The sequence below is a fragment of the Nesoenas mayeri genome, assembly GCF_963082525.1.
Source record: "Nesoenas mayeri genome assembly, chromosome: 13".
NCBI classification, from domain to species: domain Eukaryota; kingdom Metazoa; phylum Chordata; class Aves; order Columbiformes; family Columbidae; genus Nesoenas; species Nesoenas mayeri.
The window spans coordinates 4,381,395-4,510,561 of record NC_137550.1 but is presented as its reverse complement, the minus strand read 5'-3'; the positions used below and the strand labels follow the sequence as shown (position 1 = coordinate 4,510,561).

Genomic DNA, 129,167 nt, shown 5'->3' with positions numbered 1-129,167 from the left:
CCAGTAGGTCGATTTGACACTGACAATGTGTCGTCCATTGTCCTGCAGCGAGTGTGTGCTGGTGATGTTACAGCTGCTGCCCGGCGCGTGTCTGGGCATCGCGGGCGGGCGAGCTCTGTGCTGTACGCACTGGGTGATGCTGGGGCGGAGGCGCTGGGCAGCCCCTGCCAAACCTCCCTGCCGACCGTGCCCTTCCGTGAAAAGGCAGCTCTGGCTTGCACACCTCTGCCATGTATATTTGTAGTGTACAGGTGATTTGTTCCTGGTTTTAAGGCTTTTCACATTTTCTGTTTTCATGTGAGACTTTTTTTCAGGGGAAAAGTCTATAAACATTAATAGTTAATTTTTGATGTTTTTCTGTCAGCTACTGTTGTCCTATGTATATTTAAGAGTCTGTTTATAAAAGATTCGCTGTACTGTAAACTTCTTAAAATGTTCATACTTTGTGTAATCATATTTTAATAGTCACGTCATACTTCGCAATACATTTGTAATATAACGTCAGCTTCAAGCACAGAATGTTTTTTTCTTCATACCATAATAAACTGCCAGGGGAAAATTGCATATACTTCATGTGCTCATTTCTCAGCTACAGCGTTTCATACCTGCAGATATTTGAATTAATTTGATTTGTCCAGGATGCTACAACGTCAATTTAATAACATGTACAAATGCTTGTGTGCTGTTAGTAGAAGAAATGGGCTAGGCAAGGAATTGAAGCAGGCTTTAATTTTATTTTAAGATGGCATTTCTTAGGCTTACTTTCCTTTTCCAGTCTAATTATAAGTGAAGGTGAAATTAATCTCTGTTGGGTTTTATTTTACATGGCACCACATTTATTTAGGTTATGGTTCTTGTTTCTAAAAGCTGGTATCCGTTGTCCCATCAGAACATAAAGCCGTGAGGAGGGCTGGGGAGCTGAGGTGCAGTCCCACCTTGCTCATTCAGCGCTGCCTGCCAGGGCAGTGGCGGATACTGCATGTCACTCCTTTGACACAGAAATCGTCTGGCAGGATTGCTGGTACCTGCCCTGGGGGAGGCAAGGCAGGGAGGAGGGGTAGGAGGAAACAGCAAAATTTTGGCAATCTTAAATAAATGCACAAACAGAATCTGTAGCTAGAACTGCCTGGTGTAAACAGCACCAGGAACTGCTCCAGCTTCCTAGGGCTGGTGGAGAGGATGTGTCGGTGCTGCTATTTGTCCTGGCCACACTGTGGGCACTGCAAGGCTGAGGACATCTCCTGGGGGGATCTCCTTCAAAGTGGTCCATGCTGGAGAGGAGCATTGACAAGGTTGTCCTCACCCTCGAGTGGGTCCTTCAAGAAGCCTTTTCTGTGGAGCTGGATGGCAGAAAACAGCTCTCAAAGTCAAAACTGAGACGAGACAGTCAGGATTTAGAGCAGTCGAGTGTAAGCTCTGCTGCTGGTGCTCGGGTAGGGAGGAGACCCCTCCTAAATACAACCATCCCAGACTTTGTGAGAGATCCCTGTGGCTTCATGATGGCAAAGGCACATCCTTGCCATGCAAAAAACTCCAAGACAACTGGCTCCCAACCGGCTTGATCTTAAGAACGGCACGTACTTGCGTGAAACCAGAGCAAGGAGGAAAGGAGCCAGTTTTTCCAGCAAAGGAAATCAGCCCCACCAAACAATTGCCCAAATCAGGCTGTAAAACTCAACAAGTGTCTGAATGAGACAGAAACACCGACTCACCTCCGGACAGCAGAGAGGGGGAGAAATACCTCTGAGTACATCTGTGGCGAGGACAAAGGTGAGTTTGTTTGGCCATGAAGACTGGCACCATTTCAGCAGCTTTTCTGTCGTGAGCAGTGTCCTGGCAGGGAGCAGGGCTGGCTGTGGCTGGGGCTTTGCTGCTTCACGGGGCTGTGGGTCTGGCCACAGGTCTGGGAGCCGGCAGTGCTGGAGCCCCGCCAGGTTACAGCATGGCAGTCACACATGGCAGACAAGGCTGCTGCCCACACGCTCTTCTTTAGGATGTTAATAAACATCATAAGGTGCCCTCTTTTCATTCTTTGTTTTGTGTCAGTGCACCTCTCAGCTTTTCAGTTCTGCAGAATTTGGGTTACAAACACTGCCGGGCGGTATGTTCAAAACCCGACTGTTTCCCACAGATTTTATGGTAAATGGTTTATCGTGTACCAAATTGTTTTCACTCTGGTTTTTTTTTTTTGTCTGGTTTTTGAGCTGGTAGAGCTTTTCACCTCTCTCTATCCCAGTTCCTCATGTCTCGAGAGGGAACGATGATCCTTCCTTGCCACAGAGCTGCTGTCAGGAGTCAGGACTGTATCACACTTGGAAGAAGAACAGGGCTAAGTATTATCGTGTTCTCTCTGGTTGTGCTTGTAACTGCTAATTCTTAAACATATCTTTTGGGGGGTTAGCAGATAACCGCTATGACTGGTGCTCTGTTTGGGTTGCAGCCCGGGAGCTGCTGCCTCTCCCCCAGATCAGCAGGTGGCTTGTGCTGGAGCACAAAGCACAGGGATGTGCAGGGTGAAGGTGTGATGACCGAGGGGTAACATTTCAGCAAGTGGAGCACTAGCACTCAGGTTCTGGTTGGTGTCAGGCTGTAACAGGTAATGCCTCTATCACAAGAAATTGTCTCTTTTATTCTGCAAAAAATAACCTTTGTCTGTGCTTTGCCTTCCCCTTTTCTTCTACCTGTTTAAAGTGTGAAAATACCTCAAGTCTGATCCTACCTTTGCTTTCACAGTCTGTATCACTAAGGTGAATAGTTACAACTAGTGAGGGAGTAAGACTAAATACATCTGTACAGTTCTCCCATTGCATTTACTGGACTAGCAGATCACAGCACAAGGTATAGATAGACTTACGCCATGAGCCAAATTCTGCTCCCTCACAGGCAGTGTAAACATGGGGTAGGTCTGAAGGCAGCAGTGTAGCACGGGACTTACACAAGCATAAGTAAGAGCAGCATCTGGTGCTGTGGAGTGCAAAATGAATTTGGATTTCTAAAATAGTGACAAGGAACCAAGTGTCTGACAGCACTTTCTGTTGAAAGCTATCATTTATTTCCCAAGCAAGTTACGTCACCAGACTGCCCTCATAATTACGGCCATTGAAACAGAGGTAAGGCAGTAAGCTTTTCCTCTTAGATTCTAAAATAACATCAAATGCCTATAAAGGCCAGAATTTCCAAAGAAAGACCTGAGCTCACAAAAAGCCTGTCTGTCTGAAAGGTTAGTAGCATAGGTAAGTCAGACTTATTACGGAAAAATTCTCCTTGTGGAGTAAAGCAACACATTTTTGACAAAGGCAACACAGAAAACCACACTCATTCCTATCAGAGGGCACGCAGGCAGCGCCTAGGAATAGATGTCATGGAAGCCTGGATCAGACAATTTCCCCAGGAGGCTGAGCCCTGACTTACGCAGAACCTGAGCTCTGCTGCTCAGTGGCTCTCCAAGATTGATTACATGTCTTGGTTAAGAAGCTTTCAACAAAGGAAGCTGCATTGATGTTGAAGTGTAAGGTCAAGTTCTCCTCTTGTGTAGGATGTTGTAAATCAGGAGCTATTCCACTGCCTGCAGCAGGGTAACCCCTGATTTACACCAGTCTGGGAGCCAGAGCGAGCACCTGGCAGGAGGCTGGCACTTGCCTCCTGGTCCTGCCCTGATGGCCCCGTGCTGCGGCAGAGGTACCACAGATGTACCGGGTAGTCCCAGGAGAGGACCTGCTCCGCGCTGGCACCTGCCTGCAGGGCAGGCAAGGGCGAGGGAAGGTGTGAGGGTGAGCGGCCAGCTGCTGCACCAGCCCTGCCTCCTCTCCTGCCACATGTCTGCAGTGACGGGCAGGTGGCACGTGCTCCTGGGGCCACAGTTAGTCCTGGCACATCTGCCCAGCCATTTATTCAGTCTGAGCTCAGGTTTTGGTGCATAATGCCAAATTACTGCCTGTTTCACCTTCTATTTCCTGCTGTATATATAACAATTCTTTTTTTTTATTATTTTTTTTTTTAAGCCAAGAGTCTGGAGGAGAGTGGTGTGTTTTAAATACCAATAAGGGTCTCTCCTGGGCAAGCTAAAATACAAGTACTTGTTGGCAGCTGCAGGAGTTACTGAGAACTTAAGACTTTGGCTGGTCAAGAGGCCTCCTGTGTACAATCCTGCATAAAACCGGGGAAAGGCACCTTATTAAAGCAGCCAGGCTGAAACCAGTAGAGGTGTAGTTAATCACAGCCATTTTCTTTGCTCCCTCCCTGCTCACTCAATGGTTTCGTAGCACTGTGCAGAACAAATATGCTGTTTTATACGTCTTAATCTACTTCCCCTTACGCGGCAGGTCTGGGACTTGGCTTTTATCCTCGCTCTGCCCGAAGCAGCCGTTTGCCCAACAAGGGCTCGTGCTGTCTGCGCTGGGCTGTGTGTGTTGGTGTTGGGCAGCCATGACCATGCATGTGGTGGGGACATGGAGCTCAATTTCTTTGCTTTCCTGAGCTCAGGATGTAGAGATGGTGGAAATTCGTTTTGTTTCTCTCAAGGTTTGCGTAACAGTGGTGGGGGTTGCGTCATGGCTATGTGTCACTGCTACAGCAATGCTTTGTCTCCACAGCCCAAAAGGCCCTTTGTTGCGTGGCTGAACCCTGCTGCTGGTCTCACATGTATCAGAGCCAAAAACCACTGAGAAGCTCCTGGCTTGTGTGCATCCCATGTTTTTTGTCCTTATGAGGGTTTATGATGCTGCAATTTAATGTCTGAGATTTGAACAATTTGGTTGGATAAGAAAAAAGATACGTCATTTTAAGCTCAAAGTCGGACTTATATCAAAAAAGGACACTTTAATTATTCTGATGTTGTCTTAAACCCTTTTCAAGGAGTGAAAGGACCCGAGTGCTGACCCTGCTTGGTTTCACATCCCAGAGCTGTTTGATGTATGGCTGGGACAGACAAGACCTGGAGCAGTGGCAGGAGGTGGGGAAACTGGTCTATTTTCGCTCCCTGAGGGGAAACGAGCCTGAAGCTATAAAGTTGTGAAATCTCTTTTTTCTTTGCTAATATAGAGCTGTGCTTGACTCCATCCAGCTGCAGAAACATGCTTTGTTTCAAGCTTACAGACTATTCCTTGTCAGTTTTGCTGGCTTTGTATGGCAGCCAGGGAAACAGAATTACCTCGCAGACCAGGACCTGTGTTCGTTTCCTCTTCTCAACCCATAAATTATTATCCTCTTTCACCTATTGTCTGGCTACACTATTGGCCAAAGTGGTTCCCATTAACACCCCCCCCCAGTTTGAGCCTCACAATCTTTAATAAATATATATATTTTCCTGTGCCTTTTCAGGATAGTTGATAACGTCCATTAGCAGTGGGGAACTGTGAGGCACAAAAGGCTCAGGACTCGAATCCCAAAGATATTTAAGCACCTAATGAGGCAGGCAGACACCAGTAGGATATTTCAAGTGTAGTTAAGCAGGACTGGCAGCCATGTCTCACGGCCAGTGGGTTGTATTACTGTCAGTTGCTGTGCACAAGTTTGGACTTTGTTTCACAGATCTGGGAGGATAAGCTGGTTGTTTCTGTATGGCCTGTTGTGGGCAGAATGGGACAATGAGTCAGGCCCTTCGGTGTCTTAATTTTCCAACCTCAAGAGCCAGTTGGCCCATCCTAGCCAGGTAGAGCATGCAACAAGGCAGGTAGGCAGAGGAGGGTGAGCCATGGATTTCACCTGTCTTCTGGGCAAGGTCTTTGCTTTACTCAGCACCTGGTTCACAGCTCTGGGACATGGCACACCTCACCCTGCCAGAGCGGCTGGGGTCACGGTGAAAACCTGAGTGGGTCACTATTCTAGGCCAATATCCCTCCCAACAAACTCTTTGAAAGTGCCACTTGTGCATCATGAAGAGCAGGTGCAGTCCTGCTTCTACTTCAAACCTTCAGATGTCTACTCTGCTAAGGTGTTTTGACTTATAACCTGTGTTTGAAATCAGGTAGTAGCATCCCACGGTTAACCAAGCTAATGCAGCGAGTACCCCGACAGCTAGCAGGGGAGAGAGGACCTCTGGGGATCGAGCAGGAGAAAAGGGGCAGATCTGAGTTCTGATCCATCTCCAGAGGAAGCAGGATGATGGACACACATTCAGATGGGGAGCAGCCTGTGTGGGCTGGGGAGCGGTGCTGCTCTGGGTAGCACGGTGCAGCATCACTGAGCTAATACCAGGCTGGATGCGGCTGTGATGCCAAAGCAGGACTGCTGTGAATGCAAAATCACCTGGGGCCAACCTGGAATGAAGGATGGAGGGAGAGGAAGGAAGAGAGAGTGGACAAATGCACTGGAGATTGATTTTACAGGTAGGAATTCACTTGTGGCCTTAAGTGACCCCTCTGCACAGGGATGACCTTTCCTCAAATCCTGTCGCATGGTCACCTCCCTCAGAGCCTGTGCTCAGGCCAGAACACACAGAAATATAATGATGACACCTTGTTAGCAGAGAGCTGGGAGTGTGGTTGGTGGGTCTGCACAGCTGATTTGCATGGGATGCTCCTTTGCTGCCTTGCAGAGCCCTTTCCTTCTTCTGCTGAGGGTTCTAGCCCAGTGGTGTGCTTGTCACTGAAAATCAGAGGCTGCTAGTGTCCCAGCCAAGCTCTGCACCTCAGCTTGCCTACCCATCAAACTGAGATAGTCCCTCTTCCACAGAGATAGTTTGAGGGGCAATTGGTTAACACCGATAAAGTGCTTTGAGCAGCTAGGACTGTCAAAGTGCCAAGTAGTATTATTAGTCCCATGTCTCTGCTTTACTGTGTCAACGAGATCCAAGAGTGTCCTGGAACCGCAGCAGCCGCCTGCAGCACCCGCTCCCCACGCAGCACGGGCCCCACAAAGCAGATGAGCCTACAGCTGCCCTTGCCAGGCCAAAAGCAGCAGTTCCCGCTGCCTGTGGCCAGTGACGGAGTATCCAAAGAAAAATGTAAACTAAATACTTGTAAATGCTTAGCTGCAACAGGCTGAGGTTTGCTGCTTGAGTGGCTGAGAACCCAGTCCCTTGCTGAAAAGGGAAGTGAGTTTTTATACCGATGAATTTCAGGGCATGCTCTGAACCTACCTGGAAAATTAGTGTTTTGTTGGTGTCTCACAGTTTGTGTGCATTTGTAGTTATTTGCAGACACTCAGAGACTGAGTTCGTGCTGTTCAGCTACACAAGCACTCCAGGAGGGTATCTGCTCTTGGATTCCCAATTCAGCTTCAATGTGCTACTTAACCAGTTTTGCCCCCAAACAGTGGAAGCAATTTCTTATAGATCTGGTATTTATAGTCATTCTGACTTTTTAACTAAGGTATGCTCTTTTGGGTTTTGTTTGTTGGTTTTGGGTTTTTTTTCATTTTTTTAAATATATCTCCTCACACAACTGTACATTTCCTTTATTTTCTTCGCATAGTCCTGCATACACATGGTGACAATCTGTGGACTGCCGTGTCTGGCAGTGAAGAATGGCTGATGGGAATCTGAGGTTGTGAGGGTTGAACTGGTGAGTATTTGGATACTCATCCCCTTCTCTCTGGCTGTTTACTCTGTCCAAGGTAATTACATTGAGACCCCAAGTGTATTTTGCATTTGGTACCGTTAACCAGCAGTTCAAAATCATCTAGTGGGGTGGTGCCCAGGTACAGACAGAAATGACTGCATCAGACTCATGCTCATAGGAAAATTCCTAGAAGTGAGTTGTGATATAAACACAGCATTCAACATACAGGAGCCCAACATTGTTTACTAGAGATCACAAAGAAAGGACATTGAATCTCAGAATGGTTACCAGTGTGTAAGCTAGAAAACATACCCACATTTCCAGCTGCTATGCCGAAAGCATGTTAAGCCATGTGTAGATCTACCACCACAGATGCACGCTTTTCCGGTACTCTCTAACCCACAGGGATATGTAACTGCTTCACCATCTTACCCGCAGTTTCATCTTGCAGACATCTCCATGATCGACTGGCTTAGAAGCTCAAATGCCTGACACCTCTTGAGCTTCTTATGGATGGTTAATGTACCCAAGAGTGTAGCAAGACACCATCTGCAACTGTGCTTGGCCTGGCGTGAAATCAGGCGAGGAAGCTCTTTTCATCTTCTTGCAGCTTGAGGTATGATTCCAGAATAATGTTTTCATTTTAATTGTCTGTCAGTAGGTAATTTTATTCCTGGTGTCAGCATCCACAATAAGCATGAAAAGAGTTTTGCCTCTGGCTGTGGCAGTAATGATAGCTGTAGTATCTCTTGTCCACATCCTCGAACTTAAACTGTGAGCTGTTCTAGAGAGTAAACATATTCTTTGTGTATTTTATGCAGTGCCCAACACAATGAGGCCCTGGTCTCTAGACGCTACCATAATGCTACTAATAAATAATAACTCAACACTGAGATTAACACTGCCACACAGAGACTTTCTGATTTGGTACATTAACTTCTTATTCTTTTCATGCTGTGAATGTAAGCTGTAGCTGGAGATACAAAGTACTGTGAAGATTACTGTAAGTACTCTGATCTTCTGAACCCTGAACGGAGGTCGCTGTTGTATAATAAATTGCATTAAAATATAAATGAAAAGAAATCATGTACAATTTTTCCAGCAAGAATTATTCACAAGAAGCTTCATGGAAGAAATTACTACATTAGCTCCAATAAAAGCCATTATTTCTTTCAGGTGGCTGCTTGAAGCTTTGCTAATTATCTGAAGAAACCTGTATCAGCATCTGATATGATATTCAGGGCTTCCAAGGACCTCACTTGTCTCAGTGATTTTGCAGAGCTGATAGGGGTTTTATTTCACTCATTAGATCAACTGAAGAAATTCTGCTTCATAATGAAATTATTTTCTCCTAGTCACCAGAGTGCAAAGATGAGCCAGGCTGGTTAATCCACAGCAGCATGGCTCTTTCAGTTGCACAGGAACGGTCCTGGGTCCCCCTGGAGTTAAGAGGAAAATCTTCACCGGCTGCTGCAGCAAAGACTCCTGCTAACACCATGAATGCCAGTTGTTTTTAACCGCTTAAGCCAATAAATGGCTATTTTCTGAAAAGTGTTAAAGAAAACTGCATCTGAAACCCAGTTTTTCTTCTCCCCACCATGACATATTTAGGCAAATTGGCTACAGTAGTATGTTTTCTTTTTTATTATAAAGAATAACATGATTAGATCCATTTTCCTGACAAAAAATAGTCAGGGGAAATTTGAATTAAACCAAAATCAATAAAGTATGAGCTTTGCCGAACCCAAAAGAAACCATATTCTTAACTTGTCTAGCTATGCACTGGCAGCCTCTGCTGACACAGGCTTGAATCCAACCTGAACTTCATCACCAGCACCTGGGAATTCAGAGTTTCTTCTGAATTAATGGATCAGCTGGGCTTTAGAGAGAAAATTCAGAAAAGCTCTGGTGGATAGCAGTGCCTAGAACAGTTTGTCAACTCACTGGTTTCCTGTCCTGTGTAAGTAGTCACTTCTGTTGACAATATGACACCAAATACTATCACGGAAATCAAGCAAAAATTTGTTTCTAAAGAGGAAAGGGCTTTCCCAGCGCTGATCTTGCTGCAGGTTTTCTGGCTGGTTCTGGGACCTCGGGATTCTTCAGTGTTCAGCAGCCGCAGTCTGCTGCCTGCAGCCTGTCTGAATTTTAAAACTACCTCCTCTTTGTCGGGGATGACAGCTGAGAGGGGCTGTGCTGTGTTTGCTGTGCTTTCAAAAAACACAAATATTCCACTGTTAGTAGTAAACGCTGGTGAAAATGTTTCCCTTCCTGCCCCATCAGCTGCCCTGACTCTGGCACTGTAAAACAAAGAGTATTTCTGAATAGGGCATGTGTTAAATCTGTTCTGTCAGCCCATCTCTGTTGCACTTATTGGCATGATTAAAATAACTCCTGCATGCTGAATTTTAAGTGATTCAGACACTACTGTAGTTTAAGTTGTACATGTGTGGACCTTGACAAAAGGAGGAGGGTGTTGGGGGGTCCATCTCATACAGGTTTTTTTTATCTGGATAAAACTGTTCGATGCCAACATGCTACGCTTTTACGATTTTTAACTTTAACCACTTCCCTACCTCTGAGGTAGCCTCAGCTGCCCTGTGACACTAGTGTTCTTTCAGGATTTGAATGAAAGTTGAGCCCTTCAGAGAACTTCAGAGCACAGAGCAAAAGCAAAACACTTAACAAGTATTCGTTTTTAAAGTCCTTCTATTTTATGAGCTGTATTTACACATTTAACAGGTAACTTTCTATTGCAATTTACATGTAAGTGTACTAGAAACTTATTCCTTGGTGTGCTATTTAAGAGGATTTTCTTCTATTTCTCTTAATATGGGGTATTGTTCTGATGGTACTAAAATTTATTCCACTAACAGTTCTGGTAATTCAGTGGATATTACCAGCTTCCATTTGTTTGGTTCTTTTCATCCCAATTAACTCCAGTTCTCTTGAAACCTTTTCCATACTATGCAAATTAGGTACAATACATGTGAGAATGAGTCTGCCTTCCAGTGAAATGCGGCTATTTCTCAAATAAAACATACTAACTTCTAATATTTGCATGGAGAATATAATGGAATTTTTTCCTACCTAACTATAGAATCAGCAAGTACCTGATATTAATTTTCTCTGTCTTTTAAGACAAAGAATCAGCATCTAATAGGAGGCATCTGTCTACTACTCACAGCAGATGCATGTGTATATATATATACACAAGTATATATATACATATATATGTTTCATTTGCCATGTGCCAGGTTTTGGTGACAGCAGTACTGTGCATGCAAAACCTAGGTATTTGAAAAGTAGCATCTGCCTGATTTCACAATAACAAGTATGTACATTCAGTCAGTGTTTCTGAAAATTGTTCCCAAAATACAGTTGCTATTTCCAGCCCTTGGGAGCCGCAGGATCCAAAAATACAACAAGCCTCTTGTATAACTCACCTTATTGCTATTGCGAGTCAAGCAGCAAGGGGCAGATTCTTTTTTAGGGTGCTCTAGGTGTTTTATTTGGTAACATGTTACTTGATAAAGAAATGATTAGGCTAATTGAGGGAAAAGCTAGATAGAAATAGGTTAAAGAGGTCTTAAAGTACAGCTTAACAAATTAAATCTGGCAGTCTTTATTTAGCAGAGACAAAAATAAACATCAAGTTAACAAACAAAGGACAATAACAGGAAACAAAGGGTGTAATGGCACAGTGCTAGAAAAGCAGAAGAGTCACTGATGTACCTTATCTTTTCAAATATCTAACTCATTAAAGTAAAAAAAAAAAAAAGTCCACAAGTGAAAATACAGACATACCTATGTATATATGATACGTTTAACACTACATTGTCTTTTCCATTTTATTTGTCACAACAGCAACTATAACGAAGTGAAAATTGTTGCGCAGTATATGGACATAAATCACCTTTAACTTAACCTATGGCCTTGATTTAAAGATGCAGACTCCCCACCTCCACTTAGTTTTGGCTCCTGTACTCTCCAGAATAGTAGGAAAACAAGTTATTATTGTTGTCAGGTATGGTTATGTTCCCAAATTGCACTTTGTTGTCTTCAATCTCATAATACTTAGGTTCCCTGTGGCATCTTGGTTCCACGTGTGTATTTATTATTCGCATTACTGTAGTGCTACAAGACCCCATCATGGATCAGGACCAACAGGAAGGATGGTCCTGCCTTGAGGGCTTTACAAAGTATGAAATGAGAGAACTGAGGAATACAGGCAGGAGAGGCAGCATAAAGAAATGTGATACTGTATTATAGACATTGCAGAAAAGAAAAGTTTTGAGGAGAGTTTTGAAGAAAAATAATCTGTAACTTCTGGACTGTTTATAGAATCTTTGGAAATAAAAGGCAGCCAAAAGCATGCACAAAAGAAGCTGTTTAAATGTATTACAAGTGGGCTGAGAAAACTGGTGTTGCGAGCTGACTGGAGCTGCAATTAGATCTCAGTGGTGAATGGAAATGGCAAGTGAGGTGGAGACAGGCTATGGAGGCCTTTCAAAGTAAAGACCTATAGGTAAGGATCGACATGATAGAGCAGGCTGAGCCAGCACAGGGATGAAAAGAGAGATATAACATGGTGAAAATGACAGACTAAGAAAAATGGTCTTCATAGAAGCTTTCTCAATAAATATGAGCAAGACAAGGTTATATTTTCCAAGGCCAGAGGGAAGGATGTTGCAGTAATTGAGATTTGAGAAGATGGGAGTTTTGGTGATATGGACAGACTTAGATATGGTCTGAACATAAAGGACTAAGGAAAGGTCTGGCTCAGAGATGATTACACAGAGGCAGATAATAGTGTAATAGATAAAGTAGAGAGTACTTGTGGGAGAAGAGACGCTATTTTAACTACACTGAGCTTAAAATGACATTAGGCTTGTCAATTAACCAGTTTCTATCCAGATGGTCCAGGGATTGGAGGCTGGAGTGTTTGTGTGCTGTCTGGGCTGATTACGACCCAGGCACCATATGCTGCAATACAAAAGAACAAGGACCAGGCTCAGAAATACTGAGACAGCCTAAACATCCCAGAGCCCCACTCATACATACAATTTTAATAACATATGCTCTTGCAGATCCAAATAGCCATCAGGTGAATCATCAGCCAGGTGAATCAAAGCACGCTTCTTCCAGTTCGCATCATCTTCAGGCATCTGACCATGCAGGTGTGGGACTGGCAGGGCAGGAGGAGGTAAAGCTCCACTGAACAGTTGAAAGAACGTAATAGAGACACAAGCCAAGAGCTTAGTTAGGAACGCGTGCCAATCTGCAGTGAAGGGGCATAGGTGTGAAAAATCTGTGCAGAAATTATTGTTTGAACTCTGGCTGTAGCACACTTGGTCCCAGGATAAAATGTAGAGTGACTAGAGGAGTGACCCTAGGTTAATATCTGCTGGAAGGCGGAAGGCATGTAAGAAGTCCCTCAAAAATGTGCCAGTAGGTGGGTTAGAAACGTAGGAGGGAAAAAAGGGAGAGGACAGAGTCACCAAAAGGTGGAGAGTATTACATTTGACACATGAGGGTGGAATAGTAGTTGTGATCATTAAAGGTCATACGAGCAAGAGGCTGTTTGAGAATTTCTCTTTTTAAAGAAATGCATAAGCCAGGTTGGAAAAGGTCTAGGACAAAACTGATGGAAAGAAATTTGCGAGAGCATTTTTAGTGATCTGAGGCATGAAGTGTCAGAAATTAGCAACGCAAAAAAAAAAAAATCTTTCTGGTTTTCATTATGTCAAAGAAAAAGCTTTAAAATGTCATCTGAATCAAACCTTGAATGAATGATCAAATAAGAAGAATCCTCTGTGTGTAAACAGACACATATATGTAGAACAATAAATGTATACCTATAGGTATAAATAGGTATATAAACCAATATATTGATTTATGATTTACAGTTGGATGTACCACACTGAATCAAGAAAACCAAGTCTCCAAAATCTCATCAGTGATTTTTCTAGCTAGTTTTTACTGAAAGGATGATGTCAGAAGCAAAGGCATATTGTTCTGGAAGACAACAGACAAGTTTGCCTGCATGACGGAGGTGAACTAACGTTTTGTCTCCTCTTGCTCACTGCTTGCCTCTGCTGCCTATTAATGTAAAACACACAGTTTCATCATGGTTATTGTAGAAAAATGTTTTTTACTCCAGAAACAATTTTCCCATCACAAGAGGCACCAGCCCAATTCCCTTGCATCTTTTGGTTTTGATTTTCTAAAGTTTTTGGAATTCTAAGTGTAAATCGTTGATAGTGAAGGAGACACTTAAAAGTAATGAATAAAATTAATTTTAAAATTATTATGTTGTGGCCCCTTCTGAAAGTAGATCTTGTCTGGTACAAACACATGGTCCATCTCAAAGCACCTTTAGCTCAGTCAGCTCTTGGGAGGCTGTAACTATTTGTTCATACACAATGAACAACTGGCAAAATCAAACTGGAGAAAGACTTTTTGAGGAAGAAATGGAACAGCAGAGGTGATGGTTGTCGGTCTGATACTCGCAAACTGACAGATGAAGATCTTCCTTCCAAAGGAGATGGTGCTGGCACCGCGCCGGTGTGAGGTGGGCACTGCTGGAGCTGCGAGATCTGAGTTAAACAAAATATGAAGTTCCTAATTGCTTGGGATCATGAAAGAGCCCAAGGTTACTTTTATTTTTTATTATTTTCTTTATTGTTTTTTCTTTGATCAGCTCTTCTGTGGCATCCAGTCCTGAGAGCAGGGGCAGGCACCACTGGCAGGGAATGAGTCAGGGCTGGCCGCACCACCAGAGAAGCTGTACACAGTTGTTCTAGAACTCAAAATACATTTTATAACATTAAAAATGTTTTATAATACACAAATCCCCTTTTCCTCAATCAGACAGCAAAGGGTTTTTTCTGAATCACCACCTTGCCCTCTAGATGTACACAGCTGCTCTTGGTGTGGCAGAAACAGGGCATTTTATAAAGCTGTTGCAGTTGTTGTTATTTTGTTTGGTTTTGTTTGTTGGGTTTTGTGTGTGTGTGTGTGTTTTGGTGTTTCTGTTGGTTTTGTTCTGGTTGTTGTTGTTTATTTTGGTTTTTTTTAACTTACATTAATAATCCTCCTGGCACCTGCATCCCCAAGTATTTTACTTACTAGTTTTTTTGTAGTCAGTAAGCGCCTGGAAGGTTTGGGCTGCTGGGATATCACAGAATGTCAGGGGTTGGAAGGGTCCTCGAAAGCTCATCCAGTGCAATCCCCCCATGGAGCAGGAACACCCAGATGAGGTTGCACAGGAACATATCCAGGCGGGTTTGAGTGTCTCTAGAGTATGAGACTCCACAACCCCCCTGGGCAGCCTGTTCCAGGCTCTGTCACCCTCACTGACAAGAAGTTTCTTCTCAAATTTAAGTGGAACCTCTTGTGTTCCAGTTTGAACCCATTACCCCTTGTCCTATCATTGTTTGCCACCGAGAAGAGCCCGGCTCCATCCTCCTGACACTCACCCTTTATACATTTATAAACATTAATGAGGTCACCCCTCAGTCTCCTCTTCTCCAAGCTAAAGAGACCCAGCTCCCTCAGCCTTTCGTCATAAGAGAGATGCTCCACTCCCTTAATCATATCTCTAACCATGAATGGCCACTGATTGATCATTGCTGTGCTTCAGACTGGACGCATGTCCCGTGTTTTCCTCCTCTTCCCCTCCTTTTTCCCGGCGGTTCCATTGAGGAACGCTCAGGCTGCCGAGGGAAGGTGCCGGACTACAGCTCCCGGCGTGCCCCGCGGACTACAGCTCCCGGCGTGCACTGCGGACTACAGCTCCCGGCGTGCCCCGCGGACTACAGCTCCCGGCGTGCCCCGGGAGCGCTCCCGCGGGGCGGAGCGGGCTCCGCCGGGTCACGTGATCGGGCGCGGTGGGCCCGCGCGGGGCGGGGAGTGCTCGGCGCCGCATTGGGGCCCGCGGCGGCGTCGCGGTGAGTGTCGGTGGGACCGGGCTGGGCAGTGGGGCTACCCCGGCGGGTTCCACTCCTGTCCCCGCACCTCCGGCCTCTCCCCGCCCCAGGGATCTTTTCCCCCCATCCACCCCGCCACGCCGTGCCCAGGCGGGGACTGCTGCCGGCCCGGGCCTTCCCTCCGGCCCAGCCCCTCAGGGCACGGCCGCTCTCGCGTTCCCCGTCGCTGCCTCTTCGCCTCCCGGGTAGTCCAGCGGTTCTGCTGTGAGGGCCCATCCCGCTGTTGTGGGAGCCCCTTCGCGGAGTCACCCGTGGCTGCCAGCGGCTGCGGCTCTCACTGCCCGGACCGTTTGTTGCCGTTCGGCCCCGTTTTCCCCGGGCTCCGGCCGCGGTGTGCTGGGTCAGTCTGGAAGGGGCACGGCCCAGCGGCACGGCTGAGCAGAGACACCTCTGAGCTGTGACTTTTACCTTTCCTGAGAAAATAAATTCTCTCCGGTGATATGAAAATAGTCGGAGCGCTCTTTATTCGCTTTCAGATTTTTAAGTCCTTTCTGACTGGCTTAAATTTTGTTCTGAAGCATGTGGCTTGTTTCAGTGTTCACGACTGAAAAGCTGAAACCTTCCGTTTCGGAGTAAATGTTTTTAGTTGATTTAGAACAAGAAGTGACTCTTGAAGATGATAGATTGTTTCTGCTTGCTGGTCTTTGTGCTATGGCGGTCAAAAAGTATAATTCCTACTTTGTGTGAGCCATAATTTGTTTGTTTTGTGCATTTGTTTGTTTTCTGCTGTATGTGTAATTAAAAGCATAAGAAAGCACCATTTTTCTTGGTACTATAGAAAGCATCATAGGCAAATTCAGTTTTAAAACTGTGAAGGTACAGGTGTTTTGCAGTTGGCCTGTAGATTGACTTGTCATGGTAGGTACTAGACAAAACTATATATGTTTGAAAAGTGTCCTGGCTCTAGTGCATAATACCTGTTTTGGTGCAGTATTGTGCTCATTGCACCCTATTAGTCATATATTTGTTTATCATTAACCAGATTTGGAGGGCAGGTATCGCATGGTAAAGAATTAGCACTGTGCAAAAACAGAACCTCTTTCCTGTTATAGTTTATTTTTTAATGTTAATTTGTATTTTGAGTGGTTAAAAAAGTTAGGCTGTACAGTTATTAACAAAGCTGGTAAGTGGAATGAACCTTAACACACAGAAGTTTGGGGGCTGTATGTAGCTTCATTTGTGGCAAATGTGACAAGAGATGCAATATAGGGGAATTTTCAGTAAAATGCAGAATTTTCCCTTTTTGCACTGTTTATTCTTCTATGCTTGGTCAGAAGGAAACTTCCAAATGAAGCAGTTGCCAAACAGATGAGCGTGTAGCATCGCTGAGCTTGAACAAACTCTAATGTGTTCCTGATTTGTGGAGTCACAGCATTAACTAACAACAGTTAATTTAGAATGCAGGACTAATTTCATCAGAAGTAGCTGTAAATCTTTAATATTGTGTGTGTTCTTTTAAAGGAGACAACATACTAATTTTTCTAAGAACTTGAATTGGCTTAAAATAAGTTTTGCTTCGTGGTCTATTCCTTCTGACTGCGCCAAGTTACATAGCAGCTTTCATATGAAAGTCATTCCTAAATTTATGTGGGAAAAGAAACTAATTGCAGTATTTTTTGGGAAGGGATGAGAGAGGAAGTGCTTAACTTGTGCAGAAAGATGCTCAAGTGGGGACCATAAGCATGGTTAAAACTCTGTGTAAGGTCATTAGAAATATTTCAAAACTGTATCTTAAAGTTTTAGAAGAGAAAGTTCTTCTTAGTTCCAACTACTTGATGCCAAACCTTCTGACACAAGATAAAACATTAAAAGAACTAGTACTCTTTGTTTCCTTCCTCTAGAATGTCTTTAGTAGCAACTATTCTGGGGTTTTACTTCCTTTCTGAAGTTGTTTGGGTTTTTTTTTAAGTAATGTCAATTGAAATGTTCTGGCAGTGCTAACAATGTCTTCCTACCTGTTCCATTCTTGTCAGGAGCCAGCTACAGCACAAAAGTAAAATCTTGTTTGAACGTTGAAGGAATGAACACAGTTGTCCTCTCATCTTGCACTGAAGTGGGTGTCTCTATATTTTCTACAACTGAAATGACTTATTAAACCTGGAGGCTTCTAAGCAAGAGAACACAAAAGTAAGTGTTTTCAAATAGACTGGGTTACGCTTTGGTGTAAGGTGGGGTGTGTGTTTTTCAACAAAAATCCAAGTAGTTGGTGTACAACCTCTTTACTGGGTTGTTGCATATAATGAGTGAAAAGGCTGTGTGCCAGAGATTCTGTGTGGTGTGACTGGACCCGTTAATGCATAACATACATAGGCAGGTGTGGAATGCAGAAGTAACTTTCTGTGCCCAGCCTGTTACTTGAAGCAGAGCACACCCAAAATTATGATACTGCCTTGTGACTGACTTAGGCAGGATAGTCCCAATCTCCCTGTTCTTACAGATTGAAACAAAGAATGATTTGTGAATGACTTTTTCATAGTCCCTAGTCTACTTCTTTTTAAACAGAGACAAACTCAGAATGGTGCTTTCTCCATGGTATTATGTGTATTCAAGGAAGCACCCGTGTAGTGGAAGAAGGAACTAAACACAGCAGATGAAAGAGGATGAGTCTGATGCATCAGTTGTATGTGTTCTCAAAGGGAGGCTGGAGGAAAGCCTGAGTAGAGGATGTTATTTTAACTGTTACACTGTCTTTTTTTTTTTTTTTAAATATATGGTATATCATTATATAACAGATGGAATTTCCATTTCTCTTGTGGAATCATCAGTTAAATCTTTAGCAATAGAACTGCAGTGGCCTAAGGGGATATCTTTCAAGAAGAATGAACAGAGAGCAACTGAAGGCTTTCTTAATAGAAAACTTTGAAGCTGTATTTGCTATCCCATAGGCTTTCCTGTCAACCGCATCAGCTTTTGACAAGGTGGGAGGTATACATTCCCTGCAGGGGATGCAGAGTAGAGAAAATAGACTGGGTGGGTTTAGAAAGCCACAGATCAGCCTTCAGGCATAGGTTCCCTACAGATGTAATGCTGACTCTAAAGGTAATGTGACAAATGGTTCCTAAAAAAACCCACTCACTTCTGTCATACCACCTAATCTGGCTAAATTTATCAACTACTTGCTGTACAGGGCTACATGCATAGAGGGAAATCTAGTACTTTCTTTGCACTTGCATGACTGAACTTGCACTTTGGAACTCAGTTACCAGAGCAAATATTAAGAAAAAGTCAGGAAAAAATAAAACATCACAAGAGAAAGATATTATGCACAGAATAAACACAAGGAGAGGCAATAAGTGAATACAAGTAGACAGAAGTAATTGTCAGCATAAGTTACAAGGAACAGACCTCTGACAATTGCTAGAAAACAGGCCTTAGCAAATAATTGCTTTTGTTAACACTGAAGTAGGTGCTACTTTTCCTTGTTACTGTGACATAAAGCACAAGAAATATCTAACTAACAGATCAGAGTTCATCAGCAGATAAGTTTCTTAGTAGGACATGTACCGTCACAGACGCTGTATAATCTCTCTTTGTGAGAGAGCTTGCAATTCTCTTACAAGAAAGCTTGGCAGGATAAAAGCTAGAGATATCACCCTAAGCTACATTTTCAATGTAATTTGAGAGGGGAAAGCAATTGGGTTGATAATTAGAAAAAGCAATGTTACAAACTTAGGTCTTGTTGGAAGTTGTGATTTACTTTGAAAATAGGATGGGAGTCAAATTCTATGAGAAGACAGTAAAAAAAAACATAAATAAAACAACCTTCAAATGGAGACAGGAGAAATACCAATCAAGTCAGAACTGAAGTTTTTTTACTCCCTCTAGCTATTATTTGTCCAGCACATGGCTTCCATGCAAAGCTACAAGATTTTTTGTTTTTGAATAAAAATATACACAGAAGTGCATAGGATCTGATGGCACTGAGAAGATATTTGCCAAACTTTCTGCCAGGCTGTTGCTACTTCTTACCATTTGTAGGGCTTAAGTGTCAGGATATTATTTTTTGTTAGTGTAAGGCCTTCCTTCAGGTATCTTCAAAACTACCTGATATAGGGAACCTATGAAATAGGAGTGAGCAGGCAACTGGTGCACTTCTAATTTGTTTGCTGAATTAGCAGTCACTTCACTGTTGTGAACTTTTGTTCATTTGCACTTGTTCATATTGAGTCCTTTGGGGACAGTGACTTGCTCTTTCAAATACAGGGCACATCAGGGAATAAGAGAATACTTTTTCTGGAAAAGGAAGCATTTCTAATTCTTCACAATTGAATTCAGCAGTTTGTGTTGAGCTGTAGAGGTTGCTATTCGCAGTCTAGCGGAGAATTTGCAACATGAGGGATTCTGGAGTGCAATTTTCTTAAAGACAGGGAGCCTAGGCGAGAATTGATGTTTAGCTAACAGGTAGCTCCAGATTGCAAATTTTTTCCTAAATAATATATATTTTTGTAGGATACAGAACTTTTTATAATGCATTACTGAAGAATTTGATTGATTTAGAAACTACAGTGCAGAAGGGCAAGTCCTAGTATGCATTCTGCATGCACAGTGTCCCATTGAGGCTTGCACTGCTGGCATGCTTTTAGTGTTCCCTTTATAGCTTGAATTGAGAAGGCTTTCAAAGAGACTTGAAAGCTCATATGATTTCCCTGGAAAATGTAGGTTTAGTAAGTACATGCGAATGGGGAATATAATTTAGACATTAAAGGAGAAGACCCACTAGTGGCATTTTCCAGTCTCAGACCAGTAGAATCATGAGGATCCACTTGAGGAAACGTAAGGGCTGCAGGCTCCATTACGAAGAGGTTACACTTGGAAGGATTTTACACCCTGTGACTGTGATGGTAAAGAAGAAATAGATTCCATGATCTAGCAGTCCATGTTGACTCCAAAGATCCACTCTGGAATAAGTACAGGTAGAAGCTTATGACTTGATACACAAAGGTGGTTTGTTGGTGTGCATCATAGTTATGATTTGCCCTTGAACGCTTGTGGTAAGAAATCATAAATGCTCTCTTAAGTGGTTTAGCTGGGCCTCTTCCACTTTAAATGATACTTAAATCTCACAGGTAGGTCAGTTTTCCTTTCTTTCTGTTTGCCATCAGCTGCATAACAAGGGACATGTAATTTCTACTGGCCACAAGTAAATACATGTGACTGTGATATCTGAGTTGGCATTGCACTAGCTGTGTTTTTGATGTCAGTACTGTATGACTCTTAAATGTTAAAATCTGTTTTTTAGTTAAGTAGTCTAAATATATCAGGTCAGTGAGCATGGACAACATGATTAAAAAACAAACAACAAACCCTGCATTGGTATCTTTCACTGTTGCACAAAGTTCTTTGAGTTTTTAAAATTTCCTTTGGCAATAAATATAAGCAAGTACTTCGATGGTCTGGATTTTCTCTGTGGTTTTTTTTTTTTTAACTTTCTATTGGAAACTGGAATGTTCTGCCTTATTCTGCTTATTTTTTGCAGCTTTGTTAAACTTTGTAGAGTTCTGCTACCTCATTTTTGTTTCCATTATTAAGTATAGGTCCTTTGTGGTAAAATATAACTGATTAAATGAATGAAAGAGAAGAATTATTTTTATCTTGATTGGTTGGTTGTGGCACTTTGGCCTCACCATGTTTCTTTTTGGTTGATTGGTGCTATTTGGTTAGGGACAGCTGGTAACTGGAAAACTACCTTCATTGCTGTAGCTCTTTCTCGGGACTTGTTTTGGATCTCTGTATATGTTTTATTAACGTTAATGAGATGAATGACTACTCTTGACTTCATTAGATTAAATCCTCATTTACTAGTGTTAAAGATGCTGATGGTTATTTTGGTGACTGTGATAACTTAGGTGCTGTTGTTGGCTTGACTGCTGTTTTTCAGATTTTTTCCTAAGGATTTATGTTCCTTTCCTCTTAATACTTAGAATGAAATATTTTCTTTCTTCTCCCTTCCTGGTTGTTGTAGCTTAATTTTTTAACTGTCTTAGTGAGAAATTCCCAGAGTTCTGCTCTATTCTGTATGTTATTTCTGAAAACCTGTATATTATGTGTTTTCTGTGCAGTCGTGCTGCTGACAGCTGTGGTTTTGTTTTTAGGACTTTGTATTTTATGCTTTTAATTTTATTATGGAAAACGGAAGGCAGTGTATTCATAGTGGCTCTGTAGGTATTTACTGTACCAAATAAAACTCTAACCTTGTAACCTTGTAATTATAAATCTGCTTTTTCATTTTGTGCGTCTTCCGTGTAAATGAGGATGCAAGTAGCTTTTTCTGTATACCCGCAGTAACTCACATTTACCTCTCAAACACAATGAAAAATTGTTTACTAACATAATGCTATTTTCCTCCTCTTTGAAATAATTCCTTACGTGGTATCAGGTCTAACTATGAAAATAACTTCATTTTTATCTAGACTGGCAGATGCCTTGCAGATTTAAATGACTTACCCAATGCCCTGACAGCTTTCAAGTGTCATATAATTGTCCAATTGTAACTGTAACTCTTCTTAGAAGTGCTCTATTTGTTTTCTGTATTACTATGACAGCAAATGAAGTGACTTAGTACGTTTTGTAACAATATTTTTAGGAGAGGCCTTGGAGATGCACAGAGTTTTTATTCTTGTACAAATCATTATCTGGAGCAGGACTATGAGAACTTTGGCGTTATCCTGTGCCATGGTTATTGATGTGTGACAAAAATCAGAATGCTGCTAGAAAATGTTCAGTTGAACTTGTAGTTGCTCATTTTTACTATATGGATAAATCTGATTCTGGTAAAAGCAAATAATTCTCATGCTTAACCAGTTGCCCTGGTATTTTATGTATGTACACACATGCACACCCCCAGAACCGTTTCAGCTGTAATAATATGTGTCACTAATGTCTTTTCATCATGTTTGCCTCTTACTCAGTATATTCTGCAAATGTCTTCTGTGTATGGTAATTTAGCAGTTTAATTTACTTGATCTTTCCAGATTAACATATCGAACATTAGAGACTATACATAGTAAAAAACTTAATTTTATATTAAGTTGTTGTCAAAATTGTTCTTGCTCCAAATGATTGATATAGGGATGAATTTGAAAGTGTTGTTTGTTTGTTTGGTTTTTTTTTCCAAAAGTTTTAATCCAGTGATGGAGGGTCAAAAATATTTAAAATCTGTAAAGAGGTGATCACAACTTACTTGATGCAGTCGACTTGATCTCAGGTGTTTGTGGTAGTAATCCTCTGGCATATGCAGATTACCTTGTATTTTGGCACAAACTAGTGTAAAGATTTTAGCTTGATACAGGCATGACTCAGTTACGCACTAGTTACAAATTATTTGATGTAATTCTGGTATGAAGATGAAGCCCTAAAAGGACCAGCGAAATGTTGAATGAGCTTTAACTTGTTCTTGGATCATAAAAGATGAAAATTAGATTCACCGGGCAGTTGTCAATCTAAACGTCGCTTGTGAGTCTTGGTGGCCTTTCCAAGCTGCGCTGCATGCAGACTCTAGCCTGTTGGGCAGCGAAGAACCTTGAGGAAAGAGTAACTGGTCATTTCCGGTTTCTTAATCTTCAAAAGCTTATTTACATGTTTTAAAGTTTATTTACACTTTCTGTGTGGGTATATGCTTGTGTTTATCAAGGTGTATTCATAAAAAGCAGATAGAATCCTTGAATTGACTTCTAAAACATGGCTTTCTGTGCCTACCCTTTCAAATGTTTTTGTGCCTCCATTGCCATGAATCCTAGGAAGCACAAGTATAAATATAATCTTCAATGAAAATACAGATCCCAAGTAGGTTAATTGTTATTGTAAGATCTTTGGAGCCTACGTTTCTTGGTAGTGTTACTATATTAAGTTCTGGTAACTTTAACAAAGCTTTGTTTATTAGTTCAAGTTAAATCCAGTAAAGTTGCTTTGTCTTCTTCCTATTCTAGATTTGGGGAAGAATGTTCAACTGTTTATAACTGTAGAATATCATAAACAAAGTTGTCTGATTTGTTTTAAATTTGCAGAGTAATTGTACTTTTGTTCAGCTGCTGACAAGGGTGAGGTTTGTATGGTTTTCAATTTTTGTGCGAGTCTAGAAGTGTATTTGTGATACTGGGGAATAAAATGTGTGTGCAGTGGAAAATTACTTGCAAGGTTTTTTTCCCTGTGTGGAAGGACTACTGCTGCTCCATGATAATGAGAAAGTTGTTGCTATTTTAAGACTATGATGAAGTATGTTTTTGAATTGTTCATGGCAATATTAATTTGGGAGGCTGCCAGAAGCTGCTTCTACAATTTGACAGAAAAAGAAATAATTTTATAAAATTAAAAAGTTCATGTTCATTTAGAATGTTTTTAAAAACTTGTTTGCTCTTTTGATGTAGAGGAATCCACTTCTTTAAGGATGTGTCTGTGTTTGGTGGGTACTTTTAAATGAGAACTTAATCTTGTCTGTTGCCTGAAATCACAGATGCATAGAGTAAATCGGGTTGGAAGGGACTTCAGGAGGTCTCTAATTCAACCCCTTGCTCAAAGCAGGTTCAGACCCAGTTGCTCAAAGCTTTATTTACTTGGCTCTTAAAAACCTCTGAGATGGAGACTGCAACCTCGCTGGGCCCTGTTTTCACTGCTTGAGTGCCCTTACGGTGCAGGAGGAGTCAGGTATTGGGTTTTTTTCCTTAAATCTTGATGGAATCAAGTTTGTTTCTGTTGCATCTTGTCCTCTCACCACTTTGAGGACCCTGGTTTCAGTAACCACCTCGAAGGTGCTGGTGGCCCCACTGAAGCTGTCTCTTCTCCAGGCTGAACGATTTGAGCTCCTTCAGCCTCTGGTGTGGTGGTCCTGGTCCTCTGGTGTGACTCTCTGCTGAACTCTCAGCAGTTTATCAATGCCTGCCTTGTACTGACGTTCAAAAGTGGAAGCTGTTCTGAATGCTGTCTAATGGGTGTTCTATAATGTGAAGTTTAATTACCTGACTGTAGCTTACCTGCAGAAATCAGGGAAATGGAGGGGTGGGGTGGTCTTATAAATGTGCTTATTAATATTTGTGTGTTTAAAGTATGATTGGTTTTCAAAGCGAAGTTTAGATAGCATTAAAATAATTCTTCCACTTATATACTGATGAAATAACTTGCATTCATTTTAGTTAAAATGTTTGATGGATTTAAAAAAAAATCTGATGGATAACACCTTACATACGTACATACATATTTATTCAACTTAATTATCTCTGAATAAGAATAATATATACCATTAACGTGCTGGAAATAAAACAGAGTAGTTGGTTGTAATTCTATAATGAAATATTCTATAGAAATAAAATCAGTGAGTGAACTGATTCTCGCTGTAAAATATGTTTAAAGAAATCAGTCTCATGGAGAGTTGGGGACATTTTACACAAAGTAAACTTACATCCACAGAAACACGTACGCACAGACATCTCCTTTGGCTGGAGTGCCCTGGTGGAGTGGCAGCGTGGAGGGGAGGTTTATAACTCACCTTATGTGGTACTGTAGTTCAACCAAAACTTAGCGAATGTGCAGTAAGGGAGGAAAGAATACAGAAAGCAGAGGAGGAAATGGAAGGCTTTAAAAACCCTTCATACTGCTTCTTGTGTGAGCAGCAGAAGGATGTTTGCTACAGTTGGAGGTGGCACCGACAGGCGTGAGGAACCTCTGAAGTAGCTTTTGCTCTGCTGGGCGTAGGCAGTGGGAGCAATGACGGGATGAGTGCCTGGGACCCTGTGCAGGCTCTGCTGGCTTCTGCTGACACTTGTCCTGGGGCTGGTGGTGGAGTAGCTGTGGTTGCAAGATCCACAGCTGGCTTGGGCGTGCCTGTACCTGCTGCCGGCAAAAGTTCCACTTTGCAGTGCAGATCCGGTCAGGGTTGCCACATCTTTTACGAGTTGCTTGTCTGGGGCTTGTTTATGCTCACTTGTCTCTCTCATAATTGGTGCAGCCTTAATTTAAATTTGTGTGAGCTCTAGTTGAAACCACTTTCTATGCTGGCATAGGAAAACTGAGGCTGCTGTGCCTTTGTCTCTTTGTTTCACATGGTATTTCTCACTTAAAATACGAACAAAAATAATTTCATATGGAAAACATTTTAAAACAAGCTTCTGAGCCAATATACCTTATATCTGGTTATTAGAAAAATTAAGCTTCTGTAAATTAAAGGAAGTCATCTGAACAAATATTAGATGTTCACAAGTTAACATAGCAATATAGAAAAAGTTAAATCTGCCTTAAGTTTTATAGTACATAAGACATTACAAGGAAGGAGAAACTGAAAATATCTTAATCTTCTACAGTTTATAGACAAATATGAGTCTCCAGTGTTGCAACAGTTTCTTTCGTGGAGGACAGTTTGAAAGAACAGAGATTTAGTGTTGATTGCTAATAGCTTTTCAATTAAATTGCTGAAGTTGCACTAAAATTAGTTCAGGACCCCTCTGTTTCAGTGTTTGGAGAAAGCTGAGACTGCTGGAGACCGAGAAAGGAAGCGATACCTCCCTGGGACAGGGTCACACAGGCATTCAGAGGCAGTTTTCTTCATTTTTCAACTGAATGTGGATTCCTCTATATATATATATATATATATATGTATATGTTGTTGTTTGTTTTTTTTTTTTTTCTGGAAGGGTATAGTTCTTATAGTGATAAACTGTATCACTGAATATTACAATTTTAAACAGTTTTCCTGTGTTTTCTTTATGAGATACAGAAGACCTGGGCACTGTGAGGCAGTAACAAACCTGTACAACTGAAGGTCGTGATTTTCCACCTTCTCCCTGTACAGACAAAGTCCTGTATTGTTATAGTAACTTCAGAGCTTTTTGGATCTCGCAGTTTATTCTGTCGCTGTCATGTGTGAGGTGTCACTTTGAGCCCACTGTCACGCAGGGGCCGAGTTCTCAAGGTGAGGAGATCTGTGCAGGCATTTTCAGTGTTGAGAAGGGAAACTGCATATGTAAGGCTACAATGTTTCATTTATGGGATAGAAACAACCACTGTGTGGTCTGTAATCACTTTCCCCTGCCCCAAACAAACAAACAAAACCTCTCCAAGACTGCAGTAGGATGTCAAAGCAGCTTGATGAGGGGCAGGTGAGTAGGGAAAGGGAAGTAGAATTTGGTACAAAGTTACTGTTTGGAGTAACTTCAAGTGTGAGTATTTTCCCAGTGTTTGTTCTGGAGATCTCTTATGTGATGTCAGGAAATACTAAGACGGTGAATCGTGTATCCTGTGATTCTGTCTTCAATCAATACCATTTAAAAGCAAATACAACCATTTTTCTTTAAACATGTCAAGGCTGTTGAGACCAGAAGGGTGGACACTCCCCCTTCTGGTGTGCTGACTGAAGTTTCATTTTAAGGAATGGGGGGTTGTTTTTAAATGCAGAAGTACTGTGGAACTCCTGCTTTTTCCTTCTCTCCTTTTAAAATTTTATTTAAACTTCTTGAAACACTTGAGTGTATTGACTTGCTTGTGATTTCAAGAGCCTGCAATCATTTTATAGTTTGTTCCTGTTCTCCTAAATGAAGTCTTAATGCAAATGTTCCAAGTAGGTTGCGTGTCATAGTATGTGTATCCTGTCACTTAAAACAAGCGCTCTAATGTCTGTTTGCTGAACTAATATTAGTATTCAAACAACTGGATTCCAAAACGCAGCTTGAGTCAGAGTATTCCTTATAATAAGAACCAATCCCAGAGGTAGTAATTAATTTCTTGGTTGATTTGGATGCTTTTAAATAGTACCTTCAATTACAAGGCATTATGTAATTTTTAAAATTAATGGTACCTTGCAAGACATTCTTGGAGGGTCTTGGTGTCTACCTGTGGACCTCCAAAGTCTAAATCTCTCCCGTAAATAGGATGTAGTCCAGGAGGAAGTGTAAGTCTCCAATTTGTGCTTTCTCATCAGATACCCGGTATGGCTTCATCATCGGCACCTAAATATAATTCAAACTACTTGGACAGTTCCCCAGGTAAAAGGGTGAGTGTAACTTTTTTCATATTTTTTACATCAGAGGTCCCAGAGACCATTATCTTCCATATTTGGGTAGAAAAAGGAGTATTTTAATTGCATGTATATACTGAGTTGATTTCAATATCTTTCAGAGTGAAGAGGTGAAATATTCTCTGTACCACAAGTTATAAGAGCCTCATTAAAATAAATTCTAATACACTTATTCTTGTCCTTGCTTTCTACTTCAAAATAATCTGTGGCATTCTTGAAAATTTTTGGCCTTTTGATGCTGCAGAAAGATTCTGTGCTGCAGTTGATAAGTTATACCTACTTACGTGTGGTTTGCCCAGTTTTAAAATGTTCGTGTGTTGTGGGCAATACATTAAAGCAATCTAAAAAGCTCTGCTTTTTCGATGCTGCGTGCCTGAGGAAAATGTAACCTGTGTGCAAGAAAAGAAAAACTGAGGTTTTATTCAGTGTTTTAAACATTCCTTCAAAAACAGTGATTGTTTTCTATTAGTCATTCTTAAAAACTACTGAAAGTGGGAAAATCACAAATTAGTATATTATGTGTAATAGTTGTGAGCACATTGTTTAAGTGATTTCATCTGATTTGTTCTCCCAAGCCCAGTATAGCTGGAAAATTAAATGCACAAATTTTTCGGAGACCTTACAGTATAGAAATTTATTTCCAGTTTAATGCAAATATAGTTTTTAGAAGGAGAAAGACTTAAACATACTTATGTTTCAAGTCTGTTCAGCCTTTAAATGTTTAAGAGTTGGAATTTATGATAGAGGACTGTGCTCCTGGTTGTGTTCAGTCTGACAATTTCTACTGTGGAAAAACCTGTTCTTTCCCATTAAGTAATTACCTTTAAGATTTTAGGGGTTTTTTTTAATCTGGAACTTGAAGTAATTGTAAATAAAATGTGATGTGCTCTTGTATTTATCTTTCTTTAGACTCTAAAAGATGGAACTAACTGGGAACAAAATGAAGAAATACCTCGTCTTCCAGGAGAAACTAGAGTTACAGGTATGGAGCTGTATAGCTGCCTGCTGTAGTGTATATTTAGGAATCTGGCATATACATGTATCTTGCTGGATTGTTTCACAATTTGGACTGGCTTGGACTGGGGGCAGGGTAGGTCATGCTGAAATGTCAATTTTTTATGTAATGGTGATAGGGACTTTTTATCACTTATCACTAGTAACTTTTTAAGTCTTTAAAATCTTGGTTTCCACACATGGTAGATCCTCTGATACAAAGAATTGCAAGTGAAGATGTGTCATAATTGTATTTACAGACTAAGTAGCATGTGTCTAGTGACCAGAGCCCCTCCAAGCTTTCTAAAGCCAAGAGAATTCTACATGTAATCCACTCGGTATTGATACCTTGTGCAGTAGTGTGGAACCTTAGCCCCAACCATGACTACCCTAAGTACAATCTTACGCTTCCTTGACACAACATGGCATGCATGTAGCTCCTATGCACTTGTTAGCCTTTCCATACAGGAATGTTGTAGTATAAGGAAGACAAATGTGTTGTGTACAGTGCTTTCTTGCTTAAACAACATCTCATGGAACTTTGTGTTGAGGTATCAGAATGAGCTTCATTTGTGAAGCTTCTCCTGCCCCTCTGCCTGAGGGTGTATTAGGTGGGTTTGTTTTGAGGTTGGCTGAGGCGAAACCAAAATGGTGATTCAGAGGAAGCACACATGTTTTTAATGAGGGAAGTTGTGGGGAAGGCGTGATGGGGAGGGTGTGAGACTAAGATGAATGTTTGATATGATTGTTGTGAAAATTGCCTGTGCTTTGGGGCAGCAGGCTGGAAGGCAGGTGCTTGTTGTGGAAGGCAGATAAATAGAATGACGGAAAGAAGTGAATGGAAAGGGAGAAACAGGTGGTTTATAGTGCCTCACCTAAGTCTTCAATGGCATTGCTTCAGTTAAACCTTTCTCTTTTGAGTAGTGCATGTTAGTACTACTTTTACAACTGTCCTTGCTGAAACAGTGCTGATGGGCCTGCTGTATTTGATTGCCTCAAATTGAAATGCAATATTTGTCTTTGGGATGGTGAGTTCCCTGAACACTTTACAACTTGAACTATGTACTTCAGTGCAGTATTGGTTGCAGAGGACCAAAAGATGTAATGGTATCAACAGAAGAATGTATTTGTTCTGGGACAGTGAATAGACTGGTTCAGTAATCACAGACAGGACTTAAACCTACTCACTGTTGTATGTCCTGCCCTCTTCCACATGGTGCCAAGAAAGAGAAGAACACAAATTAATTAGGAAGGCTACTGAAATCTGCTGATTTAAGTTGAGCAAGTTTAATATATGAAACTTTCACGTTTTCTTAACAGTTCAAGTGGACAAAATTCAAATGCATTACTTTTTAAATTAATTCATCTCTTAAGCTGGCTCTTATGAGTGCAGCTCTCTTTATTTTACTGCTACTTAACTGATGCTGTCCTTAGCTCTGATTTTTTTCTTTTTGCAATCTTTAAGAAATGCTGCATTTCTTACAGACAAGGATGTTATTTATATGTGTCCATTTAATGGCCCTGTTAAAGGAAGAGTGTACATCACAAACTACAGGCTGTACCTAAGAAGTGTGGAAAATGTGAGTAATATGCCACAATTACTTCCGTGGGATGAGTTGGCTTTAAACCCCTTTCCCTTCACCCCTGCGGTCTTTGATTTATTTTGTGGACAGTTCATTTGTTTTAGTTTTGGCACATGTACACTCATGGAATTGCATGGGAGGCTTTTCACTTTAAATGATCTGTAATATTTGCAAGAGCCATATCTTAATTGTGTAATGACTAAATAGTAATTGCCTTTGTGCTATGAGAAATCTGTATAAAAATGTAAGTTCTTTAAGCTAAAAGTCTTGTAGAAGTGTGATTTTTGTCAGTTAAATGTACAGTTTAATCACACTGATCTGATGCTTTTATCTTATGTCTCTTGAAATTTTTTTGATAGTTGCTCTCTTTACACTTACTCTGTGATAGATCAAGGGCAGCAGCTAATGATGTGCAATTGTTCTTAAAATGGCTATCAGTAAAGCAAGATTTTTGTTTGCCCTTGCTGTTGGAAAATAAAAATACTTAGATCACTAGAATTTCACATGGGTGGGGAGAGTAATAGTATGGTTGATAAACAGCAACATGAAATGTGCCTGTTATCTGTTTTATAATTATTTTTTAAATAAGGTTTTAGGACTGCTGAACTGAGGTTTTTCTGGTTGCAACTAACTCTACTAGTAATCTCTTTTTCATTTTATTCTGCTTTATTCTTCATGTCACTAAAGCAGTCTTAGCAAGCAGAGACAATCAGAAGTGTGTAGCTGAAGGTGTTGCCACCTTTTTTCTCTGCATACTGTATTAGGCATGAGGTATTTTTGTTGCATGTTAAATTGGATGTTGTTTAAGGCTGTAGAGACTTCATAATGTGTTGGGAGGGGAGACTCAATCAAACTCAGAAACACACTTTTGCTTCCTGTATGTATTTCATGTATGCTATATAATCTAGAATGCATAAGAACGTTTTGCTTGAGTCTTCTTTTTGGATCAATCCTTTTCTTACTGAAACTTTCCTTGCAGGATCCAGTTGTGATATTGAATGTTCCATTGGGTGTAATTTCAAGGATTGAAAAAATGGGAGGAGCTTCAAGCAGAGGAGAGAACTCTTACGGATTAGATATAACCTGTAAAGTAAGACTTTCCAGTAATTCAATAGGAAATGAAATCTAGAGGTTCCTTTTCTGAGTTCTTACCTATTTATAGGAATGAAAAAGCACGTGTTCCTCAGAGAGGAATTTAAAAAGAGGTTTTCGGAACTAGACAAGGAAGCACTTTTTGTATAAAGGGCTATTTATCTGTCCTCTCTGCATGTGAGGAGAAGGATTGGTCTTCCTTTCTGAATTACTAATTGACTGGAGGTCTTGCACAGTAGTCCTGTTTTAGGGCATTATTCCTGCTTTGCTTCATTATATCATTCGTTCTAAAAGTAATCTGTTTAGGATTATAAACTCTTTGAAGAACATCTCAAGTGGGGTTTCATAAGCTGTAGCGGCAGTGAAAAGCTTATGCAACAGCTATCCCTGTTTCCTTAGTCTCTCAAAAAAATTATGTTGCCATGAAAAAAATATGGTCATAGGGGGAGTTCCCAGTGGATAATTCAGGATCCTTTATTTGACTCATTAATGAAGTATTCTTAGTAGTTAATGCACAGTTTACTTATTGTTGAGGTTGGTGATAGCTGGGAACAATGTAATCTAGACAGATGACTGGCAAATTTTCATTTTGAAAACATAGATTAACTCCCCTCCTGCAAAGATTCAATAATAGCCCATGAGACTTTTTAGTGAATCAGATGCAGTCATTTTTGATGGCTTAATGCCAAAGTAGTGTTTGCGCCACACAGAATGTGATACTGCTTTAGTTGTAGAATTCTTATTCTCTGTTCTATTTTATGGGATAAAAAATAAAACTGAACATTCAGAATGGTTTGAGGTATGTTGCAAGCAGATTCTAAATCATGTTTAGTGGATAATATAGCATTTGTACATCAGATAAAAGTATCTTACAACTTTGGTTCTCCTAAAAGATAATGCCTTTGTTCTAGGATATGAGAAATTTACGGTTTGCATTAAAACAAGAAGGACACAGTAGAAGAGATATATTTGAAGTCCTCACGAAATATGCTTTTCCCCAGTCACATAACTTGGTAAGTTACACAATTTTTACTATTGAGTCATCTTAGTGCAGAGTTCTTGCCAATTAGCTTCAACTGTTGGACCTACTAATGGACTTCCATGGCTTTTTGAAAAGAATAACCACAGAATCTGGTGTTAGCATTAACTAAAGAGAATTAATGTTTTTATTTTGTACTTTTTCAACACCTATATCTACGTATCTGTAAAATTGTGAACGCTATGTGCTATGCTCAGGTAAACTACTGAGCACCTCTGATCCATACAGATTTCATTGTTTAGAGACTGCAAGTTATCTTCCCTAATTAGGAAATACAGCAGTATGTTCCTTACTTGATTTCTTGAAAATGTTAAACTATTGGGCAGTCTCCAAGGCAATGATAATATGAATCACCAAGAGTTTTACTTTGGGAAAAGACGACAACACTTGTTTTATTGATGAAACTGATAAAAAATATAACATCTAGTACAGTAATTAATTTACACACATTTATTTCAAGTTAAAAAAACATCTTATGGAAGGAGTTGAGTGACAATGATGTTAACTAACATTATCTTCTGTTTCTTTGCCAAAATCTGTGTACTGTGATCATTTTGACATATCTTCAGTAAATGCTTTATTTTGTCTTTTGTAAAATTCAATTTATGTTTTGTCGGGATGTTTTCATTTTGACTAATTGTATCACAAGTTGCTAGAGGGTTCTGCTGTGAATTTTTAAGAACTTTATTCAGCCAATTGTTGAGTATAAGAGGCTGCAGCAAGAATCTTATTTCCTTCTCTGATGTGTGTCAATCAATGGGCTACACTCTGTAAACACTGAATTCTTTAAAACTTCTTTGCAGAAATTTTGCATTCTGTATGCAAACAGTGGTGGAATGAAAGCATAAGAAAAAATAAATGCTTTTGCTTAGAATATTTTGTGGTGTTGATGAATAGGTCTTAAGAAATGAAACTGAGATTTCTACATTTGGGTGAGTGTGAGGAGTTTTACAAAGAAAACTTGTAGAAGAAAATGTATCTCTAACTCTACTGCTGGCGTTTTATGCACCTTACGATAGAGAATGATTGAAAGCATAAGAGTAAATATGGGCTTCAGATGGGATTTTGAAAGGATGGTGGAAAAGAGAGAAAAAACTCTATATAGAAATATTGAATTATAAAGAACTTTAGGTCAAAATGGTCTTCTGGATATCATCTGGTCCAGGCTTCTGTTGCGAATTGGCCTTTAGGTTATCCAGGGCATGGTCAAGCCTAGTTTTGAATATTTCCTGCAAGGTAGACTCTGTTGTGTCTCTGGACAATCTCCTCCAGTACTTAATCATCTTCATGACGATTTTCTTTTTCCTTACATTGAGGACCTGTGTAGATTTGCATGTAGTGAATGTTGACAAATTAAGCTGTAACTGACTTAGGAGAGTCCCTTGTGAGATTTTTGTTTGTTTTTGTGGTGTCCAATCCTACTACAGGGCTTGGAATGACACGATGATGGAATGTGGACTTGTATTACATTTTGCCATCCAAAAAGACCTGGTGTTCCTGTCTAGTGATGGCAGTGAGTGATGTGTGAAGTCATGCACTTCCTGCTCTGTTTGTTACACCCGTTGAACCCAGTAAAGCTCATCATTACATGACCTGACCTATTTTGAATGTAACTTGCCAGTAAAAGTTACACTCAATACCAAAAGGCTCGGCCAAGGCAGAGATAATTTTGCCTTCAGATTCAGTAAAGCACAAAACTTGGCAAGATAGTGACAATATGGATAATGGCCATCCTTTCTGTCTCTTAGCTGTGTCTGGTGCAGAGTGTAACCATTAGACATTGTGGTTACTTTTGAGTGAAACATAGTGAGCTTGTTACATCAGGAAGTTACACCTGTCCTTATTTTCTCATGTCACAATGTGGATGAGCTCTTAACTTTAAAATGACCTCAGCAAGCATGTGGTATTTTTGGTGTGCTTTCACCGTATTTCAGCAAGCAGTTTAAATGGATCCTGCCAAAGGTGGGTGTTTCTGCCTGGTTCTTCATTCCTGCCTTGGTTTTCCCTGCATGAGTTTGAGGCTGATGATGAACCAGATAGGGAACTGAAAGGGACTTTAGCTAAGCACGGAGGAAAAACAAAAGCTTTACCCTGACTCATTTCCTCGGTCTTGTTAGCCCAGTGTGAGGATGGACTTGGGGTGTCTATGGGCGGATGTGCATGAGGAGGAATGATGGGACTGCCGCTTTCCGTGGCTGGTTTAGAACAAGGTTTCACTGTCTGAATATCACAGTGTGCCCAGGCTGTGCACGCCTGCCTGCTGCTTGGAACACACGCTAATGTTCTGGTCATGCAGCCAGCTCGATCAGGGAGATCTTTCATAACTAATGTGCTGTGGCTTCATGTGATAACTGAGTGGAGATGTCAGCCCTCTGCTACTCAAATGCTGAATGCTTGCTTTTCTCTCGTCTCTTCCTCTCTACCTTCCAGCTATGTGGCTGATTATTCCTCTTATTCCAAACATACAGTGATATAATCACCACATAAGACAAAGTACCTCACTTATCTAGCACAAAATATTCTGTTTTCTGAGTTAGTCTTGTGGCACTTCTAACAATTTGAGAAGACCTGGTTTGAAATCAGTGTGCACCAGAACTAGTGAAAGAGAGGACATGTGAGAGAAACAGCGAGCACGCAGGAGATAAAAGGGAGGGATATCCTGTTTTTAGCAGTGTTAGACTGGTAATTTTGCTCAGACCACCTTGTGGAACTGCATCTCTGATCTTCAGCTGATTCAGCAGCGCTGATGCTTGTGCAGCTCTGCAGTGGAAAGAAGGCTTCCTCAGGACAATAAAGGTCTAAACTTTTACTGTCCTGATTTTCAGCTGTGTTTTTATATTTCATGTCAGATTTTTATCTGTAGTGGAACCATGTCCTTAGAGCTGATTCTAAACAAGAACTTTTAGAGATGCCATGTTACCATTTCCTTCACGCTATACCATTCTTGGACGCTGTTTCACTTCCTGCTCTTATCTTGAAACTACACATCATTTCACATCATTTTAATAAGATTATTTGCCCACGTAATACCTGCATGATACACATTTATTTCTAAGCATGATAGCTCTGTTGGAACGCCAGTTTTGATGAGAGACACTGGTAGTCATACAGTCTGACTTTGATCTCTTCCACTCCTGATGTAGCTGCTTATTCTGGTGGGAATTTAAAATATGAGACTCGGATTATGCTATTGTATCTCCAAAGATTATTTTAGATGGCAGTGAGGTCTGGCGTAGGTGCTGTTCTCATGGCACACTTGATTTCGCAAAAATATCTTGACTTGAGGCATTTTTATTGAATGACTTAACATCAGTCTCAGTGCAATAATGGCATAAGGTTACCATATTTGCAACTTATCAGAAGTAAATTGTGCTAATACTACAATGACTGATATTAGGTTTTAGATGAATGGGTAAGACATAACTGGCTCTGTAGTAATGGCATATTAAAGGTGAGGATAATGACATCTTTATTTTTGAACATACTGAGAAACTGCCAGCCTTTTTACTGAGTAAAAGCTTAGTGACTTACAATGTATGAAAAGCATAAACCAGGAAGTTAGAAATAGAGAAACAACTGACTTTCTTTGCATATATTTAACACTTTCTTGTTTTAGTTTTGCTACTTTTTTCTTTTGTAATGCATGAAATTTGGCTGAATACTTAGTGATTAGTATACATGTTACATACTTGTGTACAAGTAGAACATGTACTTTTGTACTATGATTCCGTAAATAGAGTAAATATATAACTGTTTGTAAACAGACTGCTTGCCAAACGGTATTGTCAGATTGCAGCTGCTCTCTCCTCTGTCTTGCAGAACTACATTGTGTTGTGAGCAACCAGTGTATCACCTTTTTGTGAGCAAAATGGTAATGATAAATTGAATGTTGAAGGCAAGCACTTAATCTGTAGGAGGACTGAAAAAGAAACTCTGTGTGTTGAAATTGTCAGGTAGCACCTGCAAGGAAGTAAACAGAATTAAGCTGGGTTATTTAGGATGAAAGTGGAAATATGTGGGTCCTTAGAGCAGGTGTGAAACTTGCCTAAATTATAACAAACCCTTCTGGAGTCTACATACATATTTATTGCATTGATCTGTTCGCTGTAATAGGGTTTGTCAATTAGGAGCATCAGAACAATCCAAGTTCCAGATTGACAAAAAATCTTATTTAATAGAAATTACTTCACATTGCTCATTATCATATTTTATTTCTAATAAACAAAAGTAATGTACGAATGTGTGCTAAATATGGCTTGTACTGACACAAGCAAGAAAATACAATTGTATCTAAACATATCTCTTATGTTTGCTTAGGTATGTGATTCTTAGTATTAATATGATTCTAAATGGGGGTTGCTTGTTACACTGAATTAAACTAGTTTGAAATTAAAAAGAGCTGTATGAAATGAGTTTAAATGGATGCAGAGACTTTTAAATGCACATTCTCCTACTCTGAGTCTTCTGCTGTGTTGTGCTTGAAATTGTGGGGGGATACAAATTTCACTTTCATCTGAGCTGCTTAAGTGGAGGTGAATGTACAAAAATCTTAAATTGAGAAATTACTTTAAACTGTATATTGTTGAATGGAACTGTGCTACAATTGTCGGAGTGGAAAAGGAAGCATTTTCACTCTTTGAAACTGCTGTATATATTGCTTTGTATATTTTGTTGTGAGAGATGGGCCTAAGGTATGGTGGGGGTATTGCTGTATTTCAGACTCTAGCACTTAACCCGGGCTAAAGTTCAGGCCACTTTCACAAAATAGTTCAAGACTTGGTATTTCTGATCTCAAGTGAAAGGTCTTTGAGGGTGATGGGGAGGGGGATTCAGATCTTTAATCTCTTTTGTACAATGAGCAAGACTTTCAGTGGTAACCAGATTAGCTGCACAGTCTGTACACAATGTCCTCATAAAAGTGTGTTTATATAAACTTTTGTTATAATTTACTCAACTTTGCAGAAGAAAAATAGTTTTTAGTACTTGCTCTAAACCACTGATTTTAATTTTAAATTTCAGTTTCTAAAATTAGTGGGATAAAGTATCTTGTGGAAGCAGTAAATACTTGTTGATTTGAAATACGTGAGGAAAAAACTCCTCCTTTTGGAGGGTTTCAGTTTTGTGTTTTGATTAGAGGTGTTTGCTGTTTAAACCATTGTAACATTAGGCTAAACAGAATTGCCTTGAGTGGTTCGGATCTGCCCTCCTAAGATCTCGAGCAGCCTCTACATCACCTCACCTCTGTACACGTAACCACGGCACCTTAGAACCACATTTTTTTTCTTACTTGCGAGGTTTTCTGCATTTCTGCTTAGTTCAGGTCTACACCTGTGAAAATGATGTAGATTTGGGATGTTCAGTTTAGCATTCAAGTTCTTCTTTGAATAGCTGTGAGACTTTCAGCTTTGTTACAAATGAGCGATGATGGGCTCTGGAATGCATTCTGCTCTGGCCGCTGCTGTTGCTCAGCTCACTTGGGACGACACATTCTCCTGCCTTTATTTTTTTAAACCAATTTAGTTTCATGCTCTAGTTGGCATCTGAAGAGTTTATAAGCCACCAAAATAAATTTTCTCAATGAAGGAGATCCTTAAAATAAACTTTACTTTTGCTTTCATCCTAAACTGTAAAAACAAAGCAAGGAAAAAAGGATTCAGTTAGGTAATACAGCCCTCTTGGCGTTGGTTGAAAGGAGAAGGAAAAACAAGCTAAAAGGTACGAGGAAGTTGTCAGGATCCTGGGTGAGAATGTTGTATTAATGTGTCTTGAGAGTGAGCAACAAAGCAAGAGAAAAGTAGATAGTGTAACTGACTAACATTTTGTTTCACTTTCAGTGGTAACTTTTTAATTTTGATAAACTGGGTTTCTGTTAATAAGGATCAGTCAGGGAGGGGTTGCAGAAAGAAGGCTGCTTCCTAATGGTAATTAATAGCAATTAAAGTCTTTCTACACTTCCAGTTTTTAGCATGTAATATTTTATATAGTAATCGCAGCTGTACCCATTAAAGACATTTTGGTAAGAAGACAGTAGTTTATTTGGTGAGGATGTGAAATATGGGAAATAAACTGATATAAACTATTTTAAAACATTTCAATCTCCTGACAGTTTAAAAAAAAATCCAACAGTTTAAGCTTTGTAATTTTTATTATTTTGTTACTTTTTAAACTATTTTTACATTTTCGTTATTTCATTAGCAGATCTATATTGTTTGATACTTCCTGCTATTTGCTTTGCAGTCTTGTAAATATGAAATGTAAATGGAAAGAATGGGCTGGCATGGAAAAGTCAGTCCTATTTTGTGGTGGGCATTAGAGTGTAACTGATGATGAGCCCTCATACTTACCACTTTCAGTCAGAGTTCAGTATAATAAGCTGCTTTTACATCCTACAGCTTTTTTTTGCGTTTGCAAATGAAGAAAAGTTTTCTGAAAATGGATGGATGGTGTACAATCCCATGTCGGAATACAGGAGACAAGTGAGTTATTGAAGTTGCGGTTGCCTGGTGCTTTCATATCTGACAACTTACATGAAAGAGCTATTGTTTGTGCATTTCTCTTACCAGCTCTGTTGTGTAGGGGACTGAGAATGGAAGAAGATGCAAACAGAACTTGGGAAAAAAAGTACAGAAAAAAACACACTGGAATCTTAAAAAAAAAAATTAGAATGCCACAGGAAGGTAGCCTGTGCTCTTTGAAGGAAGTTATTGATGCCTCTGACAATGTGCGGCTCTTAAGTGAGCAAGGGGTGGGGACAGTGTGCCAAATATGTAACTACAGCACCCTAAATATAGATTTGATTTAGTCTGCTTTTTCCTGAAGTGAAGGGGAAAACAAAACATAACAAAACACTCTAGAAACAATGCTGCTTTGTAGAAGATACTTATGTCTGTCAATATTCTGCCTTGGTCTTAAGTGGTTTTGGAAAAATGTCAATGAAAGAGGATGTTATATTTAATTTTAAAATATGTTTTAGATAATTTATTTTTGCTTTAAATATTTTTTTCTTTTTTTTTTTTTAAAGGCAAACAATAGTGACTTCCTTGGATTTTATTTTTCCCCTCTGTAGTTTTTTGGTTAAAGGTTTAGAGGCCTAAGACCCAAAAAAGGTGAAATAGAAACACCTGCACAAACCTCGCTGTGCATGTGCAGAGGGCTTATCAGTCTGTCTTAGTTTCCTGCTGCTATTTATGAAATGCCTTCCTAAGCAGACTACAACTAAAAGTTGTTATTTCTCAATAAGAAAGCTACTTTGAATCATATTTTTAACCTGAAGGTAGTACTGGCTACAGAGAATAAAGGTTGGGATGAGCTTCCCCTTTCACCCCCCATCTTCTCAGCACGATAGTCTCTTCTCAGCAGGCAAAATGGAAAGGCAGAGCTTTGAGGGAGGAGAGAAGGCAATTTTCTTTCCTCAATCCCACAGTTAAAGCAATGCATATACTGCTTTCAATCATTCCTTTGAAACTCATTGTAAAAATAGAATTGTGTGTGTAAGAATATATGAGATAGCTATGCGCTTGTTTGAGGCTGTGAATACATCAGCAACGAGCTGTTTTATATGGCCTTGTAATCTTTTCTTCTTCTATTGTTTTGAAACAGTACTGTAGTTAGATTAAATTGGTAGGTTGTTGCCACCATGTGGCCATAATATCATGTAAAATTCAATAGCAGAATTATTTGTACAGCTGAAAACAGATTGAAAAAAATTGTGTTACATTTTAGGGACTGCCTAATGAACGGTGGCGAGTAACTTTTATTAATGAACATTATGGACTATGTGACACATATCCATCGCTCTTAGTAGTGCCGTATAATGCAACAGACGATGATCTCAAGAAAGTTGCTGCCTTTAGGTCCCGAAATAGAATCCCGGTGAGTATTATGTGATGAAAGTTACCATATTGTGTAGCTAGTTTTAAGTATGCATACAAACAACTTTTTGCTGAACACAGAGGTTGCTTTTTCTGGAAATGGTTATAGCAAACCAGTTTTGATTGGCTGGGGGCTATTGCTGCTTGGAACTAGTGTCTTGGCCAAGCCACGTTTCCGTTTTCCCCCCACAACCATCACCCGTTCCAACTTTGTTGGTTTTAACTTGACTTTTCTGGTAACAACTGCCAGCATTGCAGATTCCTTTTTCTTAACGATGTATGAGCCTTAGCCTGCCATCTATACTAGTTTGTTAACTCTTGTTGGATGCACATAAAAAGTGATCACAAATGTTATCCTCCTGTATGCAAACTGCATGGCATTTAAGCATAGTTCCAATGGTCAGTCCTAAAATAAGACCTTATGCATAGTGTCTGTAATGAATACTTGGGGTTTTTAGTCCTTTCATTTGGGCTGAAGAATTTAAGATAAATCACTTTGACTTTGGGGTATATTTCTGTAACCAAAATTCTTTGAGGTAAGAGAATTGTTACGTATCAGCTCTTTACAGCACTATAGAAAATATTAATTTATATCACAATACAATCTGTTTTAACTAATATTTCAATTTGGCAAACTTGGAAGATGTGCTAGATTCTCAGCCAGTATCAGAAAGCTGCCTTGAATCTCGGTTAATTTCAAACAGATGTGAAAATCAATATGATAAATATTTATTGGATGAAGCATTTATTGACAGGCTAGGCCTATAATTATAGATGTAGTCTATATACACACATGTATATGTATATGTAATGTGTATGATATATATGTTAAATATATCATGTGCATATAAATCTTATAACCCAGCAGTATCTTCTCTGTCATATCAAAATTCATGACAGGGCTTTTGTATGCCTGTGCAGTCATTTCCTTGTTTAATAGTAATTTTGTTCTTGTCAGGAAATAACTAATCATACTTACCCCCACACACACTGACAGGTCTTGTTTCTAGATACACAACTAAGGGTTGTGTTTCAGGAGTGAATACTTCCTGAGGATTATTTTTTTAAACTTTGATGTTGTTTTGCTCTGTAACCCACAACTTTCAGACTGGGTGAGAATACTGTTTCTTAATATTCTTCAATGATGAAGGTGGAGTTTTTGCCTCCTTCTCGGGATGCTTATCTTTAATCTCTTGCACTGCACTCTGTTCCCTGGGCAGCTCTGTATCTCTTGTTTGTGACAAGTCCCCTCTGGCTCAGAAGAGGAACAAAGGCAGCGTGCACTCTGCTCCAGTGCCGCTTCTTTGTAAAGAGGGCTGAGGAACAAAATGTACTTTAAAGAGAATGGGAAGGATTCAGGGTACTGCAGAACGGTACAATTTCCCTTCCTTATCCGAAAAAAGGAAAAAGTTGTTCTTGTAGAATTGGAGCATCTTAGTCACTGTTTCTACAATGAATTCATTCTTCTGAATTGTTTCTTAGTTTCAGCAGGAATTGCAATGTTTGTGTCCAGTTTGCTTTTCAGAATTATTTGTGCAACCTAAGACTTGTAGGAAGATACTAAAATATATTGTATTATATAGGTAAGTATAATTTCAGTAAGAGTTAAATATGTAAGAGAATTAACTCTTTTTAAAGATTATTACTACTAAATTTTATGAGACGAAAGTGGAAGCAGTTGAGATGTCTGGGAATTATATTTTGAAGAAATAACATTAAAAGTGTTGATTTTCATACAATCTACTTTAAAGAACGTAACTTTAAAATCTAAGTTACGATTTTTAATAATGTGTTTCTTCTAATGTGTTTTTGACATGTGACTAGGTTCTGTCATGGATTCATCCAGAGACTCAAGCTGTTATTATGCGCTGCAGTCAACCCCTTGTTGGAATGAGTGGCAAGCGGAATAAAGATGATGAAAGATATCTTGATATCATCAGGGAGGCTAACGGGCAAATCTCAAAACTGACCATCTATGATGCTAGGCCCAATGTCAACGCAGTCGCAAACAAGGTAAACAGATGCTTAATAGTCTTATTTATGAAGGGAGAGGGGGAGGAGACTTAGTTTGAATTTTTCTGTGAGCAGGTTTTTGAGAACAGCAGTAATATCAATGTAGATAAATTTACATAAACAAATACTGAGTCTTAAGGCCATGGAGACACTTGAGTGCCTAAAGTAGGTCATAAGCAGGGTTTTAGGACCATATGTGGATTTCCAGACGTGTTCTACCCTGTCTGTTATCAGTCAAGCACAAATTTAGAGTGGGGCTGAAATCAGATGTGACTACACTCTCCACTGGGAGGTGGATGTGGGCTGAGCTGTGGAGCATGTCCTCTGTTAGAATGATGTGCCACTTCTGTGCAATCTACAGCTCTGCTTTGTATCCTCTGGGAAAATTCTGTCCTGGAAAGGCTGTGTGCATAAAGCCAAGTCCACTGATGGGCATTCTTTGGATTTTCCTAACCATTATGTGAACCACTTCAGACCTATCCAGGCATCCAGCAAATAAAGAGAAAGTGATTAATAAGTTAATTTGGGGGATTGCACTCTGAAGAGCAGTATGGGTATGATCTTGGATACCTAGATATCTGTTCTTCCCTAGGTGCCTGTAGGTGGTAAGTGCAGTAACTGAGGTAGTGTTTCCATCTGACAAACTGACCATTTCCTTGCTAATCTGCAATTAAAGCCTAAATGGGATCAGATCATAGAACAGTCCAGGTTGAAAGGGATCTCAAAAGATCATCTGGTCCAACCTTCCAAGAAGAAAAGGTGTTCCTGTGCCTTGATTTCCCCTCTGCCACCCCCTCCACTCTGGTAACAATCAGATTTTTCAGGTGTGCTTGGATAGTGCCAGTCCCAGTGTGTCACTGTGGTACGTGGCACTGAGCACGGCAGACGTGGGTGTGCTCCAGGTTTGTATGGAAACCCTGGTTAAGGAGAAGCAGTGAAGGACACAAGTTTAATGCTTTCTTCAAACTAATATGTACCAACCTTAGTCTCTCAGTGTCTGGAATAGCCCCTTGGCCTCTGAACTTAAAGCGCAGATGAAGTGAACGTACTCTTCAGTACTTACATTCTCAGCAAAGAGCATGACACAGGAGCTCAAGAGCGTTTTAGATCTTAATGAAACGATGAGTGTGCTTATCTGGCAGAGAAGGAATTCTAGCTTCTGAATAGTGTTTTGGCACAAAAATGAACACTAATTTACTGGAATGAGTCCTCTTCAATGTTTGTGCTGAAAGGAATACAAAATGATAAAACTTGTTTGTCTCTAGGAGGTTTATGTGTCACAACTGTTAAGTTGTTTCAGAGTTTGAGAGGGACAATAATGTTAGTGTTTTGCTCTGTGCAATTTAAATGCACACATCTGTACCTTTACAGCCTTCTTCTCTCTAATAGAGAGTATTTATTAAGCAAGAAATGAGGCTTTTTAAAAAATTATTTTGTATAGCACACATTCTTTCAGAGACACTATCCTAGGGGCTGTTTGGCTAGGTTTTAATCTGATGGTTTATATTTTGAGGGTCTGTCTCAATTGCTTGCATTTTATTCTATAAATTGCATTATCTTTTGAACACTGAATTTTTAGGGGTGAACAAAACATGTAATCCTTCTGTTTGCTTTGTGGAAGGAATGTCAATTCATACATTAACTTAAATTTTTCCCCAGTTTTTGGACAAACTCAATCTTTTAGCCCATTTGTTTCAAAGATGTATTATGGCCAAACTTTATACACACATCATTCTTACTGAAGTATGAAGCACAGTTTTCAGCTTTTTAAAATGACTGAGAGAGGTTCTCCTGCCCCTCTACTCTGCCCTGATGAGACCACATCTGGAATATTGTGTCCAATTGTGGCTCCTCAGTTCCAGAAGGACAGGGAACTGCTGGAGAGAGTCCAGCGCAGGGCAACAAAGATGCTGAAGGGAGTGGAGCATCTCCCGTGTGAGGAAAGGCTGAGGGAGCTGGGGCTCTGAAGCTTGGAGGAGACTGAGGGGTGACCTCATTAATGTTTATAAATATGTAAAGGGCAAGTGTCGCAAGAATGGAGCCAGGCTCTTCTCGGTGACAACCAGTTAGAAGACAAGGGGCAGTTGGTACAAACTGGAACACAAGAGGTTCCACTTAAATATGAGAAAAAACTTCTTATCAGTAAGGGTGACAGACACTGGAACAGGCTGCCCAGGGAGGTTGTGGAGTCTCCTTCCCATGTAACCTCATCTGGGTGTTCCTGTTCCAGCAGGGGGATTGGACTGGATGATCTTTTGAGGTCCCTTCCAATCGCTAACATCCTGTGATTCTGTGATTTCACACGTGTTTTAATTAACACCTGCTATGTCTGAATATGAAATACTCAATCACAGCAGTAAAAGCAGCAGGGTGCATTTCTGGGTCTGAGGAACAGTGATGTACAGACTGCAGGCCAGTGTTGATCAGCACTGAAAAAAACTTTCTTGCACAACTTGTGAAGATTAGTATAAGCAAAATCTCGGGCTACACTATTCGTGCATTCCTGTGTTCTTTGTACGTAGGTCAAGACCACACAGTCAGTAGGAGTTGCAGCAGCCTGATGCTAAAATTACAATCATTCCTCACCAAGCCTTCGTAACACTCAAAGGAAAGAAAAAAACACAGTTGTTATTTCTTTCAGTTTGAGAGCCTGGCAGCTCTAAGAATACCCTCACATCCGAGGAAGGAGACAGAGCATAGAATAGGGAAGCTGTGCTGCTGTACAGACATGTAGGTGGTACTAGAGGGGAAAGGCTGTCCTGTAATTCAAGTTGGAGTCTGAAATGTAGGTGGTGGCTCTGATGGCCTGTAGAGGCATCCCTTCCAACTTGAGACATTCTATGATTTGTTTATCGCAATTCATGGCATGGCATGTTTTTGCTGTCTGCAGGAAATGCTGTGATTTTGCAGCTGTCTTTGGGAAACCTCATCAGTGGTACTGTGTCCTGAAATATGTGTGGTTTTTCTGCTTCCTTTTGTGACCAGGCACATCCTCTGCTGTGGTGGGGATTCAATGTTTTGAGAGAGCAGCAGTAGCATAGACTTTCTACTTATGTAGCTCTGTAATTTCTTAATGATCTAAATACGTTTAGCCTTCAGCAATAAAATTTAGTGTTAGAAAAGTCACTTTAAAGTAACTTCTCTAATGTTATCGCTAGTTTACTACTTAGAGACAGAATCTAAGATTCTTGAACTTAATTCTTAAACGAAACGTAGATAATTCTTAATCGTACTCGTACATTTAATTTTACTTGGCCAAACATTTTGTAATTTTTATCTACTTCAATAGCAGTTCAATTTTAGTAGTAAAAAACCAGGCAATTTAAACACAGGCAATTTTTTTTTTTTGGTAGCCAGTTCGCACCGATAAACCTGAGATTTGCTCTCTTTGGAATCAGTGGTATAAAGAAACAGGCAAATCCTTTTGACTGAATTTCTTTCTAATTTGTACCGAAACGATGAGATGACCAATTTTATTCCCTGGAAGCGGTGATCTAGTATGTTATGAGTAATTATTCTTACATATGATGTACTTTACATTTGAATTTAACCTTACTAATTTGTCTGGGAAGTAAGTTGATTTCTTTTGTATTCAAAATCATGAGTTTGTTTAATTCTTGGTGGGAAGAATGAACATAAATGAAGAAAAAAATATTGACATTGTAATGTCAGTTGGTCAAAAAAAAGCTCTTTCAGCATGAATCTCAAAAGTAATGAGAAAGGTACACGTCTTTTTAGTCTCAAAGCAGTCTGAGTCCTGACTGACGTGGTGCTGTCCCTTACCTGGCTAGTTCAATCCTATTTGAAGGTCTCCAGGCCCAACAGTACAAACAACCTTTTAGTGTTCATCTAAAATGAGTAATTTTCCCTTTTAGGGTTGCTCCCTTGAAGCTTTGAAAGGAACTAGGGTAGCTGGAGCAACTTGAATGTCTTTCTGGCCACGAGCTACCTACTTAACACACTTTGTCCTTTTGGACAAAGGAAAGCCCCCTAGTATTCCCCTCCAGCATTTGCCCCTCCAAAGCCTGTATCTGAGACTGATGTTTGAAACAAGCATCTGAAATTATACATTGCCCAGCTACAAAATAAAGTATAAATGAAATTCAGTCCCTCCTTGCTCTGCTGAAAAGGTACTGCAACAATGTGTATATGACTAAAGTTAATTTTAGATCTCTTGTTTGTAGGCAACAGGGGGAGGATATGAAAGTGAAGATGCGTATCCCAATGCAGAACTTTTCTTCTTGGACATCCATAATATTCATGTCATGCGGGAATCTTTGAAGAAGTTGAAGGACATAGTTTATCCTAATGTAGAAGAATCACACTGGTTGTCAAGTCTGGAATCAACCCATTGGTTAGAACATATAAAGGTAACCTTTTGCTCTTTGAAAAAAACATTTGTCCAAATCTGTTGTATCAGACTTGCTTTCTTTGGTAGACTTTGAGATAGTCCTGATAGGGAACACATGGAACTACCTGGACTACAAAACCACCATCATTGAGTGTTGGTTTTCTGCCAGCTAGACTTAGTCTGTTATGAGATACCATTATTAAGCAACAGTAAGTGAAATTCAGCATTTATTGTCTGCCTAGATTCAAATGTCAGTCTTTAATAGAGGAATGTATTGTTAGTCTGATTTTCTTTACACATGTGAGAACTGGTTTATTTTGGTTCCTAGCAATACAGAACTACAGACAACTGTCCTTATGAAGGATTGGTAATAACTTATCAGTATATATGTGACTGTATTGTGAATGATGGTTTTGTAAATTTTATTTGTAAATTTTGTAATCTTCATCTTGCAGCACAAATAAAACATTTAAAATAGAAATTCACTAGTGTTCTTACTAGTTGACCTTTGAACCTTTTGCCTCAAGTACAGCTGTGCAAAAGTATTTAGAGTATTATATAATGAGATTCTGCTTAATAAATTTTCATTTGAAGTTAATATTTGCAAAATAAGCATATTAGAATGGTACAAGTTCCTTTTTTCAACAACTGAGATATTTCAGCAGTTTAGTTCAAAGAAAGGAGCCAAATGAAATACAGAATTTTTAGAGAGTATATCCTGTGGTAAATCCTCTCTTTCTTTAAAAAAGAAGCTTACATTCTTCGATTTATCCAGGTTACTGTTCTCTACACCATTTTTTAAGAATTTGCTGTGAGATGAATTAGATCTTACTAAGGGATTAGGGAACCAATCTGTTTCTCTATTTTTATACAAGAAATTTACTTGATCTCCTAGAAAATTCTTTTCCAATTAACCACACCATGCTTTTCAGGTCTTTTAATGGGAACAGTGTCAATTCAGATAGTGTGTAGATACAAGGAAGTCAATTTCTTTTTGTTAGAATGATAAGACTAATCTTCTGTGTTTGGTGTCTGTTCCTCTTTGCTAGCTTGTCTTGACAGGAGCTATTCAGGTGGCAGACAAGGTGTCGTCAGGAAGGAGCTCCGTGGTGGTTCACTGCAGCGACGGCTGGGACCGCACGGCGCAGCTGACGTCGCTGGCCATGCTGATGCTCGACAGCTACTACAGAACCGTTGAAGGCTTTGAAGTTCTGGTGCAAAAAGAATGGATAAGCTTTGGCCACAAATTTGCATCGGTAAGAATTAGAAGATAATCACAAGGACCGTGCAGGCTTAACGTTCTAAAAAGCTTCCAGGGTTTGAGTATTATTTTGGAATTCTGATTTTTAAACATTTCCAGGTAAATCTGACTAGAGCTTTTGTTTTCAGACCTGTTTGGTCAATATGTGTTTTGTCGTTCTTTCTCTGAGAACTCATTTTGTCCTTTACACCCTTTTAAAAACACATAGTTACTAGGGTTACTGTTATTGAGCAAAGAAAGTGAGAAGGCAGAAAAATTATGTCTTCCCAAACTTTTCAGAAGAAGACCAAGTAAGACTGGGACATGAGGCTCCTCCCCCAGTCTCTCTTTGGACTATTTTGAATGTCATGAGAGGCAGATGAATGAGTCCAGCCAGTGTCTTTTAAGTGGCTTCCCACACGTTCTAAACTTGTCATGACATCTCTCAAGAGGCTGTCACTGGTAATGCTGGCTCTAGTTCTGTTCAGTTGTCTTTTGGGTGCTTAGAAGATTAGATAGAAATTGTCTATCACAAGTCCTTAATATACTGCTGTGTATAATGCGAAGTCAAGGGTGTTCGTGTTAGGAAAGTTTTCAGAGTCTTAGTGGAACATCTCTTAAATTTGACAGCTAATCACTAATTTTTAAATCATAAGGACAGGTTGCTCTATTACAGAAGCATTAGTATTCTAGTGCAAAATAAGAAACAATGTCTATTGGCCATAAAAGAGACAATTTTGGTTAACAGGAGGCTGTATTGCTTCATTTCAGAGAATAGGCCACGGTGATAAAAATCATGCTGATGCAGACAGATCGCCCATCTTTCTCCAGTTTATTGACTGTGTGTGGCAGATGTCTAAACAGGTATGACAGATCATTCTTCTGAAGCTAATGTTGTAAAGTGATTCTGAATTAAAAAAACTAGATTTAAAAAATAAAAAGTCTTTGAAGAGGACAGCTTCCACTTCTGCTCTGACACTGTATTTATTTAAACCATACCATCTATCTGCCCTGTTTCTGAAAGTGCTGCACAAGCTGGAGTTATATTGTTCGATGCGATGTTGGCTGAGCATGCAGGGCGAGTGTGTCTCGGGTATGAGCTTCTCAAAAACAGAGAGAGAGAGGTGACCCAGCAGAATGCATTTGCACAGTTGCATCCATCTTAATAGGGTCATTTCACCATTTCTGTGAAGCTGTTCATTGATTTTTGTCAAAGCCTGAAAAAAAGGAAGCGTGGGAACTGTTGAGTGCTGTGATTTAAATGCTGTATTTTCAGTAAGTATGAAACAAAGCAGCAAACTTACTCTGTTTAGGGCCAAGGATTAGGGGCTAAACCCTTATTTTTCTGTGTGGTGCTGCACTATAAAAAGTACATGACGGATACTTAATTCTGTCTTGCTAGCAAAAGTGTAACTGTAACCATTCTGTATCTTATTCTTGTCTTTATAAACTAAAGGCAGTTAGAACAGTTTGAGAAGAGTTCAGTGACTAGTTTGAGAAAGCTGAGCACCTCCTCATCTGAACACTTACTCTGCTGTAAAGTATATAAAAGTATTAGCTTAAAAATAATTTGTAGGTGTATTCAGGCTTCTAAATGCTGCCTTTAGACTCTTAACCAGGGTATGTTTGTCCCTCCCTGCTTTTATGATGTAAAGAACAAATTTGTCTTTTCTGTTGTTAGTTTCCTACGGCCTTTGAATTCAATGAGCAGTTCTTGATTACAATCCTGGATCACTTGTACAGCTGCCGGTTTGGTACATTCTTGTACAACAGTGAGTTTCTTAGAGAAAAAGAGGTTAGTCAAATCACTGGTGGGTTGATTGTATTGCTGTCTTGGCTATAGATTATTACAAGAAGTTATGGTTGTATTGTATTTGTTTATATTCCTTGTATGACAGTGGTTTTGAACTGACTTTTTTCTCATTATAGAATAGTTGTATAGTAAATTCCTTGGGTTTTGTAGCTTAAAGACTATGCAGTCATTCAAATACTTGTCAAGCACTGGTTTTAGAATATTTCTAATGCAGTAACTTATGCTTCCAAGAAAATCAGAAGTATATTAATAGTAGAATGCAACCTTAGCTTCTCTGATGGATTTCCTGATTTTGTGCAAATATTTACTGTTCTTATTTCAATTTCATTTTAGAAAGTGACTGAGAAGACATTGTCTTTGTGGTCTTTGATAAACAGTGAAAAGTCTAAATACACCAATCCTTTTTATACTAAAGAGTTAAATCGAGCACTCTATCCAGTAGCCAGCATGCGCCATTTAGAGCTCTGGGTCAATTACTACATCAGGTGGAACCCAAGAATTCGGCAACAAGTAAGTAAATTCTCTATACAATACAAAATGCTTTTAGACTTCAGAAATAGGATTTTGTGTCATAACTGACTTGTAGAATAGTACCTGTAATCTCTTCAGGTTTTTAATATATTTGTGAAGATGGAGAAAAAAGGTAAAAAGGAAAATTTTGGTTTCTTTTATTTTTTCCGCTCTTTTTCTTGTCTCAGCTCTTCTCAGCACTCTGAGCTTATTTTCCTGCTTAGCATCAAGTCATCCTCAAGCTCTTTCTAGCCTCTCTTCTTGGATACAGGTTGGGGGAAGCATTTTTAAGGGGCTTTGATGCTACTAAAGGGTGCATGACAATGCTTAGAAATAGAGCTTAGTGATCCCTGAAGAGTTAAGACATTAGCATCACAAATACCCTTAGTTGCATTTGCTCAGTCTTTCTCCTTTTTCTTAGAGAGTGTATTAAGTCTTTTACAAATTAAAATGACCTATTTGGTCCTTTCTCTTTCAAAACTGCTATCTGTGTTGATGGTTTATGGTAAGAATTTTTTTAATATAACTTTGATGACCCAACGTTGTTTACACTGTGTGACCATTGGATGAAAGCTGTGGTTGAAAATTATACATGTGGATCAGATTGAAAACCCAGAAAAGCTTTTATCAAATTACACATAGTTTAGTTCTGTGCTTTTAATGTTTAATATATGGAACCTCAGTGCTTGTCACAATCTTGCTAGAAATCTCAGCAATGTGGCATGTAAAGATAGTGTGCAGAGACTTGTTTGTCCTTCCTACCAAGCCGTGGAGTTTTGAATAGAGAAAGGCAGAGGTGCAATTTCTTTGACAGAAGCAGTTTTCACAGTCCAGCCCCTGGAATGAATTGGGTATTTTCAAGCAATGCGCTTCCTTTTCCACAGCTGATCTCCTGTATTATTTACAATACCATAGAGGCTGAAACCAGACAATTTGCTATATTTTCTTACAAGTATGTTGCCAGTTTTTACTTGAAGTTCTAGTTTTAGAGTTTTTGTTGCTTGCTGTGAAAGATTACTGCATTTTGCAAAAGGTGAATCCAAAGATTTATTTTAGAAAGCATTACAGGGCATGCAAATTAGCTGTAAATGTACTTAAAATGCACTTTGCCATTATTCAGGAAAGTTTTTTGGTAGGAGTTTCTTATTAGAAATACAAACGGATGTGATAATCTTCTATGCTGCTGCTACTGGTCCCTCATTTTCACCATTTTTCTATTAAAAAACACCAACTTACTTTTTTTTTTTTTTTGCTACACATGAAATTAAGCTTCATCTTGACTTTAGCAGCTGAATAGCGGACGTATATATGGCCCGAACCAGTTTTTTGATGACCTTTCTGAGTGCCATTACTCAGAAGCATGTTCCACATCAGACTTTAGTCTAGTGAAGAGTCTGGCCTGTCACTAGCAACATCATTAACCCTACACCTCTAATCATCTTAGTAACTACACTCAGTCATTGATCAAACTTCCACAGCTGCTTCAACATTCATCACCGTCCTCATCTGGGGTGTGTAGTGGGTGGTGCACGTAAGTGTGCTGGTTCAGCTGGTTTTAAATGCCTCACCAGTTCATATTTGTTCCTGAAACTGTGCTAGTAGCTTTTAATTACAGGCAGTTAACTGTGAAGCAGCAGCAACTTTTTGACAGGTATACACAGCTGAAGGGAACTTTAGGTTCTGTATCTGCATTGGATACTTGTAATACTCCTTTTCTATTTGTTTTATTACTCTATCTGAAAAAGGAAGCTAAGCTTAAAATGGAAGCAGTTAAGATGCTCTTTCTGTGAAAAGCCAGGGCGGTTGATTTTAAATGCATTCAAGTTTACTTACAGAATTTGCTAATAACATTTTGTGTTTATTTACACAGAATTACAAATTTACTATTGAAAACTGAAGTAAATTTAATCACTAAGGGAAGCTATTTAATCTGAAGGGAAGGCATGTGTTTCGTCTCAATCTGAATGGTGTGGCCAGAGTAGTCAGTCTGGCTATACACTGTTTTTAGGGAACATGAGACATCTGATCTCCGAAGTCTAAAACCTTTTAATAAATCAATAAGATAAAAGCTTTGGACAAAGTATTCACACCTATATTCCACACAATATTAGACAATAAGAAAATAAAATCCATATGCTTCAGGGAGTGCTGACTGATTTTATTGAGGTAAGAAGAACTGTTTTGTATAAAGATTTTACTTGGATGAGAACAAGTGGAGGGCAGAAGGCTCTTGCATTATGGAAGTAAATATTTCTGTGTAGCTACAACTTGTTACGTATGTTGGAAACTACAAATACTGAGTAATGCCAGGAAAACACAAATATAGCAGCCTAACTGTGTAAAGTAGTTGGACTGAAGTGATAAGACTAATATAGATCTCTTTCTAGCAGCCAAATCCAGTGGAGCAGCGTTACATGGAGCTCCTTGCACTACGTGATGATTACATGAGGAGACTTGAAGAGCTACAGATCACAAATAATTCTAAGATATCAAATTCATCAGCCTCATCAGCATCTCCCTCACAAATGATGTCCCACGTACAAACACATTTTTGAAGAAAATGTTGGCTTCATTCTATGCTGTGACAGCAAGCGGTGCTTAACATAGATCTATAGCATAAAGACAAATATTTTAATGCCTTACATTAGACTGTCCTAACACAAATTATTTTAGGTTTTCTTCATCTGAGGAGGACTTCAAAAGAAACAAAACCAACTCTTCAATTATGTGCCTTTCAGGAACCTGTGGACTGGGAACATTATTAATCAACTTCTAGTTATGGAGGGCTCTAAGAGGTATTTTGGAAAGTGTGGTACAATTGAAATGAAATTGATTTATTGTTTTCATAGGAATGCTTTAATTTATTACATTCTAGGACATGTTCCTGTAAGCAAATTCATGCTCAGTCTTACATGTCTTGAATAAACACATGAATGGCAACAGGAATATTCACGTTGTGTAAAATCAGGTATGTGTGTATTCCTGCTAGGAATATATTTATGGGAGTTCATGAGATAAAAATAAATTCTATTGTAAGATTTCAGAGAGAAGTGTTGAAATATTCTGGTTATATGAGAATTACAAATTTTACTTTTTTGAAATACAAATATGGAAGGGATTTCACAAATATGTTTCTAATTAAAAATTCAAATTGCTCAGTAGGTATCAAAATAAAAGATTTTTTTTTGTAAATGGATTTATTTTTAAACAAATGAGAATTGTACTGGATTCTGAGAAGTCCTGTTTTGACTAACTGTCTAGCACTAAAGTATATTACAAATTATCACTGTTGGCAGTATTGGTTCTTTGGATTAATACAGAATAAAATGGTTCTAAAGAAGATTATATAATTAAAAACAAACTCTCAGAGACATTGCTTAAATATCCAGCAGTAGCCATAGTATTAAAGCTTGTGTTTGTCTTCTAAAAGTTAATGTGCCTATTTAAAGGAGCTTTTATACCAAAGTAGGCAAAAATTTTCAGTTACGAATACTATTGAAAACTTGTACATTTATAGCTTACTGTTTAATTTAACTTTTGTTCAACAAATTTATTGTAAGTATTTAAGGGACTTCAGTATACAAGATTTGCATATAGTGTGTGCACTTGGAGTGAACCGTACAATGAATTCTAGTTTCAAGCCTTCATTTCAGAGGCTTCTTGTAAACCTTCAATTTGTTCCTTTCAGGTGTTTTTTAAATAGTTGCAAGCACTTCTTAGGACAGCACAAACCTTGCTACTTGATATTTAATTAAAATTTTGCATTTTCTCAGAAGTTCAATGATATTTGGGCAGTCCAGGAGATACTGCAATTCAGAATCTGTAGAGGGCTATAATATTATTTTAAAGGAGATGTTTTCATGCTTGAGGCTTCTGTCATTGTAAATTATTGTACATGTGATGAGTTTTGAGCTGCAAGATATAATAGGATTATATATAAATTAAGTTTTGTGTACGTATATATAATATAGTTTATTAGAAATTCTGCAAGTTTATAAAGTGTAAATATTTTGCATATGAAAACTAAATTTAAAGCTATAGTTCCATAAAGTCAAATTTTAGAGGACATATTTTGAGAACAGTATTTTTTTGAAGGAATAAAAGTGTACCGCCTCTTGATTTAATTCAGTATATACACTGAATTGCACTATTTTTTCCAGGGAAGCTCAGAGCCTATGGTATATATGTTCTAAATACACATGATTTTTATTACTTATTTTTGTCCTCTAAATTTCATTTTCCCGTCGATGTTGTTCAGTGTATATTTCCAAAATAACAACTTTGTCCCAAAATCTTGACTCGCTAAGGTAAATAAGATGCATTGTATCAGATAAATGAAGAAGGATACTTGATTCTCATGATATACTTTCTTTTTTGATAGCTATGCACACTCTGGTTTATTTGCCTTCTACTTACTTGTGGTTTATAAAAAAAGCTATTTTTATTAGAGTATTTAAAGTTTCTGTATTTGAGTTGAACATGTTGGTCACATCTCTGAGCAGTGTAGAGAAGTTCAGAAATTGTAGTAGTTTTTTTACTGTGTAAACACTACGTGGTAACCTATTGCATTTGGGAAAGTGTAATAGAATGAGAAGGACCTTTTTGCACTTCATTACATACATACCATTCTTTGTATTACTGGTTCAGTCAGATTTAGTCTTTGAAGCTCTCTAACATAGCTCTGTGTGGGCTTGGATTTTTTTTCAAGTTAACAGATAAGATACTTGTTTTAATTCTATTTTTACATGGCAATATTAGGCAAACGTAGAGCTGTTCTTAATCCAGTGATTTCTGGAAAATACTACTTTAAAATTGTTGTGCGGGTAAGCATACAAATGATCAATGTTAACAAAACGTTTCTCCTTTCCCCTTCACTGTGCTCTGTGACCTCTTGTACCTGTCACGGCCAAGAACCAGCCTGGGGAAGCTTTGGAGGTGGTGAAGGGGGGAGTCCCAGGTGCCGAGTGCCTTTTTCAGGAGGGGTGGAACAGCAGGGCTGGGATCTGAACACCAACAGCTCTAAGCACCCCCTATGCCATACAAAATATCCATCATTTACGCTATTGTAGTTTTTTCCTTTCTGTATTCTTTCTTCCACGGACCCCAGAAGATAAACCTAGTGTTTGTGCTGGGTTTCAGTTACTTATTTGTTGAATGCCTTCTCTATTTGCTTATGCCTTATCCACCCCAGCATCACAGTTATGGGTATACCTTAGGGATGATGTGTGTTCTACCTCCTTTTGGTGTGTTCTTAAACTCTGCCTTGAGTTGGGTTTTGTGTCTCGCAGTGAGCATTCAGTGTCATGCCTGAGGGAGCAGCTTTTTGTAACTGACCAGCGCTCTCGGGTTATCGCAGCTTCGGCCCCCCTGCTTGGGTAATGCAGGATGGAGCAGGGCGTTATTTACCAAGAGACTTTGGGGCGGGGGAGGGAGAGCCTAACATCCGTCTGCCGTGTATTTATGTGAAGGGGGAAAACAATAAATAAATACGTCAGTTTTAAACTCTGTGCCTGTGACAGCCGTTTTCGCGGCCGCTCGGTGTCTCCCAGCAGCGGGGCTGCCCAGGGCCGGGGTGCGGGGGCGGCTGAGGCCCCGCGGCCGCTGTCCCCTCAGCGCGGGGCGGTGGCGGCCGGGCCTTCCCCCGCCGCGCGGGGCCGCTGCCCGCCCTCCCGGCGGCGCGGAGGCCTGTGGGTAAGCCCCGCCGCCAGGTGACAGCTCTTAGCCGTTGCCGGGGCCCGGGCCCGGCCGGGGAGACGCCGCGGAGGGGCGGGAGTCCGCCATCCCGGCGGCCGGAAACATGGAGCGGGCGGCGGCGGCCGGGCCGGCAGTGGAGGGCGGCGGCGTGGGCCGGCGAGCCGTGCGGGCGGGGGGCGCCGCGGCGGCGGGGGCAGGGTCGCGGCAGGCCAGCACCGAGACGCTGGACAGGTGAGCGGAGCCCGCGGCGGGAGATGGGGCCGCGCTTCCCGCGCTCGGGGCGGGCGCCGCGGCCTGCGCTGCCCGCGGGGCCGGGAGGCGGCGGCGGGCGACCCGCGGAGCGCGGAACCCGGCCTGGGGCGGCCTCCCCGCCCGGTGCCCCGAAACCGGCTGGGGAGCGGAAGCGGCGCGGCCGGCGGGAGGCGCGGAGCCCGGCCAGCCCCGGGGACTGCGAGCCGGGCTCTGCTTTTGTGTCACCGCGGAGATTGTCCCCGGCCGCGGAACTGCCCGTTGTCAAAGTTTCCTGCCCGCGGTTGTGTGTTTCTCGTCATCCGCGTCACCCCCTGTGCGCAAGCCGAGGCTGCCGGCAGGGTTTTGGCCGGGTTGTTCTTTGAGGGGGTGGCAGCCCATAGTTTCTGATCTTTGCAAACTCCGCTGAGGCCGTTCTCAGGTTTTAAATCTTTATTGCCTATTTATTGTTTTCGTGCAAGTGTGTGTTTCATGCGCAGAGGTGTCACAGTCCCCAAGCAGCACAGTGTCCCCCGGTGTCAGTTGGTCTCCAGGTGTGCGCGGTGCCTGGTGGCAGGTGCTGGGCTGGCCGCAGGTTAGCGGGCGTCACCGGGGGTGTCACCACACCGAGTTCAGCAGGTGCTGGCAGAGCGATTCCTTCCTCTACAAGTTTCCAGCTGCAGGCAGCCTTCAGGGCTGATTTTGAAAAGCCTTAAACAAGGAATACGAACTTAAATCTCACCCAGACGAAAACAAACAAACAAACAAAACCCCAACACCTTAAAAAAGACTTTCTAAGATCAGTGCCAGGTTCCCATCCCCGTGTTCTCTTTTCTGTTAGGAGAAACATGGAGTTTTGCATCGTTCTAGTGCAAGTGGAAATCAAATGCCCTCCTGCTGTCGCCGAAACTTACATCTTAGTGCACTTTCTTATCTTAGTTTTCATCTCTCTTTACATGGTCTTGTTCTACTCTGGAGAACTTATAATGTCTGTTTGTCAGTTATAATGTCTGTTGTACCAGGCTACGCTAATGTGCGTGGCCTCAGATGAGACTGAATGAAAAGGCGTGTACTGGGATGTGTCCCGCTTGACTGGTGGTGATAAGTCACATCGACAGGATTGGTGTCCACTGATACATCCTGAGACACTGCCTGCAGGAGGTGGACCTGTTTTCACATGCGTTTTCCTGCTGCTCTTAACTTTGTTGATGTGATTCCCGGTGAAGATAAACCATAGAAAAATAAATCATTTTCTTAATTAACAAGTAAATGCTTATTCTGAAAAAAAAAAAAAAAAGAAAAAAAAAAAAAAAGACCAAAAAACCAAAAACATAGGCAAAGGCTAAAGAGATGCACTAGAAATTAAGAGATGTGAGAGAAGGAGAAATATACGATCAGAAGGGCAATACTGTGGGGTTTAGCTCATGCGCTCCTTTGCACAACTTAAGTGACAAGTTTGAGTGAATCTGGACTCAACGTCTGCACTAACCTGAGGGTTATTCTCATTATTTAAGCAGAAATATAACAGATGTGCTTTAGTTGCAAACCAACGTTTTGCGATGTAGTGCTGTGTAGAATTTTGAAGATGGGGAGAAAGCTACTAAAATTTATTGGAGAAGTTCTGAAAGAGCTTTCATTTCAGGTATGAAGTTGTTGCATGCAGCTTCACCTTATATCTACTTATCCTAGCAGTCTTAATGTAAGAAAAGACCTCTAGTTAAGTAGCAATTGGTCATCTTATGCCGTTATCCCACCCTCTTAATGTCCAGTTGTGGTGCACTGGTTGGTACAAGGTATGCGTATGCAGTTAGTCACTTCAGTGTCACGGAATACACACAGAATCTAAAGCTAGTCTATGAATGAATACTAAAAAATGAATTAATATTTTCTTTCTGTGTTTGGCTTCTGAATAAGCATTAAATCTGTAGAACAGCCCAACTAAACTGTTTGAAGAAATGGCATTTATCTAAGACATCAGCTGAGGTGCCCAGGGAACAGTTCCCTCTGGCATTCACTGTTTTTCTTCGAATACTGGTGTGTTTTGAGGCAGACCCAGCACACCTCAAAGCCGATCGTTGCTTCTCACTCCCAATACTGTGTTATTTGTGAGCAGCGCTAGTTCAGGTGAAAATGCATCATCTGGGATTTAGTGCGGTTCTGCTGTTCAGATGCTTGTTTTTAGGGTTCCTATGAACACCTTACCCTGTAGAATTCCTAGCTGTGGAATGAGAAGGACCATCCTGAAGATTACTCAGAGATTATTTTATGAATAGGAAAAAAAATCAGCTAAGTTACCGTTTAGAAAACATGTACTTTCTACATTTAATATCAATATAAAATACAATACTAGTGGTTTAAATTTTAAATACTAGCATAGAGTAATTTAATTTTGAGGATTTACTGAATAATCAGGAAATAATAATAAGGAAAGTGTAAGGAGTTTTCTGTTACTTGACCAAACTCATTCCATGGCTGCTTTCAGGAAAAAAAGGGCCCTAGGGCCCTAACTGGCTTTTAACCTACTGATAGCTCTACATCTCTGATAAGATCTAGTAAAATTATTTTCCCTAATTTGATCAACGAAATAGTTGCCTTCTGCCCACAAAGCAAGCTGATTTTTATATTACTGATCGTTTATGGTCTTGTTTTCTGGATGTGCTCAGTTGCTCTGCTGTTCTCAATGTACATTGTGAATCCCTGCTAAATAATTTGAAATGTTCTGCTTTTGTAGCCCGACTGGATCCCACGTCGAATGGTGTAAACAGCTGATAGCTGCAACCATTTCTAGTCAGATTTCAGGGTCTGTCCCATCTGAAGGTGTATCCAGAGACTACAGGGTAAGTGCCTTGAAAAATGCATTGATTTGTTTAAGATGATAAAAGAGTGAATGATCAGGGGAGTCCTTGCTACCTTGATTAGCAGGTGGTAAGTACTTAAGTGATAGCTGAATGTTTCAGAATTGGAAATATCTCATCATGCGTAGGAGTCTTTTGAATCTGCTTTGTGTTTTCCTCTGTGTTTGGAATAGTGACATTGAAGTCTAGTGAATGAAATTTGAGAGGTGAAAGAAAAATGAAAAGTCAATGTTTTGAATAAAATGCCAAAAGTGAGTTGTCTTTTCTTTATATTACTACATTAAAAAAAAAAAAATTGCAAAGCAGATTGATAGTTACATGTTGGAATTTTTTCTAGTGTGTGTCATTCAGAGTACAAAAATTGAGCTCCCCAGATTTCACCAAAAATAGATGTGTATGTCTTTGTTACCATGCAAAGAACATAAATGACTATCATTTTTCATGGGGTTTCACCAGAGATAGAGAATTTGATATAAAACAAACAAGCACCTTTTTCATTCCCTCCCAGCAACATTTTTGTTAAAGTAGTGATTGCACGTTGGTTTACCTAATGGGTTCCAATATGCTTTTATACCCCTATTCTTTCATGCTTATTTGCCGTTTCCTATGTGCAGCCAACTGAACTATCAAGAGTGGAGCAGGTTTCCTTCTCTTACAAACTGACGAAAGTCCCCTGGGTTTCAAGTCCCTTTAAGGAACACAGGCAGCTGCTCTCTAAATCCATTTTTCTTCCTAGATTTGAAACAGTTTAATGGTCTTCATGCAAAATGACTACATGAAATTTTGTCTTTTTTTGGTTCTAACTAGATTTTAGATTATTTTCTAATATGCTCTGTGATTAAAAAGAAACAGCATATTTTAGATTTTGTGACAGCAGATCAGGTTCAGCCCAGGTCTGAAGATGAATCCACAGAATGTTTTTGACTGTAGTCTGCTTAAAAATTCACCTCACGGAGTTCCCGAGTTCCACACTATTGGCACAGTCAGCAGCTTATACTCATAAAAAAGTGTTGCTCTTCCACACTATGGCAGGAGAATTGCAAATGCTTCCTTCAGGTCAAGGCTAACATCTTTGATAAAACATTGTGGGAAGCCTTGCATTACAGCTGTCGATGTTCTATTTGCCCTGTAGATCAAGGACTTAATTTTAGTGAAATCCAAGCTTGTAAGCTTGGTGTTCAGTTTATCTCTGAGGTGGAATGCATTCCTCTGGAATAAAGAACACTTTTTAATTCTAAATAACCTCCTTCTCTATACCGAACTCATCTTGGATATTATTTAACAGAAATAAGTCTTTTAAGGCCCATTTAAAATTCTACATAATTCTCTGTTTCTTAAAAATGAAAGAAAAATAAATATGCCTGGCAGTATTTAGAATTTTGTATATAAATTCTTTTTGGCACCATTGCATTTCTGTGTTTTGAAAACGCATGTTTGTGTATAACATAATGGAAGTTTTTATTCTAGAATATCCTTAGTTACGTTCAGAACCACTAAGAGGCTGTGTTTATTCCTTACTACTATGGAATTCACATGTAAAAAGATAATGCCCATTTATAACTCAGTTTTCCTTTGAGACATCTCTCTTCTGATGCGTGTTGATCAATTTTCTGGGCCTTCATAACCTTTGGTTACCTTGAATTGCTGCAATTAGAGACTGTCTTACAACAACTCAGAAAGTTCAGGTAGGGCCAGTGGTTTGTGTTTGCTTCTGGAACTGGTCAGGCAGCTCTGTTGCTTTCTGCTGCATTTACCAGGAACTCTCTGGTTTTTAATTTCTCTCATGCTTTTTTTTTTTGGTAATGTTTCAATCAATATGTTTGCAAAAACAGGTGAATATATACATTCCTGTATCTAATGGTGTTACTCATGTTACTCGGTGTAATTTACCAGAATGTAGTTTAGGGGAGGGTGGAACCAAATGGAAGCAAAGGAGCTGCAGATGAATCGTGGAGCACTGAGCAAGCTCCCGCTCGCTAAACACGACAGCGATGTGATCTCACTCTGAACTCAGCTGTGTCTTTGACATACTCTCTGCCTCCTGAATGAGGGGTTCATACAAATGAAAATTCCTTAGATTATATTAGCCGAATACAGACACCTTCAGAAATAAGATGACTTGTTTTTCCATTGGAATCTAAAAAGATATGGTGGTTATGCTGTTATTGCAGGCTTGTTGTCTTCCACCTAGAAGGATTACCAGGCTCTTTCTTCTCTTTTCACAATAGCACATTGTAACTGGATGAAAGGGTGATTAGGAATGAATGTTTCAAAAGAGCTTGGCATTTGTTACATCACTAAAATGAAGTGGCAAGATTGTTTTTAGACCAAAACAACTCTGCAAATGATTGCTACTAGATCTGCATAGTTTTGTTCTTTCACAATCTGGCTATAATTAAAATGTTGGGAAGTAGAGTTCTTCTGAAAAATCTGATGAAGTAAGATATAATATCTTTAACAAATCAAATCTGTGTGTTTTGTTGGATAACATTTTATATTTTAACTAACAGGTGTACAGGAGGCCTGTTATACGGGTAAGATTACCTTTGGCTAGCAGTCCAACGGCCTCCTACCTGTTTGTCTTTTGTGCTGTGTGAGATCTCGGTGTGTCAAGTGTTCTTTTTTACTTCATTAATGGTTTTTATGAACCAGTCAGACCATTTTGCTATGCAGTGCAACAGCTTCTTTGCCATAGAAATGCTTTATATATGTTACAATGTTTTCGTGAGCAATAAAAGTCAACGTGTAAGAGAGCAGTATTTTAAAATTATGTTACAAATGTGCAATACTAACTTCAGTTTTATTGCATTAATTTTGACAAAATGTATGCTTGCAACTGAGGCTTACATGCTTTGGACTACAGAGTACTGTATTAGCAGCTCTAACGTGTTATCTATGCTAAAGAATATTTGTGGGAAAAGCATCACGTCTTTGTCTATCCTGTTTAAATATGATACCAATTGCTTGCCTTTGTACATTTTACATTAATTGTTGCCACCCTGTCGTAGGATTGAAAGTTAGGTTTGAAGTTGGACACTAATGCAATGACTTGCATTTTTTTAATAATAATTTTGAGACTACGTCTTACCCGTTGTTCATTGGAGATATAAAAAGAGCATGCCTTGTTTTCTTGTCCCTCTCTCGTAGTAACATTTATGGAGTGAGAAATGATCTGGATAGTGTTGTAACATTGTTCGTGAAATGTGCCCAACAGTTTTATTCCAACAAAGACCTCTTGTTCCGTCTCAAACCAAGAGATGAAGCCTGAATGATTTCTTTTTCTCATCCGTTGTTTACATTTGAAAATGATGTGTTTAGTCCAATCGTACAAATTCACAAGTTGATTTTTTTTTTTAATAGAAATAATAGTTCCGGGTTGAGTAATGAAAATGGATTGTTTTTGTTGAGTTATTTGTTGTTCCTTGTGAAGGCTTTGATCTTTCAATGATCTGCTGTGCTTGTCTCCTCAGTTTTTCTTTTTTGAGGGTTCTGTAGAAATACTGTACAAAGAAAAATTGACTTTAGCAAACATTTGTAAATTTGGATTGAAGCTGATTTTATAGTCTATCAAGTGAGGTCTTTGCATGTGAACTGGGAATAATAGGCTGTCACGAACACAACTGTGCTCCAGTTAATAAAGAAAGAAGGCAGAAGCACAATTTTGTCTGAAAGTATTAAAACAATTACTTCATATGACCCCATGACATTTGTCCTTCTTTCTGAAGCATGCAGGGACCTTATGTTTATTAAAGAGATTTAATTAATATTCAGGAGTCACTGCCAATATGATGCAAAAATAAATTAACATGAAAATGTGAATTATTTGCATGTTTTGCTAGTAGGAGTAATTTTAGGTTCTGTAAAGTTACTGACTAGGTTCCCAGCAACAACACAGAAGTTGCTGGAAAAATACATGAAACAAAAAAGCTGGGAAGTTAAATTAAAAACATGTTTACACAGTAAAGCATTTTTAAAATTGTCTAGATACTTCTATTTGATGTTGACCTCTTTTTTTCCTTGAAAGATTGCATGAATTTCCCCCTAATGCTACCATTGCAAGCTGTACTCAATTTCTTCTCTTGATAAGCATGTGGCATACTTTTAATTCATTTTCTTCACTATAAGGTTGTTTGTCTTAAAAAGACAGTGCATACTTTTATGTTCTTATCTACCAGCACTGACTCTCTTATGAAGAAGGGAGTAAATTTTTCATTTTGTGTTGTGCCAAATAACATTAAAAGGATAGTGCTAATAGCTTGGATTCCCTTTTGTGAAAGTAGTTTGTGCCAGGAGTGGAAGATTTTGACTAGCTAAACTGGAGTTAAAGTATATGCTGTCTTTTTAAAGAAAGAAAGAAACAAAAAAGATTCTGTCCTTTCACCTGTTGTCTGCATGTTTTTTCCTGTTACTTCTCTCTTGCCCTACTGCTGCCTCATGCAAAGCAGGAGATTCAGGATGGACACAATGGCTTTCATTCTGAAGCAGAACCTGATCAGGTGGCAAGTTTTACTCATCTTTCATTCATTAACTGTGTAGCAAGGTACTATATATTAGTACTTGTACAGTACATAGAAATCTTAAATTTCTCATGTAAGAGAATCCATAGAAAGAATTTAGTGTGTTAACTGATTATTCTCTAGGTAGTTTTTTTGTGTAGTGTAGTGTAGTCTAAAATGTAATACTGCAGGTAAGCCCCTATCTGACAGAGCACATCCGTGCTTTGGAAGTAGTGGCTAATTCTCTACACATCACCTTCTTTTCTGATTGGGTGCTAAATATAAAGTTCTGTTAGTTTCCAAGAAAATCTAAAGCCAGAGATCAATTTAAATATCTTCAGGAATTATTGATTAGTGAGGGCAGACAGATCCTACAAATTATCTGTATTTGGATCAGAGCTGTAATAAAAGGGAAGAGTTATTTCTTTACTGCAATATAGCTCATTATATTTATTCTCACTTCAGGATGTAAAAGGTTGAAACCTTAATGTCTCATCACATTGACCCGAGAGAGGTCACTTTCTCATGTGGTCCTTAAAAGTACCTCAAACACTTCTATTCTTAACTAAAATCCTTAGCTGCCAACAAAGGACCCAAAGGACTGATCTTGTATCATTCAGGAATGAAGCCATTTGCCTAAGTGAAAATGTATGGAACTAGTCCTTATTTTAAAATTGCTAATTGTTCTTCTGTATTTCATTATTACTTCATTCTTAATCTGACCTTCTGGATCCAAAATTCTTATAATGGACCTCTTCCATAACCTGTGGCACTCAATACGGTATTGATTGAAATAGAATATTGTGGAGTGTTTCTGACTTCTTGCTATCAAATATACAAAGTTAAAATGTTAAATAAATAAAGCTTCTGCCATATAATTCTCTCAGATGAACTGAGAGTACTCCAATATTAAATAAACAACTTTAAGAGTATAAACAAATCATATGAGCTTTAAAATGTTCTCACGTAGATAAAATACCCCAAATAATACCTGCACTTAGCAAAAGACTAACAAATTATTAATCACAAATTTGGGCTGATATTGTTCATGTTTTTGTATGCTCTCTGTAGCTAGCATGTGAAACTAATTGTTGCATAAATGCTTTATTACTAATACGTTACTAACTTTTATGTCTGTGTGATATTTACAATGCCGATTTTGGAAGGGGGGTTGTTGTGTTTGGTTTGTTTGGGTTTTTTTAACTATGGTACTGTTTAATACAGTTGTGCCTTGTAAAAAAGATGCACTTCTTGCGTTCCAGTAATCTGATAGTAAAAGCACTTTGCATCAAAATGTATCGATGTAGTACAGATGGGAAGTGAAATTTACTCATGGTTTTGGATTTCTGCCAGGCACTGCGGGATGGAAACAAACTAGCACAGATGGAAGAGGCTCCACTTTTTCCTGGAGAATCAATCAAAGTTATTGGTAAGCCTACTATTGAGTACTGCAGTGAATACTGTTAAATCACTAGTTTATTTATTTAAAAACAGAATATTATTTCCTTTAGAATTTTCTTATTTTAATTTAATGCCACTTTAGATTAGTCAATTTGATGTGAATTTCTTTTGTCTTTTAAATCCAAATGTAGGAAGGAGAAATCAGTTCCAGAGGATGACTTGCTCCATATAGATAAATCATTATTTTCCAAGAGTTAGTTTGTTCCTTGTAGGTGTATGAGTTTTATTTTTGCTTGAGGGTGCCAAGGATTATGTCTCAGATTCAAAAGCTTCAAAATTGTGATAAAGATGATGTTACGGACAACTTGGTTTCCAGTTCTTAATGGGAGTTATTTCTCTTTGGCTTGTGAGGGCAAGCTGTGCATTAGCAGTACAGTGCTTGGCTAGAAAAGAGTACAAACTCTTTCAAACAAAAGTGAAAATGAAGATATGGGCATTTCCTTGGAGGTCAGTTGCGTGCACATCAGTGATTGCCTGTTTGGGTGCAGTCTGGGGTGAGGTGGGTGCTCTACATCCTGGGGCAGGGAGCGGAGCCCCCGCAGCTGCAAACAGCCCCAGGTGCTCCTGCAGCCCCTGAGCTGCCCCCAGCCCCGCTTGCTCCATAGTTGCTGAGCAGCAGCAGGACTGGGGAATTTGATTGTTTTCATTGTTGAGATACAGATGGCTCTTTCAGTCCTGGCAGTATTAGAAAAGCAGGCTTTTCTGTAGAGGTTTAGCGTCAAAATCTTACCGAACTGCAACAATATGGCTGTTTTTAAATAGAAATAGATTTTTATGGAACAAATGTCTGTAATAGTAAAACAAAGCTTTAATTGGTCTGTTTTCCAGCTAAAGATGTTATGTATATCTGTCCATTTATGGGAGCAGTCAGTGGTACGCTAACAGTGACGGACTTCAGAATGTATATCAAAAGTGTTGAAAGGGTAAGACTTCACTGTCTGTCTGCATATTGTTTCAGGTAGGAATTTACTGAAGTAGATTTCAGAAAGTGACAAATTTGGTGTAAGTGAAGCGTAATGTTCCACAGCAGTCTGTTAAACAGGAATTATATAATAGTTGACTCTAATGAAACATACATGAATAATTTTAGTTTATGTTCTTCTTAATGTAACAAAATTCATTTGTTTTATACACAAATTTCAGGATCCACCTTTTGTTGTTGATGTTCCCCTTGGAGTCATAAGTAGAGTTGAAAAAATTGGAGTACAGAGCCATGGAGAGAACTCGTGTGGTATAGAAATAGTTTGCAAGGTATGGTGTGATAGATATTTATTCGTATTATTTTAATTTCATTTTTTCTGTAAGAGGAATCTGCATGCACGTGTGCTGTTTGCTGTCTGCTCAGTTCCCTGTATTTGAACCCAGCTTCATTTAGATAATGTATTTCAATTCCTCTTATGATACTTGCAGTCTCAAGCACTTCTGCCTTTTGTCCCAACAGTTAATTCAAAGGACTATTTTTATGATATCTACAGCTCAAATGTCAATCCTAGTCATGCAATACGAACACTTACAGAACTCTGTTCTAATGTGGGTTAGATATGTGACTTAGTGCTACAAATATGCCTTTAATCAAATTTCTTACAACTGTTTGTTTTGTTTTAATTCATCATAAAGTGAAATATTGTAACTTATTTTTGACAGGATATGAGAAATTTGCGGCTGGCCTATAAACAGGAAGAGCAGAACAGACTGGAAATTTTTGAAAACCTGGTAACACGTGCATTTCCTGTATCTAATGGGCTGGTAAGTCTTAAGATGTAGAGGAGACTGTCACTGGCTCTTTTCTTTTTGGAAAGTGTAGGTGGGGAAGTACAAGGGTTGTATAACAAACATTGAAATGTTGATTCTTAAAATCTGTTCCAGAACGGGCAAGCTACTCTGACCCAGTTTCCTTTTTGCATTAATTTATAAAACATTATACTCTGTCCTGCTATCGCTGAAGTTAGTTTATTTGTACATAACCCTTGAGATCTAGATTTGCCTAATGTTGCTGATTAAAAATACGTATGTATCGACTCTTATTTTCTGCAGTAGATAATTCGGTCTAGAAGTTCTGCCCTAAACAAGAAATAGGTGCAATTAGTCTTATTATTACTTAGCTGCAGAATGCTACTTAATTTGCTTCTGTGGGTAAGTAATTGATTGGGAAGTAGGAGACCAATTTTCTCATCCTGGCTTTGCCACTGATGTGTTGTAGGATCACAGACACGTAACTTCTACTCTCTCTGTTTCCTATCTTGATTTTGTCAATTATATAGCATGTACTTGGAGGAGGAAACTGTCTTTCATTTTCTATGTAGCACAGTGTTGTCCAGTTTTGACTGAAGCTTTCATGTCTGCTGTTAAAGAGTTTTAGAAGTGTTACATTTAAAATATTATAAAGTTTACTGTTCTGGAAACTATCGTGCATACAGCCCATCAGACAGTAATTTATGCCTTTGCTGTGTTTTCTTTAGCCGCTTTTTGCATTCAGCTATAAAGAAAAGTTTGCTGTTAATGGCTGGAAAGTGTATGATCCAATTGCAGAATATAAGAGGCAGGTAAGTTATATAAGTGCTTTGTGTATTATGTTTTTCTCCATCTCCCCCAGAGCCATTAAAACAAGAAAAAAATATTCAAGAAAACCCAAAATTTTCAGCTCAAGCTACAGAGTCTATCTAGATCGCATGTTTAGATAATAAAATGCAAGTGTCCTGACTTTGAGAGTCAAGTTGGTCTGTCTTAAGATGCATTCTTAAATCCACATTTTCCAAGTGCTGTTTCTAGAAAATGTAGACTTTATAAAAATTTGATTTTGAATAAGCAATATTAAACAGAAAAGTCAATGTTGTTTGCCATGGTAATCCTACAGTTTCCTAGTTGCAAAAGTATTTCTATTTCACTATACGATGACTTTTTATCTGAGTGAGCAGTCTCTTTGAATGGTTATCCTGCATATCAGTTTTAAAAATAATAAATAGGAAAGACTTTCAATGTTTTGTTTTATGACTTAATATGAAGACCTAAAGTTTATCGCATATTTAAAAGAAAAATGTAGACATGTTTTTTTTAGAGTAGGTAGCACATAAAATTTTTCATTGCCCCAAACTGAGATATATAAAGGTCTAACCTGAAAAATACACACGTTTTGCTTTCGTACAGGGCTTGCCCAATGAGAGTTGGAAAATATCCAAAATTAACAGCTCTTATGAGCTTTGTGATACATATCCTGCTGTTCTTGTTGTGCCAACCAGCGTAAAGGATGATGACCTCTCAAAAGTGGCAGCTTTTAGAGCAAAAGGCAGAGTTCCAGTAAGTGAAACTTCTACAAGGAGATATAAGTGCTCTACAAATTTGTAGCTTATAAGAAATTATCAGAGTTCTTTTAGACTTTGTTTTTTTTTAAATAGCAGTGGGCTGGCTTCCTTCCTAAAAGTGGAGAGCAAAGAAAGAAGAATTAGGCTTGATGGGTTTAGAGCTGAAGAGAGTAGCTCAAATGTGATTATTGTGCCAGTAATAATTTTTGTTTAGAGTTAACACTTCTAGGCCACAGTAATATCTGATGCTAATTCACATACTAGCTTGTGTTCTGATTTGGTGTGGAATGTGTTACAGCCAGTGGTGGGGTTTTTCTGAGAACAGACAAATTTTGCAGGTAGCATAAGAACCCCTATGTTACAAGGTGACAATTTTCATGCTATAGATCTGCTTAGCAAGGTAGCGTGCAGGTCCATAGACTTCCATGTGGAAGCAGCTTTTCTTCCTCTATTGTTCTTTTTTTTTCCCCCCTAATTAGTAAGATGGAGTAGCAGGCTTAGTTTTTATTAGCAATAAAATCTAAGATGTTTAGAATCACTTTGTATTTCAAGCTCATATTTGGGATAAGCAGTACTAGTGTGCTGTCAATATCAGTTTGCATCAGTTTGTCCATAAATTTGCGTTTCTGATTCGCTGGGAAATTATGCCATGTAGTCAGTGTGACTGTCTAATTTCACTCTGGTCTGCTGCTTCTATATTAGTATAGCAAACTAAAATGATTTTATTTTATTCCAGGTCTTATCCTGGATTCATCCTGAGAGCCAAGCAACAATAACTCGATGCAGTCAGCCATCAGTAGGCCCAAATGATAAACGTTGCAAAGAAGATGAAAAATATTTGCAGACAATTATGGATGCCAATGCTCAGTCACATAAACTTATCATCTTTGATGCCAGACAGAATAGTGTTGCAGATACAAACAAGGTAGGTTGGTAACATAACCAGCATTAGCAGTGCTATCTTTATTAGAAGGCTGAAAATTGAGTAAGAGATGAGGATGAGGAGAACTTGGTGTTGAAAAGTGATTTAAAAGGCTCTCTAAAAAGGACGCAGGAAGGTAGGTAAGTTGCTTGTAGCATTCTGGAAAGCCCAGCAGGAATTGAAGGCAGCATGAAGACACAGCTGAGAAATGATGCAATAAAGCCCACAGAAGACCAAAGGTTTCAGTAGTAAAAAGAGGAAGGTGTATCGCTGTATTATCAAGTGTAGCCTAAAATAAATACCCTAATGCTTCTTAGGAAAACAAAAGCCAAAATACATTGTTATGAGTATTAAAATAATCCTTTATCTCAGAAAATCCTGAAATGTGACTCTCTCAGCCTTATACTGAAGTCCTGTACATGTTCTTTGCTTTATCTGTTTTTGCTTTTTGAATGACAGGCAAAAGGTGGAGGATATGAAAGTGAAAGTGCCTACCCAAATGCAGAGCTGGTCTTTCTGGAAATTCATAATATACATGTAATGAGAGAATCCCTGCGTAAACTTAAAGAAATAGTTTATCCTACTATTGATGAGACTCGGTGGTTATCAAATGTGGACTCCACACATTGGCTGGAATATATAAGGGTAAAATACTTTTGATGTGAAATATCAATTTTTTTTTTTAAACCATGTTTTTAACTTGCATTTCTGAAAATATTACTAAAATCATGTCTAGATTCAAGTGTGTTGCTTTGATCAGGATAATTATGTAAAAAAGCTTTATTTTTAATGGTCACTTAGAACATAGCATTTTAAACATTCCGTAATAGCTTTGTATTTCCAGTTTTATGTATGGTAGGTAATGAGTTAATTCCTAATAGCACAGTATCATATTTAGTGTTGGACAATGTTTTATTTTATTGAGAGGGAATATTTGTGAGCAGTCCAGGGTTATCCTTGCTTTTTGGAAGAATGCCCTGGGAACTTCAGATAATATTTGAACAACTGCCAAAAGGACTTGACTGTGAATTCTGCAGTCTTTCTCATCCTTCCCTCCTTCAATGCAATGTTAGTGTCCATGTGTTGTCAGGCACCTACATTTTCATGGGTTGTTTATAGTCAGTGCTCTACTGGGTTATAATCTGCTCTATTATTTAACATAACATTAAAATAAATCACTACCATTCTCAGTTTTACAGTCTGTTTCACTAACCTCTGAAAGGCTTTTAGAATAGATTATTTCATTACCACATTCATTCCCCTGTTTATGATGAATATGAATGGAGTGGAATTTGTGTTATTAGCAACTGGCTCAAATGTCACTCATGCAAAACGTATTTGGGACTGTTCATTAGTTTTACTCTTCTATTAACTGGTGCTTGCTAACTGCTGCAGGAGAACCAGTAGAGGGAGCAAATACTTAAGAATTAAACAAATTTAATGATCTTTTGGGAACAGTTTAATTTTCACGTTCTCTTGAAGTTGTACTATTTCAAACAGCTTTGAGAATTGAGTATCTGGAAACCTTCTCTTATCACCTTTCTAAGGCTCAGGTGGTGGCAGGAATGGACCTCGACACCACTGCTGCTCAGATGACAATACCATAACAATTTGAAATTTCACTTAAATTATTTTAAAGAGTTGACACATATAACACTCTTCACGAATCTGTCCCGTAAGTGATACTTCACGTTATGGTGTTGATGGCACAAACTGCAGTCTGATTTCTTAGAAGCTGACATTAGTGTGTTAACGGTGTTGATAGCATCTCCTTGTGCATTTATCCAAGAATTGCTTGCCTTCCTGTTTGATTTGAGTTGTAATAGCAATCAAGAAATCCACAGCTTTACTTTAACATATCTTCTGTTTTCTGGGCTCAGATCAGTGTGTCTGTGTCCCAGTTTAATGCGATGCATTACTGGAAGTTCACCTTGCTAGTGCTGGGCACCCACAGCACCTTGAATCTGGTCCAGGAGTGTCTGGGGAGGCACCAGTAGCATCTGTGTGTTTGTGTAGAGGCAGTAGTAATGCAGGAGTAGAGTCATTTAGTGCTTTTTGCACATGCAGGATGTTTCCTTATGCCCTCCAGGGTACTTTCTGTCTTGTGCTATTAATTTTAAACCATTCTCATTTTCTAAACCAATCCAAAGCCAGCTATTCATTAGGAGCTTTAACTGAAGTATTGTGATGGTTGCTGAGTTTTGAAACATCTATAAAGAATAATAATAATAGTTTGTGGAGGAAACTGTTTTCTAAAGGATTTTGTCCAAAGTAGAGTAAGATGCTTCACCTACTCCACAGATATTTACTGAATTAATAGGAACTCTGGTTTCTGTTTCCCATTCTCTGCTTATTGCCTATATCTCTTACATCCTTTTATTTTTGTCTGTTATCTTTCAGAGACATCTGTGTTCTCTTAAGGACAATTTAGGGCAAACTATCGCATACCTGTATGTTATATAGATTAGTTTTCTGCCTTTATTGAAGACCAAACTTTTAATATTTGCACTTTTTTAGTACAATAGAGCTTTGTAACTGAAGTAATTGACAATTAACTAGTTCAGACCATAAGTTCTGTTCTCCCATAGATGCATTTGTGTGGTTCCCTGATATTTCCATCCTGGCATCCTTCAGTTTTACCATAAAAGATATGATCAGTGAAAGATAATCAATGAAAATTGTCTCTAAAGCGTGGTTCTTGAAATGGCTTTGAAGACTGATCTTGTGAACAGCTTCTGCAGGGGATGCTGTCTTTCCTGCTTCCCAGAAGATGTTTTCATATGCCTGGGAAGGGAAAAACGCAATTATTTTGCAAGATTCCACTTTCTGATGTTGGAATGCAGAATAGGAATTTCTCTGTTGTCCTGTTCTAGTGGTTGGCTTTTTTCACATATTTTTCAGTGTCATGATAGGTCGTGTTACAGAGACAAATCTTCACAGGAGACAGATTATTCAAGATTTTAAGAAACTGCAGAGCAGCAGAAGAGAACAAGAGAGGGTATTTTTGTGAGGAAGAATAGCAAATTCACGCAGGTGATCTGAGCCCTGTGCCATCTCCATCCTTGGCTCTCCAGCACGCTTTTGAATCCACACTGCTCATGGCTTCGATACAATGTGGACTTCATGCACCAACAGCTCAGCACAGGCTCTCAGCGAGGCAGCGCTGGGTTTGTTTGGATTGTATTTTTATTCAGATTAGCTGGATAGTTTGTCCCTTTCTTTAAACTTAGTAGTTGAGAACTGAAAGCTGGGGAAGAAAGAGTGATTGTTTACTGTGAAAATGAACTTTAAAAACATCGAACCTTCAGTTTTTTTAATAGGCTAATGTGTCTTTTCGTAATGATACAGAATTTCAGATTAAATTTAGGGAAGGATTCCCAGTTTCTTTGGCTACATGCTACAAATAAAGGAGAGCTGGTAAGAATTCCCTCCTGAACAACAGACTGCACACAGTTTTTGTACCCCTAGGAGTATGCATACCACTATTTGGAGAGCTCCGATTTAAAACAATGTTGTCCAGATGATTACGTAATTAATCTTAAATTTTAAAGTATATTAACCTTAGGAGTATAAAAATTATAACTTTTTTATAGTGTTTTGGTTACTATTTCATATGCATGTTTACTTTTGTTTATTAAAGATGCTTCTTGCTGGAGCAGTAAGAATTGCGGATAAAATTGAATCTGGTAAAACATCTGTAGTGGTACATTGCAGCGATGGCTGGGATCGAACTGCACAGCTTACCGCGCTGGCTATGCTTATGCTGGACAGCTATTACAGAACTATCAAGGGGTTTGAAATTCTTATAGAAAAAGAATGGATAAGTTTTGGACACCGATTTGCAATGGTAAGCTGAAAGATTTAATGTGCACTTTGTCACCTGCAGGGCTTTTCTTTTGAATAGCATGTTTTATCACTGTACTCTGCTGCATTTTAGTTATCATCTCTGGTGTCCTTCTTCTAATGGTGTGAGTGTGTCAGAGAATTGTGACCTGTTCATTTTTAACAGGAAATCTGTATGTGAGGTATAATATAATGTAAATAAGAATTAAGTGGCTTCAACATAATAGTTTAAAAAATCACGGTTTTTTATGAGTAAGAGAGCTTGTAACACATTGCTTCATCTTTAGCAATCTTATGAATGGAGAAACAAGGAAAACAAAGTGTCTAGAAGGTAAAATTGCTGGAGCCATTAGTCCAGTTTAAGGATGAAGTGTTAATTTAACACATGGGCTAGTGGGGAATTAGGACATAAATTATTATGACATTTTGTGGGCTCTGGCTCTAAGATGGTTTAGGAGAAATCACATGTAGTTATGGCAGGTGAATATGGAATAACTGTTGTTTCAGTACAGTCTTAGTAAATACCTACCAGTTTGACCTGTTGGTATAATAGAAATAAGTGTCTGTGCAGTGAAAGATGGGGAAACAACTGGCACAGCTTTGACCACGTGTCTTTCCAGCTCTACTCAGTAGCAAAGGCATGTCCATAAATAAATATTGGGATGCATTTTAGTAGCTGAAAAATACAGGTTAGCATTATGGAAGATTTGCTTGTCTTGTTCACCATTGGAACATATTTAAGAGTTACTCAGCTTTGAAGTGTTGTGATGGTACTGCAAATACGATAGACTGAAACGCAAAACTTGTTTTGACTTTCAGCGAGTAGGACATGGAGATGACGATCATGCTGATGCAGACAGATCTCCCATCTTCCTTCAGTTCATCGACTGTGTTTGGCAAATGACAAAGCAGGTAAAATGCTTAAAAATGTATTTCTATGAGGTCTCAGTCTTTACCTTGGAAATGTAATTCATATAGGAGAACACATTCCTTTGCAGAGCAGTAGCGTGTTTTCCTGAAGCTGGTCGTGCTATGGCTGCACCATGCGAACATAGGGAAGCTTTTTGCTCTTAGTAAGGTACAAAGAGCTACAGTGGAAGTATTGACTTGAACCCAAAATACTAGGAGTCCTTTTTGTTTAAAATAGGCTTTAAAAGGATCCTCTGATTATGTAAATGAGGATTATTGATGAGATAAATTATTTATATTGCATATGCACTGGTGGAGTAAATGTTTGTATGGATATATATTGTCCTTAAGAAACAGCAAAAATCCAGGCTGATTTTTTAATGGAGGGGAGGAGACGGTTCTTCTATATATGTTTTGAATGTGAAATGTAAGATAATGTTGGCATCACTATGCATATGGGACAGCGTTTCTAACATACAAGCCTATTCTCAGATAAATTTTCTTACTTCCAACACTGTTTTTACCTCAGAATTGGGAGATCTTTGAAACCAGTGATATTTAAGATATCAAAATATCAAAGTTCTCGGGTTTTTTTTGGAATATGTGAAATTATAGAACGGCTTTAGCCTTCATTTTGCTTATTTGTACCTCCATGAGCATCAATTTTTCTGAGCTTTTATATTGCTGTTCTTTAATGAGGTTACTGAAGTAGGTTGTTCACATGAAGGCTTTATTTTCAAGTAAATTAGAAGTGCTTGACTCCTTTTTTTCTTTTTCTTTTTTTTTCTTCTTGAAGCCTAACGGAGATCTGGGCTTTTATGGTGAAAGCTATTATACTGAATGAAGTCTACATAGTATCTGATCTGTTTTGAAGAGAGGAGAGTAACTGTCTGGTTCCATATGAAGTTAGCATTTCCAGATCTCTTACCTTAGTCTTCTTGTTCTGAACATGGTTCTTAAAAACTTGCATCATAGTTTCCATAACTTCTAATACTTGTCCAGAGTCCCTTGAAGACTTTCTGTCTATCTGTATTTCAGCATTAATGTGCTGTTTAGTATGGCTGGAGAAAATAAATGCAACCTTTTGCCCCTCTCTCAGAGGACAGCTAATGACAATAGCAAAGAGAAGCAGTTCTGAAGACCTGGTAGGAACAAAAGTCCTCTGGGGAGATCCTTAATTGAGAGCAGCTTCTTCTATTTTTGTGATCTGTCTTGCTGCCTCCTATTTCTTGCTATAAACAGTTTAGTTCCGTCTAGTTCAAAAAAAAAAGAGGATTTGAGGCAAGGAGGAGTCTGTGAAACATTCTGCTGGTGCCACATGTGTTCAAAACCTGGACCAGAAACTGTTCGGAAATTCAGGAACAGCAGCAGCATTGAAAAATCATTAATGTTACAGCAGGGCAAAAAATTGAAAACATTCTTGGACAGTTTTTGCCCACTTATTTTTATTTTTTAGTCAACTTCAACACCTAGACAATAGATGTTAAGATTGTGATAACCTTGACAGGGGCCTATGAAAACCAGGACTCTATCCTTGTGTACATCACTTGCTCATAAAACATTGCTAGTTTCATGCTTTAGAATCTATGGTAAACATATATGAAATGTTCCAAAGCTCGAATAAATGACTGTGGGAGGGTGTAAGGGCTTGGGCTTGGATGTGGGCTCAAAGCAAGGAAATTTTCTCTTCCAGGCTTTGAGAATTGCATTCTTAAAACAGGTGACTTAATACAGTGAGAGAATCTCTAATTTCCCACTAAGATGCAAATTTCCAGATACCTCCAGACAATGAAACCTAATCCTTAACAGCCTCATATTTTCCCTTGTGTTTTATGGTCTTCATGACACACAAATACAGTAATAGAGAACTTGAGAGGAGTACATTCATATCAGATTTTAATAAAAAACATATGGTGAAGTGTTTTCCCTGCTCTGTTAGTAAATTCTGATGATTTTGAATAGCAGATGTCAAATTGGAAAGGCCACATGTCATCTGATGCCCTCTTAAAAATGAAACAAAACTAAAATTAGCAAGTAGCATTGCAGCTGAAGTAGTAGTTCTCCCTTTCATGCACGGTGCCCACATAGGACGAAGGTATGTTTAAAATTGGTAGAAAGCTGCACCCCGTTTGTTACCAGGTATCATCCTTTGCCAGAGGTGCATTCCTCACTAGTTGCAGTAGTGTACTCTGTTATGATATCCAGGGTTCAGTTAACCCAATTCAGTCCGATTCCACAGTCGTAAGAACTATTCCGCAAAGCTGATTAAAAAGCAGGTTTATTTTCTGTGTCATCTATCATCAGACTTTTGCACAAGATAATTCTTCTTTTTAAACAGCTCCTATACAAAAACCCCCAACAACTCCAGCAGCACCAAGTGGGAGATTTTAATGACCCATGTGTTCTCTCACAATTAGTGGATTTGACAAGAAGTAAATTTTCATTTGGGGAATTTTTCCACCTGAATCTTCAAACAGACGCTAATGGGCTTGGAACTACAGATGAAAGCATTTTTAGGTCAGTGATTTTTCAGCAGTGGTAATAGAAGCTTTACAGTCTTGATACATCAGCTCCAACAGTTCAACTCTTGTATCCAAAGACAGAGTTTCAATAAAATGCTATCACTTATTAATAAATTAGTTGGAGTGCAACCACTGATGTATGGAATTTTGAATATGCTTCACTGGATTGGAATAGCAGCCATGTCGGCATCCATCTGATTACTGTGGGCCCGTCACAACACAGAACCCAAATGTGACAAGGCTCATTAAGTGCTTTCAGTTAAAGAGAGTCCCTTTAGGAGAGGCTTTGTCTTCAAAGTTATTTTGAAATATCATTTTGATCCTTTGCAAATTATTTGTGCTCTCTGTATCTGATTGCTGCTTTGCGCTGGACGCAGGAGATTGAGGTCTGAGAGCTACTGAATTTTCTCCTGACTTGGTTCGACGCACCTGCTTATCAAGTTCTATTCATCCTTTTACAAAATCATAGCTGTGTTTTTAACATCATCGTATTGTAATTGAGTTTTGGCTTGATTTCCTAGAGAGAAGAAAGTACTGTAAGTGATAACTTTTGAACGTGACTGAAAAAGATAATTTGATAATTCCTGTATGTTTTATGAAAACAAATGGGTAGGTGATTGAAAACAAACCAGTGATTTGAGCGGGAAGCCCCAGTGCATAACCTGTAGCAGAGTCACATACATTTTGTGAGCCATGATATTGATAATTTCTCTTCTCAAAATTTTCAGTTGAAATTTGGTATATCTTAGCTCGAGAAGTCTTGGAAAGAGAATGTTTTTGCAATGTTTGACTCAAATCTGTCTTCTTTTAAAAGAACATTGCTTAAAACATAGATCTTTCTGCGTTTAATACAAGCACACCTATTGTGTATTATTCATCTCTTTATATTGAACATGAATAAACATTTGCCCTTCATAAATCACAGATGACACTGAAGAGGAGTTTCTGGATCAGCTGGTTCAGCCGCAGTCCCAGTTGCTGCGTTCTTCCTCCTAGCTATGCTTGTCGTGTCTTTTTCTCATTTGAAGTAGCTCTCGAGTCACTCATGCCAAGGTGTTCGGTATTCTTCAGTGGCACATGACAGAAACCAGTCTACTGCTTTCTTCAGATCTGAAATATTGACTAGAGATTGCTCAATTTAGCAAGAAATTCTTATGAACCTGTAACTTTGCATTTTAGACTTCAGTAAAGATTTACTCCTTTAGTGGGAATGGACAAAAATTGTTTAATTTATCCTGAAAATTAGTCTCTTATTCTCTTTAACGGGAATGAGATAAATGCTACTTCTTAAGTTTTCCTTTAGTCTTCTTATTTGTTTTTTCTTCTAAATGTTTTTAATTCCATATCTGTGTTTGAGACCCTTGTCATACTGAACACAAAGTTATTTTGACACATCAAGCAGTTGCCATATGCAGTTCTGTCATAAAATTTGATTGAAGAAAGACCTTTTCCATCTGAAGAGGTAGCAACCCATGCAGTTTGCATTCATTTCTTCTTTCATGATTTTTAGAGCACTACAGATTAAGATAGATCTTAAAGATTTTGAGTATTTGCAAATATCTAACCCCGTTTCCTAGAATGTATCGAGTAACTTTTGCTTACAAACAAAATACCTGGTGGTGCTCAGTGGAATAACAGGTCTTTCATTTCAGATGTACAGGATTTATTTTCCAATATAAAAGAAGAGGGATTAAAGGCTTATTGTACAAAGCTGATGGTAAATTAAAGGAGTGAAATGGACTAAAGTAACTTACTTGGTTAGAAATTAAAAGAAACATTTTAAATATAAGTTAAGCACATTGTACTTGCAGTAGTCTTTATTATCCAATTCATTGAGTGTTAGAGTAGGAAAGAGAACTCTTCAATGTCATCATCATATATTTTTTTCCCCAAAATGATTTATTGTCCTGTAACAAGAGAGACAAAGCATTTGTTGGGGACAGTTTGGTGTGGGTTATAATAGAATACTTTTAGAGCCCCTTAAAATGAATTGCTTTGTGTCACCAGTTTCACATTAGCTAATGTTTCTACCTTTGTATTCTAGTATACTTGCATAATGAATGTAAGGTTTGTCTTTGATGAGTATTTATAAAGAAGTAAGCAGGTGAAATTTATTATTGCAATGGGAGGTACTGAAATTGGGAATTTTCCTGAAAATGGTCACTAAATAAGAAAAAAAATCTTATCTGAATATTTTGACTATTTCTTATGTTTGAGTTTCTTCCTTTCTACACTGCTTAAGAAAAAATGTTTATAGTAATTTTACCAATCTTTTATTTCAGTTTCCTGCAGCCTTTGAATTCAACGAGTTATTTTTGATCACCATTCTGGATCATCTTTACAGTTGTCTCTTTGGGACATTCTTATGCAACTGTGAAAAAGAGAGGTTAAAAGAGGTAAATAGCGTAATACACTATTGTATTGTATATGTTCAGGGGGTTGAGGGTACTGGAAAGTCCTCTTTCAGATATTTGTAGCCAGCATATACAGTTTTAAATAATCATTATCAAATTATAATAGCATTTCTTGTGCTGTTCACTTAACAGCATAATCAGACGGAACTTATGGTTGAAAAGTACAGAAATGTAAAATATCTAAATAAATGAAGTTAGGACTCAATGAAATACTTTGAGTTTGGAAAGAAAATTTAAGAAATTGTTTGTTAATATTCCAAGTACACTGTTGCTTACTTTTGGCTTTGTTGTTTTTAATACTTCATATTTTTTTAAAGTAAGTAACAATTCTTTGCCATATTTAGCTTTGCTTTTTTTTTGTTTGTCTCTACCGCTTCTGTAAGGAAAAAGTTGCATATAAATACCACAAGATGGAGCTGAATAACATGTTCTCAACAAATGCAGGGTTCCCAGACAGCTTTCTTTCCTTAATGAGTAGTCAGATGCAATTCTCAATAAAGAAATGCAATTTAAGACACAGTGATAGTAGAAACACATGCTTTACAACACTGAAAGAGTGTAAAATTGCAAGATGAATCTGATGTAAATTCAGATTTCCAGTCTTCGATCTAACCATGATTATGCTGGTTACATTTAGAATAATACAACTTTCAGAAGTGCAAATAAAGATAAAATAGGCATTTTAAAACATAATACCAATTGATAGGAGCAAATAGTGTGAGTGGGAGAATTGAATAATTATTTTTCACAGGTGTTGTTTTGGATCTTCCAAACTGTATATCTCTTCACTGGTTTTCTTGGCAAAGCTAATTCAATTTTATTTTTGTAGTTGGTTGGCATGTAACCATATATTTAAGTAGCTTTAACGATTGCTGGAAGTTACGAGCCGTAGAGCTTTCTTTCGCTCAACTATACCTTAGTGTCTTTGAAAGCAGCATGCCTGAATCTCCTTTCTCACCTAACCTTGGACCAGAGTAAGTGTTTGAAAGTTTTGCTGAAGTTTTAAGAGTGTTTAGTGATCAGCTACTGGAAGTGTTCTTGAAGTGCTTGCAGGTTTCTAGTAGATAAGGTAAATGTGACAGGTAAAATTACTGATATGTAGATATTAACTTCAAATTTCAAGGTTTTGCGATCCACATAATTTATTATTGTTTTTTTTTCTCCAATCAGGAGGTAAGCACAAAGACTGTATCGCTGTGGTCCTACATAAACAGCCAGTTAGATGAGTTCACAAATCCTTTCTACGTAAACTATGAAAACCATGTCCTGTATCCTGTTGCCAGCCTGAACCATTTGGAGCTATGGGTGAACTACTATGTTCGATGGAACCCAAGGATGCGGCCTCAGGTATGAGCTTTCATGTGGTTTTTATATTTTAGTGAAGAGCACAGAGATTTAAAAAAAAAATAATAGTTTTCATAGTGTTGAATGCAGCATTTAATTTCAAAAGTGCTCATCTCTTGCACGTATTTCAGCTGATAGGAAAAAGGTGATTTTCTCAAAGAAGATGTGGGATGTGTAAACTTGGTAAATGAAGTTTTCATTAAATTCACTGGTAGAAAAGGGAGTTACAGTATCACTTTACTGGCTTAGAAAGGTAACAGATTAGCAGTCTTTTTTGTCAGAAGATTACTTTTATAACACTGTGTAACACTTTTTAATACTTTTATTGTCTTCACCTTCTTGTCGACTTAGTGTACCTTTGTTTTTAATAATGTTTTACCTTTTACCAACAGTGATAGAAAATATAGCAGCAGTTCCTGAAAGAATCTCAGACCAAGTAGTGACTCATTTTGTAGGGTCTCTAAACTCATCACAAACATGCTTGTTTTCAATTGACCTTTACGGTTTCAAGCTGGCTTGCTAAACATTAAACATGCCCTATATACATGCTCATTGATTAATCCAGTTTTTTTTCTTATAAGTAATGTCTGCTCTTCAGAAAAATCTGAATTTCTTCAGACAGATACTCTACATGCTCTCATGCTTAGAGTTCTGAAGAAGGAACATTCAGTTTGTGTCACAACTGTAATATATCTGAGGCTGCTATGCCATCTCTTTATTGAGGTAACATTCCAAGGTACCCCCAAGCATATTATGATAAATTACCTGTATTAAGTGACTGCTCAAAAGCTGCTTTCATCTTCTAGCAGTTAGAATGAGATGTGAATGTCAAATTTATTAGACATCCACAAGTCAGAGGCGGTTGTCAAAGGTGGTGTTCTAAGGTAGGTTTCAAGGACAGTGCACTGGTAGAAGTCCAGGCATATGAGAAATACTTTTTAAGGTCCTGGAAAAGTCTGGATTGCTTTCGTGCTCACTGAGATGTTTCATCTGAGCTGCCTTGTTTCCTTTGCTGCTTGTATTTTTAGTTGCTGTAGTCCTATGACTGTTAGGTACCTGTTGGGTGTCAGCATGTGTTTGGAAAGAAAGTGTATTTTAATCTTTATGGTTTTGAAGTAAAATTGTCAACTGCTTTTTAGCAAAATATCATCTTTCCCTTATCCTATTTGCTGAAAAACGTTTGTGTGGTTTACGCATATTTTAGGATAATCAACTCACAGCAATGTCAGTTTATTACTTGTTGTTAATTGAGATCTGTAGGCCCTGAAAGCGAGCAGGCTTGCTAAAAACACCTCCCAGTCCAAAAGAGGTGAGGGTGGGGAAGAGATGACATAATGAGAAAGTATCAGAACTGTCACGTATTCAGTGGCAGGCTCTGCTCGCTGCCTCTCTGTTGGGGAGCACTCTGGCACTGCTGAATCACTGATCTTCACTGGACTTTGAGAACAGACCCCTCAAATCAGCAGCCTGAGGGAACAAAATTTGATGATCCTGGTAAGCGCTTTAACTTTACTGCCACCTTCTTTTCTTGAAGAACTAATACAACTGTATTGACTTTTTAGATCTACCACATTAGCTTTGTCTTGTGAAGATTCATCACGCCTTTTCTCTTGTGTCTGGCCTGCATTTATGGGATATTTGTGACAAATATTCAGAAATTTGCTGCAGAAATTACAGTTATTTCTTGCAGGATTGTGTTTTCCAATCGAATTACAAAAGCACAAACTCATGCAAACAAGTAAATAACAGTCTTTGTAATCACAATATACAGTTTGCTTTCTTCTGTATTTGCATTGTCTAGTTTCACACCCTGTTAGCTGATTGAGTAGCGTTCAGAGCCTTTCAGAAACAGCAAAAAGACAATCACTATTGCAACACCCAGCAGGTCTTCACTTATCTTCAGTGAAAAATTTCTTTAAAAAACAGTCGATTTATTAAAAGAATAGATATCTCAGCCTGCTGAGAAAAGGTGGTTTTGTTGAATAAATTTTAATGTGGTTCTTTAGTTTTTCAACTAGAATAAGAGAAAGTTAAATATTTAATGTTAATGAAGAGCTCTCTGACGAACAGCAACTCAAGGCAACTTCATGTTCTCTTTTATCAGCTGCAAAAACTTCTTTAGGAAATGACAAAATGTTTATTGTTTTCTAGGAGCTCACCATAAAGCAGAAATGCCCAATTACGTGAGTTCAAAGGAAGATAAAGAATAGTCCTTTAATATAATCAGAACGGATGTTTGATACCCATTATCAACCATCTTTATGTTACAGGAGAGGAAACTGACAAGAGCAAAAGGGCAGTTTTTGGACTGAGGCAATATTTTAGGTTTTCTAATTTCAGTTTATTAATCAGTGAGGCCTGAATTTTTAAATGGACTGAGAGAAGTTAATCATTGCACTTCATTGACTTTTCTATTGGAAATTACCATACATTTCCTTTCATTTTTTTAAATTTGAAAATTACAGAATGCTAACTGGAGATAAGTGTTTATTTTTGCTTTGTTGTGCTCTGTCTTCAAATATCTGTCTCTCATCAGAACTCGTAACAATACAGTAAGGTCTGATCATATTCGTCATTGCACTAGGACATAGAGTTCAGAGTTATTATGTTCTGTAAAAAAAAGACTGCTTATAATGATATATCTTCAGTTCTATCTAAGTTTTGTGGAAGGCTGAATTGGTGGTTTCTATGGTGTTCATTTGCATCAAGAGCCTTGTTTTAGAATTACAGCTGTATTGCAATAGGTGCTGTGCAATTAGGTGACACACAGTCTCCTTCCACAGGGTTCAAAGCTTAAGTGTCTGAGAAGTCAATAACATGGCAAATTCAGGGTTAAACATGGGTGTTTCTTGTAGATTCCCTCTTTGCTAAACTGTGCTTCAACAAGGTCATTCGAATTCTTAAGTAAAATAAAATGTTCCTTGGTTTCAGTTTGGAGGTGTTACATCATTATTGACTTCTTGTCCCAAGAAAATTAGATAGATTTTAGTCCTGTCTTATTTGAGTTCATTGACTGAGAAGAGATGTCAGGAAAAGGAATTGCCTTGTGGATCAGATAGCTGAGTGTTGCCCTAGCTGAGGAGATTTCAGCCCTGCACTTACCGCAGAGTTTCTTATGAGACAAAGTAAGTTTCTTACAGTACCTGATAGTTTCTCTTTATCTGGGTGACAAAGTCAAGATTTCCAGAGTCTGTTTTACAGCAGGTAACTTTATCTGCAGATAAAACTCTCAGCATTCAATTGATAAGGAATAAAATACAGACTAACTGCTTATCCTGTGTGCTGAAAATGTCTGTAGTTATTTAAGGGGATCAGAAAAGATTGGTATCCTGTAATAAGCACAGCGTCAGAACACGCACAGAAACTGAGAAACTATTACTGTACAAATATTCTTCATTTGGGAGAGTTTCTAACTTATTTTGAAGAGCAAGCATGCAAAGCATTGCTCTATCAGATGTCTAAATCTAAATGGGCTGTAGGCTTTAACAAGCAATGGCATCAGCTCTAGCATGTACAGTTTCCTGAGTCTCGAAATCTATGCAGTTGTTTGCAAAAACCTCTGTTCCAGTTCCCACATGATAGGATTCATAATTTCTGTTTGCTAGTCATTGCTTTCCACGAAGGCTCGGCGGTTTCGCCTGGTGTCCCAGGAGCATACCTCTACAATAAGTGTGGAAGTATTGATTATTATTGAAAACAGCTGTTTTCATCCTTTGAGATTGCCTTTTTCTATGAGTATACTGTTAACTAGGTTTCAAAAGCAAGTCTGTCAGGGTTCCAGCTCTTCATAAAGAGGAACAAAAAGCTGAAGTGAAAGATATTGTTGTCTTTCCAATGCACAGAGTAGGTTTTTGAAAAAGTGACAAGACAAGCAATGAATTTAAAATAACCATTTTCCTCTGTCTCCTTTCTTCCCTGTTGCTAAAATAAAACAGATAAAGTATACTCACTGGGCAAGACAAAATGCATTCACTGTTGAACAATTTTCATGTGAATGACTGTCCTTGAGCTAGTACAGTAATACACAGTAGATATCCATCCAATTAAGACTTGACCGTACTGTAAGTGAGTAGCTATTATCATTTCTTTTACACCTATCCTTGTGTTGACAAATTTTGCTATCCAAAAGCACTCCAGAATCCTGAAGGATTACTTAGGAATGCAAACCTGAAAATCAATGCTGAAAGTGAACTGCAGTGATTCTGTCAAGAGGAAGGTTTGAATTTCTTAGGAAATGAAGCTGTCTTATGTCTAGATTTTTTAATGTGTTGTATTATGTATATTGTATAGCATAATCATAGTTTCTGTGTGGGTATAACTAAAAAAAAAAACAACCAGCTTTATCTTTCCTTAAGTCCTCATCCAGCAGGAATAATTGATTATAACTCTGAAGTGGTGTGTTCTGAGAGTTACAGTACAGCAGGTTCTGTCTTTAATATACACGTGGATCATTCAGTTTAAAAAATGGTCTCATATCAGTGGTATTTGAAGCAATAAAGAATGTTTATTTAGCAGTGGTTTAAGTACTTTTCAGCTCATTACAGGCAATAGGTACTTTACTTATCTTTATCTTTGAAGTGTAGGAAAAGTATCTGCTTTTGAATGAAATAGGCAGCAAAGGTGGCTAACTGGGAAAATAAAGCCCCAGGCGTTTTAACCGATTAATTTGCAGGAACCTACGATTGTTCTATCTGAGTGAAGAAGACTACTTGGCTCACCCAATTTCGCAGCGTTTTGCTGTTTGTTATTGGTTGGCGCGGGGCGGGGGGTTGTGTGGTGGTGGTGTGTGTTTCAAATACTGCAGGCATCAGTAGCCGTGGGAGAATGATATCAGATCTTTGAGAGGAAAGAGGCTGCTCATACCAGGGAGAAGAAACTCTCTGGAGAGACAGGGAATATTATGGATAATGAAGGCAAGTGAAAAGAAGCAAGTAGCAGGGAAGAAGTGCAAGAGCAGAAAGTAGATATAGAAAGTGGATAGACTGGGGAGAGGGTGCAGATCTTAAGTTTAATAATGGGTTGATGCAGAAAAGCTGGACTGGAAACTTAGAAGTATGTTGAGATGGGCAAAAATGCGAATTGTTGAAAGGCTAGAAAAAACGGAGAACTTCAATAAATGAAATCTTCCTGATTAGTTGATTTAAAAAAATAAATATTTACCAAAAAAATAGTCCCTAACCATGACTCAATCAGAGAGGAGTAATGGAACAAAAATAGGGATTTGAATGGGAAAGGACTACAAAACTTGGTGAGAGCTTAAAACCAAACAAAAAGGTGCTAAGGAAGTGGCTGGAAAAAGTTGGTTATGGAGGGGAGAAGGGAACAACATGCAGTCTCAGTCATATTGTTCTTAGTTTCTGAGTCAATATTACAGTAGCAATTAAAAGGAAACAAACAAAAACCACTAAAACATCTTCTTGAGGTGTTGCAGGTAAATTCTTCTCCAGCTTTTACAGCGCCAGGTTTTTGGTTAATGCCGAGGGGAAGGTCAGACTTCCCAAGGGTCCACTGCTTAGTGTTGCTGGCAGACTCCTTACTCTTGTGGCTGCTTGGGTTGTATTGCTGGCTGTATAGATGTAAGTGCCAGCTTTGTTTTGGATTGATCAACATCTAATCTGGTTTTCGTAAATTTTATGTGATTAGATAAATCTAATCTTATGTCTTATAAATAGTCATATGACATAATTTTTTAATGAGATTAGCCCACCAAAATCTGTTAAAATCTTGCATATTCGCCTTCATGTTTCTAGTTTATTTTTTACTGGAGTATTTTTTTTAATAACAGAAATTAAATTTATTGGTTTTCAGCACATTGAGGTAGTAGTTTGAATACCGTGTGTAAAACATCCTGAGGACCTACTGAGCAATGGCCCAGCCAGTTTTCCAGTGGGCTCCTCTCGTGCTGCAGAAGCGGGTCCTTGATTTCCCTTGGAGTAGGGGCAGAAATGCTGGGACCTGGCTGCAGGGGCTGCCTGTTGCTTAGCAGCATCGCTGCGGCAACGTGCGAGGAAGCTGGTGCCACAAAGGGAAGGATGCACACTCTTCTGAAAATCTGTATCGATACACTGGAGCACAGCAGCAAAAAATAACTTGAGTGCGACGGGATGGTGGGTCCAGAGTTGTCTTTTGAGCTTCCACTCTTAAGAGGCAGGATGAGAGAGTAGGAAACAGTACATCTGCTGTCAGACTCCTGATAAATTCATCTCAGTCAAATCAATTATATGATTTCTTAAGAAGACTGTAATAACAGCTTGCCAAGGAGACACTACTTGTGCTCTGCAAGTATACACTTCTAGGGTTAAAGTGGTAACAAGATCTTTTCATAAACAACCATCTCCAAACTTCTTGTTCCTTACAGAATCTGTCACTCTTAACTTCCTTTTATTCTAAACAGTGGCAAAGGAAAAGAGAACTTCGTTCACAGCAAGCCATTACAGTTGTCATTGTGAAGGTTGTTGGACCTATTCCTTGCTGAAAGGAGCTTTATTTGAGAGAGGAATCGCATGCTGGAATATAATGGTGTGGAGTGACAAAAATGGAGATAGTTGTCTGTAAGAATTTGCACAGGATGGTATGAGAAAACACTGGCAGCAACAAGTCTTTAGGAAACATGGAAATGAAATAAGCTTATTTTTCTTTCATTCTTTTCAAGGCTTTGAACATGCTTCATCCTCTTTCTCCTCCTTCCAAGATAGTAGGAAGCCACATAATTTCAGTTCTATTTCGTTGTCTTAACAGTTTCATTAAAAAAAATACATGTGACTTGAGATTGAGGCTTAGTTTTTGGCATTTTCTCCCTTTTTCCCCTCTAGCACCATTGTCTCTCTTTTCATTTTTTTCACATTTATATTTGCTACTTTTCTCAAAAAGGTGAAGTTATATTAGAAGAATTTAAGACATCAGGGGAAAAGCAGCTCTTAATGGTGTGCTGCTTTTCAGATGTTTGTATAAGAACTTGTTTAATACTTTTTTTATCTTTCAGCTGCCTCTACTGCCCTTTTCTTAACACGAGTATATAATTCTAACATGGACCTTTGTCAATAAATGAGTTACTGTCAGCTGCTGGAAAGCACTCAGAAAGAGCAAAAGATTTCTCCAGACTGAATTCGGCATGTTATTTCAAGAAATTAAAGTACCTATCAGAAGTTTAGTGTGTGAAATCTCATTTTGGACTTCATTGTTTTACATCAATGATGCTGAGTTAGATGGCAAACAACAAGGATCTTTTCCTGGGAAACACTTGACATTAGAAAACCATTCCTGTTAACACTACCATATGAAATAGTGTGGTGTTGTTTATGCAGAACTGTCTTGCAGTGTTAATATCTAACATGCACTTACTAAGAGATGGCCAACATTTTAAAGGTGACCCTCATTTTTTTCTTCCTTTATAAGACCCTAATCTGCCTTGCCTACAGCTTTACCAGACTCTAATGATCTCTACTGAGTAACCAAGAGTATGTCTGACTGAATTGGTTTTTAAAACTTCATCTGAGAAGGCTCAGTTGCTTATGAGAATGTGACTAAGAAAAATGTTTTCCCACATGAAAATATTGGTATTATAGACTTCTTTGTTGGGGGAAGGGTACGTTTTTCTGTAAATATTCCATCTCTAGGGCAAATGTGAGATTTCAGTAAGAGAGATTATGTTTCAGAAATGTGCCTCCTTATATCCTGGAAGAAATGCATCCAATTTTGAAGCCTGAGGCTGGAACAATCTCCGCGAGTTCTCAAGGACTGAGAATAGATGAGAGTGAAAGGACTGAGAGATGGATTTGATACACAGTCTGCGGGAGTTGTGACGAACTGGAAATAGGAACTGAGTGAATAATGCTCCAGGAGCTGGAGGTCTTTGCTTTCTGTTCAACCCATGGAATACAATCTGAGAATTAGGCTGGAGGGGGCCTGGCTGGAGATAAAGAAGAATTGCCCCATGTGTGAGGGAGCAGGTTGCTGCTCTGGAGAAATGAAGTTTCTCCTGCCTTTACCACAAGATTCCTCTGTTGTAAGGGGGATAACTGGAGCACAATTGTCACATGTGCATGCTCCTTATTTACTGGGAGTCCTGCTTGATACCCACAAGGCCAAATTGCAGAATTCTGAACTTATCTGTTAAACCAATTTGAAATCCAAGGTATGCAAAATGAGGAGGTGCTTGCTTCAGATCCTTGTCTGTAAAAGTGGAGTGTTAGTGCTCCCATACCTCATTAGGGTGCTGCAGAAATAAATCTGTTTCTTGACAGGAGATGAAAGTACAGAAAAGGAAACTTAAGCATTTTAAGTACAGAAGAATGAATAAGGGATGGGGTCAGACACTGCAAAGAAAACTAAATATTGAATAACTGCTCAGTAATTGAGTAGCATCAAACTGTGTGCTGAATAAACGGTTAATACAAGGGGGAAGCTAGTATTTTTTATTTAGCCAACTATTTTATACAGATGTACAAGAAGGCCGAATTAAGTTTGGAGATGCAATCTTCATTCTGACACCTCTTTTGGGGGCGTAATTTTGCAACCTTAATGTTGTAGAGTTTTTTTGTGTGACTTCAATATAAGCAGACTTTGAAAATGTCATTATTGTTGTTTAGCTAATTTATTTAAAGATAGTCCTGTTCTTTGAGATGGATGCGTGGGGAGAACAGCACTTCGTGTCAAAGTTTAAGCACGTGTTGAATTGTGTTCTGGGGGAATGCTGAGGAAGGCTCGAGCTGTGCAGCCACACTTCTCCTTGAAGCACTTTACATGGCAAGCCAAGTTCTGCAGCGGATCCTGAAAGGATTTGTAGTGCTTTCCCCAAAAGCCAGTTGTATGGAATTGCCTTTTAGGAGTGTTTGAGCACCGTGCAGTGGAACACACTGGCTAATGCCCACGTGAAAGATGTCTAAGAGAAATTGGCCTGTTAAGCTGAATCATGATGAAGCTGTGCAGAAATCAGGTGTAAAAATCTCCCGTGCCCCAGGGCTTGCGTGACTAATGGTACCAATGGTAAATCGCTCTGTTACAGACCTAAGTGTTCTAGGAAAATGTCTTCATAGAGGAGAAATCTGAAGTGGGAGTGTATGAGGAAGGAATCTTTTACTTGAGGAAAGGAAAAAAAAAAGGTGGAAAGGGGGCACTAATTGAAATGTGAATTTTCTGTAGTGTGTATTACAGGATCTTGGACAAAATTCATCACCAACCTCATTTTTGCCATGGTTTTAGGCGTATACATTTTCCCTAGACCACCTCAGAAAAACGCGATTTGTTTTCTGGGGGGTGTGCTTTGTGTTTGATTAGTGAAGGAGGCTGCTGTCTGTAGGCTTGTAGCCTCATGTGCTGAAGAATTTGTATTGTGGATGCAGGAGAAAATTGCAGGAAGAGAAGGAATTAATTGCATAGCAAAGACAGGACTCTGGGTTTATTGGGAGCCTGGTGGTGAGCAGCAATTGTTCTGCTGAAGACTCAAAAAGTTATGCTTTTAAAATTGCTGTAGATGGCATGCTGGATGAATTGATGACTCCCAGGGTACTGGGAGCAGCACTTTGTGAATACACTGAAGCTTCTGTTCATGGGCTAAGCCACAAACAAGAAAAAAGTATATGGCCAAAAAGATGTTGACCTAAACCAGACTGATACTATTTTATTAAGTTAGAAGTCAAGTTAGAAATGAAATGGTATTTTCCTGTTTCAGAAACATGAGTGTTAGATTTTGAAAATGTCAAAATCAAATGCATGGATTTTTGATGATTTTTTTTTAAAGCCTGAATTCACAAAACTCTAAATGGTGACTGAGTTGTGTGTTGATGGCAAGAAGATAAATCCTTTCCAGTTTTTGATACATTTTTCACATAGCACCCTGTGAGAATGTCGTGCTCAGGTGTGCATCCTCGCCTTGTAATCACTTTTAAGCAGTAGGACGCAATGGTGAGTGAATGCAGTTCCCCATAGCCTGGCATTCTGGAATCCCAGGGTACAAATTACTTACAACATCCAGCAATCCAGAAGTTTCCCATCACTGCATTTCCCCGTGATTGTTTTGCCAGCCCAGTTAAATTGTTTTCCTATCTTGCTCTGTGCAAAAGCTGTAAACAATTAGAGTTTATACTGGATAAAATAAATTAAAAGCAATTTATGGTCCAACTTTTTTGGCCTTTCTGTGGCATTTGGAAGAAGGGGAATTCTCTTTGTGCTTGTCTGAGATACCAGATCCAGCTGCAAAAATCAGTATGGCTTGTGTCTTCCTTTGGCTATGACATAGTTGAGTGTTCCAGGTGAGTGTGAAAAATGCAGAGACATCTGATGCGGAGAGGTGCATCTCTGATGCTTTTCGGGCACTGTCAGGTGTAGAGTCAGAAACCTGATCCACTTCTACAAAAGGTTTATCAGAGTGTGGCTCTGGGAGGTCCATTACAAGCACAGTTCACTTGGCTGCTGCACTTTTCTCCCTGACAAGCTGGAAGGGGTCAGACTCTTGGAAAGATGCCTGGTTAGAAGAGTAACAAGATGCTCTGTATGGAGCCAGCTTTGTGAACTCTGCTCTCTTTACAAAATCAGTTCTGTCCCAGCAGGCAGGGGAAGTTCCTGGGAAAGGCATTTTAAGTTCAACTGAAAGTGGTATTGAAAAGGTATACAGGTATATTTATTGGAATATGTTTGGCATCCCATCAAGACCATTTGCTGATAGTCTTTTCAATAGGTTTCCTGCCAACTGTGGTGTCAGAAAGGGACAGTTTGCTGAAATGTTTCATTTCAAATTACTAAAAAAACCACTTTCCCTAAATGTTGATGTACTGAAATTCATAGATGTTGGATTCATTGTGTTACTGAAGGAAACAGTGGAAGCATTGCTTGAGAAGAGATAATAACTCAGCATGAGAGTCAAAGTAAGCCTTTTCTTTCTTCACCTGGCAGGTTCCAATCCATCAAAATCTTAAAGAGCTGCTCGCCATCCGGACAGAGCTTCAGAAGAAGGTTGAAGATTTGCAGCGGGAAGCTGCTACACGATCTATTTCTTCCTCCTCCGATAGAGGTTCATCCCCTTCCCATTCAGCCACACCAGTGCACACCTCTGTGTGATGTGTAACAAAAGCCATGTGAAAAAATATGTGTCAGGTAATACAGAGAGGAGGGTGAAATGTTTTTCCCGTCACAAAGGATTCTGAGTGACTTGTAATTGCTATGATCTACATGCCTTACTCTGTGTCTGATATTATCATGATAAGGCCAAAAAGAGCTTCAATAGATGTGATGTATTTTCTTGTTGGCAGTTCCCACATGTGTTTTGACATCTCTAGCTAAATCACCAATTGTGAAATTAAACTTTGTTTTGAGCAACTAACAATTTAACCATCCTAAAAAGGAATCCATCTGCCAAGCCGACAGAAAAATGCCTCTCATACTGCCTAGGGTACCATGCCTGGTTGAGAGAATCAGTCTAAATGCCACATGATGCTTATACAGAACACAGAATGTTTTTCTGAATGGGAGCTCCTTATTTCACTCAGTATTTTTTTTTTTTTTTGGCTAGAGCAATTTATTTTTTTAGGTGATTAATGCACTTGGAAATAGATTTTAAAATAAATGTTTTCCAGTGTAGTCAGTTTTACATGTTGACTAAATATGCCATTAAAAGTGGATGGAGTTAAGCTGGATTTATCAAGTACACAACACTGACTTGTATGATGTAATATATTTGGTAAAGCATGTATTTTAGGTTTTTTAATGCCTTTTGTACAAGTTGAAATAAAGTCTTTTGACTGTTTAGCTTATTGTTCACTTTCAGCCTCCTGAGTGAGGGGTAAACTTACTCATGTCAAAGTCTTGTACAAAGTAAAAGTTTGTTTTCTAGCAAATGGTAATAATTGGGTTTGGAATGCCACCCAGCTGTGTAAATTGTATAGTCTGTATAGCTCCACATTTTGTTAAGTGCGTTTTGTTTTAAAGTGTACACACAAAATGCAAAGCTGTGTCCATTTATATACATGTGTATGTGATGGTAAACATACGCATACTCCTGTGGTTTTAAGTGGTAAGTTCAGAAAATGGATCCTGCCTGTCCAAACTCTTTGAAGACCTTAACTCGTAATGACTTTGTTTGACAAAGTTTTTGAATAATATGATCTTAATTGGTTTTCTTGAAATAAAGCCTCTTGGTTTTTTGTTTTATTTTTTTTTAATTGCTGCTAGCAGTTTTTTCTGTAAAGTGGATAATTTAATGGTGTTTTCATATAAAATATATATTCCCAACTGTCTTTCATCTCCCGCCCAAAATATTCATATCTGAGAGATTTACTTACTGTAACATCCAACCTTTAAAAAAAATTATTCGATGGCCTTCTTAGAAGTCCCAGAAATGGTGCATGCTGACGGTTTTCCCTGGATTGTTTTCCTTGCTGTGTTTCATGAGAATCTGGTTCTTCTCCTTAGGACACTTAAATCCTGCAGCTCTGCTTTTTGACTTGTGCTTGTATTGCTCCAAGTTCTGCTGGTGGGAATTAAACCCTGTGCTTAAGAGCCAATTGATTCTATACACTGATTGTGGTTTTTACTGTCTGTGCTGGTTTGACAGAAAATGAGTTAATTTTCTTCATGCAGTTAGAAACCTTTCTTTTTCATAGCTAGCATGGTCATTATTAGGACTTAGTTTGAGAACAAGATAACACCCTAGCACAGCGCTATTGTTTTTAATTGCTGTGATCTGAGAGCCAAGGACATTCTGAATGCTCACCCACAGGTGTGAGGCATTAAAGAAGGGGGCACGGATGGGGCAGAGCCTGACTGACATCCAGACTGATCAATAGGAGTATTCCAGCCGTTAGCATCATGCTCCAGATTTAAGAGTGGGGCCTTCCAGTTGGCTCTTCTGCTGCTTCTCCTCTTGCTTGCTCTGGGGCACAGCCGGGCGAGTTTCAGTCGGAAAGTTTAGCCCGGCCTTTTGCCATTTTGCAGAGGCCTCTGGGCTTTTCTGCCTTTTTCCTCCTTTCTCTCTCTGGGACCAGCTTTAGGATCAGGTTTGGCTTTGCTGGGACTGGCTGCTCAGTTGTGGACAGAGCTCATGAGGAATTGCCTTGAGTATCTTTTATTTCTATTATATATATATATATATATATATTTACTACTAGTGTATTAGTGGGGGTTTTTTTTTATTAAACTGTCCTCATCTCAATCCAAGTTTCTCCCTTCCCTTTTGATTCTCTCCCCTATTGGGGGGGTGAGGGTGGGGGTAAGCGAGCGGCTATCATGGTTGTATTGCCAGCTTGGGTTAAAGTCTGTGAGCATTCATTTATTACTGTGCATTTGTTCTTAATATGTGATGGCACTTTCCTGTTTCTCTGCACTGATAGATGTAGCGTATAGTTAATGAGTCGGGTGAGCTGGTGTGCTGTACCCAGGCTCACACGTTCACTGTGCAGCGCAGGGTATCTCAGCATGTCCTTTTTATTACAGTGAATGCTTTTGATAATAGATACTCACCTACAAGCACAAAGTTGAGGGAGGCTTGCAATGTTGCATCTCTTAATCAACCTTAGGCTTTTTATAAAAAGGCAAAAGATGTTTTGCTGTGAAGATGGTTCTGCTGAACAGTATGCCAGCAGGGAATTTTACATTGCCAAAATATGTTGAGCTGCTAGTGAGTTAAACTCTTCCATACTCTAGATTTCCTTGACATTTTAACTGTATATTAAAGTAAAACACATTATCTCTAAAACGCAGTGCTGAAGAAAATCTTTTGAAGTTTTCTTCTGTTGCTGCTAATAATCACAGCACTTTCTCTATAATTATTGTAAAAGTGATGACTGGATTAGCTTGGGCATTCTGAGATTTTTTTAAGCTTGGATGGATTCCTAAAGCTGGAATCTAAGAATTCAGTTTTGTATAGAAGAATACCAGTTATTTCAATGGACTGGCTGGTGATCCACAAGTTTCACTATGGCTTAGTGAGTCTTTGCTGATCTGAAGGGAGGAGAGCCCTGGGGAAGGGTCCTGTTGTGGTGTGTGTGGGCACAGTGGATGTTTCCATATGCACAGAGCATGGAAATTTTCAAAGATATTAGATAGCTCATATATGCTAGTTACAAGCATAGTTTTATATTGAAGAGGTGACTGTCTTTGTGCTATATCTGACTCTTTCTGTTTTTAATAAGGCAGTACTGAAGTGGTTGAGGAAAGAGCAGAACCCTGTTCCCTGTCTGATGCACCTTGAACAGAACTATTAACTTCTGATTCAAAAGCTGGACCTTTTTTTTGCTTTTGTTTTTGGTTTTGACTCTGGTGAGTACAAAGAGAATGTGCAAAGGCAGCGAGCCGTGAAGTCTGACCTGTAGAATTTTCTTATCGTCCTAGAATGGGCTAAAGCTTTGGTAACCAACTGAAACATTATTTGATTGTAAAGTAAGTTAAAATGAACCATCAGCATCAGACACTTGGCCATTTTAGTCCTGTTTCAGAGCTGAAATCCACTTTTTAATCCCTTGTAGATAAAAGTAATCTTTCTGTCGTTCCACTAAAATGGAAGGCAGTTTTTAAAGCTGGTAAACACTCCTGTCTGCTTGGTTTTGTTCCCTGTGTAGGCAGCTTCCCTCTCAAGGAGTTACAGCTTTAAACAAGAAGTGTTTATTTGTTTCTCTTATTTTCCAAGAAAAGCTGTATTAAGTCATGTGTGTTATGTTTTATGGCTGGTTCTCTAAAAGCTGGAAATATGGGATCAACGACTCCCATTCATTGAGTCCCACAGCAAAGGACAAAGTAAAACTGGGCAATTTAGACCATTCCTCATGTGAAGCATTTATGTTAAAAAAGGAAAAACTAGTGTCCATTTGCTGAGAGATCACACCTGCTGAACTAACTGGTTATTGGAGATCTTTTTACTGTCAGATCTTGTGCACTTGAGAAGAAAGAATTTTATTTCTATATGAAGTATGGGTTAGAATTAGCTAGTTTGAAATATAAACCAGCTTTTTTTTGACTGTGACACTAAGCACTGCATCATTATACAAAAGTCAAAAGCTTAGTTCACACTGCACGAGAGATTCATGTACTGGACATGAAATGAAAACAAACCAAACCAAACCTGAAGGAAACTCAAGGCAGCAAAAAGGACCAAAATCCAGCTGCGCTGAGTGCAGGACATGGGGCACTGCCCAGAGTTTAGCTGCTGGGGAACCAGGAGAGCATCTGCATGTGTGTGTGCACGTACTGCATTATTATCATTAAATTAAAGTCTGAATAATTAGATTTGTTTTCTCACAAAGTCCAATTTGGTTTTGGTTTTGTGGGGTTTTTTTGTTCATTTGGTTTGGTTTGTTGTGGGTTCGTTTTGTTTTGTTGTTTTGTGGTGGTTTTTGGTTTTGTTTGGTTTTAGTTTGGTTTGGTTTTGGCTTTTTGTTTTTTAAGTGAAGTCCTTAGTGTAGTTACGGAGGAGGTTACGTACAAAGGTGGTGAGGGGCCTGGAGCACAAGTCTGATGAGCTGCTGAGGGAGCTGGGGCTGTTCAGCCTGGAGAACAGGAGGCTGAGGGGAGACCTTATCCCTGTCTGCAACTGCCTGAAAGGAGGTTGTAGCATGGAGGGGGTTGGTCTCCTCTCCCAAGTAGCAAGTGATGGGACAAGAGGAAATGGCCTCAAGTTGCACCAGGGGAGGTTCAGATTGGATATTAGGAAAAAATTCTTCATGGAAAGGGTTGTCAGACATTGGAACAGGCTGCCCAGGGCAGTGGTGGAGTCACCATCCCTGGGGAGGTTTAAAAGACACAGAGATGAGGTTCTTAGGGACATGGGTCAGTGGTGGACTTGGCAGTGCTGGGTTAATAGTTGGACTTGATGATCTTGAAGGTCTTTTCCAAACTAAATGATTCTTTAATTCTATGATTTGCAGTTTACTTCCAACAAGAAAAACAAACAAACAAACAAAAAGCCCCACAAAAATCAAATCTATTTCTTACTAGTCAATTTGTTTTATTTGGTGTTTTCCAATAGTAGTCAAATTCTGGTTTTTAGCCCCGTGATCCTTACATGCACATTAGCAAAATGAATATTATATTTTCAAGCATAACATTCAACCTTTATTTGGTATAGCTTGCTTCTGCATCTGCAAACAATATGCCTTGCTTTTAAGTAAGGACTTCACCCAAAACAAAGGATTCTCTAATTTCACAATACTGTTTTTCCTGAACTTCCTTTATTTCTGAACCTCCTTTGTTGCAGAAGCAAATTTTTAAAGCCTTAGCCTGTGAAGTCATCTTGCTTTTTCAGAATTTGAAATGGTATTATAGACTAATTCCATTTTATCACAACAAATGAGTAGTTAGGCATGACAATATAGCACTTGTAAGGGTTCCTCAGTGGGGTTGCATGAAAATGACTGAATTATAGTGCCAAAATATCTGAAATTCATGTCAGAGTATTCTCAGCTGAGAATCTAAAACAAACTACTGCAGTATTGCCAAAGGACAATGCAAGTCATTAATAGAATAAACAACAGGAAAAGAGCTAGTTAAATTCTTTCAGTTCTCTGTTTTCTCTGTAATTGAGAAATTGAATTGTAATTTTCTGAATCATTTTATTAAAAATAGCTTTAGTTAAGCTGAAGAAGTGAGGTGTGGTAAGAAAAAGGGCTCATAGCACAGGTAGTACATAAACCCTTAGGGCAGTTGTATATATAGGTTTTGGACTCATGTTTTATGGCCTTTTTTATAAAGGATGAGAAAGTTCATACCATGTATGCAGAACCTAAGTACAGGATCTTTAAAAATTCCATAGCCAGATTTAAAGACAATAGATACTAATCAAGTAATAGATACTAGTTAGAGAGATCAGTGCTGGGTCAGTTATTTCAGAACCTGGATCATTACTAAGAAAAGACACAGGAATCCTCTCAGTTGCTGTAACACCTACAATGCAGATGATGTATAAACTCCCTGTTTCTCAGAGACTGGTCTGACAGCTCAGATGGAGGAGACAGACTGCAATAAAAAAAGCAATTCGAGCCTATATAGGCATTTAGCACATTGAGACTTTGACTTTTGTCCATTTTTGAAGAGAAGACCAAGTTTACTGCAGTATTTGTCAGTATTTTCCTATCTGAAATCCTAGAGAAAAAAGATCTTGAATTCTGTTACTGTAAATGTTTGAAAAAGTGCTCCTTTCACTGTGCATTTATGGTTTTCCACGTACCTGGAAATCACACTAAGGTATTAAGTACTCACCAAAATCATAGGAAAGGCCTTGGGGAAGCTTTCAGTTCTAAAAGCTGGGTGGTTTTATTTTCAGTGAAACAGCTTTTTTTTTTGTTTGTTTTTTGTTTTCTTTTCCAAACTTCAGTATTTGTGAATTAAGACACATATTTCTCCTGTGTTCTAGTGTAAAGGTTTCCCAACGGAGGGGCAGGTGCTACATTCTCTAAGCAATGCTGGACACTCCATTGCACTGTCCACGAGACAAACAGGGGGGCAGGGTAAGAGAAATGCAATAGAAACGATGATCTCCAGCTCCAGAAAACATGGTTCTTGGCAACACAGCTGGAACTACCATCGGGTGAACTAACCCAGGAAAACGGCTCCTCGTGTTCATCGATGCCATGTTGTGACACCTCCTCCACAGTAAGTTTCTGAATGTTCTGAAAACATTTTTCATGCTACAGCTTTCAAATGTGTTTGGCTAGGAAAGAAAAACAGGCGATGGTGTTTGGGAATGGAGATACACAAGCTCGGCCACGTGGCTTCGTCCGCATCTGAGCTGCTGCACGTGATGATTGGAATCCTGCAGACCACGTTTCCTCCATCAAAAGCAAACACAGACTGCATCCCATCTCTTATTTCTTCTGCTTCCCGTCTCCGAGCAGCTAATAATTAAATATTTTGTTTTCTAATCAAAACACATTCATAAAACAAAGTTCATAGCAGTACTGTTGTAGCCTAAGCGTTCTGAATCCACGTGAGGCACCATACATCCCTAGAACTCATCTCCTTCATAAAACTGTAGCTGTAGTGCTAGTGTAAGGCTTAAAAAACACAAGTGTCAAAAAGAGCATAAAGAATTGTGCAGCTATTGCAAAATACTTAACCATGTTACTAGGCAATTTCCTTTCAAACGGAGCTGTTAGGCAGCAATGCTCCCAGGCTGCTTCACCTCCTGGCAAGGCTGTGGAAGTCGTGTCTACCTGAAAGCTGTGAATTTGGTACATCAAACTGAAAGTCTTTTTTCTTTTTTTTAATATACTTTCACAAAAGATGAGATTCGCAGAACAGTACAAAATGCACACATTTCAGGTTTATATATAAATAGTGAGTACCTCTTACGCCATGTAAAGTGAATTTTCTTTCACTTGAGAGTGCTTTCTTTAAGCCCTCGTTGATTAGGACAAATGCACCGGAAAGTGGCAGTGTCCACATTTTAGCAGTGACAAGAAAAGGACTGGGGAGGGATAAAGAATATGAACACCAATTCTTTCACGATAGCGAAGGTCAGGTCTCGATATTGGTACCAGGGCGTTGAACAGGGCTGTGTGAACACCATGTGCTGCTGAGCCTGATGCGTCCCAGAAAGCTGCAGGAACGCCCGTGGGACAGGGCTGGAGGACCCGTCCTCTCAGGAGATTCTGCCTTCTTTGAAGGTTAGTTGGTGACACAAAGGATGAAGCTTTAGATCCTTTTTCTGCCTCAGGTGCCACGGAGTGCTCTCAATAGTTGCATTCATGATAAAAGGAGAAGGTGCACCTTGCTAAGCTTGACTTCTCTTTTGGTAGAGAGTGTTACAGGTATTAACGGATACATACTTTATTTTCTTTCTGGTTAAATCTGTAATTTGTTCTAGTGTGAATGAGATCTGACCCTGCCCTTGAAAGCATCCAAACACACCGTTTTCTTTTCAGTGACAATGTCGATATCTCATGTCACACGGACAGACTGTTTCACTTGGCAGCTTCAGCTCCGTTCTTGTCTCTAGCATAGCCAAGCATCCAAATGGTATTTGCTAAAAGTAAACACTGCACACACTGCTGTGACCTGTATTTATCACTTGGCATGAAAATCAGGTCTTTTTATGCGGTTAGAAGCCCAGCGCTGTGTGGTGGTGAAGGATCCTCAACTCCTGGCTTCGGAGCAGGGAGTCGCCTACGTCAGCCCCGAGACCAACCCACAGGCACTTCAGTTTTGGGTGTAGCTACACTAAGGCCCACAATCTACCCTCAGGAAATGTGCAGTTTTCATCACCGCCATTGGACGTGACATTCCCGTAGCTGATGGCAGAAGTTGGCTGGAGGTGCTTTACAAAGGGCTATGACCGGTTTGCTTTGGATCGCTATCTACAGGCACTTTGCTGTCCTCATACCTGTCAGCTGTGCTGCTCCTTGGAAAAGATCTCGTCCCTTAATTGAAAACTGACCATTAGTGACATACCTGCTGTTGGTTTGCATACAACTGGACATCAAACCTACAATATTACTTAAATGTAAACATACACCTCTTTACAAAAAATAAACACATACCACCACTCTAACCCTAAAGCCTACAGCATTAAGAAGCCAGTCCAATCCTAAGTATACGTTAAATAGCTTTGGAGTAAAATTAAACAAAAAGCTAAATTACAAGCATGTAAGATCTTCGTTTGCTGCTGATTCTTTTCTAGCCCCAGGTCATGATTTACATCTTTGCACTGTCTTGTTTTGGTGGTTCTGCTGACTGTGTTTCCAGTACCGAATATTTAACTAGGGAGAAAGAAAAACAAACCACATTAGTACCACAGCACACAATGGAACCAGAGTGCAAGCAATGGGTACCCGGCACTGGTTGGTTGTATGTGACATTGGAAGAGCATTTGCAGCAGCCTTGGTTATCTGCCACTGAAAGAAGGATCACGCTTTTCTTGTATAAGACACTCTTGATGGCTGAAAACATGAAAGCTAAATACTAACTGTGGGCATTTGAAGCATGAGCTCCTTGGTCCCTTACCATGGCTTTCTTTTTTGTGCAATAAAGGGGGCAAAACACTGTGGTGGGTGTTTCACAAAAAGCTGCAGCATCACCTAAGTGGTGTCTTCATAAAAGAGGCACAGAAACTCAGTACAGCACGAGGGACTTAAGAATGTCCCTCAGTAAAGCTGCTTTCGTGGCCAGACACAGGCAGGGTAAGGAATGCAAGGTTCTCACCTTGGGGTTCCTCGCTTACGACAGCTTCCATGTTTTCTCCTTTCACGTATTCTGCGTTAAGTCCCTCTGAGAAGCAACGATAAAGACAGTGAGATGGCAGAGTAGAAAGTAAAATTTGCTTTGATGCCTTAAAAACTCTGGAAATGGGCCTATCTGCTGTAAAAGCTAAGACACCTTTTTTGCAACCCCCTCTGCATTAACAGCAGTATAGAAACATCAGTAAAGCATAAACAGTGCTGAGAAAGCATTGCTGGATTTTAAAGCGACTGCAGAGGCTTGCCTAGAGGGCACAGCTCCTAGCAGCAGCCCTTTCTTCTGAGTCTCCTGCTTCATCTTTATCACGCGAGGCAGCCGGGCTCATTACTGTGCTCAGGCGCTCAGCTAGAAGTGCAGGGAGTACGTACATCTTTGGGACGGGACTGCTGTGCAGTGGGGGTGCGCCTCAGCGCGGATAGAGGGTTTTGTTCTCATTAAATCTAAGTTATGCAGAGCTGCAAGGAGCAGTTTAGAGCAGGGCCATGGTGATGAAGCAGGATCCCAGTGGGGTGTCAAATCGCGCATAAGTCACTTATTTAAATGCAAAGAGGTTTCCAATGTTGGCGACAAGTGCAGCCCAGGCTGAGGGGCAAGGCTGGGCGCTGCCAGGCAGGCGGGTGGCTGCACGCTGACAGCAGGAGGCACTGCAAGGGGAACGGGCTGGCACCGCTAGCCCTGGCCCAGCTCAGAGCTGCAGAAAATTGAGTTAAGAGTGTCTGGAGTGCGCCACGTACCTCAGCCGTCCCCTACAGCTCCCCTCAAGAACCTCTGTGGAGAGAGGCAGAGTGGGAGTGCTGTCCTGGAGCATCCCAGCAGGGAGGGAGCAGGGAAGGGGAGGGGGCCGTGCTGCTTTGCAAAGGAAGGCTGAGGTAATCCACTCTGCAGCCACACAACACACATTTCTTAGGCATCTGAACTTGTTTACACATCTAAATGCAGTGAGAAGTGTGGCAAGGACTTCTCTATGCCTCACCACCAGGCTTTGATGGGGCTAATTTGTACCTCACAGGGAAGCAGGCAGGTGCCATGGCCGAGGCCAAGCAGCACAGCGGAGCCCTCATGCAGCGATGGGGCAGCTGCTGCCCCCGGCGGGTGGGAGCGAACAAAGTTTCTGCAACTGGCTAAAAAACCTCCATAAACCCCCAGGCCAGCACAGACACTGCAGGCTCAGCACAGGCTCAGGGCTGAGGGACCCGAGAGGCTGAGCAGCCGAGGACAGGGCTAGTGAGTGGGAGACGCGGTGTAAGAGAAGTGAGCTAAAGATGTACACACGCTTTAGTGGAACTAACACATGCTCGTTGGAAGAGACTTAAAAATGAGCAATGGATCTGCAGCCTCACCACAGAAGGATGGCTGGGCAACGAAAAAAGCTGAGCCTGTTCCTCCGTACTTGGAGCAAGTGGTCATCACACACCACCACTGCCTCCCCTAGGACATGTGTTTTGCTGGGATAACACCAAATGCAATTTATGTTTTTCAATAAAAAGCCACTTTTGCAGTGGCTGACGGCTCTTAGATTTCTGTCATGCATTGCAATGCATCTAAGGCCTGACATTAGCCCAGCATGCCATGTCTGATGGCTTAAATTAATCCTCCTTTATAATTAACTTTAATTTCCTGCAGCTTTTCTGGGGCTTTGTGTGTCTCAGCTTCCCTCTCATCAAAGCCTTTACTCTTTTTTTTTTTAATTATTTATTCTTGCCAAAATATCATTTAAGTGGGGGGAATATACAAGGGTGTTTCATTCCATCACATTCATTTGACTTTTCCTGCTGATCTAATTTACCAAGATGCTTCTGCTTGTTTCAAGCAGAACTGGGAAAATAGCATGATTCCAGCAGAAATTTCCAGCTCTGAACACCCTTCCCCCAGAGCAAAGGAGACTCGCAGGAGATTTCATTTGATTAATTTGGAGAGAGCTTTTTCCAGCTGTTTGCAACCACCCCAAAATGGGTTGCAGGAGCCCACCACGGCCAGTCCAGTGCCATGAGGTGAGATTGTTGGGACACCTCCTGCAACACTTACACCAAGCAACTTCATGGGGCAGCTCATGCAAAAGGCACTTTTTAGGAATAGGAACCTTTGCTGCTTAATTTGCACTGAATGGCAGCGATTGCTGCACACCTGCAGAAGGGCGGGCTGGGCTGTACCACTCATGGCTGCCAGAGCTGCAGACACTGGCTGTGCTTCCTTCGCTGCTGCCTGGTGAGTTTTTGCCTCTTGCTGAGAATTTAGGGGTTTGGTTTTGTTTGGTTGTTTTGGGGTGGGATGTGTTTTTACATATTTACCCTGTTTGGTGTTGGTTTGGTCTTTGGGTGCGTGTGGGGGGCTGTGCGCAGCCTTGGGGGTGGCAGCAGGTCCTGGGGCTGTCGCTGCTGAGGGTTCCTGCCTGTGCAATGCCTGACAGGGCCAGGGGGCTCAGTGGCCCATGGCTGGGGCGGCTCTGCCAGGTCTGAGTCACTGGATGCCTGACACCCCTTCTTGTCTCCAGGCTGGAAAATGGCAGCAGGGTTCAGGGGACAAATAGGTGGGTGCTTGCGGGGAGGGGGGAACACTTACGCTGGATGCTGAAGCAGAACTTCTTCTGCTGGTAGGAGATGTAGCTGGTGACCGCCCCGATGAGCGCCATGGCCAGGCCGCTGGCGATGCCGGCAATTGTCCCCGTCTCTGCCACTCCGCCTGTGGGGTGCAGAGAGTGGGTGCTGTGCAGGGGGGCACCTGCCCCACCCATCCCACCCTATCCCACCACTGCCCCGGCAGTACCTACCTCCACCATAGTCATTGTTGCTGCTGCCCCCAGAACCTGCAAGAGATACCAGCCTGACAGTGGCTCCTCTGCTCCCCCCGTGCCGGGCAGGGGAGGGGTGGCAGGGCAGCCCCAGGGTGTACGTCCCCTTGGGGTGCTGTGTCCCTGCTCCCCACACCTCTGCCTGGCTGCCAGGGTGGCTCCTCGTTGCTTCTTGGAACAGTCTGAAGCTGCTCCGCTGTCCCACCATGTGTGCTCAGGGGGAGCCTCTGCAGGGGACACCTCTGCCTGCAGACAGCAAACCTCATCCCCACCTTGCACTGGTCTTGGGATAAAGAGCGGGTAAAAGAAATGTTGTTGGATAGTCAGACGGCACGCTTGTGCCATCACAGGGAGGTGACTGGTTAAGCTCCATAATGTCAGGGAATCTTCACTTGGCTTGAAGTTTATTTTAAAATCGCTTTCCCTGGAGAAACTGGGCTGTGAGGAGAAGCCGCTTCTGCTGGAAGCTGCAGTCCTCACCGAGCCACTTACATGCTGAATTTATGGAAGCAGGTCAGCATTGTATTAATGACTCTGATGTGGTTTGTCCTTGGCACAGAGATTCATTAAATGTTGATTGGGCTTGTGGTGTTCATCTCTTGCTTGGCTGCTTTTAATATTTAATGCTGTGGATCCTTGTGAATGTGAAGGCTTATCAGATTGTTGCTGATTTTCCTCCTTGTTTCAACCATCAATGGTTGTGTGGCAGAAAGCAAATGAAGGCTTATGCCCCCTCATGGCATGGGGGTGGTGCATCTGCTTTTGAGATGGATGGGGAGATGTGGGTCCCATCAGCCCTGGTGGCAGCTGGAGCTGCAGAGCCTCCAGGAGATCAAAAATAAGCAACTCCAACCGCTGGCACAAGGTATGACCATGAAGGCCAAAAACTGTGTTCCCCTGGCCCCACAGCTGAGACCCCTTTTCCCCACATGCACACCCCGTTGAGAAGGTGAGCGTTGCCCTGCACAGGGTGTTTTGTAGGACTTTGGCTGGTATGGTGATTATTGCCCGAGATGGAACTGCTAAAGCAAACAAATGCACGTAGGTCACCGCTTACCTTTCTTCTTGTCTGGGCTGTAGCCACCGCCGTCCACAATGTCGGCCAGGTCGTCGTCTGAAAATGCTTTGAAAATAACAAGAACAGAATGTGGTTGGCACCCGGAGGCAGGTGTGGTCACAATGGGAAAGGCCACGGGCTTCACGTGTGCTCAGTGGCAATGGGGGGACTTGCTCTCTCAATCTGCATAAAACCAAAGTCACCCAGAAAAGCACTGAAGCCGCCTTCCCGGGAGGGCAAACGCAGCCAGAGCTGCCTAGAAAACAACACAACGGAAAGGAAAAATAGTGTGTAGCTTGCTTGGGATGAGAGGGATCCCAAAAACTGAGCGTGTTTGGATGGGCAGGGCTTGGAAATGGGACTTTTGGGGGATCATGGGCAGGGGTCACCTATGAGCATCACGCACCCAGGATGGGACCAGCCTCCTGCAAACTCCCGCTCCTGGGGAAATTCTTCTCAGATGGGCAGATGGAGGCTGCTCTATTTGAGTATTTTCTGTTCTGAAGAGCTGTGTGGGGCTTTCTGTGCAGCAGGGCCTAGAGCAGGGCTCTGCACACCCATTTCAACCAGCGGCTCCCAATCAGCTGGCTACTCAGTCCCCAGCGAGAACAGGCACCAGTTAATACGCAGTTCTGCTTCTCTCCCAATTACCAGATATTAACAAAATGTTTAACTACAACTTATTTTAAGCTCATAGAAGAGGTAATAGTTGACTTTAAGTCTAGCCTGAAAGAAATACCCCTGAATCAAAGTTTATTTTTTTTTTTTTAACTGAAATGACTGACATATTTATGAGTTCATGAAATGTTCTGGGGGCTCAGCCTCAGCTGGCGGAGCAGGAGAGAGGAAGAAGCGCCAGCCTGGCCCAGGTCCTGCGGGCAGGTAGAGGACTCTCCTTCCCAGAGCAACTGAGCACCAGCACATCTTGGTACAGACGAAAAAGTTCTCTCACAGTTGTAGTGGGAACATTTAATTCATGTAGGACAAGCGCAGAGAAACACAGTCTGGGAACCAGCAGCTGAATGAGTGGAGCTGTTGAACCCCTTGGTTCTGGTCCCAGAGGGAGCCTGGGGGTGCAGCAAGGAGTGTGAGGAGAGGAGACCAAACACTGAGCCAAGCCAGTGAAAGGCTCCTTCTCTGATGCTGCACCGTGGGAAGGGTTACCTTTGCCTTAATAGCCTGGAAGAGACTGCCTTATGCACTAGATTACCACAAAAAACAGATTTATGGGCTTAGTAATGAGTGTAAAAAAGGAAAAAACAACAAAAAACTACTATGCCAGAACCTGGAGAGGTCCCAGGCAATCCAGGGTGCAGCATTGCAGGGGAATGCATGTGCTGGTTTGTGACCAGTGCCACGTTCCAGTGGCTCAACGCCTCAACCTTTCCTGCAGGAGTCTGAAACCTGAACAAGCCCACGATATCAAAGTGCAGACAAGTCACCTAGTTAATACAATCTAATAAAATATCTGACTATTCATTACATGTGTGAGCAGAGTATATGGCCATCTCGACATCAATAAACTAGCTGTGCAAAGTCTGTTTTCTAGCTCAAGTGCTCAAGGGAACAATCCTTGTAGACAAATGATTCATTCACCAGAGTATTTTAGAGATGGAAAAAAAAATCTCCCAGCCCATAGCGTATGTTATGCCAGGACTTAAGCCTGCCCTAAATTTATGTCTTGGCAATGACTGCGAACCCCAACAGCACATGCCCTCGGTTAAATAGCTGTCAGGTACAGGGACGAGGGGGAACTTAAAACAATCACCATGGTTTAACGGGTCAGAAGAGACCCTGGGAAAGCAACCCACAGGCAGGCGGCGTGTCGTCAGGCAAAGCCCCTCTCTACCAAGGACCTTCCCTCCCCTCGGTGCCTGAGGAAGGGGCTGCGGGCAAGGGAGTGCCTCTGCTTCTCCTCGCCCCATCGCCCCCAGGAATGGTGTCTGGCACTGAGAGCCTGTTCCCAGGAGGGGATGGGGGACAGCGAGGATCTGCTGCAGGTCCCAAGGGACAGTGTGGCAAGCGGGATGGAGAGGGGAGGCTGACGTACCTTCACCTGGCCTTATGTCCGGTCTCCCACCATCTTTCCTATCGTTCTTATCATCAAAGGCATCAGCCAAGTCCAAATCCCCAGGATACTTTGCTGTAAAACAACATGGGGGGTTAGCAGTGCTGCCCACAGGCTGGGGATCTCAATTAACTAAGGAAATGCTCAGCTTTGCCAGGGAAAAGTGCCAGTGAAAGAGATGAAGCCTCTGTCGCAAGTATCTCCTGGTTTCGCTATACGGCATCATGGCAGATCTTTCAAACCCATCCCGTTCTGTGCCCCTGTGCTGCTGTGGGGAGAAATGCCGTGTTCCTCTGCGGAACAGCCTCATGCTGTGGCTCGAGCGCCGGGCAGCTGGATAAATCAAGTCAGGTAGAAAAGGTCAGAGCCAAACAGGCGCTCCCAAGGGCCCAGCCAGCAGAGGGGACAGAGGCGGCTGTGCCGCATTGCCGTGCTGGCTGGAGTGGCCAGCGGTTTGATCGCTTGGTGATATTTTCCTCCATGAACCCCCCGTTGGTACCCTGAGCAGCCTGGCTCTGCCAGAGTAGCTATTGCCTTTGCCAAAAGGAGGCTAAAACCATGGCACAGAGCCAACCTGAGCTCCTCAGCCCTCCCGCCAGCTTGCACCCTAGTTTATTATGATCCAAAATTGTTTGTTTTGTTTGTTTCATATTTTTTTTTAAGTGTCAGAGTGCCTTTCACCAAAACTGCTGGAGCAGGGAGCAAAGTGCCTGGCTGACAGGGTGCCCTGAGCCTGTGGGACAGCGTGCCGGTGAACCCTGGCACAGCTGGGCCGTGTGCTGTGCTGGGGAGGACAGCAAGCCCACAGCCTGAAAACAGGCAGAGGAACGCAAAACAGTCCAGGAGCCACCAAGATCCCCAGGGGTCTTTTTTTATTTTGCCCCAGTGTCTCATGTGAACAAACAAACTAGAAGCTGGAAGTACCGGGCGAGGGGCAGTGCCACCATCGCTGCCCATCCCGAAGCATTTGGCTGCGCTGGCAGCAGAGCCAGGACAAAGCCAGGGGGGCTGGGGAGCTCATGCTCACCTGGGTTAGGCTTGCGGGGGGCCCTCGTAGTTTTTGGCTGCTTGGTTGTGGTGGTGTGGAGGACATCCCAAAAGCTGTTGTCTGAAGGGAGGGGAAAAAAATGAGACCAACATGACGTTACCCTCTGAAACACGCATTTGGACGAGCACGGAGAGGGGATCCCCTCCCCACAGGGAGACTGGGGCTGCGCTGGGGCGGTTCAGTACTCTGGTCCCTCCACAGCCTCGGCTGCTCCTGACACCGGGGGCACCCCCTGCCCCTTGGTGCCCTGGGGATGCTCAAGCCCTTGGTGTAGGTGGCAGGCGTCTTTGCAGGGATCCCCTGCACCATGGCATGTGTCCATGGAGCTCTAATTTGAGAAGGGGACAAGCAAGGCTGCCAGGAACATGCATCCACACATGCTGCCGGCAGGGCGCATGCCACGCTCATGAGAGCTCTGCCACCACGAGCACAGTCCCATGTCATCCCCGTCATCTACCCACAGCACAAAGGAGCAGGACCAGGTGCCACTGAAAAGGTACTTCAGAACGTGCCGCTTCATTGATGAAATCTCCCACCTAACAACAGCTAATGGCTCTGTCCAGGCTAAAAATTTTTACAAATGCTGCTTGGTGAAACCCCCCAACATGGCTCAGGCAGGGGTGTGTGGGGAGGGAGGATGGCGAAATGCTGGTGCCCATCCTCAGTGAGAGCCTGGAGATTGGCTCTGCTGGCTCCAACAACACCGGAGCAGGAGGAGGTAGTCACCTTTTAAAATCACCTGTTGGTGAGCACCAAAACATGCCAGAGCTCATTTGACTACACCCAGTTTCAGCCTCCTGGCTGCCAGGATGGCTCCCTATTACTTTGGGGAGTGTTTTCCCCAAAGCCTCAAAGGCGAGCACACTCACACCCCCCTGGGCGCAGGGAGCTCTACAGTACCTGGCTTCCCCGGTCTGGGGAAGGGCTTCGTAGTGGGCTTGGCTGGTTTGGTGGTGGTCTCCAGAGGGGAGTCAAAGTAATCAGCCAGATCAAAGCCTGTTGCAGGAGAGAAAGGACCATTAAAATCCTCATTGTTTGGTGGGGATGGTGTAAGGCTTTGGGCACACATCACCTGTGGGTGCTGTACTAGTTATGTTGAACCATTGTTGGGGGTCAATGGCACCCGTGTCGGCGTGGAGCTGAAAAGGGCATCCAGCTGCTCCACTGCTCAATCACAACCGTATTGCAGAGCCTTCAGATCACCCCGGCCATCATTTAACCCTCCCTGTCCGAGCTGTGGCTGCCACCCACTCCTAGCCCGAGCGACCCCAAAACAATGTGTTTTGTGGGGGAGACCTGTTGCTGTCCTGCGGCACCTCCCAACAGATGGTGCAGACGAGAAGGTGCCGTGGGGACTGAGCTGGTGGTTGGGACCCATCTGCTCCCTGCACGGCTCCCTGTGAGTGACCCTGGGCTGAGCAGACGGGGCCAGGACACAAGAACTCACTGCAGGAGACCCTGGGTGAAATAACTCATCCAAAAAGCACTCCGCAGGGAAGAAAAAACTCACCAAGACAAAGCCTCAGGCTCGGCATGTGGCCATCTCCCGGGGAAAATTTATTGGATCGAACGGGCTCTCGTTCGGGCTGTGATCCAAACGCTGAAGCCCTGCACGTGCTTCAGACACTTGGCTTTTCTTGTCTCTAGCAAAGACCACAGCGGCCAAGGAGCTGGACAGTCAGATTTGCTCAAATTTGTGCCAAGATCTTTACGCAAGGGCAAGCGGGTTCACTTCCGAGCACTCCCCTGCTGCAGTTTATTTTAGGCTCCTCTCGCAGGGTTGAGCAACCCTCGGCTCTTGTGACCATGCTATATTTAAGTAGGTATGTTTGGCCAGAACTGCGCCAGAGGAGCTGCTGGCAAGGAAACCTGGGTGAATTTAAGGGAGCTTCCTCTGCTGGGGCAGATGCTGTGGAGCCAGCCAGCACATCTGACAGGCACAAGCAGTTGGAGAGATGTTTTCACCTGGATGGGGAAATGTCACCAGGCTGGGCTTTTCCATGCTGGTTGGGCATACCTTGGAGTAAAAGAAGGAAGGAAAATATCCTCTGGGCTCCCTCCTGGAAGAACAGCTAGCATGTGCCGTGCAGGCAGAAACAAAAGCCGAGCAGTGATTTGTGTCTTTTCCGTTGGGATACTACAAAAACTGTGTGAAATTCAGCCTTGGCCATAAATGCTCCAATGCCACTTGTCTTCAGCAAGGACAGAAATATCAATATTGCATTTACTTTGGCCATACGGGAGGAGCGCACATATGCACACCAGCACCAGCTTTCCCACGGGCAAGTGAAGGTGTCCCAAAGCGTCTGCTAAGGCTGCAGCACCCACCAGCACAGGCGCAGCCCACGGCAGGGTTCGCATGGTTTGAACACCCATGGGAAGCAAACCCCATGCTGTACTTAAAAGACACGCACGCAAGGTCTCACCTGTCCCACCTGCTGGCTTTCTGGGTCCTTTGGGAGTGGCTGTGACAAAACAGGGAGGAAAATGTTAGCTGTGGGCATCACTGAAAATGTCTCACTTGTGCTTTAAGAATAAATAGCAAAGATATCACCATGAGCTTTATAGCTGACCATCACTGGTCTGTGTTTGTCAACTTGGAGCCCAGAGCCGCGAAACCCCGGTGCACGCAGCATGTGGCCCCAGGAGAGGAGCTGCCCGTGCAGGAGGGTGAGCGGCTGCAGCCTCGGGCAGCATCGGGCAGGATCTGGCTCCGCACAGGCAGCGTCCCACCGGGCAGAAAGCTGAGTGCTGTAATAAACTGCTCTGAATTCAGACTCCCAGAGACAGCAGCAAACAGAGCAAGGACAGATGCTGTACAGAACAGCATGGAAAACAACAGTAAGCTGCCAATATTTTGTTGTTCCCTGCCCGGTTGGCTAGTTAAACAACAGATAATTTCCAGGGCTGCCTTATATATGGGAGGTTTCCCATCAGCTGGAGGAATTTTGGTGACACCTCAATGCTCAGATTCCAGCTCCCCCAGCTGCTCCTGGGCTAAAACAAGCTCCAGTGAGCCTTCAGGGGGATTGAGTTGGTTTGTGTTTTGTTTTGTTTTCCCTTGTAAACCACTATCTATTAATAGTGGCTAGCATTGCCGCATATATGAATAAATTATGAGCAAGAGTTGTAGCTGCTCTGTTCCCATTAATTTCCATTTGCGCCTCTGAATACTGGAGTACTTCTGCTGGGCTCTATTTCCAGTGTGCCGCTACAGTTTGATGTGACCCGACGTCAGACCTTTCGTTTGCTTTTATTCTGGGACTGATGTGATGAAGTCCAAGGCGGGATGCAGCAGCCGGGGGAGGCTGTGGGACAGCGCTGTCACCTCCCCCTGCTCTCACAGCTGGGATTCCAGCCTGGGGAAACGCTGCTTTCCCTCTGCAGGAGGTGGCTGTTTGGCATTTCTAACCAGGTGTCTCCACATACCATATTAAAGGGCTTGCAAAATCCTAGATGAGACCACTCAGGCCTGTGACCAAGCCTGATATCTCATGGTCTATCCTATCCCCCTCCTGCTGAACCCGGTGTGCTGCAGGAGAGATGCACAGAGCATCCGGACTCTACTCCATGTAAACTCCAACGTAACACAGCACCAGTATCTGTGTGTTGTTAAGACTATAAAGTGAGAGGTTTTGAAACTTTTTTTAGCTTTCATTTAAACAGTTGTGGGTGTATTTTGTGTGATTACAGGGGCCAGCATGACTCGCAGAGTGCCCCCTGCTACCGCCCAGCCAGGCACTGGGTCTGGGGATGGTCACCATGACCCACACGAGGAGGGATGGGCAGCAAGGGGTCCTGGGCGCTGGGGTTTGCAGCTCCACCACAGCACCTCTGTGGCCAGGCAGTGACAGGGAGAGGCAATGTGTCCAGGGGCAGACCCGGCCTGGGCTCAGCCCTCAGCGCTGGGAACAGGCGTGCGATGTGCCCCTGGGAGGGAGATGAGCCTCCTCCCATCAGCTGCTGCGCTGGCAGTTGCGTTATCTCTTCTGGGTGTAAAATGAGAGCTGTGCTGCCCTGCCTGACCAGGCTCAGCAGGTTGCCTTCCCCAGGTGGAGAAGGAGAGCGGTTAATGCATCATCCTCAAGGCAAACAGGGGCATGTTTGATAGCAGGTGTTACTATGACAGGCAAGGATGCCAAAAAGACATGGTCAGTGCTGCTGCTACATCAAAGCACTGGTGTGCCTCCGAGGTTTGGTCACAGAAATCAAAAAGCGAAGGGCACAAGGTCGGCACCCAGCTTCTCCAGTCCCACCGGCTGGCAAGCCCAGGCACTGCATCTCCCCAGGCACACAATGAGGTGCACCGTATCCTCCACCACCTTCCCACCAGCATCAGATCACAAAAGAACAAATCACATCCACTAAAATCTATTTCTTTTCTCCTCTTTAAAAGAATAAATAAACATGACTTACGTCGCTTGGTGGTGAGGTCAAACAGGGCATCTTCTAGGTTGAAGTCATCCGTGTCATCCCCATGACCTGGAGACAAAGAATCAGCACTGGTTGTACTCATTCTGCACAAAGTCAACCACCTTTAACTACAGCACAGCTAGACTTGTTTGCTCAAATTGCTTTAGTTTTCAGAGGGCTTTCCGCTTTTTTCTGAACCTGACCTACCGTCAGTGATGAGGAAGACATCAGCCTTCTCCAAATGCTGTGACTGTTAAATTGCAGAGCAGTCGTCTCTGGATTTTCCATTTGTCTGCTCTAATGGATGCGGTATAAAAACACATGCTATGCTTAAATTTGTCAAGGAGAGCCTACCAATTCATCTCTCAAGCTGCCAATCATCTGTGGCTGTGCTCATGATTATATGTTTGCTAAACACCACGAAAACATTGGGACAGCACAGACAAATCCAGTGAAAAACAAAAAAGCCCTGTGCACCTTTTCCTTGCAAGTGCCTTCCAACATCAAAGGGTTTATATGAAAATGCTGCTGCTGGCTGCCGAGCACAGTTTAGCATTTCAGAGACCACCTGCATCGCTCTGCCTTGATAATGCAAACCAGGACCAAACTCCCATCCCAGGGATACACCTGACAGGCACAGGAAGATTTTTTGTTAGAGATGCCTCACCACAACTCCAGTCACTTTATAATATCCCAGGGATAACTTGGTGCTACACCATGTTCTCCTGTGATAGGGCCAGTTAATCCTTCCTTTCTCCATCTTTTTTTTGCATGGCGTTAATTACTGTTGACTTACCCTAGTTCTGAATGTGTTTGTCTTGATAAATTCACGCTTTTACATCTCAGAGCATGCTGAGTAATTAATATCCTTTGGGTTTGCTAAGTACTGCAGCACTGCAAGAGAACATTAAAATGGCTTTCCTCTTATTCCGACTGCTAAATGGATTTAGCTATTGCCACCTGAGCTCCAGCATGCTTCATGAATAAATTTAAAGCTTTACTGACAAGGGCAATAACAATAGGAAGGCACCAGTCCATCAGAAAGCAGGTATCAGCATTTCAGTGAAAAACTTCTACCAAGAGTGGTCACTAAGTACTGCAACACCTTCAGCTCCGGTTTCACTTACTCACACATCACATCTCGTTTCATTTGCTGTCTATTTAAACGTACACTCAGCAAACCCGAGGGTGATTTAAATGCGGGGTCTGTGGCTGGAAAGTTGCTATGGGCTTCTCTCTCCTGGCAAAGCACTCAGTGTTAAGCTGCTGCTTGGGGGGTGTGTAAGTAATAGATGTCCCAGCCCAGGGCTGCGTTTCTGATGGAGATGAAGGATGCCAATGCTTCCCATGTGAGCCTGGACGAACAGCCGGCCACAGGCGATGTCCTGTTGCAGGTGGAGCCCAGTTCCCACGCTGGCACAGGGTGTTGCTGAACCACCAGCACATCCCTGCTGAGATCCCACAAGCTCGTTAGTGCAGTGGCTGAACATCCCAAGCTTGCAACTCTGGTAATTTTATGCAGGTTCCCTTTCCCAGCATGGCTTTTTCCCCAGCCTTTACTGGGTTTTCAGGAATCTCGGGGTCTCTGTCAATCTTGTCTTTCTATTTTAAACACTGTTTAAAAAAAGGTGGAAAGGGGAGACCACAGCACGTCTCTGGCGGGATGAGAATCACTACAAACCTGTCTGGGGGAAACGCGCTGTTGCTGTGTCTCATTTCGGTTCCCCCTGCCTCCGCAGCAGGCAGGGCGAGCTGGCAGCGGGGGTGTGCTGGTGGCATCAAGACTGGCATTGGTATGCCAGGAGCCATCCCCTCTCTACCCCCGCTCCCCCTGCTCTCTTTATTAAATACACGTTAAGGGTGTTGATTTGCTGCATGCCAGCCCCGCTGACAGCGTATCCTCCCTGTGCTCTGCCTTTGACGTAGGTGCCCAAATCCCGAGTCAGGGGGAGCGGGTGGCCCCAGGGGTGTGTGCAGCTCACCATGCCTCTGCTGAACAGCTGTGGGGGTCAGGGGGCTGCATGGAGACATCCCCCTCAGTAAGGCCACGGGTCCTGCAGGCATTGTGGGTGCCTCAAAAAATGTGCTCCCCCTGCCTGGCTTTGGGGGGCTCGCTGGACTCGCCGGCTGAGCAGCCCTTATACTTCCTCGGGTTTGGTGACGGGTCCCCTCGGCATCTCTTCCTGCAGGACAGGAGGAGGGTGCTGCTTCCAAAATCAGCCTCCCCAGAGCCAGCTGGCACACCAACGGGTCTCAAGGCATGAAAGGTGCTCAGAGTGCCCCATCCTTGCAGGGCTGATGTAAACCAGCTAATGTGTCCTGGGCTGCTGCTGTGTCCCAGAGATCCCCCTGCTGGGGAGAGCCACCCACGGGGCTCGGGTAAAGGTTAGGAAAGTGTCGACACGCTGAAATCACCCGGTTAAACCTTCCCCAGGAGCTGTGGCACTTGGCACAGCCCATTTCCCAGGGCTTTCCCACCGCTGCCCACTGCAAACCGAGATCCTTTTCCAGGGCAATTTAAATCTAGGAATCCCCTGGCATTGGCAAGGATTAATAATAGATTGCCAGTTAATTGAAGCTGACAACATCTTTATTTCATGCAAAGGGTGTTATAGAGACGTATTATACCTTTTATGGATCAATGACCAAGCACTCCTGTCAAAGGCACGCAAACCTACCTGCTTGCTCTGGCAGACAAGAGCTGAACGCTTCCTTCCGCATTCTTTTTTTCAGTTCCTAAGTAGTAACAAGCCAGATGCTTAAAACCCAACCAGCACTTGGTACGCATGTTTACCGTGCAAACACAGCTTTTCGGGAGGCAGCGCTGCTGCTCCCTGCACTGTCTCACGCAAATCCCTTTGCCTCTGAGGCCCTGGTCCCGCCCTGCAATTGCTGGAGGAGTGGGCTCCTGGGCTTCCAAAAGCCAACCTCTGATGGGATTCCAAGCGCGGCACACAATATTTTTATATTAAGGGTTTATACTCTCCGGGAGAAGCTGAGGCACATGTCTATGTACTACAGCTCACAAGCATCCCGCTGTGAGTTGCAGAGGTGTGTGTCTGTGATGCATGCTTAGCGGTCGAGGTCCTGCAAACCCCGACATTTCAGCTCCCCCATAGGATGTACCTGCGCTGCCAGCAGCCTGGTATGGGACTATAAAACCACTGATACGCGAAATCATCCTCCACTGATTGCTCGGTGTCAGGGAGCAGTACAGGATCTTTGCTGGCGTTGATGGCTATTTTGTTGGATTTTTTTCTCTACCGTTGCACTGGGTCCTTGGCAGGATTCTTGTCTCTGGCTGCTGGGAGCAAAGGCACGTCCCCAAGGACAGCTGGGACGAGAGGGGAGCCCTGCACACTGCTGGCTGGGGAGCAGTCGTACCAGCGCTGGAGCATCCATGGGGCTGCAGGTCTATGGTGAGGGGGAAAACAGGCAAACAAAGCGTGTTTTCCATATTTTTCTTCAATATAGCAATAAAAAGAAACCAAGCTAGGACACTGCGTGGTACCCAACACGAATCCCCCAATGCCAGAGCATGGAGATGGAGGGACCCCAAGGCTGCAGCTGTGCTGGGTGGAGGCTGTAAAACAGAGGTGTGAGCTATATGGCCAAGCTGGCACCACAGGCTCCCTCGCTTCACATTTTTAATCAGAGCTAGCTGCTCTTTGAAGGTAGAACAGTTTTGTGCCTTAATGTATTCTTTCCTCATTATTTTCTGTAGTAGGCAGCTCAAACACACAATTGTACTCGTCAGCTTTTTAGTTTTTACAATTATATATATATTCTAATTAAGCCCCACTGTTTGACAAAGCTTGAATTACAGTATCATAATTCACACCCAGTATATTGCGAGGCCGTCTGCAGCACTCGGAACGAGGTGTATTCCATTTTTAGTGCCAGCCCACGGATCTCTTTGTGCAATATATATGTGTTTAGCTTCCCTGGGAATTGAGAGCTCACGACAGTATGAGATTGACAGCCTGGGAGATTACGGGAGAATGCAAAGCAGGTACAAGGGCAGCGGAAAGTAATTCCAACTGCCTGACTTTAATGCATCTACCTTAGGAGTGACGCAGCAGGCAGCGAGTGGGAGAGCGGGGGGAAAGCACGTGCTGAGGTAACCAAAAGCACCAGGGTCTCCCCAGTGACCAACCTCATCCTTTTGGCTCTGAGTTACGGTGTTGGCACAGGCAGGCGGTTCCCTGTGCAGGGCACCCACGGCCATGCTGGCACCTCTGGGCAGGGCGCTGGGGATGGAGGGTTTTCGGGTGCAGTGTCACGCTGCCCGTGCTGGGCTGCATCCTCGCAGTGGTGTCTCTCACTGTGTCAGGAGAGATACAGCCTCAAAGGTCTGCGGGGAGCAAACAGCCACTCCTCTGTGGGCACAGGGCTGGTCTGCAGCACCCGGGGTGCCACCAGGGGTCCCCAGGGACCACCCCTGGAGCAGGGAATGGCACATCAATACCAGTTGGAACAGTGACCCTGGCCAGCACAGACCAGAGCTTCAGACTTGCTGATGCTCTCTGCCACCACTGACTGAGCGCCAGCCCCAGCCGCTTGCCAAACACGTGGTAAAGTTACTTTTAAGTGCCAAGTCGCTTGCAAATCTTGAGTTCTTGCTGACTGCTAAGACCAAGGTGCAGTTCTGTGTGCCCAGGGAGAGCAGAGCTCTTTGGAGCTGGGGCATTGCCGATGTTCTCTGGGAGCAGCTCTGGCGGGCCAGGCGGGTAAGGACAGTCTGGAGCAGCCAGACTTCTCTCCAGAGACATGCCCAGGCTGTCTCCTGAACACTGACCGCCTCCTGAAGTCAGCTCTGCTTTGAAAGGCAGACTCTGAGCTTTCTCCGGGCCGTCCCTGCACGAACACGGCAGCGGCAGCCGGCCGGGGCGAGGGCAGGCAGGATGGCAGCAGGTGGGTGGCTGACACGGGGGCACATGGCCCTGGCCTGGGCACCGGCACTGAGAGCGGTGGGACACAGCCCCCACCTGGGGCGGCCCCTGCGCCTCGCAGGGGATGAGGCAACGCTGCCGTCCTCATTCTACATCCCCAACGAAACATTTTGATTTCCAGAAGTACTAATCAAAATCACTCTTGATTATGGCAAAAACAACCTCTGCGGATTTTTTTTTTTCTTATGCAATTAACAAGGGTATATGGTAATTCCAAGCAATCTTGCTCTTGAGATTAAAGGCAAGCCTGCCAGGAAGCACATGAATAAAGCTTTAAGATGAGAATTTGCATAATGAAGACTTTCTCTTTTGTGGAGAGACTAATGGTGGGTATGTATGAAACTTATTAACAGAAATGCCTAAAAGCCGGGCACACCAGCGCGGACAGGACGGGCAGTGCAGCCCTGGCACGAGCAGTGCTGTCTGCATCTCTGGGCAATGCACCATGCTTGGGTTTTTAATCCACAAGAAAATTCTGCATTTTAAGCCACAGGAAAATCCTGTGTTTCTGTGCACTGTGGCAGCTGGATGAGAAGTAGATGTCTGTTGCAATTTGATTGCAAGGATTACTAGGAATAATTTAAATTATTCGGTGGCAGCATCTGATACGCTCAGCACCCAGTGAGAGTGATGGAGGTAGCAAGGAAAACGTGACCAGCAAAACCGGCCTGGGTCTGGTGGGCTCCAGACTCCTTCTCGGCAGACACCCATCAGCACCATGATCTGCAACCAGGCCAGAAAGGCCACTGTCTTGATGAGCAGGAGAAGGCAAGTCCTTGCTGGAAGCTCCCCCGAGGTGCTGAACGCTGAAGGGATGCTGGTATCCATCCACCCTGCATCACACCATGGGCTGCCCTAAGGTCCCAACACATCTTCTCCCCACCTCAGGTGGAAGACAGTCCTGCAGGTTGCTCCCAAAGCACTTGAAGAAGCAGTGCTGTCCCGCACACCCTGCAGTGTCCCACATCCCCAGGGAGTGCTGGTGGCTCAGCCTCTGCCACCACACTGGGAGCCACTGGCAGGCTTGGAGAGACCAGGCACAAAACACAGCCCGGAGGAGTTTCTCATCCACTACCATCTCGTGCAGCCTTTCTCACTCCTCCACAGCAAGATTTAAAACCCCAGTGGAAACACGTTTGTTTCCTCTTTGCCAACAGCCACACCTGGTAACTGGCCCAGTAAATACTGGGAGCACCCGCATGGAGCCTGCAAGGAAACCTTGAAAGCTGAGGGCTGAGGACACGGGCTGGGCTCTTCCTCCTGAGTTTTCTCATGTGAGAAGAGCCCCTGCTCCAGACCTGTCTGCAGGAGGATGAGCTTTGCCACCAGGCTGCTCTACAGCACTGCCTTTCTTGGAGCGATGGCAGCTCCAGCCACCAGACCCACCAGCTTCTACCACCAAACCCACCAGTGTCCATGACCGCCAGCCAGCTCCCAAAGGGGCACAAAACACCCCTAAATCCAGAGGTGTTTCTTCATGCTAAATTCTCATCCCAACTTTCTCCTTCTTCACAACATTTCTCTTTCACCTGCTTTGATTCTCACTGACTCAAACCAGTGGGGGATACTGTATTTCCATGTTTTATTAAAAAAAAAATGAGGTATTAATGGAGTGGCTCTGTCCTAGCCAGTTGATTTTTCTTTCCAAACCAGCACAAGGTTGCCAGCTTGAGGACGCAGGAGCATGGCAAAGGGGTCTTTATTCACACACTTGGGGACTGAGACGTGAGGGAGCAAATTTGCTGTTGTAGGAAAACACAGGGGTTTTGCATGTTTCACTTCTCTGTCAGTGTCAGTACATCACCACGTTAAAGCTGCAGGCTGGAGGGGGCTGCAAGCACCAGCTGGCTCAGCTAGAGATGTCCTAATCCTGGGGTGACGCACAGAGCACCCCTGGGCAGCCACACAACATCTGTTTTGGGGGGGTGCCAGCCCAGGACTGCAAGTGTGCAAGGCTGGGGAGGGGGAAGCGAGTGGCCCACGTCACATGTCACGTTGCATCAGACGCTGCCATGCGATGTGACAGAGGTCAGTGCCACAGCAGTGAGACCGTGGAGGAGCCCCAGTGCCCGGGAGACCGTCCTGTCCCCGCAGGGTGGCAGGGTGGCGGCTGCAGCCCCAGTGCTTTCGGCACCACCAAGGGTCCCTGTGTATCCTTCATCCTGTCATCCTGTGTTCCCACCCCAGCCTGTGGGTACAACCCCAAGGAGGAGGGTGACTGCACAGCTCCATGAACTACACCATCCTCAGCAGCAGCCTCGGTGCAGGGACCGCCAAGGGCTTGATCTGCTGAATGAAAGTGTCTGGTCCCAGGGAGGCTGCAAAGCCTCAGGCTGGGCTGGAGCCCTCAGGAGACCAGAAGCTCCCCAACCCGCTTGTGTGCCCCAGGCTCCCCAAAAGCACTGGTCAGAGCAGTACCCCCCACCACAGACAGATGAACACCTCCAGGTGCCAGCAGCAACAGCTCAGAGTGAAAAGCAAAGACCCATCAAGGGCAGCACTACTGGAGCTAGAAAAGGCTTCATATCAGGTTTTTCCACAGGATGCATTAGACTAGCAGCCATTCCTGGGGTCTGCCCTATCTCTGACTCCAAAGCATCATACTTTCCCTGACCCCATGAGAAACAAACATTTCACCACATCTTCTTCCACCCCAGCATGGTCAGAAAGCAGGTAGCCTTGTTCTGCCATCACAAGATGCCAATCAAAATGGTTTTCTTCAGTATCAGCACTCAAAGCTTTCAAGGTTTCCAAGGCTCTCTGATGCCTCAGTGCATGGAGTGGGTGACGTTTTCTAAGCTACTTTTAATAAGACAATCGTTCTTTGAAGTTTGTGTCAAAGAGGTCTCTGCTGCAGCATTGCCAAAACCTGCTTTCAATTAGTCCCAGATCAATTGCATCAGGAACAAAAGGCTGGAAGGTTTTGAGCACAAGTATTTAAGGTTCCTCCCCTTGTGGGGTGTGCCTGAGATCAGCTGCACCTGTGATGAGGGTACCAGCCTGTCTCAGCCTTCCTGGGTGCTCTGCTGCTGAGCCTACGAGGAAAATCTCTGACCCTCTCTGTGACTTTGGAAAAATGCTCCAGGTAACCCTCAGTAATTTCAAGGCGCATCTGATGGCAAAAAGAGCTCTTTCTTCTTTTCACTCTTTTGTTGTTTGTATGTATATATATATGTTTTTTTTTTTTTAAAGGAAGAACAACTTATTATACCTAAAGGGGGAAAGGATGTGGATGGTGTCATTTTTTTTATTTCTAGACCCCAACCACTTTGCAAGTGGCAGAGGGGAAATTAGCACTGACCTCACTTCACAGATCAGGGAACAGTTAAAGGTGACTTTCTTGGGTCATAGAAGAACCAATAATGTCATCCAGGACTTGGGTTTGTCATGCCCCAGCATGCAGGTGTCTGCTGGAGAGCTGGATTACTGGTCTTGCAGCAAGGGAAGGGGAGCCAGGAGGTGCTGTGACCCTGTTGCTGAGCAGGAACTGGGCTGTTTTCCTGCAGCAGAGGGCAGGCAGCCACGGCCCTGTGTGGCGATGCCGGGAGCCAGCCCTGCCAGGGAAAGGCTGGATCCCAGCTGGAACCAGTTTGGCGGCAGCCTCGGCACCGCCTGTGTCCAGCTGTGCTGCCCCTGCCCTTTGCTCAGCATCAGCAGGCGCAGGGTGGGAAACACGGGCTCCAACTCAATTGCTTCGTGACCCCTATCGAAGGTAAAAAACCACAGCAAGTTCCTTTCCTCCTACGGCTGTGGGTGCAGGACTGAAAACTAGGGTGCTTTCATGTTTTCCTGCATGCAGTCTGCCCAGAAACATTACAAGGCACATTCACAATAGCCACTTGATTTCTGCTTCTGCATTAAGTAATGACTACGAATTTGCCCAGGGCCAAAGACGCCTGTTCATTAACAAGACAACAAATTGTGGCATGAAAGCATTTTGTTCATAAGCCATCGCGAAACAATGGATAATAAAACCAGTGATGCAGAAGCCAAAAGAAAACTGAAGCAGGAGATTAAATGCTTATCACCTGATTCCCAGTGGAGAGAGATTGCTCTCATCAGATATAGATCAAGAGAAGACGCTGTAGTTAAAAGTAGGTAAATAGGGAATTACATGGTAAAAATGCTGGTTCATCACTTGGGATGCACTGCTCCTGTTGTACTGTGCTATTTAAAATCGGAAGCACAGCAGCACTGGAAATGAAGACTTGGGTGATGCTGACAGACGGAGTGAGGCCCTGGGAGCCCTCTCCTCAGGCTGAAGGCATTTGTCTGTCCCTGTCACCACAGCCTGCAATGCAGGGCCACTGCTGCGGCACAGCCCCTGCAACTGCCTGCTTGCCTTTCCACAGCACCTCACCCTGCAAATACTGGCAATTTGAGTCAGGGTGGGGAGTTGTTTAGGATCCAGCCCCTCCTGCTTGCTGTCTGCACCCTCCTCACATTGGCTGTGCTGGGATGCACAGGGCTCACCCAGCTTTGGGTGAGGTGGCTCTGCTGCTCCCTGGAGCATTGCAGACCTGGGACTGCTATGTCCCGCTGTGGGAAGGGGCTTCCAGCATGGAGAACAACAGGGAGGTGGGGGCTGCATTTTGGGCAGATGGTGCAGGAACTGGTGATCATTAACCGCTGATCATGGCCAGCCTGGTGGCCACACCACCACTCTAGGCTCACCCACAGCAAAGGAAGCTGTGCCACATCCTTTGGCTTTTGTACTGGCTCATTTTTAGTAAGGTGGGTTTGGCTCCTTGCTTTGACCAAGGAGTTTGGAGAACCCCCTGGGAAGCAGAGTTTGGGGTGTGCATCCCCCCTGCTGCTGCCTGCGCCCAGCACAGCCTCACCCACCTCCCCTGGTATGTGGGTGGGAAAGGTCTACTGAAATACTTCTGCCAGGGGGAAAGTGTTTCTCGTAAGACAATGACAATTTATCAGGACAAATTCTGAAAGTTCTTGTTATAGAAAATAACTTTATTTAAAAAATAATTTAATTGCTATAATTTAAAATGTCATTTTTAAGTCATGAAAGACAGCTGTTGAATCCTGAGATAAAAACTTCTTCTAGATGGTGGTGCACAGCTACCTGGTTCTGCCTCCCATCACTAGGGCAACAGGTGCCTTAAAACCAGAGCACCATTTGCTATTGATGTGGCATGAAATAATTTAAACACAAAAACAGGAGCACGCTAAGTTCAGAGAGAAATCCACCAACAGGTCTCTTGTGCTCTCTGACCCTCCTTGGGGAAGAAACAGCATCAACGTTTACAAAACCAACAGTTTGTAAACTGTCACTTTAATTCTAGTGTTACGGCTCTGAGATTTCCTCTCCAAAAGTACTTAAATCATTCACTCAGTTAAGACCATTGTTACAAAAAAAGATGGGATATGCCTTTTTTCTTTTCAAACATATGCTTTAACCTCACTTTAAAATGCTCTATTTTTTGTATGAGGCCAAAGACACATATTGGGATCAGTGTGCACTTTTAAAAACACATGCGAGCTCAAAGCTTAGTGCTGTTGTATGGATTTTTGGAAATAACGAATTCTGGCTTCCTGGCAAATAATTACAAACTGCATGGCACCCGCTCAGTGTCTCTTGACAGTGTGTGAGACAGTCTGTCACCAGCAGCAGTAGCTGATGCCCAGTGAGCGGGGCCAGGCTGAACACCCGCACCTGGGTTAGAAACCAGCCTCGTTCAGGGTCAGTAAAGCCGGGCTTTGTCTGGGGCAGAAGGGGATGCTCAGGGCCGGCTGTACGTGTCACCTTGGATGGTTTGGCTTTGTGGGGCTGCAACCACTTCAGCCCAGAGTTGTGATGACATCAGGTTGTGTGGGGATTTCTCTGGTCGAAAGAATTTCCAGGGTGGGAAAAAGTGCTGGGTAAGGGGAAGGTTTTGCTAATTCTTGGTCTTTCTACCTCTTCATGGCACAAGATTGTAAGTATATTTGGGCTTTGCAGTGGAAATTATGCAAGTCTCTGAGAAGAATGCTTTGTACCAGAGGGCGGGATGGCACCTGGGGAGGTTTTGGCTCAAAATGACACAGATGCAGCCCAGAATTAGCTTTGCTCAGATTGTGTTGTCTGGGAAGATGACTCAAGTCTTGCAATAGCAAGGACACAAGGAGGTGGCTGGTCATCAGAGAGACATGTTCCACCAAGCTGCTTGCTTTCATCCTGTATCAGTCATATAGAGTTCTGATAGAGAGACAATTTTCCCTAAGCTCCTACTCCAAAAGTAGGTTTCTCAGCAGACAACGCTTTATGGTCACACATTAATGTGCTGTTTGAAATCTTATCTTGTATCTAAGGTCCCTTCTGCAGCACAAGCACCTCTTTTGTCACCCACAGCTGTGGCTGGAACCCTCTTCTGCTTGTTTAGCTCTTGCATCCCAGAGTACACAATGCAGTTACCCTGAAACACCCAAGCAGGAGCTTGTCTTTCTGAAGCGGGATTTCAATACAATTCTTTCAACTTTGACAAGTTCTTCCTATCCAGATTTCTTTGTGCATGGTCAAAGAGAGCGTTTCAAAGGGCAAGGAAAATGCTGAGTAATTCTCTCTTCCCAGATCCTTGTTCACTGGAGACAGTCCCTTGCCAGCCCCTCACCTGCAGAGCCCTCCAACAGCCCAGCAAAGCTGTTTGCAGCATCCCTCCTCCCTGTCTGAGCTGCCACCACCAAATTCTTGCCAGTGCCTCTGGTTTTTGCTTTCTTTGGCTTTTCTACACATACATGCCCTGCCAGCACTGAATCCCTACAGCAGACCTGGCCCGCTCCTTCCTTGAAGACGCTGCTCATGTGGCTTGGAATCTTGGGGAAGAGGAGCTTGCACTCAGCACCAGCTTTCTGCCTGTGCCTCGGCACTCCCGCTGCAGTAGTCTTCTGTGCTTTTCCAGACAACGTTGGAAAGCAATGAAAAAGGATTTTGGAGTGACTACAAGACAGTTCTGTAAATATGTATTAGCATTAACTTTATCCACATGGCACAAGTAGGGTGAGCTTTCAGAAGACCAAAACCAAACCTGACCCTGTGCTGTTCAACTGAAATCCCTGCAAGTGTACAGAAAGCATTTGCCTCTCGCTTTGCAGTAGCTAGCAGGATCATATTTGGGCTCTGTTTTCTTCTCAAAAGCACTGTTCACTCGGCAGATATGTTCTTGTGTTCACATCTCAAATCACAGCCAGTGACTCCAGCATCTGGATCCCCAACTTTGAAGTTTCCTTTTCCAAAAGTCCTTTCATGTTCTGTGTTTTGATATGCCACATTCATCTTCTCCCATTTTCCTCTATTCAAGTTCTTCCACCAGTTGTGAATTATATCAGTCAATCAGATTACAAAAGAATTATCGCAAAGGTTTTCTCTTCGCCATCAGAGCTATGTAGTTTATTAAACATATGTTTTGTTATTAGAGTGGTTTCAGAAGCACTGTCTAATAAAACCCCAGGTTTTCCTTTAGTTAATTGTCAAGTCAATGCCTTAGACCTCCGGGAAATATTTTTCCAAGGAGAAACAAATTTGGTTTTAAACTGAGCAGTCCTAAACGTTTATTCTAGTCAACACTGGAGATCAATAGACTCTTCTGTTTTATGTGCTTTAAGGGCTGAAACTGTTGCAACAGTTGTAAGGAAAAAATTACATTTTTGTAGAGGGCAAAAAAAAGAAGAGTTAAGCAGCCATTTCCAAGCATAAATATTTCTAGGCTGGTAGAAGAAGAAGTTCTGAAATACAAACAGACGCATGGAACTTAATTTTTTACAAAGCTCTGTACATAAATATATGGGCATGGCACATTTAATTAATGCATATTGGTTCCAAGATCAGAGATAAGTTGTAAGAAAACCAATCTATCTTCTCCCACTTTGTCATAAAGACACTATCAAAGTAAAAATTATTCTTTAAACGTATTACTATGACTCACTGCTGATACCTAGTAATTGTACATTCAACAACATAACGATGTATTATAACTAAAATTTTTAGTGCAGGTAAATGCTTTACTCAATGCTGCCATCTCCTTTACTTCCAACAGCAATCCCAAACCAAGGCTTTAGCTTCTACTCCAAGTAATTCCTCCCTGCAACTCTCCCAGCACAGCTGTGATGAGCAACCCTGGCAAGTGATGGGCAAAGAGCCGGTGGGTGACCTGGTGCCAGCACTGCCTCTTGTGCCAGCTGTGTCCACCACTGCCTGCTGCACAACAGAGCCCGGGCACCTGGAAGAACATCTGGAAAAGAGCTGGCTCCTTTCTGCTTTCTTTGCGCTCTCCGTTGGGCACCACTGTGCAGAGACTATGCAGAGGAGCTGCCTGCAGTGACTGCAGCCATCTGTGCAACAGTTATAAATAGCTAATTATACTGTCTAATATTACTTTCACATATAAGTAATTATTGTAATTGCTGGTGGGATATTGTAGTCACACTTGAGAGAAAAGGTGATCTGTGAGACGCTGCCTATTAAGACAAAGGATGACAACGTGAAGAGTCGCCTGTCACTGCTGATACTGCAACTCTGGAGGACATGCCCAAATATTCTCATTGCTGGTTTGTAATCAAGCTTTTCTCGCAGAACATAAAGCATAGAATCTGGATATGCCTCTTCTGCCTGGCCTGTAAAAGGTAACCTCATGCTCACTGCAAGAACACTGACCTCCTATGTCAAATTTGCCATCTTTCCAGGAAAACACACCAGTGCCTTTCTGTCTGGCTTACCACAGGAGTGAAGACAGGAGAGAGGAAAAAAGTAGAAAGGTCCTTGTTTGACTGTTTTGCTTCTCATTTTGCACAAACAGGGATGTTTCCCACGGATGACTCAAACTTAACTACTTTCTGGGAAAGCCACAGACCTACTCATTTAAAACATCATGCATCGCACTAGCATAGGGAATGCTTGACTCTGGCTGCAGCGAAAAGGCTCTGCAAGGCATGTGGTTTCCTCTACCGCCTCAAAATCCCATAATGCTTCTGCCCCCCACTGCACTGGGGGAATACCAAAGAGTATGGTGGCACTGGAACACATCTGAGTGCCTTGTGGGCAGTTCCAGCATCGCACCCGCAGCCAGGCAGGAGCACGGCAGCTCGGATGGATGCAGCACGGCTGTGGCTGACAGCACACTGGGTGCTGAAGCACAGTCATGTATGAAGGGAAATGCACTGAAATTTGACCAAAGAGAAACGCAAAACCTACCATATTTTTTCAATTAAAAAGCAGTTTTGTTCCCAATTTACTGGGCAGCCACAGGTGAGCTGCACGTTATTCTTCTGTCAATGGTGGATCCGGACCTCAGCTGCAAAAATCAGGCTGCGTACCAACTTTGTCTAGTTTGCCGTTTTTGGTTCCTGGTAATTTGTAAACCTCTGTCCTGGTTTTGTTAAAAACAAGTTTCTCTTTCAGTAAATTTTGCCTGTCAGCTAAAGCCTTCATATTAACTGCATTTTCCTGGAGAACCAGACACATGTTTTGGTAAACCTAGCAATGGAATGCAAACTTATTGATAAGCATGGATGGACATCTCAGGAGAGGGGCGACGAGAAACAAGTGACCAAGAAACTGACCAACTGTGTATAACATTCCATTCACGTGAATACTTCATATAAAATGGGAGATCACGAGGATCTCGTCCCTTTTTTCTCTTGTTCTTATGGCCGACATTAGGAGAGGACCTTGCTAGTCGTCCCTGCGAACTGAGGCCTAGGGAAAGACTGAATCCAGCTCTGGTTGGCTGTGGAGTCTAATCCAGGACTTTGGGTGCTGGCTCTGCAGTTGCTGAGACTTTTAAGATTGGTTTTATATATTTTGTATTATTTTCTCTATTCTTATTAGTAGCATCAGTAAAACATCTTTAATTTTTTCCAACTCTCTTCTCTCTGTTCCTCTTTTCCTCCCAATTGCCTCTCCTTAGTGGAAAGGGGGGAGAGGGAGGGGCAAAAGGGGGAAGAGGGGGTTAACAATACATCTGCCAGGGTTTTATTTTCACCCCGCAATCTTAACCCTCAACAACCTCCAAGCTTGCAAGAGACTGAGCTGCCTGCAATACACCATAGGCAGCGCTGGAAAGACTGTTTCAGGACAAGAAGCCAAAAAAAAAAAGCAAAAGCTGGCGAATAGAGGCAATGAAGAAATCTGATTTCTGTTGCTGCTGGGCAGGAAGCCCTGCCTCGGAAAGACACCTCCTCACCACCACCTCCTGTTTTCCTGTGGGCACGGGATGATGGGGGGAGGCCACCCTGGTACCCGGGGCGCCAGTTTGGTGCTTGGGTGGGGAAGGGCTCTCCAAGCCTCTGTCAGGGCACTGCAAAGCTGCTCCAAAAGGTCTGGGAGAGAGACAGAGGGAGGAGCAGGAACCCACCTGTGGGTCAGGAGGGCCACCACCAAAACACTGGAGGATGAACCCGAGGCCAGGCAGAAAGGCTGAAGCTGCACACCAGGTACCTTGTCTCTATGCATCCAGTATCAGCAGGGCTCTGAGCACAACAGGCTGCAAGTGCAGAGCCCGCTTACCTTTACATAGTTATTTCCATGGAGAGACAATTTAAAGCAGCTCAGACAGAGCTGAACTTAATGTTGTTCAATTACCTGTGAAGCCTTGCACTGGTGGGAATGATTTATGAATGTTTCAGTGAAATTCATTTTGATACAAACACAGCCAGGGATATTTAAGAGCTGGACCCTGCAGCCCAGCACTCCAAAATGAACCAGAACAGCATTCTTCTCTGCCCACGTTGTGAACAACACAGAATGCAAATAGCTTTACTGCTGACTAAACTGATTTTTTTTAAATTTCAATCTAAAATCAGGACTTTATGCACAGTCTCTTAGCTCAGCCTGTCAAGCTGATATCCACCAATTAAAAATGTAGACACTAAACTGGTGAACATAAGCAACTCTGTACCATGCTGTTAGCCTTCCAGGTGCACAAGAAGGCAAGTACCTAGTGCAAACCGAGAGTAATTCCAGGCTGACTCATAGTAAATCTAATCCTATCCAACAGAAAACGCTCAAGGCCCAGTTCACTCTTCATTTTGATGCAAATATCCTCTAACCAATCTGTGTTTGACAAGTGCCTCAGAGCTAACAGCAGATTTTTTTAGAAAAACTTTCCCAAGGCCTTTCACATAATTCCTGTCTATTTCTCCTATACAACCTTTAAGAGGACTTTTTTTTTCTATTCAAACAAACAAACAGCTTTTAAAGAGTATCTTTTTTAAAAGGAAACAAACAAAGAGTTGTGGTAAACTTTGCATTGATTTTAAATCCTGCCCACCCTGCCCCCAAAAAGCATGGGTTTTTTGTTTGGTTGTTTTTTTTTTTCCCCTGTCTTTATAGTTCCTGCCCAACTGGGACCAATTTCTCAGTTAAACTATTCTGATCTGCAGAAATAGTGTTGGGACTGAAAAGGAGTGAGAATATAACCAGCAGCCCGAGAAATATGGGACACACAGAGGATCATCTAATCTAACAGCTCAGTAAGGAGAGAGAAAACCAAACTCCTTCCGTGACAGCTCTATGACTCCCTCTGTTTTGGATTATTCGAGACACAGGCTGCTACAGAGCTTTATACCTGCAGCACTGCATTATTTTCTTTAAACACCGTTGTGACACTTTCTCACAAAGAGGCATACGCTGCATCCTGAGACGCTTTAATCACCGGTATTGTCAACTAATGACAGGTTAGAGCCATCATGTCCGTCAGATACCTGAGCAGGAGCATCCCCAGCCGCCGGGCGGGGGGAGAAGGGAGAGGCGCCACCGGGGGACGGTAAGAGCCCAGTCGCGGGGGGCCCGAGGGGAAGAGGGGGTGACTCGGGAGCGGCTTTGGCCGGGCCTGGCCCTGGTGCACAGGCTGGCGTCCCGCCATCCGCTGCAGTGTCAGGGTGCTCTGCGCAGGGTGGGGCCCCGGGGGGTACAGCTCCCCCCAAGGGCGATCCCCCGGGCGGTGCATCCTCCTGGGGGCCCCTGCTAGGGATCCTCGTCGGGTGTGCATCACCCCAGCTCCGTGAGCCCCCCCGGGAATAGGCCACATGCTACCGGGGGATGCATCCAACCTGGGGAGCCCGCACAGCGACAGGGGGCCCCACAACCTCTGCGGGATTTCCCTTCGGGGATGCATCCTGCGGGGTGACCCCGGGAGGACGGAGTAGGGGTTCCGCCGTGCCTGGGCCGGGCCGGCGCCGCGATCATGCGCAAAACGCTCCGCGCGCCCCCCCCACCGCCGCGCCCCGCGGGACCCCCCGGGGCCGCCCCCTCTCGCTGCCCCGTGGTGCCGGTGGCCGGGCCCCCCTACCTGCGCCCAGCAGCGCGGCCAAGGCGAGGAGCAGCCCCAGGAGGCGCCGGCCGTCCATGTCGCGGCGGGGCTGCGCGTCTGTCGCGGGCACGGCCGCCTCCCTCCGTCGGGGCGGGGCGGGCGCACGGCACCGCCTCCCGCCCCCGCCCGGCTGCGCTTTCGCCCGGCCCCGGCAGGGTGGGGGCGCGCCTGCCAAGCGGCGGAGCTCCGGAGGGGTCCGCGCCCAGAGGGAGCTGCGGCCCCCGGGGAGTTGCTGAGCTCCGCTACCGGAGGCTGCCGCGCTTGGCGGCTCTGTGCCCTGCCCGCCTCTTGCCGTCGCGGCATCTTCCTGCAGGGCATGTGGTCTGTCTGCCGCTGGGCTCAGTCCTGTACTTACTCGCCGAAGCGGGGAGAATCCGCGCTCCAAATGGCGATGAGGCGATGCGC

The 129,167-nt window shown here is 41.8% G+C and overlaps 3 protein-coding genes across 7 annotated transcripts; 2 read left to right on the top strand and 1 right to left on the bottom strand.

Annotated features, from left to right (window-relative positions):
* Positions 1-15,376: 15,376 nt before the first annotated feature.
* MTM1 (myotubularin 1) lies at positions 15,377-55,415 on the top strand. 3 transcript variants are annotated; one of them, XM_080352797.1, is made up of 16 exons: positions 15,377-15,451; positions 17,464-17,617; positions 27,393-27,464; positions 28,398-28,470; positions 29,967-30,061; positions 31,044-31,154; positions 32,068-32,169; positions 38,588-38,671; positions 39,918-40,067; positions 41,891-42,079; positions 46,264-46,449; positions 47,480-47,686; positions 48,442-48,534; positions 49,352-49,465; positions 49,817-49,993; positions 52,384-55,415. In XM_080352797.1, the coding sequence occupies exons 3-16, from the start codon at positions 27,402-27,404 to the stop codon at positions 52,546-52,548; spliced, it is 1,809 nt and encodes a 602-aa protein (XP_080208923.1). In that variant the 5' UTR covers positions 15,377-15,451; positions 17,464-17,617; positions 27,393-27,401; the 3' UTR covers positions 52,549-55,415. The 3 variants fall into 3 exon arrangements, with proteins under 3 accessions (XP_080208923.1, XP_080208922.1, XP_080208924.1); XM_080352796.1 differs by having other exon boundaries at positions 52,381-55,415; XM_080352798.1 differs by lacking the exon at positions 52,384-55,415 and having other exon boundaries at positions 49,352-49,442; positions 49,817-49,958.
* Positions 55,416-55,676: 261 nt separating this feature from the next.
* On the top strand, positions 55,677-92,482 carry MTMR1 (myotubularin related protein 1). 3 transcript variants are annotated; one of them, XM_080352843.1, is made up of 15 exons: positions 55,677-55,918; positions 58,647-58,752; positions 64,620-64,695; positions 65,556-65,650; positions 65,871-65,978; positions 66,372-66,473; positions 67,187-67,270; positions 67,872-68,021; positions 68,763-68,951; positions 69,408-69,593; positions 72,589-72,795; positions 73,611-73,703; positions 78,505-78,618; positions 79,807-79,983; positions 90,871-92,482. In XM_080352843.1, exons 1-15 carry the CDS (start codon positions 55,791-55,793, stop codon positions 91,033-91,035), a joined length of 1,980 nt encoding a protein of 659 aa, XP_080208969.1. In that variant the 5' UTR covers positions 55,677-55,790; the 3' UTR covers positions 91,036-92,482. The 3 variants fall into 3 exon arrangements, with proteins under 3 accessions (XP_080208969.1, XP_080208971.1, XP_080208970.1); XM_080352844.1 differs by lacking the exons at positions 55,677-55,918; positions 58,647-58,752 and adding an exon at positions 63,218-63,266 and having other exon boundaries at positions 64,650-64,695; XM_080352845.1 differs by lacking the exons at positions 72,589-72,795; positions 73,611-73,703.
* Positions 92,483-95,896: 3,414 nt separating this feature from the next.
* CD99L2 (CD99 molecule like 2) lies at positions 95,897-128,839 on the bottom strand. The gene is made up of 11 exons (XM_080352717.1): positions 128,742-128,839; positions 111,515-111,580; positions 109,525-109,563; positions 107,999-108,094; positions 107,078-107,158; positions 106,033-106,125; positions 103,983-104,048; positions 102,905-102,940; positions 102,697-102,816; positions 100,102-100,167; positions 95,897-99,659 (listed from the first exon to the last, which is right to left on the bottom strand). Exons 1-11 carry the CDS (start codon positions 128,797-128,799, stop codon positions 99,595-99,597), a joined length of 786 nt encoding a protein of 261 aa, XP_080208843.1. The 5' UTR covers positions 128,800-128,839; the 3' UTR covers positions 95,897-99,594.
* Between the last annotated feature and the right edge of the window lie 328 nt (positions 128,840-129,167).

Excerpts from the sequence above, each read along its gene's own strand:
- MTM1 (XM_080352796.1), top strand. The coding sequence starts at position 27,402 with ATGGCTTCATCATCGGCACCTAAATATAATTCAAACTACTTGGACAGT. Across the intron at positions 31,155-32,067 it reads GATTAGATATAACCTGTAAA|GATATGAGAAATTTACGGTT; the intron begins GTAAGACTTTCC and ends CCTTTGTTCTAG. Across the intron at positions 38,672-39,917 it reads TGTCGGAATACAGGAGACAA|GGACTGCCTAATGAACGGTG; the intron begins GTGAGTTATTGA and ends GTTACATTTTAG.
- MTMR1 (XM_080352843.1), top strand. The coding sequence starts at position 55,791 with ATGGAGCGGGCGGCGGCGGCCGGGCCGGCAGTGGAGGGCGGCGGCGTG. Across the intron at positions 58,753-64,619 it reads GTGTATCCAGAGACTACAGG|GCACTGCGGGATGGAAACAA; the intron begins GTAAGTGCCTTG and ends GATTTCTGCCAG. Across the intron at positions 69,594-72,588 it reads ATTGGCTGGAATATATAAGG|ATGCTTCTTGCTGGAGCAGT; the intron begins GTAAAATACTTT and ends TGTTTATTAAAG.
- CD99L2 (XM_080352717.1), bottom strand. The coding sequence starts at position 128,799 with ATGGACGGCCGGCGCCTCCTGGGGCTGCTCCTCGCCTTGGCCGCGCTG. Across the intron at positions 100,168-102,696 it reads GTTCTGCTTCAGCATCCAGC|AGGGACTTAACGCAGAATAC; the intron begins GTAAGTGTTCCC and ends GTTGCTTCTCAG. Across the intron at positions 99,660-100,101 it reads CGTAAGCGAGGAACCCCAAG|TTAAATATTCGGTACTGGAA; the intron begins GTGAGAACCTTG and ends CTTTCTCCCTAG.